Raw genomic sequence first — 144,179 nt, 5'->3', positions numbered from 1 at the left:
AAAATTACCACAGATCTTTCCCATTCACAGGCTTCCAGTAAAATTACCACAGATTTCTCCCATAATTGCAAGGTCAGATGCACATTTCTCACCCCTGAATTGCAGTCTGCACTCAGGTCAGGCTGGCAGTAGCAGATGCTACCATAATTAACTGAGTGCTTATTATATGCTAGATATTGCAAATATCCATGGTAGAGAAATATTGATTAGCTACCTCATGCATGCCCCCTACTGGAGAGCAAGTCCACAACCTGGGCATGTGCCTTGACTGGGAATCAAACTAGTGACCTCTTGATGCATGGGACAAAGCTTAACCAACTGACTGGCACCAGCTGGGCTAGGTAGATAATTCAAAATTAGAGAGGTTAAAGTCTTCCTCAAATTATTCCATTTCATAAGAAAGGAAGAAAGAGGCACACCAAGGACTTATTGACTCAAGTGTGCTTATGCAATGTTTGAGGTTACCTCCTTAAATGACAAGGATGAATGAGCTACTTATGGAAGGTGTTAAGCATGAGACCAACCTCAGAGCCCCAAACCAGAATCCTTGCTTCTGATTCTTGAATCTATTTCCCTTTTGGTGATATTATCAGGCAGGTGAGAAGTGGGCTCCATGACTTGCTGTGCTATATTTCCAAAATAGTTTATGTGTCATTATTTCACAAATATATATATATATATATAAAGAGCCTGGGCCCATAAGGACAAAGAAGTCAATGTTGGGTTGCTATGGTGACCCAGCACTGATTGCAGCCAGTGCCACTGCAGCACTGACTGTCGAGGGGGCCTGCAGAGAGAGAGAGAGGCAGGGTCTGATCCCCAGCCCTCATGGCAGCTGTTGAGCAGCTGTTGCCTCTTTCTTTCTGATCCCCAGCCCCCATGGCAGCTGTTGAGCAACTGTTGCCTCTTTCTTTCTCTCCCGGCTTCACCAGCAGCCATGCCTCAATTTCTCTCTGGGCCTCCTTGGGGGCTGCTGATCATCCCTACTTCTTTGATCAGGCCCAGAGATACGCTTTGAGACTGGCATAGAAACCGATCAATCAGAACCAAATCTAGGTGAAGTGACAGGAGCCAATGGCTGCCTAGGAGGTGGAGCTTTTGATGCTGACTGGCTTAGAAAGTGATCAATCAGAACCTAATCTGGGTGAACTGTGATGGCAGAACCTAAGGTGGGAGCTGAGGAAGGATATTAAGGGCAATAATTATTTGGTTCAAGGTAGAAGAAAGCAGTTCAATTTTTTCATGACCAGTTTGATAGTATAGTGCATATGGCTGGCTATCAGTCCAGATATAGGGATTGTGTGTTTTTGTTTGCCAAGAGCATCTCCTCCTATTGAAAATGGCTCCCCCCTATCCCATTTAAGCAATCCTATCCTATATAATCTATCTACACTACCAAAAGGGTAATATGCTAATTAGACTAGGTCATCCGACCATCTTCCAGACATCCGACTTCCTTCCAGACAAAGCCATGGTGGTGGGGGACGAGGCAGAGGCAGTTAGGGGCGAAATCAGGCTGACAGGGGAGGGTGGTTGGAGGCAACCAGGCTTGCAGGGGAGGGCAGTTGGGGGCAATATCAGGCCAGCAGGAGAAGACAGTTAGGGGCAATGAGGCAGGCAGAGAGGTGAGTGGTTAGAAGCCAGCAGTCCCAGATTACAAGAGGGATGTCCGACTGTCAGTTTAGACAGGTGGTCAGACATCCCCCAAGGGGTCTCCAACTGGAGAGGGTGCAGGCTGGGCTGAGGGAACCTACCTCCTGTGCATGAATTTTGTGCACTGGGCCCCTAGTATGTACATACACACCTACACACACACACACACACACACACACACACACACACACAGGGACACAAATATAACTAACTTTCTAATCTTAATAAGCACTAAAATAGGCATTGAGAATATAAAAATGAATGGGATAGGATCCCTGTCTCTAAAAAGCCGTGCAATATCACCTTAAAGACATGATGGATTATAACACTATCAGGTAAGTGCTATAGTAGATGAAAATATTTGAGGAGCAGAGGCTCAGGATGATTTCCTCTTGTGTCTGTACACATTGGAGAATGAAGGGGCATTTTTTGCATTGCAGGCCTTTTCTCCATTTTGCAGCTTACATCACATTCAATCATATCCATTACCCCATTTTTATTACTCATCAAAGTAATTCATTTATTGAAACGCCACAGTGCCTTCTTGTAGGCATTCAAAAATTATGTCTCAAATTACTAAGCAAATGGGTGGTACTCTGGCCAGGACTTGAGTTCAAGAGGCCTGGAATGACTTGGTTACTAACCTTAAGCAGCTTACCTTTAAATAAGAGTAAACTATAAGTAAAAAAAAGAAAAAAATGAAATGTAGAAAGTGATAAATGCTCTTTTATGAGAAGTGGTATTAACAAAGGAATGTGGGTGCTTTATTTTAAGTCATAATAGAATTCATTGAATGGGCGTAACTGTATTAAAATAAGCAACCCCCACTTTTTCTGTCTTGATTTTTCTCCACTTTATAATCAATGATACAGCAAGCTTATTGTTATTCAGATAGGTACCAAAAATTAATGTTTGTAATTAGAGTAATTTCTCAAATGAGATCAAAAGAGGTTTGTAACGGCCATTACCTCATCAGCATTTAGCCTGCCTTCTGAAGGACAGGGGAGTATGAAAGAGAGGAATCAGAATTAGGAAGAGTGGAGATCAAAGAAAGGCCAAAGGATAGGAATTTTTTTCATTATACTGTGGACTTTAATGGATCTCTGTTGTCAGTCTAATTTGTAAAGATCAATGGCTTCTGTGAAACTGCAGTCTGGCTTCCCTATCTCCTTTTAATTCATCTACTCAGCACATGCTTCCCTTTTGAAAGATAAGAGCATGAGAGAGTTTTAAGATATTTTACTAGTTCTTTTTTTTTTTTTTTTCTTTCCTGAGCTATCAAGTAACCTAAAATATATATGGTAATGAAAACTTCTTATCAGGGAATAGGATGTGAAAGCCATCAGTTGAAATACTGTCAAAATACAAGCAAACTACAGTTTATCAGAGTGCTTTTTAAGTTGTGTTTACAATTTGCCAAATATTTGAGGGGTAAATGAGAAATGGAATCAAATTTTTAGAAATTTCTTAATATCTAGCTGGAAAAAAAAATACAGTATAGCTGGCACAGTTTTCGCCATCTTTCCAGAATGTCCTTACATCAAAAACAAATCTTTAAATTATTAGTGCAAGCATATTTTAGATATTTCATAGGGTGTATTAGTCATAGATGATATGTCCACTTGTTTTATCTTAGTAGAGCATATCTATTCACCTAATATTTATGAGTTTTGTCTCATATGCGCGCAGCCCTGCCCACCTGCGCTAGTTTTTGGTCATTAAAGTGTTAGGGCCACAGGCCTAACAAATGTATTTATTTGTTATTTTAGTGCTCTGCTTTGTAACTTTAAAGTACAAGAGAACTTGCCAAAACCGGTTTGGCTCAATGGTAGTGCGTCGTCTGCGGACTGAAAGGTCCCGGGGTTCGATTCCGGTCAAGGGCATGTACATTGGTTGAGGGCACATCCCCGGTGGGGGGCGTGCAGGAGGCAGCTGGTCAATGTTTCTCTCTCATTGACATTTCTCTCTATCTCTCTCTCCCTTCCTCCCTGTAAAAAATCAATAAAATATTTTAAAAAAATTTTTTAAGTACAAGAGAACAAAAGTGAAAGATATTACATTAAAATATTGATAAGTAGTACTTTAAATACAACTAGAAACATATTATAGTAAATGTATATAAAATCTTATAATGTCATATGTACTATTAATATACATTATGTAAATATATTTATTTATTATATAAATATTTTATAGATTTTATAAGTATATGATATATGTTTTATTAATAACATATTATACTGGAAGCCCAGTGCACAAAATGGCATGGTCCTGCCTACCTGCCAGCTGCCCTGCCATGCACACAGCCCTGCCCACCTGCGCTAGTTTTTGGTCGTTAAGGTGTTAGAGCCACAGGCCTTTTATAATATACATAATAAATATATTTGCCACTATATAAAACTTTATATTTCATATGGTTCTATATATACAGACATACCACTCCTCTATTTCTATAGAAAACAACTCATTACCAAAAAAGTGTGATATTACAAATCAATGATATTTTATTAAAAAAATTTAAAATATAGAATAAGTTCTAATGTTTGGTCATAGTCACCCACATCTACTATATACAGTGTTGATAGTCCCACCTTATAATAGTTACACTGAACAACCTTCAGTCATCCAAGGAAGAATCAACTGCTTTTTGCATAATGTTCTGTGAAGGTCAAGGAAGTTGACTAATACATTTTGAAAGAGTTTTAAATGATACATTTTGAGATCAAAGGATTTCCTGTTTGTTTCAGTTAAACTGAAATATAATTTACCACAATATCACATTCCCCAAAAATCTTAGTAATTTGAGGTTTGCTATGTGCTTCACTTTTTAAAAATCTGGGAGTCTATGATAAAAAGAAAGTGAAGGAGAATAAAAAGTTTTGTGGCATGAGTCAAAACAAATTAGTCTTGAATCTCATCTCTGTGATCCAGCAGATTGCCACAGCATAGCAAGAAAATAAATTCTAGGAAAATATGTGCTCAAAACTGTTTATTTTCCTATATCTTGCCTTGCAGTTAAAGAAACTCAAGAGTCCAACACCTAGGGCTTAGACTGAAAGGAGTATCACTGGCAACCACACTGACACCTTCATCACAAAAACTAATTGGACTCTAGTCCATAGGCAAAGAACACAGGAAGCTGCACTGGTGAAAAAGTCTCTAAGACAACAAATCAAATCAATGCCTCTGTTCCATTCATTCTTTGTATCACTCCCCACTCTATTCTGCATCAATTCACTGTTTCATTTAAAAATAAATCATAAAAAGACATATGTACTGAAAAGTGAGAAAAGGATGTGTTTTTGAAATTTACAATCTTTATTATTTAAAGTATTACATAAGTTTCCTTTTCCCCCATTGACCACTCTCTGGCTGCCACCACACCCCAGCACATGCTCTCTTTCCCCCGCCCCCTGCCTATGTCCATTGGTTATGCTTACATGCATGCATACAAGTCCTTTGGTTGAACTCTTAAAGCATGGTCTGTTCCATGCTTCTATGACTCTGGTTCTATTTTTGTTCATCAGTTTCTGTTGTCCATTATATTCCACAAATTAGTGAGATCATGTGGTATTTGTCTTTCTCTGACTGGTTTATTTCACTTAGCATAATGCTTTACAGTTCCATCCCATACTGTTGCAAATGGTAAGAATTTCTTATTTTTTACAGCAGCATAGTATCTCATTGTGTAGATGTAACACTGTTTTTCAATCCACTTATCTTCTGATGGGCACTTTGGCCATTTCCAAATATTAGATATTGTAAATTTTGTTATATGAACATAGGTGTACATATATCCTTTATGATTGGTGTTTCTAATTTCTTGGGATATATTCCTAGAAGTGGGATTAGTGGGTCAAATGGAAGTTTGATTTTTAATTTTTGGAGGAAATGCCATACTGTTTTCCATAGTGGCTGTCCCAGTCTGCATTCCCACCAGCAGTGAAAGATTTATTTTGATCCACATCCTCTCCAGCACTTGTGATTTGTTGATTTGTTGATGATAACCTCTCTGACAGGTGTGAGATGGTACCTCATTTTTGTTTTGATTTGCATCTCTCTGATAATTAGTGACTTTGAGCATGTTTTCATATGTCTCTTGGCTTTTTGTATGCCCTCTTTCAAAAAATGTCTATTTAGATCATTTGCCCATTTTTTTTTTATTATATTGTTTATCTTCCTTTTGTTAAATTGTATGAGTTCCCTATAAATTTTGGAGATTAAACCATTATCAGAGATAACATTGGCAAATATGTTCTCCCATGCAGTGGACTTTCTTGTTGTTTTGTTGATGGTTTCTTTTGCTGTGCAGAAAATTTTTATTTTGATCTAGTACTGTTTGTATATTTTCTCTTTAATTTCCCTTGCCCTAGGAGCCGTATCAGTAAAGATATTCTAGGGCATATGTCTGCTATTTTTTTGCCTATGGCTTCTTCTAACATTTTTATGGTTTCCAGTCTTATGTTTAAGTCCTGTATCCATTTGAGTTTATTTTTGTGTATGGTGTAATTTTGTGATCTAGTTTTATTTCTTTGCATGTATCTAATTTTCCTAACACCATTTATTGAAGAGATTGTCTTGACTCTATTGTTTGTTCTTGCCTGCTTGTCAAATATTAATTGAGCATAATGGCTTGGGTCAATCTCTGGGTTCTCTTTTCTGTTCTATTGGTCTCTATGTCTGTTCTTGTGCCAGTTTTGAGAATAGTGGCTTTGTAGTATAGCTTGATATCTGCTATTATGATCCCTCCAACTTTGTTCTTCTTTCTCAAGATTGCCGCAGCTATTTGGGATCTTTTTTTTTATTCCATATGAATTTTTGGAGAGTTTGTTCTAGGTATCTGAAGTATGCCATTGGTATTTTAATTGGGATTGCATTGAATCTATGATTGCTTTGGGTAGTATGGACATTTTAATGATGTTGATTGTACCAATTTAAGAACACGGTATATTTTTCCATTTGTACACGTCTTCCTCTATCTCTTTTCAATGTCCTATAATTTTTTGAGTACATGTACTTTACCTCCTTGGTTAAATTTATTCCCAGGTATCTTAATTTTATTGTTGCAATAGTAAATGGGATTCTTTTAAGTTTCTCCTTCTATGAGTTCATTATTGATGTATAAAAAAGTCATAGATTTCTTGGTGTTAATTTTGTATCCTGCTACATTGCTGAATTCATTTATTAAGTCTATTAGTTTTTTTTATGCAGTCTTTTGGGTTTTTTATGTACAATATCATGCCATCTGCAAATAAGGACAGCTTTACTTCTTTTCCAATTTGGATGTCTTTTATTTCTTCTTTTCTGATCACTATGGGCAACACTTCCAGTACTATGTTGAACAAGAGGGGTAAAAGTGGGCATCCCTGTGTTGTTCCTCTTCTTAGGGGAAATTGTTTTAGTTTTTGCCATTGAGTATGATGTTGGAGTCTATGGCCATAACACCCTGTATGCACCTGATCGCTCCTGATCTCGGAAACTAAGCAGGGTTGGGCCTGGTTAGTACTTGGAAGGGAGAAAAGTATCTTAAACAAAATGTTCTTAAATAATAGTTAACTAGTGAAAAGTACAAGAGGAGTTATAATGTATATATTCAAATAAATATTATACCTTAGTCTAAAAAATTATCAAAAGTATGACGTTTCAAAACTAGCTTATAGTTCAGATAAAAGAAATGGGAGTTCAGGGAAATGATTATATGACAAAGAAATGAATTAATATTAATCTGGAAGTGTGAAAACAACTGAAGATATCACAGGGATAAAAGCAACATTCAGTGATACAAAAGTGGAGCAAATATGACTAACAAAGGCATGAGAGAGAATGGATTGAGGTGAAGAGATTATAGAGATGAGGGGACACCATAGTTTGCAATATTATGGGAAGACAGAAAAGCAGAGATCAAGAAAATGCATCATCAATGATTCTGACTGAACAAACTTAAAGTAAATTTTGTGTATAAAGCATCCAGCTTATCTGAAATTTTATTTTAAAGTTTATTTAATTTTAATTAAGAGGAAATCTACTTCCTGGAAAAATTATAATAAAATATTTGATGCTATTCTGGCCAAGCTACAGATTTTCAAACTTAAAAAAAAAAAAAGCCAAATACACAGTGCAAAAATTCAAAATGATATTAGATTCAGAAACTACCAAATATATACCTCCAAGTTTGAAGGTGAAAACATGTTGGTTACTTGTGCTCTGAAATAAAGGAAAAAGAAATAAAATGTTCTTAGTATTCATTAAATGCAAAAAAGAGAAAGGTAGGGAAAGGGGCTGTTGAGGAAAGAAAGGTTTTGGGTAAAGTAAAATGGGAAATAACCAAGTAGCCATCAAAAACATTATCTAAATAAAAAAAAAACTCTGGAATGGAGAAACTGTATTTAAATAACTCATAAGTGATCTACTGAAGCTCCTTGATTATAAAATACTAAGAGGCCCAGTGCACAAATTTGTACACATTGAAAATAAATTAGTTAGATGGTGGCTGGCAGAGCGGGCCTAGGTGAGACTGGTTGGACATGCCCTGGAGCCAAACTTCCACAGTCTCCCTCCCTGGCATCTGGTGAGTGAGAGTGATCCCTCTGGCAGGTGGGGTTCCTTGGCCTAGCCTGTGGAGATTGAGATGAACCTGGCTCTTTGACATCCCCCAAGGGGTCCAGGAATTCAAGAGGGCACTCTGCAAAGTTGCTGTTGTACAGGGTGTGGAACACAAATGCAAGTGTGTAGTAAGCCAGATGGTGCCCACAGTGCCCCAGCAACAACATAACCAACCCCATGGCCGAAGGTGGAATCACATGGCCCCATAATGAATCAGGCTCCCTCCTCTCTGGTATCAGGATGCATTACCCAAGAACTTCCACTTCCTTCCACTTCCAAGTCACTGCAGCTTAGCAGATCCTGCATTGAGTGTATTGAGTGTCTTCCCCCTCATGGACAGTGCACACCAGAACAACTGGTCAGATGGTCAGACACTTAGCATATTAGCCTTTTATATAAATATATATATATATATATATATATATATATGCTAGAAATTATTTCAATTATGTTAAATAGAATGTAAATTAACAGAGCATATTATATGGCTAAGATTACTATGCTTTTAAAGCAAGGAGTCAATAATTACAGTCTAATTTGAAATAATGTACAGTTAAAAGACACATGATGGCAGTGACACTATTTTCACTACTTTCTTAACTTTAGAGGAACATATTTAAGATCCATATTTTTGAGACTGTATGTGTGTATTTATAAACATTTACCTTAAATTCAGCAATTCCTTTCCTTATATATCAGTAGTGGTAGTTGTTAAATTTTAATGAAAGAAATACTTTTTCTAAAATAACATTTAGTTCATTTATCATAAAATCTCAGCAATCTCTCCTTCTTCATGCATGTATTTATTAAAAAAAATTATCATGCCAGGAGCCACAAGAGTTTCATCAAAAGGTTGATGAAGCTTGGAAGCTCAACAAGGGCTGAGCCACATATGTAATTAGCTATTGGAATGGCTAAAAAGCATCTCCCCCAAACCTGAATAGAATAATAGTTTGCTGCCAGACAGCTCAGGGTATCTTAATCTATATGTTATTTTCTTCTGTTGTCCAAACACCTGAAAAGCTGTAGTCTATTCCCCAAACTGACAATGCTTCTGTAAACCCTACCCTTTGAAACCCTACCCCTTGAAGTGTATTATCTCCACCTTGCCTTAGGACAAATGTGTTAATAAAAATCACAGGTCCTGAGTCAAAGGAGAGTCTTTAGCTCCTTTAGCTGAAGCTCCTCTGACACCCTATGGCTCTCAAATCTATATTTTGTCTTTGGACTCCTTATTGATCTACACACAGCCTTTCTCCAGATTGCTGAGCCCTTCATAATGCTAGGATAAGAATGGCGGCAATATCAGAAATTATTGTATGTTTGCCAGATGTTGATTCAGCAAATTTTTTATGTCAGATATTCTATAATATTTTTATTGTTATTTGTAATTTATTTATCCTGACATTTCTTTTGGGTTTATAATGACCAGATACCATTTAAAGAAAAATATTGGGTCGGCAGCTAAATAATTGCGGATATTTAAAAGAAAATCAAAGACAATTTTTTCATGGAACTAAATAACTTTATTCTGTAATGTATTGCCCATTTTGATCAATGACCTTTTGCCATCTTTCAGGCAGCATCATAATCCCACGTTCAAAAAACTTCTGGTTTTTATTAGCAAAAAACTGAATCAGGTACGATTTGACATCATCATCATTATTGAAATTTTTATCATTCAAGGAGTTTTGTAAAGATCGAAACAAAAAGTAATCAGATGGTGCAAGGTCAGGACTATATGGTGGATGTGGCAAAACATCCCAACCAAGCTCCATTAATTTTTGCCGAGTGACCAAAGTTGTGTGTGGCCTTGCATTGTCATGATGGAATGCAATACCTTTTCGATTTGTCAATTCGGGCTGCTTTTCTTCAACTGCATTGTTTAATTTTGTTAGTTGTTCAATGTAGACATCAGAATTGATCGTTCAGTTGGGTGGTAAGAGTTCAAAGTAGACAATTCCTTTGTAATCCCACCAAACTGATAACAAAACCTTCTTTTGATGAATATCAGCTTTTGATGTTGTTTGAGTTGGTTCACCTGGCCTGCTCCACGATCTTTTCCGCTTGATATTGTTGTAAACAACCCATTTTTCATCGCCAGTTATCAGTCGTTTTAAAAATGGATCATTTTCATTACGTTTCTTTAGCAAATCGCAGCTGCTAATGCGTTGCGTTAACTGTGATTCTTTCAGTTCGTGAGGAACCCATGTATCGAGTTTTTAAACATAGCCAAGTTGTTTTAAGTGATTTTCAATGCATGTATGTGATACATGAAGCTTCTCTGCAATCTCATGTGTTGTACTGTGACAGTCCGAATTGATTATTGCTTTGATTAGGGCGTCATCAACTTTAACTGGACGACCAGAGCGTTTTTCATCTTTGAGTGAAAAATCACCAGAACGAAATTTGGCAAACCAATTTTGACACTGCCGTTCTTTTAAGGCTTTGTCACCATAAATAGCACATAACTTTTTATGAGCTTGCGATGCGTTTTTCCCTTTGAGGAAATAAAAAAGCAAAATATGACGAAAATGTTCCTTTTGATTTTCCATTTTTTACCGAACGCCAAACGAAAACTACAAAACAGATCAAAAAACTTTTTTTACTGATTAACAGCTGAATAGCCAACTATCAAATAACAAAATGTGTTTTACATTTGTACTACGTCTGCAAACCTAAAAATTCAACTGAAGCCATATATGTGTGAAACCCGCAATTACTTAGTTGCCGACCCAATACTTTTACTTTAATCTTAAAAATATTAGCATGTTTCTTCTATCTCTAACTTTAATTGTACTGTATTATCTTAGAATGATGTTTAACCACTTTCTAATGTGTTCTAATTACCAACTGCACAAAAGTGATTCATGTTCATAATACAAATTACTTATATCTGCAGACTTGTAAGTTTTCAGAGCTGCACCTCTCAGAAGTCTCTTCTGAAAAAACAGACAACCCCCCCCAAAAAAAAAACAGCAAACTCAATGTTTTCTACAGATCATTTATCCAAAACTAAATTAAAAATAGGTCACTAATTTTGTGAGTGCCTAATATCTCTTCCAGGCCACTTTCTCCACCCATCACCACCTCTACCCTCTCATTCACCTACCACTACCAAAAAAAAGTGAAACACCATTTTTCCCTCACACCCTTTAAGATTCCACAATCTTTAAATAACCAAGGTTGCACCATGACAGTATATAACCAAAGTCAATGTGGGCTCCATATAATCCATCTAATCAAGCGTCAGTTAGGACTTTTGTAGGAGTCACTCTAATCACTATAGGTCTTTTGGGTACCATATGCCATAAAGGTTAATGCTCTACTTTCCCATTCCTAAGATTATGCATAGACAAACTCTGGTTTCATAATTGAGGTAGAGTCAGCACTCTTCCTCTCTGCCTCTGTTTCCTTCTAAGTAGAGATGCATCAATTGTCATAAATTCTTAGTTGCTCTTCACCCCTTCACTTGCTCTTCCCTGAGAAAGTGGAGTGATCTATGTGATTAGCAAGTTTAGAAGAAGAAACCGGTCATGTGTAGTTTGGCCTTTTATTTTCTCTTTACTCTTGAGAGAGGCTGCCTAAAGCAAACCCTCTCTTTCTGTCCAGCAGCAGCTTTTTTCCTGTCAATCAATCTCTGCTGGTTGAATAAGTTTATCAAACTCTGGGTACAAATCTGAGAAAACCATTTAACTCTTATTTAAGCCACTTTCTACAATAATTAGTTTCTTAATAAAGATAATATTTTGCTTTTAATTTACCTTATGGTATATAGTATTTCTCCATTGATTTATAACCTGGAAGATAACCAATAAATAATAACACTTCAATTCTTATATAGCCCCAGCAATAAGTGTTGTAAAAAGTAGGAAAACATTATAAAATAGTAACATATCCAACCCGTGGGCTGTAAGATTCTATAAAACATCTTAAAATATTAATTCACCTCCTAAGCCTCTTCATGTGTACTGCTTTACATGCTATAAAAGCTATTTTTTTAAAAAAAAAAAAAACTATTCAGTTGGTAAATTTTATATTAAGATCACATAGAAAATTGATATTTTTATTACTAGTATTGTATTATAATGGACTGTAGGAAAAGAGGTTTTATTTTCATAGTTATCTCTTAAGGATATACTTTTATTCCTTCAGCATTCCTTCAGGTATATTGGTTTTCTTCAGCTCTTTTGAAGCTGTACTTTGAAAAGAGTGACAACTTTTTTATTCTTTTTAAAAAATATATAGCTCTGAAGAAACAAGTGATTTAAAATGTGATTTATTTACATAAAATCAAAAGAAAATTCCAAGAATATTTTACTTATCTGTTTCTGATCTTCTATTTTGAAGGGATAGCCATACATCTAGGAGTCAATGAGTTCTCTAAAATTGGGATTGGACGTACTCAGAGTCTGCGAACTCTGGAAATAACGGGATAGATTATTCTTTATGCTTAGCAATTCCTGGTTTGCTACCTGATAAACTGATAAAGACATAGGGGTGTGGGTAGCCTCATGGAGATGCTCTGTCTCCTGGTACAGTGGATTCATGCTTCACTCCTGCTTGCACTACACAAAATGCCACCAGATAATTAAAAACGGTATTCTTCACAAGAGGATTGAGAATAGCTATAAACGGTTTTTATGCTTCTGAGAATATTAAAAATGGGAAGCATGATCTTCCATAGACAATCCTCACCCTAGAAGTTTAGTATCATCAGAAATGTGACACCTGTGTTGGGATTGAAACAACAAAATGAGAATTCTGCTAGGGCCCCTGCTATGTAAAATTACCTTTATATCCTTTAATCTTATGTCCATTAAATATATTTATTTCCTTTGCATGTGTCTATTAGGCTCTTCCTATTGATCACAAAAACAGTCTGTAATAAGAAATTAAACTGTGTCCTTCACTTTAGTAAAAATAAGGCAGTTATTTCCTTATAAAATTTTAAAGACACATTTAAGAAAAAATGTAGATCCCTGGGAAATATTTTACTGAGGTTTTACCTTCCTTCTTGGTTTTAAATTAAGGGTAGAGGATAACTGGAGAGTAACTGCCCTGTTTCCCCGAAAATAAGACAGTGTCTTATATTTTTTCTCCCAAAGTTGTGCTAGGTCTTATTTTCAGGGGATGTCTTATATTTCCATGCACTAGGTCTTATTTTTGGAGGATGTCTTATTTTCAGGGAAACACGGTAGCTTTAGTAAACTCAGTGACTTTGCACCATGTGCATAGAGATGTAATTCCCTGTAGAGATGAGAAATAACTCAGCGTGAATGCAGATTTTTATCTTATTGAGAGATGAGATAAAGCAATAAATTATATATAGTAAAGCTCAGTGTTACTGTAGTTTTACAGGATGTCAAAGTCACTCCTTCATATACCACGGCAATTATATTAACTACAGCAGTACACGTTCTGATACGTCCTGGTTACTAAGCTCTGAATCTGTCCTGGTTCAAATCAATGTATCTAAAAAGGATTTTAGAAAGCACAGTTTTAATATTTGTTTTCAGATTGGGTGGCCATTTGTATGCTTTTCAAGTTAAAATACCTACAGTGGTTTAATTTAAGGAAAAAAAATAGATAACTTGATTGTAATCTGTTATAAGTACATGGCCACTTGTTTTTAAACATTTACTATTCAAATGTCATTATAGGTGCAATATAATTTAAAAGTTTGAACATGGGAGGGGGGAATAATGATTATTATCATTGTTAAAGAAAACAAAATTTTCATATGAAAAAATCTACATTCGTGCTGAGTTTTTTACTTCTTCCAATATGAAACTATGGACATAAAAAAGGCCAATCACTTTCCTTTATGTGTGAAGCCTGGTCCTGCTGCTTGGTGATATTCACTTTTAAAAGAGTCGATAACAGGTCTCATTTTCAGTGAGCATCACACAGAGTATTACTTCTCCTGAAAGCCCGCGCCATATAAGATGATTAGGTTTTGTGTAAAAAAAAATTTATGTGACCATAAAAACTTTAGTTATGGAGGGAGGAGGATTTGGGAGGATAAAAAAGTATTTTTTCTGGTAAAGTACAACTTTACATTTGCTACGTTTTTCTCTCTTCTTTCCTTCACTCTTCGGCTAAAATTTTATTTAATAGTTTATAATAATAAAGATAAGTATACAAAACACATTGCAATACCTATTTATCTTCATATTTGATATTTTTTTTATCACCAATGTGATTTATTTTAAAAAGAAAACATCATAAATGATGTTTAGTGATGTATTTCAAAACTTCCTGGAAAAGATGTATAGCTTCCTAACATGTAATGTTTTTGAAAATTTTTCATCTTCTCTACTCTAATCCTATCATTTTGAAGTAGGTGAAGTATATATACACTGCTATATAAAACTATAACTCCTATGAGAGTATCTGTATGAAATTTTGCCCTTTTTCTTTCCTGATTTTGAAGTCAATAGAAGTATTCAAATATATTTTCCTTCATAGTTGAGTGGCTATAATTAACTATTATTGATATTCAAACTTTTCAAATATGCTCATCAGCCTTGAACCTTAAAATATTGGCATGTACTAACTTCCATCCTGGAACTTCTGATATTTTGTTTTATATTTTATATAATCTCATATAAGAAAAGTTATCTTTAAGAAATGGAGCATGGCCAAAACCAGTTTGGCTCAGTGGATAGAGCATAGGCTTGCGGACTGAAAGGTCCCAGGTTCGATTCCAGTCAAGGGCATGCACCTTGGTTGTGGGCACATCCCCAGTAGGGGATGTGTAAGAGGCAGCTGATCAATGATTCTCTCTCATCGATGTTTCTAACTCTCTAACCCTCTCTCTTCCTCTCTGTAAAAAAAAAATCAATAAAATATATTTTTTTAAAAAAAGAAATGGAGCATGGAAGAGTCTGGTCAAGATGATGGAGTAGGTAAACACAGTATGAATATCTGTCCACAATCACATCAAAATTACAATTAAACTACAAAATAACCATATTTGAGAACAGCCTAAAAACTGCCTGAAATCTATATACACAGAAGTCCAATACTTAAGGATATAAGAAGAAGCCACTTGGAGACTGGTAGGAGGGCAGAGACTCAGAACATACCTGTCCTGCACTCAATGTGGGGTTAAATATCTAGAGGGATATCTCGTCTGCAGAGGTCCACCTAAAGGAGCAAGGTGTTACAGCTCCATTCCAGGCTTCACCAGCCCAGGATTCCAGTGCCAAGAAGAGAAGTCTCTATAACTTCTGGCTGTGAACACTAGCAGGGATTTTTGCTGAGTGAAATGGAGTGCTGATAGGCTCTCAGTGATTCCTCTTAAAGGACCTACTGTGAGCACCAGTGCTGAGCAGCAGATTGAAAGGCACCATGGGCATTCAGAGAGGAGTTGAATTGTCTGGCTTTGGGGCAATAGCTGGAAGGACAGCTTTGTGCAAAAGAAAGTGCTAGCAGGGACCATGTTCTTCCCTTAGATTTCCCCAACAGAATCTGCAGGCAGGCATCATACTTGAGTGTCCAGCAACATAGCTAACATGATTTGCCCCACCCTAGTAATACCCTGAGGTCCTGCCACACACAAATTGTGTGGCTTTTTTTTTTATTATTGATAATGCTATCACATAATTGTCCTTATCCCCCCATTCCTATCCCAAACCCCTCCCTACATATGCCCCCACCCCCCTGTTTTTTTTCCATGGCTTTTACTAAAAGCAATCTGTTTTAGCTCAAAGGTTCACAAAACCCAGATAAGCAGCAGTGGTCTTGGTGTTCCCTGTACCTCTCACTAAATGACCCCAGGCTCAGCACAAGCAGTTGCAGCTTTAGTTCACAGGTTGACCTCTCTCAGGCAACTCCAAGTCCAGCACGATTAGCAGGCATCTATAGATTACTTTGTGGTTCATACTAGGTGGCCGTGGGCAGGGTGCAGTTGGTGGCTGACCTTGGCCTGAAGTTCTCAGTAGTAGGCCCCGGATCCAGTGGATTAGGTGAACAATTGGAGACCATGTGGAAGCATCACTCAACAACTTCCACATGCAAACACACTCAAGGAGTGGACTCACTGGGCACCGGAGCCTGGATGAAGGTAGTCCTGATCTGAGCATTTCCTCCTCTGTGGTCTTGGCCAGTCTTAGCAACCTGTGGGCCTGTGGGTAATTGCCTCCTATTGATGTGCCAAGAGCAATCCAGGCTTAGCTCCACCAGGAAGGTGCACACAGATCACTCTGGTGGGCACCTTTGATGCACCCAGCTCAGGTGAACAGGGAGGCTTCAGGACCACTGTTGCATAAGGCCATTCTACCGAGACTGGGAGCCATAGCAGCTCTACCTAATGCAAGGAAACAATCACAGGAAGGCAGGCAAAATGAGAAGACAAAGAAAAATATTGCAAATGAAAGTACTGAACAAAACTCCAGAACAGAGAAAATATATTACCAATACCAAGTTTAAATTAGTATATAGCAAGAGGTAGTATTCTAATATTTTAATATAAATATTATTGTTCTACTATCAGATATTTTACCTGGCATCCCTATTGAAAAATTATATATTATATACACACACACACACCCACACACACACACACACACAGAGTGGGGCAAAAATAGATTTGTAGTTATAAGTACTTGAAACACAGAGTTTATTCTTGCATTATTAATAATAAATTATTATGTTATTTTCTTTATAAAATAAATATATATGTATATATGTAATATTTTCGAACAGATTGTGTTACATTAATTTGTAATGTTGCCCTCATTCTAATTGTTCATTATCTTGATTGCTCTAACTATATTGTAGAATTTAAAAATGGTGCAATTTCTTTTGTGTTTTTATTAAAATAATTTAGTTTATTTCAGGTAATTATATTTTTCATGTAATTTTGACTAGTAGCTTGTCAAATTACAGTACATGAAGAAGCTTACTCAAATTTGATTAGAATTACTTTGAGTGTATGGAGATCAATTTAAGATACTTGCCATAAAAATAATATTAAGTTTTTAAATCCATGGATATGGTTTTCTTCCTAATTTATTTTTTTGAAGTTCTGGCAATAGTATTGCATAGTTTTTCAGCCAACAGATTTTTGTACATAAATTTTATTTTTGATGTTTTAAATTTTTTTAAAAAAAATTTTGCTAGTATATAGTGAATACAAAGATTTCTATATAAGTTTGTACAATGTTTTTTTGATATCAATTTAGGTTTTTCTCCTAATTTTTTAAAGTATTTTGAAGTATAAAACACAGTCATCTTAAAATAAAGAAAATGTTAACTTTTACTTTCAGGTCTTGAAAGTAATAGTTGTTCTCTCATTAAATTGATTAGGAAAAATGTTGGAAAGAAGTAGTGAGACCTGCTATGCTGTACTTAATTATAAGGAGGAAATATTCAATATTTCACCATTAAGGATTAGAGCACTGAAGATGTTTACATAGATGTGCTTTATTAGGCTGAAGAAAATCCTATCTATTCCTAGTTTGCTAAGATAATTTTTTGTAAATGGCTTTTGGTTTTTGTCAAATGCTTTTTATTTCATCTACTGGGATTATTTTTGTATTCCTTTATCTTGTTTCTGTAGTGAAGTACATTGATTGATCTTCAAATTCCTGGATACCTTGGATAAACTCCATGAGATACATTATCATTTTTACAGGCTGCTGAGATGACATATATTTGCTAATATTTTATTGAGAACTTTTATGTCTATGTTTATAGTGACTATTATTCTGTATTTTTATTTCTTATTCAGTTCTATTTTTTTTTTTAATAATTGTAGTTACTTCTTTGTTAGGTTTAAGAATGAGGTAAACCTTTTTCACCCACAAAATGAGTTAATATGAGTTTCTTATGCATAAAGAAATCTTTAAATACCTTGTTTGTGAAAATCATATAATAAGGTCTTTGCTCAGTTTTTGTTTTCCTGAAATTATGTTTGTTTCTTATATATTTTGGAGAAATTCAACAGCTGGGTATTGAATTCTAGATATTGGCTTTTTTTTGGTATATCAGTATTCTACATATTCCATTTAGATTATTGTTGTTATTTAATATTACTTCTGTGGGTAAATCAACTGCCAGTTTTGTTATTGCTCTTTTGAGGTATTATGTCTAGTTTTTTTTGTTTGTTTTAGTTTTGTTTTCTGGTTGCTTTCAAAATTTTCTCCCTCTTTGGTTTTCTTTAGATGTGAAGATTCTGAGGCTTGTCAAGCTTCTTCATCTTAATAGATGTCTCCATTAATTTTGGAAAATTATGTCTGATGTCTCCTGAAACACCCCCCTGTTTTTCCTCTCTCTCTCTATTAGCTATTCTAATCGCACAAATTTTATGAATCTTTCATTATGTCCTCTTTTTACCAGAATGCATAGGCTTCATATTATCTACTACTCTATCTTCCTGTTCAATACTCATTCCCTCTAATATGTATATACTAATATAATTTTAAATCATTTCTTGTTTTTAATCTTAGTAATATATTTTCAACTTTAGAATTTTTACTTATTTTTTCATAAATTTTAAATCTTTAATAAAATGCTTTGATAAATTCTCCTTTTTTAAAACCTATTTTTCTGAATCTATTATACAAAGTTATTGCCAAATCTGTAGTGAATAACTCAGTATAATAATTATCAGTTTCAATTTTCATCGTATCATTTTCTCTAAATTTTTAATTATTTGTTTGTCTCCTCTAGTTATCAATGGGAGCTCTCTGTGTGCCCACCAATTGCTGGTGAAAGTGGTCTTCCTATAATATCATGAAAAAAAGAATTTTCTGAGACTCTCATGGTATAATGAGTGGTATTTATTTGCGTGGAATTAAATCCCTGGGTTTCCAAGGTCCCCTCTCCCTCTGTCCTGCCATGGAAGAAGTCCAGCTGTGTTTTCAATAGAGCTGTGATTAAAGTTGTTGCTCAGAGATCTCGCTCCATATTTGCACAGCATAAGCCAGCATTAGGCTAGCTTAGTTTGTGTTCTAAACTGTAATCCATTATGAGGGCATGGGCCATGTGGGTTATAGGGCCACAATGGTGAGCTAGCATGGGTCACAGAACAAGCGAGAAACAGGAGTGCTAACAGCAGGAGGGACAAGAGATAGAAAATCCCTTTGTCTGCAGATTTTGCAATCTAAAATTTTCATGGGCTACAATTGACTCCATCTTCTAGCCAATTATCCTTTTTCAGGCTAGAGGGACAACAAGCACCTTTGCTGAGTCACCCTGGCTCATGGTGCATACACCATGTTTCCCTTTTTACAGTCTCTTCCCCCGTGATCTGCAGGGAATGGACCAGCAGTTCTCTGGGGAGAGTGAAATTGCAGCTTTCTGGTGAAACTGACCAGATGGCCATGCTTATAATGTCTGACCTTCCCTTTCTACTTTCCTGTTATTAATAACTAGGTAATTATAACAGTAACACTTGTCAAACCTGTTCATATTTAATTGAAATTCAGATTTTTAATTTTTTCTTAAATTAAGGCACTTGATGCCATTTTGCTTTATATAGGATTTAATTTATGAGTGTTAGTTAGAAAATTATTATATCACCTTAAAGAAATCAGAAGAGATTATTTGAGGCTAGGTTTGAGTTTTCGTGAATTCTGTCCTGTTTCTTTACTCTATTTCTAGGTCTGCTTCTGGGTCATAGCATTTCATAGATCCACTTACAGAGTTTCCTAATGGCATTTCCCCGGTGAGTCCTGAATTCCAACACTTAACACCCACCTGTGGGACAGACAAGAGCACTCAATGATATTTTTTCCCTGCTTACTTTCTCATACTATTTCCCATAGAAATCAACACATATCTTGAGGAGAAGAACAATGAATAATGTGACTCTAACTTAATATTCTCCCTTTCACTATGAGATCTTTAATTCTTTGGCTCCTCAATTTTTGGCAATTTTGGCTGCTTCCCAATGCTGTTTGAAGAATAACTTTATGGAAGATCCGTCATTTACAGTTCTTTTGATTAGGATGATTATTCTGATGGAATTCTTTCTCATATCTGGAAGAGGTAGTAAAGTGATTACCTTTTAACTGTGTTAATTGGTTACATATTCTTCAAATGCAAATCCATTTTCATTATCCTCAATGTATGACTCATTTAAAGAATTAATTATTAAAATGTTGGTCTCAAAATTGTTGAATTTAAAATTTAATCTATACTGAGTTGGAGATAGGAGAACAATGACATACAAGATAGGATATTGAGGGCTGAAGAATGTTACTAGATTCTTCAAAATTGTGTTCATGAAATTACCTTCTTTCTTAGATGATAAATGCTTCTAAATCTGTGTAGATCCAGTTTTAAAACTGCATTTTCAGCAATAAATTTATAATAAATCCACTTCAATCTTTAGAGTTGTACTGTTTTATAATGTATATACTTTATTTGGAAGGGAGTACAATGTAAATACAAATTATACTTACCAAAAAAAATGAAAAACATTTAGAGTGTATACTCAATTTCTTTTAACTATAATAGTAGAGGTTTAAGTTGAAAAGCATTAAGAAAATGTTAGAATAGAAAACACAATTAAACATTTTTATGAACTCAATACTTTGTTGTCAAGAATTAATTTCTAATTGTTTTATCTTCCTTGAAGAACCCCAAAGCCTCTAGTTTTACTGGGGGAAATGTTAAATTAAAATAGTAATATGCTGATATTGTGCAAATCACAATTAGTCTCTTTATTCTGTACTTAAAACAAACAAGCACATATATCTTTTATTCTTGATTTGCTTCAACTAATATTTAGACCCATGTAAGTGGGAATCCATATTCTTTCAGGAACCTTACAGTTCATACAAGAATATTTTAACTAGATAGTTTTATTGATCAGTTGGAGAAATATTTTAGGCCCTGTGTAAGATGCTAAATTTATTTTTCTCAACTGGTGAAAAATCTCAACTTTTATTTACTTGAATTGTCAGAACTATTGAGAAAATGAATGTTTGTTAAAATGAATCCTATTAATTCAATCTGATTACCACTGAATCTTATAATCAGCTTCATATTTTAGGATGAATAACATGCAATTTTGCCGCCTGGGAAGCATTTGATTTTTTTACATCTTTATCAACATCAATCCAAGGCTTTGAGTTACTTATTAAACAGCACAATTTGGTTCAAATTCAACTCATCAAATATTAGTTTCTCATCTCTCTGTTTAAGATAATGTGGCTTTCTTGGGGTGGGGACTATAATATTGATGTTGTATGATTCATTAATTGGGGGGGGGGAAACTACAAAAAAGTAGTTAGATTTTGCTATAGGTGTTGCAACCACAGTTTGCCAAAAACTTATTCAATGCCTATTTTGAAATACTAAAGTCCATCTTTCCTCATATTAGGAAGGCAAAGTTTATTATTTTCTCTATGGCAGGTAACAAGCTTAATATTTCTACACATCTTTTAGATGTTAGAGAGCCTGGTTTTCTAAACATGGCAATCATCTTCTTTAACTGGCTGCATTTGTGACAGAATAAACTCCATTTACCTGTTCTGTTAGTGCTCTGTGCAGTCAGCAAGATCAATGCCGCATAAAATGATGAAATAACTAACAGACTTCCTCACAGCCCTGCTGAGTGCTTTCTGCCACCCAGGATGTGTAATTACTGCTCACACAAACAGGTAGCAGTTGGTATTCTATTCCTCAGACAATCCCTGAGAATTCAAGATTTTAATGAGAGGAATGAAAATAAAATGGTTTCTGTCTGCCCATACAGAGTCATGTATTGTCCTTTTAGTGTGTAGCTTTTATATTAAAAAATAAAACTGTTGAGTAAAAACCTAATCATTTTTCCATTGGCTAATATGGTGACCAAATAACTTGGCACAACCTAAAGAGCTTCAGATAGAGAAGATTTTCTGACCAGATGCCTCCCCGTTATTTATTTCTTCACAGCAGAAAACAGGGTGAGCCAGAAGCAGAGGAAATGGGAGCTAATGAAGCCAGCCGACCTGAGGATCCTTTACTGAATATATGTAAACAGGAGACAGATATCACACCATTAAAAATAATTCAAGCTGCGTAGTTTGAAACAGGTATCATGTTCTGTGGATGGCACAGCTGATAGTACTTATCTGAAGAGAGCTATTCTGTTCTAGAATAACTTGTGCAACAAGGAACATTAGCCACTTTAGAAATATAAATGAGGTTTTTCTTCCCTTCTGCCTCCATTTTCCACTTCCTGCCTTTCCCCTCCACAACCCTCCCTGCTTTCCTTTCCATTTGAGGGGAAAGCTAGCTTCAGAGCTGACTAGCTGCATGGGCCTGCCAATACAAGCCCTGAGTACATTACAGTTTAGTCTAACAAAATATAGGGAGCATGAAGCTAAGCAATCACAAAGGAAATGATTGAAAGGAAGAGTCAGAACAGATGTAGAATGAAGAGAAGCATGAAAAAAAAATCAACATTAGAATAAAATCCAAGCCACTTTTTTTTTTTGCTAGCAAGAATGAATTTATGATTTGCAGATTGAATATAACTAAAAAGAAAGGTATTTTCATAACAATGATTTATATATTCAGCCTTTTGTTGGAAAAGAATTCCTTTTATATCACAGCGATATCTCTTCTTGCTCTTTTATTTAAAGGTCTTTTTGCATTTCCATTATAAGCCCCTACATTGAGTGTTTTGTAACTTGGCCACAAAAATTCACTGCAGATAGAAATTTCAAATTCAAGATATCATTCATGTGGTAAATTTTCTAGGCTATTAACAATTTTCATTTGTCCATTTGTGAGTTAATAAGACTACAGAACTTGTCTAAATGTTCTAGTAATAGAGAATTGTTAATGTTTCCCTACTTTAGAGTCTTTTTTTGTATGAAATAAAACTTAAATGATGTAATACTTGCTTCTGAATTGGTAATTTCATGTTTATAATATCTTTTTATCAGGAAGTAAAAAGAATGATTTGAACTTATTAGACAGGCCGCATACATCTTGCAATCAGAACTAAGTGACAGAATTTATTCTTAGCTCGACAGAATCAGTGAAAATTAGAGTGGTAAAGAACTTAAAAAGTTATTTAATTTGGTCAAGATATGATAACTACTCCAAGAAATAGGTAAAATACATGCAATACTTTGCAATATGATCATAGAGATTTCCTTCTATTTTGTTCAGGATAAAATTAAGATTTTTGTCCAAAACACAAAGGGTGTAGGCCCTTGTTTCTTTAAGGTAAATTCAAATGTCCTAGTGTGTCTAATTTAATTTCCACTTAACTTCAAAGGAATGCCAGAAGAGAGAGCATATTTTATTTGTATATTACTATTCAATATAAAGCTCTATGACATCCTTCATATTTTATGTTTTTCCTAGATTGCTCTTAGAAATTTGTTTGGGGAAATGATATAAACTATTGCCCAACATGAGGTGTATTTGATTATTTATGTATATCTAAATTCATTTGTATAATTAGAACATTAAAAAAGGTGTCACAGCAACCTGGATGGAATTAGAGAACATCATGCTGAGTGAAACAAGCCAGTCAATGAAAGAGAGACACCACATGACCTCTCTTATTTATGGATGATAAAGAACATTATAAACTGAAGAACCAAAAGATAGATATAGAGACAGTAAAGCAACAAGCAGACTGTCAAATACAGCGGGGAGGCTGGGGAGATCTGGGGGAGATAAGAGATCAACTGAAGGACTTGTATACATGCATATAAATTCAACCAATGGACACAAAACTCTGGGGGGGGGGGAAGGTATGTACGGGAGGGCGGGCATTGGTATATGTACAAAAATAATAACAATAAAAAAATATATAAAAAAATAAAAATAAAAAAAATAAAAAAGGTGTCAAAGGTTGTCCATTTTTATATAAAAAAAAAAAATACTTGTTGTGCAATAATATAGGAATTTGGCCCAGGAATGAAAAAATACTGGGTGACCAGGAAACCAAATTAGGATCAGGTGGCCAGAAGATGTGGAAACTGCTATTATGCATGCTCAGTTGATCAAGGTTTGGCCTCTATGTAACCTTCCTATGGAAGCAATGAACATGACTATCTGGCACCCACAGCACAGGTGCAGAGATAGACGCCAAGCAACAAGACAGAAGGCAGAAGTAACCTCACACTGACATGCATGGAAAATTCCACTTCCCTCAAATGCTTCCCAAGCCCACCTGTTCAAAAAGCCTGTCTTCTAGAGCAAGCACCTTTGTCCCAAGAGTATAAAAGCAGCCAAGAAAAGCCAGTTCAGAGGGCATTTCTTTCTTCTGTGCTGCCTCCCTTGTGCTTCAGCATAGCTCAATAAAATCTGCCTGGAAATTTCTCTGGGGTTTCCTCTTAATTTCTATCTTGGGAAACCCAAGAACCACAATGCCGCTAACAACTGGTTTTATATATATATATATATATATATATATATATATATATATATATATATATGGCCATATTCTGGATAATGAGAAAATGGACATCAATCAAGCATTATCCTATCCTTGAAGTAATTTATACTCTAACAGGAATAATATAAATATTGATCAACTAGATAGTGATATGTTTCATGGCAGGTTTATGTAGTTGCTATTATAAAAACACAGAATAAGGGGTGTCTTATCCAGTCTGAGGTCAGAAAATTCTTTTCACAATATATATATATATATATATATATATATATATATATATATATATATATATATATATATATTTCCCCTCTAAGCAGTCAAAATAAGAAAAGTATTAACATAGCCCAAAAATAAAAAAGCCACAATAATAACACTACCACCAACAACAAAAGAAACAGTGAGCCAAAGGACATTTTCAACATATAAATAAAGAGCAATTACATATACACAGAAGACCAAAGATAGAGATTATTGGAAACTATCCAATACAAAAAAAAGGGTAATATGCAAATCAACTGAATGATGGGAAGACTGATTACTATGATGCACACTGATTCAAGCAGGAGCAGGCCTAAGCCATCAGTCAGACATCCCCTAAGGGTTCCCAGTCTGCTAACAGTCACAGGCTGGGCTGAGGGACCCTCCCCACAGTGCATTAATGTCATGCACCAGGCCTCTAGTAATAAATAAAAGACTGAAGAAGAATGAAGAAAGAGACAAAGAATAATGAGAGATAATATAAATACAGAGTTTTGGGAATCAGGCAATTGCAAGACTTTTCATCATGCTAAAAGTTTAGTATTTAACAATTAAGTGATGTGTATCTATTGAAAACGTCAATATTATTTTGATGTGATCAAATATGAGTTTTAGTTAGGACACTCTGTTGACAAAGTTGTTTACTGTGGATATTGCAATAAACACTTTAATTTACATGAAATTGCTCTAGTTCAAAAATTTATTGAGTGTGTATTTGTAACACTCCATGGATTATTTACTGAGGATGTATAGGTAATTAAGAAAATGTCTGTGTAATTGAGGAGCTCACAAGCTACTGGGAACTTATAGCTTATCAATGTCATAAATAGAAAAGGTTTTCCATATATTGGAATTAATAAACATCAGGCATATCAGTATTTTTTATTCATAGTTTGCAAAGATTGTTACTTAGAATATGCTAATGGCAGTGGTATCAAACCTTATTGTTTGCCTTAGAGAAATAAGAACATATCTTATATAATAAAGAGCTAAATGCTGATTAGACCGAACAACAGAATGACCATCAGGATGACCTTCTGGACGAAGCCAGGGCTGTGAGACCCAAGCCCCTTGCATGAATTTCATGCATTGGACCTCTGGTCCAATATAATAAAAGCAGAGTATGTAAATTGCCCCCTCAACCAGAAGTTCGACCAGGGCCTGGGACTGACCAAGGGAAAGGAGGAAGGCCCCAGCCAGCAGCAGAGTACAGGTGGCTGGGGGAATGGAGAGAGTACGTGGCTGGCAACCAGCAGCCACTAGGGACCCTACCAGTGCACGATTTCATACACTGGGCCTCTAGTTTATAAATAAAATAAAAGACCAATATGACAAGACAAATAAGTGACAACGACATATGTATTGCATGAGTTTAGAAATGGAAATCAGACCATGTCATCTTATTTTCCTTTAAGACTGAAGTAATTATCCCTCAATGATCACCACTTTATTATTGTTTTGATAAAAAATAAGTGGAGTGAAAGACATTCTACAGCACATTTGTACAATGGCTTTAGTCATTTTTGAGGGCATTTATACAATGTCCTTTGATATTCTAGAGAATTGGAGGCATAGAAAACAAAGCATCATTTAAATTTTCTCATTCCCTGCTGTATCTGCCTAAGGGAATAAAGACAATTATGATGTTGAGAGATGTATCATTATTATTATTATTTAACTTTATTTTTATTGTTTCAAATGTTCACATTTTCCCCTTTGTGCAGTTACTGAGTGCTAATGATACACTCATCACAGCAGTAAATAGCAAAAAGGAAACGCTTGCTCCAGGCTCAGGACGGAGACAGAACATAGTAACACACAGTGCTATAAAAGGGAGGGCAGGCCCAACACTTAGTGACACTTAAAAAACACTCAACAAAACTAAACATTGAATGGATCACTTAAGCTCACCTAATAAACAGGTGAAAGATAAACAAGAGAAAAAAAAGTAAGGATAAAGAAGCCTATGAGAAGTCGAAGAATAAATACCATATTTTCCGGCGTATAAGACGACCCCTAATTTTACAGTTAAAACATAGGTTTAGGCCTATATTCGCTGTATAAGACTACCCCCCACTTCCGAAGCAACACCAGTTCTTTTTTTAATTAAATTTTTTAATGAATGACATTTTCGAACATACTGTAATGTACCGTACATTGATATGATAAATGGAAGGTCTCTTCACAAATGGCAATGCCATGAACTTGACTGAGAAACAAGAAATCCAAAAGAGAACATTAACAATGATGGCATCATCTGGAAAGAAAATTACATGAAGAACTTGCAGAAAACGCTCGTTTGGGACTGACTGGGACGATAAGAGGTTTTTCTAGGAAGAGGAGCATTGTGAGCTTAAAATCCTTCAAAATCCTCATCATGTTCTTCTTCTGACATCATAAGTTCATCAATGACCTCTTGTGGTACATTTGTAAGACAGTCATCATATGGATCAAATTCCGAATCAGATGGTGTGGCTTCAGCTTCGGCTTCCCCTTCATCTTGCCACAAGAAGTCATCCTCCATACCATCCAAAGAATTTGATATGCCACACTTCTTGAAAGACCTGATTACTGTTTCTTCAGTAATATCATTCCAGGCTTTTATGACAAAGTTACACAAAACACCCAATTGTGGCGCACTCATGTTTCCTCCTTTTGTGAATAACTTTTCGCCGCTAACCATCCACTCATTCCACTGTTCTCTAATGTTATCTTTAAATGGCTTGTTTAGGCACACATCCAGTGGCTGTACCAATGATGTCAATTCTCCAGGAATAACTGCCTCATCTGTGTTTATTCTTGCCAGCCTGTTCTTTGTGCTGGTAGTTAAATGAGCTCTGAACATATCCCACACCAGTAGGCTACGTTCTTGACGAAATCCACCTGGTCGCCTACTCCATACATAATCAAGCCATAGCTTTACCCCTTCTTCATCCATCCACCCTTTTTCATTCACATGTACAAAAACTCCAACAGGGAACTTGATTTTTGGCATTGTTTTTCTTTTAAAAATAATCATTGGTCTTAGTTTGGCATCATCAGCTGTACATGCTAGTACCACTGTAAAACTGGACTTCTCATGTCCTGTTGTTTTAATTAACACTGTTTTTGCACCTTTTGGATTAACAGTTTTATTTCCAACCATATCGAAATTTATAGGAGTTTCATCCATATTTCCGATCTGACTTAATGCATAGCCATGTTTCTTGCGCTGTTGTATTACATATTGATGGGAAAGACTTACTTTGCCATCAAGATCTGCAGGTAATTTTTGTGCAATTTTGGTCTTTTGCCTCAGTAGCAGATTGTGCCTTTCCAAGAACCTAGTACTCCAGGATACAGTGGCCTTAAATCCTTTGCTGTTATCTGGGTTAGATTTGGCCCACTGAAGTGCAAACATACGTATTTTGTTTCCTGTCACTACATAACCATTTTGACGATGCTCAAGAACCATGTCTGCTACATGCTTTTCGAGTTCTGGCCAATAAGGGGTTCCTCTTCTTAATGCACACTTACTCCTTGGCATACTCTTTAATGCATCTTCATTTGCTTTCCAGTCTCGGACCATCTTTTCTGTTATTCCATATTGTCTTGCCGCAGCACAGTTATTGTGTTCCTTGGCAAAGTTTACAACTTTCAGTTTGAAACTGGCTTCAAATTTCCTTCTTCTTGCTGGAGCCATGATGGGTTCTTTTCTACCAGCCATTTGTTGTACACCCACTAATCTTTTAGGCCGGGGTTATACAGTACTGTAGCTTCAGCTACATACAGAATGTTCTATTACGGTACCTTTTAACTCACTGTATGTGTCCTGATACAGCAGTTTTGGCTACACAGAACGTTCCTGTGCTGCAACTGTATGTACCACAGTGAGCCAATCACAACAAGCAAAGGTTCAAAGGTTATAATAGACCGCCTCTCTGACTCTGGCCAATCTGAGCAGGCTTTTTACTAGAACACAGTGTAGCTTCGGGTACAGAACATGTATAATTTGCATGCATAAAAAGCCTGCTTGGATTGGCTGAGTTAGAGAGGCGGTATGAGCAGCCTTGCAGTGATTGGTGCGGGATCGAGTTGGGAAATTCGTTTAGCAGCATATCCAGACGATTTTCAGGATCGAGTTGGAAAATTCATTTAGTGGCATATCGAGACATTTTTCGGGATATACTCGGCGTATAAGATGACCCCCGATTTTCGGTTGACTTTTTTTCATTTCAAAAGTCGTCTTATACACCGGAAAATACGGTAACACCTCTTAAATGATAAAACATGGGACCAAATCAAACAGATATTCTAGGAAGACATCATTTCAAATATGCCATCCCCTCCTCACATCAAATCTTACATCATACATCCAAGGCTTTGAAATGTCTGGTTGTAACTATGAAAATGAACCGTCTTATATATTGAATAATCCAGAAGCACTCAGTGAGATCAGAAAACTAATAATTGTGGGTAAAAGTGAGATACAAAAAACAAGGAGACTTGACCAACTCCTACAGAGATGTGTGGTGATATGATTCTAGCTGGCATACTGGGATACAGAGAAAATTAGTCCAGAGGAAAGGAAGGAAGGGAGGAAGGAAGGAAGGAAGGAAGGAAGGAAGGAAGGAAGGAAGGAAGGAAGGAAGGAAGGAAGGAAGGAATGAGGGAGGGAGGGAGGGAGGGAGGGAGGGAGGAAGGGAGGGAGGGAGGAAAAGGACACATGTTTTTTTAAAGGTGAGCGCAAAGGAAGCGAAAACTTCCTGAGATATAAAAGGTTCTTACTTTTTTCCTAAAGTCCATATGCAATTCTACCTTAAACTCCATCAGAAAGCCGTTTGCTTATAGTAAATTATTGTTGAAAAGGGTGTTGTTACTTAATCTTTACTATGAGCCAGAATCCAATGATACAAGAAAACAATTACTGTCTAACATAGTCATAATATCCAAGAAAGGCAAATGGCAGTACAAGTGAAAGTAAGAATTTGGGCCGAAACTGGTTTGGCTCAGTGTATAGAGCATCGGCCTGCGGACTGAAGGATCCCAGGTTCAATTCCAGTCAAGGGCATGTACATTGGCTGTGGGCACATCCCCTGTGGGGGGTGTGTAGAAGGCAGCTGGTCGATGTTTCTTTCTCATCGATGTTTCTAGCTCTCTGTCCCTCTACCTTCCTCTGTGCAAAAAATTAATAAAATATATTTTAAAAAGTTTAGAAAGTAAGAATATGGAACTATTAACTAAGGCATTTTATAAAAGTGAGAGTTAATGTACAATGTGATGTTTGTTTTTAAATGTGTAAGAATTCTACCATATGAGCATTTGTGTCGGTTCCTTGAATTTAACAAAATGTTACTTAAAAAAAATCAGTACTATTAGAGCAATATATATTAATAAAGGGTAATATGCTAATTAGACTCGGAGACCCTTGGGGCATCCTTCTGGGCAAAGCCATGGTGGAGGGGTCCAGGCAGAAATTGTTAGGGGCAATCAGGCCATCATGAGAGGGAAGCTGGGGGTGAGCAGGCCATCATGGGGAGGAAGTTGGGTGCTAGCAGGCAGGTGGGAGGAGATTTGGGAGAGTATAGGCCAGCTGGAGGAGTAGTTGGGGGCAATCAGGCTGGCGGGCAGGGGAACAGTTGTGGGCAAGCAGGCCAGCAGGGAAGGGCAGTTGGAGGCGAGCGGGCCAGCGGTGGTGGTGGTGGGGGAGGGGCAGTTAAGGGTGATTAGGATGGAAGGGGGGCAGTTGAGGGTGATCAGGCATGCAGGCAGATGAGCGATTAGGAGCCAGTGGTCCCAGATTGTGAGAGGGATGTCCGACTGCCGGTTTTGGCCCAATTCCACAAGGAGAAGGTACAGGCCAGGCTGAGGGACACACCCCAGTCCCATGCATAAATTTTGTGCACCAGGACACTAGTAGAAAATAAATGACAAAAGGTAATTCCATTAAATATGAAAACCTGAAAAATTTTTCACTATTTTATGTCACAATTTATTTTTTCTGCCTAACCTCTGGGTCTACAAATGATTTATTGCAATATAACTAAAAATTTGATATTTTAATTTAAAAAATTATCTGAAAATATTTCTTTTTCTATGATGTCATATAAACTTATGCATAAATTTGTTTTCTTTTATTCCTGCTTTTGAATTATATCAAATTTATGAAGATTTCACCATGTTTTCTGCCAGGGGTTTTTATAGTTTGCATTTCACATTTAGATCTATAAGACATTTTGAGTATTTTTGCTTTTTCAGGGCAGTGACCATGTTATTGTGTGCTCTCATTTTTCAAATACATTGCAAGGAACTTTGGCAAAATCATAACTTTTTAAAGGATGTCAAAGCAACAATTTTATCAAATAAATGTAATTAACCAGGCAAGAAATACTTTATTCAATACACTATAATAAAAAGGCCAGAACTCTGAGTTCCACTCTGCTGAAACAAAAGACCAGAATGTTTTTTATTGCTGAGGTGAGGGGCACTGTAGGCAGTCTGTGTTCGCTAATTGTCCCCATCTAAAAGAAAAGTGAACTTACTCATACCTTCATAACAGAAGGTAGTTTTGCCACTTGGCATGAGCTCTCCCTTTAAGTTAGGCTCCTCCTACCTCCTCATAGAATCTGGGATAGAAAATCCATCCTCCCTGATGATTAAATTTCCAGGAATGGTTCCTAGGTTCCTAAGGAAGATATTTTTGACTTATAAAACTGGCAAAAAATATTTTAAAAGATTTACATCTCAAAGGCATAGCAAACAATTGTGCAATTACATGTTTTCTAAAGTAAACCATCTAAGATGAGGGATGTTAGGAACTGAGAGTCAGAAAGAAGCCCACTTAAAGGTTAGTCTAGCTAAGGGGAATGGCAAGGTCGTCTTCATCAAGGACAGCTTCAATCATTGCTCTTTCAAGGGGTCAAGTCTATTAAGGTTTTATAGTTTACTGGAGGCCCGCTGTATGCTGTATAAAATTTATGCACAAGGTGGGTGTCCTTCAGCTCAGACTTCATCCTCTCTAATCTGGAACCCCTCGAGGGATGTCCAACTGAACCTGGATTGAGCCTAACCCTGCAGTTGGACATCCCTCTCACAATCTGAGACTGTTGGCTCCCAATCACTCATCTGCCTGCCTGCTTGATTATCCCTAATCACTTATACCTGCCAGCCTGATCACCCCCTAACCACTCTCCTGCAGGCCTGGTGGACCCCCCAACTGCCCTCCCCTGCAGGCCTAGTCACCCCCAACTGCCTTCCCATGCTGGTCTGGTCACCTCTAACTGCCCTCCCCTGCTGGTCTGGTCACCCACAACTGCCATCCCCTGCCAGCCATCTTGTGGTAGTCATCTTGTGACCACATGGGGGTGACCATCTTGTGTGAGGGCATGATGATCAATTTGCATATTACATCTTTATTATATAGGATATTCTATCAAAGACAATTGTGTGAACCGAATAGGTTAATATTATAGTATATTATTTCATAATCATTTCTGAAAAGAAACAGGACTCTTTTTTAAAATATATTTTTATTGATTTATTTTTACAGTGAGGAAGAGAGAGGGATAGAGAGTTAGAAATATCGATGAGAGAGAATCATTGATCAGCTGCCTCTTGCACACCCCCTATTGGGGATGTGCCCGCAACCAAGATACATGCCCTTGACCAGAATCGAACCTGGGACCTTTCAGTCCACAGGCCGATGCTCTATCCACTGAACCAAAATGATTTAGGCAAGAAACAGGACTCGTAAAGTACTCATATACCATTTCAATTATAAGTTGAAGTTATGTAATCCTCTTATATTTTTCTTGAAAAGCCACTTATATTTGGCAATAATCCTCAAGTCTAACACAAAGAACTCACTGGCTCCATATTATAAGAGATGTAGAACTTAGAATAAAGAGTACAACACATTTCATTAGACCTATCTATAGTATAATTTCCAAATTTGCACATTTTTAGACTTTTCTTCTAGGCCTTCACAATGAAGAAAGAATCACACACTGAGTTTTGTATATAATGCCATTAATTAATAATTCATTATCTCAAATATTTTTAATTTCACACATTATAACTCTGTCTACAACTGTAATGATAAAATTTCAGATCATTCAGTTCTACTCTATACATAGTAAACATCCTATGCAAACGAGAAGAAAAATATATTGCACTTGAATGAGTTTTTTCCTTATTCTAGCCTTTGGAAGTTGTCCTATATAATTAACTCTTATATTAGTTTTAATAAGCCTAATTCATTGATAAAAACAGATAATGGTGGCTCAAAAACTGTGGTCAGCCCTTTATAAAATCAAAACGAAACAAAACAAAACAAACAACAACAAAAAACCACAAACTCAAAAAAACATTAAAAGGATTGTTTATTATTTTAAGAGAACTGTTAAAGAAAAATGTATTGCATTCTATTTTGTTAAGACCTGTCAAGGAATGTGGTAAGGATAGCTTTTATCATTGATAAAAGTCAATAGCCCTTACTTTTGAGGAGAAAGATGGGAAGTCAAGCCATAGTCAGAATGGAGAGGTTATAAAAATAATCTAGAATGGTGAATAGAATGTTTATGTTGAGCCTAAGAGTCTTTATTCTGAATCCTATGAGATAAAGAGTATACTATAAGGTAGCTGAGATTCTGAAATTTTCTAAAGAGATAGGACTTTCCATCACAACTATGATTTGGGAGAAATTCAATTATGTATTCTTAATCAGATTCAGATGAGAATCTTATATATGTCTTCCATCTTGGAGAAGCTAGGGTACACAGCATCTAGATGCAATCAAAGTTAATTTTGGAGACAAAAGTTCACCAGTGAGAATGTAGAATTATGATTACTAAAGAGTATTCTGTGCCTTTTTTTAAATCCTCACCTGAGAACATGCTTTTATTGATTTACATATAGAGAGAAACATTGATCTAAGAGAAAAATGTCAATAGGTTGCCTCTCGTACGTGCTCTGACCCGGGGTCAAACTTGCAACTTAGGTGTGTACCCTGACAGGGAATTGAACCCACAAACTTTTGGTGTACAGGATGCTGCTCCAACCAACTGAGCCACTCTGGCAGGGCAAAAAAAAAAAACCACAGTATTCTGTGTCTTTCATTGCATGTTTACTTCACTGCTTATGAACCTTCCCTTAATTCACAGAGGTATCCACATTGAAACTAGGAGAACTAAGATCGCTATAATTTTAGGGGAAAGCCAGGCCGTGCCCAGCTATTGGACCTTCATAATGTATTTTGTTTGTTGTTTTTCACTTAAAGGTGAATCACTGAAGAGAGCTGGAGGTAAGGATGATGTTATAAGAAGAGCATGGAAGGTAATTCAGGAAAGGCAGGCTACTCCCTCACAGGCTGGAATGAGAAGAGGGGAAGGAGATTGCCCTCAGAGAAGCTAAAGGCCTGCGTGTGGGCACCAGTATTTATGTCATAATCGGTAAGCACCAAAACATTGCAGAAAATAACAACCTCCATATAATGGAAAGTAAAATAAATGATTTTAGATAATTAAAAAGGATACCAATCTATTAGAATGAGTCTGATGTTCAGAAAAAGTTCAGTCCAGCATTGCTAATGTTATTAAAAATAGTAAGATCATAACAAGTACTCATTAGAAGTTGCATGTGTGATAATGTTCTTAATTAGAATTTACATTCTTTAAATTATTTAGAAGCTGTAAATCAAAACAACAACAACAACAACAACAAAAATACAAGTTTAAGAAATAAAGTATGTTAGGAATTTTCAAAAACAAATGTTGGCCGCAACAGCAAAAAACCTTTGCTTCGTTTTCGAATTAAATATTTTATGTAAATAAAATATTGTGACAGAAACTAAGAGTTTTGAAAATTTGGTGATACCCACTTCTATCTGGGATGTTGTTTTCTGAAATACTCCCATGTTCCTGAGGCAGACATGAGTTAAACTGAGTCCAGGACTCCCCAAATAGTAAACACAAATTCTTCCGTTAGGGCATTCTTTTAATTAATATTTATTCAATATGTATTACCTGGAAGTCATTATGTAAAATATTAGGAAAATATCAATAGACCGTTTTGAGGCAACTTCCCCATTGTCCAAGAGGATTGAATAGATACATTCTTCTGCATTCCTCCAACTAAGTAAAACTAAAAATTTTAGACATTATTTAAAACAAACATTAAAACATGCAAGATTACCCAAAAGATAGAGAAAATGAGTCAAACCTTCCAAGGAACTTGGGACACAAGGCACAATGGTGGAAGTTCCCTGGGTCTCCCTTTAATTCCATATATCCCAGACTGGATCCTGGAGAAGCTGGCACCCTGGAAGTCCCAATAGATGCCACCAATTATCCCAGGAAAAGCCTGTTCTCTGTGGCTAAAAGACTAGGAAAGAGGCAGCCTAGAAAAAAAAAATAGTAAACTATTTACACTGAGTGGCAAGATTATTATGATCTCTGAACACATAATAATCTGGCCACTCAGTGTATATATATATTAGAGGCCCGGTGCATGAATTTGTGCATGGGTGGGGTCTGGCCAGTCTGACTAAGGGCAGTGGACATGGGTGGTTGGCCAGCCTGACTGATGGTCGAATTCCTGGTCGAGGGGACAATTTGTATATCAGCCTTTTATTATATAGGATATACACTGAGTGTCCAGATTATTATGCATTTAGAGATCATAATAATCTGGCCACTCAGTGTATATGATAACCACTTTACTTTAATTAAAAGCCGGAGACCAAATTGCAGCCAAACTCCAGCAAACTCAAGTCATAAGCTGAGACTTTCACCCTTGCCAGGTAGCAGCAAGATGACCCAACTCATCCACCAGGCTGGTATCAGAAGAATGAATGGGAACTTTTGTCCCAGCATGCAGTAAAAGTTTTCCACCCCCTCCATCAATGGAGTCCAGTGAGGAGCAGTGAGGGGATGTTCCTCTCCCTCCCACTCTCAGCCAGGGCAGTATGGGCATAACGGGGTCTGTTCCTCATTCACCCAGCAGTCTCACAGAGGTTCTCACCACAGGGTATCAGAGGATGACAGGTGGAATACTCAGGCTTTGCCCTACCTGACAGTAATAAGATAGCACCCACTCCTTTCACCCAACACAGCTATACCAAAGAAAATCAGCTAAAGTACACTTAAATTATATTCAGAATCTTATAATACTAAAAATGCCCAGGTTTCAGATGAATAGAACTCATTGTATCATGACCCAGAATGCTCTCAAAGTGAATAAAAATAAGATAACTAACAGATACTAACACCAAGATATCAATACAGATATTAGGATTATATGACAAGAATTTTAAAACACTTATCTTAAAAAGTGCTTCAATGAACATTGCATATATGCTTGAAAAATAGAAAAACATAAAACTTCAGCAAATAAATAGAATATGTAAAGATGAACTGAACGGCCATTTTAGAACTAAAAAGTATATCTTAAATTTAAAGAATTCAATGGATGTGCTCAATTGCAAGATGGAGAAGACAACAAAAAGAATAATTGAACTTAAAGAGCACAATTAGGAATTACCCAGTTTAAACTAATAATTAAAAAAATGGACTAAAATAAATGAACATAGCCTCTGATGTTGAAATGTATAATAAAATATTTAACATATGTATTATCAGAGTCTCAGAAGACAATAAGTGTGTGTGTATTGAAGGCAAGGAAGATGAAAAAATAATGACTAAAATTTTTCCAATTTTGAGCAATAAACATAAGCTTGTTTGACTTAGCTGGTCCCTGAAAGATTTCATAATCTATTTAGAGAATAAGAATATGGGTGTATGGAGGAGGGAATAGATGCCAATAAATGTGGCACTCTAGTATAAATATCATAGTACATATTTGGACAAAATGCTGATAGAGAAATTAACTTTGGTTAGAAGAAAGACATTTCACAGGAGTGAAGAAATGTGAATTTGACCTTAAAGGAAATAATATAGTTTAACAAAATGAATGCAAGAGCAAGATATAATGAGCAGTGAAAATCTTTGCCTTCTATTTGTTACTCTGTAGTGTTTTTTATTTTATTTGTTACTCATAGTGCTTTTTGTTTACTTTATATATACTGTTAGTGTGAGATGAGATAGACTATAGGCCTAAAGTAGATTGGTAGGAGCACACTTAAAAATTGGAGAGAAGTGAATGAGTTTTTACAATTTAAGGCAGGTCCAGTGATAATTAGACAGTGATAGTTGTAAGTTTAACATACGGAAAGGAGCAGATAGCAGATTGATTAGCAGAATAACAAATAAGGACCTTGATAAACTCACTTTGCTTCTAAAACTATAAAAAACACTGGCAGTACTACAAAGAAACTGTTTCAGAACTCTCGTAGTTAACCAAATATACAGAACAAACAAAAATGTCTTTCTAAGAGAAAGTACTAAACCTCAGTAAGAGAGCAGGGCCTGTAAAGTTTATCTCAGGCAACACATCAAGTACAGGCAAAACATTAAGAGAAATCTCTGACCAATCATTGATAACTTATTAAATTATACTTGATGCCAAAACCAGATAAAAATCTCCCAACAAAGGGAAGTTGTAGACCAAATCTCTCTCATGAGTATAGATACAAAAATCTTCAACACAATATTAACAAACTAAATCCAGTGATACTTAAAAGGTTTATAAAATGTGATGATGTGAGAATATGTCCAAAATGCATATTTTTTTGTATAATTCAACATATAAAAAATCAATATAGTACTGCATACTATTAAAAGAATGTGTAAAAACCACATATCATTCTAATATAGGCAAAATAAACATTTGACAAAATTTAACCTCTTTCCATTATTAAAACACATCAACCTGGAAGGAGAAAGAAATGCCTCAACCTGATAAAGAATATCTACAAAAGGCCCACAGCTAATATAAAAATTAATGAAGAAAGAATGGATGGTTTCATCTTAACATGATGAAGAATTCCCATTGTAACCACTTCTATTCAACAATATGCTAGAGGTTCTAGACACAACAAGTAGGCAATAATCCAGAACTTGAGCTTTCTCTTCTTTAATACCTCTTCCCATACTTTGTACAAATAAAATATTAAATTTATTTTATTTATATTAATTTAAAGTAATGTAAGCAGAGTATTTGCCTTAGCTATAACTTCAATTATTTTATATTTCTACTTACAATTACTACAGGTGATTCTGAGATCATTTAATATTCTTTTATTATTTAATTAGTCAAATTAGGTGCTGTGCTTGTTCTTGAGATATAACTGAAAAAAATGCTGGGCAAATATTTCTTTTATTCTAGGCCCAAATGTATCACTCAGACTCAGTCTGCTGTGATTAACAATAGTGTTTCCAAATGTAAGATGTAAGAATTCCCCTTTATTTCTCCATACTTACCTTTCATCACTCATTTTATGACACAGTTTATTCTTCTTTCTTGGCTTTACTTATTCCCATGTGCAATGGGAATATAATAATGTTTTATTTGTGATTCAAAATATCTCTTTTGCATTTCAGTGTTTATTTAATTTTACCTTTTTCATCAAGCTTCACAAGTTGATCAATGTGGTTCCAAACAAAAAAGTTCAGTGAAAAAAGATTGTGATTTAATATCTATCTTAAATATCTTAAAATAATTAGCTATTGCAAATCAAAAGCAGAAAGGCTTTTTTATGATACTTGTCCTTATTTCGGTTTGGAATTTTTTATTTCTAGAGTTGAACACCTGACTAGATAGATCCATTGGTATTATGTTGCAACATGCATTGACAAGTGTGTTCTATGAAAAAGTTCATAAAAAGAAGGGAGAAAAGTTCTCTCCAAAGAACCAGTGTGGTATGATATTGAACATTATCTGTACACTTAAAGTGATTTTAGAATCTTTATTGAAATGTCATAACCTATAGTCCATTCTTATCTGCTCTAATAAAAAAGGCAATGAATATCACAATTCTTTGATAGTTCTTATACATTTTAAAATAGTCAAAATTGCATATTCTTATTCCATACATTGCTCACAAGATAAGGAATTCAGAAATGTCAGTCTGGGCAACCATATGGAAAGTCTGGGGCCTTAAGTTTCATTTTATGTGATATTTTTCAAAATATAATTTCCTTTTCTTGTGCACATCTGTTTTGGACTTGGGCATCTCCTATCTTTGTCTTTGAAATAATATAATAATTAGTTAGCTTTTTGGTATGGTACTATGCAAATAATAAGTGGGATTATTGTTTTGATTATTATTAATTTAAGTTGATAGTATACTTTTGTTAAGCTCAGAAAAAAGACACCTATCTATATATATATTCATATACCGCTTCTGACATGTGGTGTCTAATTACTTGGGAAAGAGGCTATTTAATAAAAAATAGAAAAAAGGAAAAAGAATGACTTCCTAAATCTCAGCATGATATATTAAATGTTATATATGTATTTGAGAATGAGTCAAGGTTCCATTGAGTAAGAAGATTATAATCTTCTTGCAGGTCAGACAGAAGAAAGTTCAGGGCTACCAAAAAGATAAATCCTATGTAAATTAGTACAAAAAAAAAAATACTCTGGGATTGTAGAAATTTGGTGCTGAGTTTCAATATAAAATGTGTTGTATTGCATTTTAAATTAAAATATTCAAATGAATGTGATTTATTTTAAACTGCTGCTATAATTTGTATAGAATTACAATGCAAATAATAATCAATCAATTGTGCCCTAGCCAGTTTGGCTCAGTGGATAGAAGGGTCCTAGGATTTCCATCAAGGGCACATGCCTAGGTTGCTGGCTCAATCCCCAGTGGGGGTTGTGCAGGAGACAGCAGATCAATGATTCTTTCTCACTATTGATATATATATATATATATATATATATATATATATATATATATATATCCCTCTCCCTTTCTCTCTAAAATCATCAATAAAAATATATTTTTTTAAAAAAAAAGGGGGAAAAAACACATTATGTATATTTGAGGACCATATATAACTATTAGCTTCTTTTCATGATATTCATTGATTAGAAATTGCCAGGGTTTAATAGTTTTAAAACTTTCTGTTTTATATTGACAGGTACCCTGAACTCAAATTATTACAAGTTTAGAAAGCAAAATGGATACTTCCTGCCTGTATTAACAGATCTCCACTAAACTCGGTTCTAGCGATTTCATTTTTATTTGATATCTGAAATGATTATGTCAGACTATTGTGGCTGCTTTCAGGGTGATAACCCAAGAATAAATGTTTAGATTAGGTTTAGGGCTTATAATGGTAAAATGGTGGTTGAGATTAGCTTAAGAATATTATCACTATATAACAACCCTATCTTATTCAACAAGTTTACATTATCAACACATATAGATATCTCTTCTCCAAATTCCTGCAATTTGTACTATTCATTCAACTTCCTCTTTTTTTATTTGTATATATCAGTTCTTGTCCTGCAGGCAAAATAACTTTATTTCCCATATTCACTTTAATATCTAACATGGTGCTGAGCAGCCCTTGATATTGTGGGAAAAATCACATGTCCATGATATCAGTGTCTTCAAGGAAACTGTATTAAGTTTGAAAAGATTGAACAATCTTTTCAATTTCCTAGGGCTTTGCAGATTTTTGGAATTATGATAGAAAGTGTGACATGTTGGTGGAGAAAGACATTGAAGAAATGCAAACTTACTTATATTTTTATGCCTCCTGTAGAAGAGTCCCAGTGCCTTGCACTCAGTAATAAATGCTAAATTGAACTACTGTGATAAGAAGAAAAGGTTGTATCTTACCTGGCTTTATTTAAAAATTTGTCTCTACCATATAAGCTAAGGGTGTAGGAACTGACCATGCTTAGAATTCTGCTCAATTCACTTGGTAGAGGAAGTAGGTTGGTGGAAAGAAATCATGTTAAGCTTCTTTTAGTCCCCAGACATCAAAGGCTTTTGCATTCTCTCCAAGGTCATTTTACTTCAGTGAGTTGTCAGGGTGTTGTGAGAATTAATGAGATACTCAGCCCAATTCACATATTTCTCCACACCTCTGTGGATCTCCTCCACACCCCAAGGAGTACTTTACAGGCATCCTTTACTGGAAAATCAGCATGCTCAATTAAGAAAAATTTAATTAAAAATGTATTTTAAAAATAACATCAAACTCCCCAATGCTTTTAAATTTACTAGCGTTCCTCTCTGTAAAACACATATTAATTAAGGTTCCCAGCTACATTTGGTATTCTTTAGATGTCTTCAACTATTGAACCAAGTTCTTTCCCCTTTAATTTAAAAAAAAATGCAACTGGGGGAAATATGCTACAAAATTAATATGCATATTGCACCCTATTCATTGCTCTGTACATGGAGCTCTCATTGCAATTAGTTGGAACTCTGCACACTGATGAAATGAAGCAGTTGCAGAGGGGAATGCCAATCTGGCCCTTCACCTCTACTCTCTGATTAATTCTAACTTAAATCATCAAGAGGTAATTCTTAGGGACCAGTTGATTTTTCAAGATAACTTTTTGGTGGTTTACAGATATTTGAAGTTTCACCCCCTCCCAATAGTTCCCTGTATCAAAATAAAGAGAGAGAGAGAGAGAGAGAGAGAGAGAGAGAGAGAGAGAGAGAGAGAGAGAGAGAGAGAGAGAGAAGGAGAGAAAGAAATTTAGAGAGAGAAACAGATGTGACAGTGACAAGACAAGAAAGTAAAGAAACAAAGTGTTAAGTGGAACCCTAAAGAATTGAATTAATTTTGGATGAAATGGCATGTATTGTTGTAGATCTTGTATTGGCTTCTTCAGTCAACAATTGGCAATATTACAAATATCCTGTGTGGCTTTGGGAAAATCACTTAACCTCTGTACTCTTCCGGTTTCTCATTTACAAAGAGGAAACTAGATACTCTCCAGGGCCTCTTTGAGCCTTACTTTCCATGTGTCTGTGTTATATGCCTATCGTCAACACCAGAAACCGTCCCTGTGTCTCAGAAATGATACTTTGCTTATCCACATTTCCTTCTAAATAAATGCTCAGTGGGAGGGCATGTGACATATCCCATTTATTATATACACAGTCCTGCCACTGGGTAGGCCTTGATACAAACATACTGAACTATCACATTGAAATGGCAAAAATAAATAAATGGCATTAAACTGAAAAAGCTACAAAAAGAAACTATTTTTTTCCAGAAAGTAAACATCTATATGGCTTATAGTTTTAGTTCTCTTTGTTTAATTATTCTCTTTGTTTAATTATTTTTTACCTTTCTGAGGAAGGTAAAAAATATATGATAGTGAGAAATAACAGGAAATATTATTGAAAAGTAAAGTAGATGACCAGTATCTCAAAGCTTTGAGGGAAAAAGGGCAATCTTAGAAAAGTAAGGCCACAATACCCTCAGCTGCTATCCTAAACTTCAGAATACATGTTACATGTCTGTGTTTAATGGTCCACAAGTGGCAAATTATCATTTTTCATCTGTTTTTATTTCTTCTTGGTAATTGAAAAGATAATATAATAGCATCAAATTTTTGACATCTAACAATAAGAACCCAAAAGAAAGCAACTATTTTGAAACTTAATGGAATATCAATGTGCTGTTTTAAGAAGTATGAGTTAATCACTAAACAACGCTGTCTGATCAAATTTCCAGTTTAGTATTTTTGCATAGATATTATCTCCTGGCATGTTAGGATGACATTTTCATAGAGAAGCATTCATCAGCATTAATATTAGCTGCCACATTAGTCTACTCTTCCAGTTTCTTGCTATTAATATTATAAACTAGAGGCCTGATGCATGAAGATTTGTGCAAGGATGGGCCTTTCTTTCCCTGGCTGCTGGCATTGCTTTCACTCTGGCCTGGAGCCACCTTTCCACCTTCCCACACTGCCCAGGGGCCCAGAGCGGCTGGGATGGTGAGGAACACTTGAGTCGTCACCATGGCAACAATGCAAGCGCCCAGCCCCGCCCTTGGCCAATCAGTGCCTGTGTATACAAATTAACCCACCATCTTTGTTGAGTTAATTTGCATATTCATTAATGATTGTCTCGTGGGCATCATGAAGGTATGGTCAATTAGCATGTTACTCTTTTATTAGGTAGATGGCAATTAATACAGAGTAATTTACCTAACACATGGGACTATTTCACATTATTTTCCTAACTATCCAACATCTGTATTTTTCCCCCTTCTCATCCTTCTTATCTGGTTACTCAATTTCCTATATTCAAATAGCTTCATCTTTTTCCTATAATCTTCTTACTTCTATTTAAATTATTTTTCCACTAAACCATTTTATTTTCTACCTTACTCTTCTTATCTATTATAACATCCAATACTCACGGATTTGATCTTAACAAATAATAGAGTCAACTTTCCAGGTATAGTCAAATAATCATTCACAATCTGCTTTTGGCTCCTCCTGAATATTATTTGGAAAGAAATTATATCTTAAAATGATTATTTAAAGGACAAGCTAAATCCTATTATTGTATGAAACCAAATAACCATAATCAACATACAAGATAATATATCAATTTAGACTCTTATAGAATAACTTTCTTTTAATTCAGTTGCAACATTCTGCCTTTTACTTTTATATAAAAATGTTACAAGAAAGGGCTACTAATACTTATAATAATCGAAGTCCTCTAAATACATATTTTTTTCTGGGAGAACAGAAAGGGAAAATAATAACTTTCTCTAACAAATTGATATTTTTTTTTCTTTGTTCTTTTTTCTCTTTGACAGCTAGGAAACTCAACATCAACTTTTATATTTACTTCTAGCAACTGGTAACAAAAAATATATAACCAGTTTAAACCTGATAATAGAATGCGGTTTCAAATATTTCTGTTTTCTGCTACTTACCTTCCTCATGGCTTTAGATTCAGAAATGTGTGTCATGTGTATCTGAATTCTTTATCTGAATTCTGATGCAATTTTCAATACAGTTGTTTTGCTGAGGTGTCATCTCCTGTGTTATCAGGAGGAGATTCCAGGTGTTGATATATACTAAGTTTAAACTCATTGAACATTATAGAATTAACCTGTAATATTTGGAGATATGGAAACTATCCTTTTGTATGCTATTCATAAATGCAGAATTATATTTCATCTTTTAAAAAGTATGCAATTGTTTTTATAGTGGTGAATAAATAGTTATTTTAAATAAAATCACAGTGAAAGCACAATACATATAATTTCCAAATTGAATTTCCAAATTCTGCTCTTATCTACATATATAAAAGCCAAGAGACCAGAGCACTAGAACAACCAGCATGACCAGAACAACTGGAATGATGGGTCACTATGAAGCACGCTGTGGCCAGCCAACTGGCCTGATCAGGAGCTGGCCAGCCAACCACCCCCAGTACCTCCCCCTGGCCAGTCCCGCCTCGGTTGGGCCCCCACACCTGGATCCGAGGTGGGGTGAGTTAATCAACCTCTCATGTTCCCTTTCCCCCCTCTGGCCTGGCCCAATTGGCCCCCTCCAGAATAGGCTGCCAGACCCCACCCATGCATGCATTTGTGGACCGGGCCTCTAGTTATTAATAATTTTAACCATATTCAATTTTATTAGAAATATATTCCAACAAGGAATTTTATAGAGAGGCTATAAAGGTGCTTGAGATGATCTTTGAAGAAATATCTTTATTAAAAATTCAGATTAACATTGCCTTCAGTTTTATACTTTTATACAGTCTATATGCTTGCATTTTATGCAACTTTCTTACAAATGGCCCATGTACTAGCTATGCAATACCTTTAAATTTGGCAAAAATAGTCTTAAGATGAGAAACCTGAAAATATTTTTTATTCATCTTTTAAGTCTCCATAAATAATGGAAGAAGGAATGACTGACACCAAACCATTATTCTAGTGCTGTAAAGTTTTATTAACATTGAAACAACCAGTAGTTCCATGAATTATACACTTCTTTCTCTAACTGCTTTAGATTGGATTGCCAGAAAATGAATGACCAGAGCACTCTCATTTTCTCTATTACAGTGATTCATACATCAACCTCATCTTTATTTCTTTAAACTTATTTCAAAATTTTTGATAAAATGAGAGCACCATCCTGTTTGTTTCACCGGGAAAGAGTACATTTGTGGGAAAAGTAAATGAGGGTGAGAGAGGAATATGATAGTTTCAGCTATCAGTTTAGCAATCTAAACTGAGGCCATTTGCTGTTAGGGCCAACTTCAGAAGATTGTTTGGCATAGTTCTAATTCATATGCAAGCCAAATCACACAAAACTAAAAATGTTTAAAAAGAAGATTAATTGCAAATATTTGGAATTATATAAAATAATATGTAGAAGAATTTTTTTTTTTTAATCACAGAAAAAAAAGTTTCTCTACACCCTCTAGCTCAGAAGCTGTAGTAGCTATGAACAACCTTATAAAATATGGTAGGGACATTCATAAATTCATTGCCATTTTATTTAAATTAAGCATTCTCACAATTTAGTTGATTATTCCTTATATATTCCCTGTGACACATCTCATAAACATTTGTGAGATAGTAATGATTGCTGCAGCTCTAGATATGATTAGAGAGGGTGTCTAGCATTTTCTTGAGGGCCTTTTTCAACATTCAAAGGTGAAAATAGTTTATTAAATTTCCTTACCAAAAATCTTTCTTAAATAAATATCTGTTATTACACAAAAACATGAGGCACAAGAGAAGTCTATTAAGCTATGGATATTTAGATAGGAGTTTTTAGTTGAATATTCTTTCCTACTTAGGTTACAAGAGAAATATGAAAATAAAAAGAATATCATGTAAATGAGGAATACAGATGCCTAGATAGAAAATAAAATATTTAGTTTATTATATCCACATTCATTATTTCTAACTTTTTATTATTATTAGCATTATCTTTTTTCCAGAATTCAGTAAATACTTTCTGGTTATCTCTGAATCAAAGTTGATCTTAGAATTATATAGCATGACTACTGATTTTTCTTCTTCTCTAGGGCAAGTGGAAAATATTCAGATTTGAATTTAACGAAAGTGTATTAGTTTATGTGTTTTTTTTAGTATATTTTATTGATTTTTTACAGAGAGGAAGGGAGAGAGATAGAGAGCTAGAAACGACAACCAGCTGCCTCCTGCACACCCCCTACTGGGGATGTGCCTGCAACCCAGGTACATGCCCTTGGCTGGAATCAAACCTGGGACCTTTCAGTCCGCAGACCTACGCTCTACTACTGAGCCAAACTGGATTCGGCAAAGTGTATTAGTTTTTATAGAATTCTAGCCCTTCTAAATTTGGGTGGAAAAAATAAGAATTTTGTTCTATGCTCCATCAAATTAATATCTCCATCAAGTTAATATGTTGAATTCACTCTCATAGGTGGTCACTGAGCCTGATACTATGGCTCTATAACTTTATGACTCAATAGCATTTGTTGTATGCAAAGCATAGAAGAAACCAATGTTTCAGTGCATATTCTACTTTTCTTTGTGGTTCATGATGAGTAAGACAATACATTGAAAGCTGCAACTAACTGCCGAAAGAATGAATTAAGAAATAATATTTATGGATTTAATTTTTAGTTGACCTTCTTAGTATAATCAACTTTGCTATATTCTAATGCCTCTTCTTATTCTGAAAAATAAATGTTAAGAAATGCTAGCTAAGTAATGTGTTGATCTTCAACACAAAAACTTTTACAAGAAAACCTTTTTTGATACCTTCAGTCTAATCTTCTTTGCTTGTTCTTTCTTCACCTAGCAAGGTCTTCTCCGAGGTTGAAAGCATCTTTTTTATAATAATAATGAAAATACAAAAAAAAAAAAGAAAAAAAAAAACCCACAAAAAACAAACCTCATTTTAGATGTAAAAGATTTGGTATGCTTTTTTTCACATTTTATTATAGGAAAAACTTCATTTAGTCAGGATAAAAAAGGAAAAAAAAGTATTTCAAGAGTTTTGAGACTTTGTTTATAGAAAACAGTTTTTTTTAAGGGAAATTGTCACAGTATGACATACAGACAAATTTCTATTTATTCAGAATATACTTGCATTAGAATAATTATATATTGTTAAACACTTGAGGTAGAATAAGAGTTGATTAAAAAATACATTCTACAATGATTAAAAAACTGTTCCTTCATCTCAGAATTAGTCAGTGACAAAGGTCACTTTAGAAATCACTTTCTATGATGTTTAAAATGAATGTTGAAAACAAAATTTATCTTCAAAAGAATAAAATATTATTTTCCTCATGTATGACATATTTAAGAAAAAACAAAATTTATATTCCAAATTCTTTTTAATCTCAGACAAATGCAGCTCAAAAATAAAAGCTAACATAGATTGGAAACCCGTTGACCTAAGGCACAATATCCACCCTCTTGACACGTAAGGTTAAAAATGAAGAGAATTTAAAAATCAGTCTATGGAGAATGATAATTTATAACAGAAAGAAAGAAGATTTTAGTGATGTAGAAACTGATGAGGATTTTTGTTTTATTAAATGTACCTTATAAATTACCTTTTTGGGATAATTAAAGCATTTAGTATTCAAAATAATTGGAATAATTTAAAATGAAATATGTGTCCTTGACAGTAGTTGGAGTTCATTATGAGCAACAGAGTGCAGAAATGGCCTTTCTTGTTTCAAAGGTAGGCAATGAATCAATTATAGAAACTGAGGGAAAATATATAGTTTTCAGACCATGTATTGGTATGTTTTGCTTTGGCAGTGGGGTTAGGGGTGAAGACAGATTTTGTGTATAATGAATATGTAATGATTGTATTTCTTTTTCAAAATTAAATAATTTTTGTTCTTTGTTTTAAAATTAAAACAAAATTTAATATATAAAAATATGAAATTTTAGTAGTAATTTGTAGAATTGTGAGGGTACCCGAAGTTTAAACATTTATTAAAGATATATTTTTCTTTAATGTATTCAAAAATGAAAAAAAATAAGTTTGTTTGTTTGTTTGTTTTTATATAAACTACCTGATGCCTCAAATTCTCACTCAGTGGTAGATCTTGACACAACTGAGGTTTGTCGATGTAAAAACAAACCACAAAAACACACATTCAAACCTGTAGAGAATTTTTGTAAAAGTTTATTTGACACAAAACTAAAGGCAATCGCCAAGAAGCAAGAACTCAAATGTTTTAAATGATAATAGCTTTGCAGTTTCTTGTGTATTTAAAATTGAAGAAAGAAGAAAAGAAAGATTACATGAAGGTGGGAGAAAGTGAGGCAAGCATTGACCTACAGTTAAAGTAATGTGATCTCTTGAGAGAGGGAAAATGGCGGCTGAACAGATGGACCTGTTCTGAGCCTAGTCCCAGAGCAGATAGAAGGAGTGCCTGAAGTGGACTTCATTATCTCTTGTTGTGTCCTTCATTTTGAGATCTAGTTTGTCAGATATAAGTATTGCTATCCCAACCTTTTTTTCATTTCAATTCGCCTGGAAAACCTTTTTCCATCCCTTCACCCTCAGTCTCTGTGCATCTTTTTTTCTGAAGTGGGTTTCTTGTAGACAACAGATATATGGGTCTTGTTTTCTTACCCAATCTGTTACCCTCTGTCCTTTGATTGGAGTATTTAACCCATTTACATTTAAAGTAATTATTGATAGGTACTTATTTGATGCCATTTTTATTCTATACCCCTGTGTTCCTTCTTCACTTCCTATTTATTTTTACAGTAGACCCTTTAGCATTTCTTGCATTGCTGGTTTGGTGGTGATACATTTCTTTAGTCTTTTTTTGTCTGTGAAGCTCCTGATTTCACCTTCAATTTTGATTGATAGCCTTGCTGGGTACAGTATTCTTAGATTCAGACCCTTCCTTTGCATGACTTTATATATTTCATCCCATTCCCTTCTGGCCTGATGAGTTTCTGTTGAGAAATCAGTTGCTAGTCTGATGGGGGTTCCTTTATATGTAACTTTCTGTCTCTCTCTGGCTGCTTTTACAATTCTTACTTTGTCACTAGTGTTTGCCAATTAACAAAAGATAATGAAGGCCACTTCATAATGCTAAAGGGAACAATCCAACAAGAAGAAATAACCCTGGTAAACATGTATGCACCCAATACAGGAGCACCAAAATATATTTTAAAAAAACAAAAACAAACAACAACAACAACAACAAACTGCTGGAGGACATTAAGGGAGAGATTAATAGCAATACAATCATAATAGGAGATTTTAATACTCCACCATCACCTTTGGACAAATCATCTAAACAAAAAAATCAACCAAGAAACATCAATCCTAAATGACTTACTAGACCAGATGGAATTAATTGACATATTCAGAACATTTCACCCCAAAGCCACAGAATATACATTCTTCTCAAGTGCACATGGGTCATACTCAAAGATAAGCCACATGTTGGGACATAGGCAAAGTCTCTTCAAATTCAAGAAGATAGAAATCATATCAAGCATCTTCTCAGATCATAGTGGCATAAGACTGGAAATCAACTACAATAAAAATAATCCAAAGAAATCAAACACATGGAGACTAAGGGTCTAGTAATAATTAATGTCGTTTTTAAACATTCGTTTAAAATCTTGCTTGGGGTTGACTTGTATTGACATAACCTTCAAACACGTGGTATCTACAGAACGTGTGAAGTGCAATTAACAAGTTTTGCTTGAAAAAGTTTGTATTTGGTTTGGTTTTTGTTGCAAAACTAGGGCTAAGAAGATGGCGGATGAAGAGCATATTCGGCACTGCATGCTTTACGAGTTTCAATTAGGAAGAAAAGCAAGTGAGGCTGCAAAAAACATCTGTAGTTCTCTTGGTCAAGATGCAGTTAGTGCCAGAAAATGCCAGCATTGGTTTGAGAAATTTCGCGAGGGAAATTTTTCGTTAGATGACAAGAGTGGTCGAGGCCGTGTGTCCAATTTTGATCAAGAAGCTCTTCAAGCTCTTTTGGTGCAAAATCCTCAAATTACCCAACAAGAGCTTGCGACAACTTTAAATTGTTCACAAAAACAATTTCCAATCAATTGCGTGCACTTGGCAAAGTCCAAAAGTTTGGAAAATGGGTTCCTCATGAGTTGACCGACAACAACCTTAATCAAAGAGTCACAATTTGCAGTTCGCTCCTCTCTCGTCAAAACCCTTTGCCGTTTTTAGAGCAAATTGTTACCGGAGATGAAGAATGGGTGCTGTATGTTAATTTGAAAAGGCGGCCTCAATGGTTGGACAAAAATGAGGCTCCGCAGCCCACCCCAAAACCTGACTTGCATGCGAAAAAAGTGATGTTGTGTGTTTGGTGGAATTTTAAAGGAATTCTTCATTATGAACTTTTACCATCTAACCAAACCATTACAAGTGCAGTGTATAGTGCCCAATTGGAAAGGTTAGCCCAAGCTTTAAGAGAAAAAGAACCCGCGCTGATTAATCAGAAGGGAGTAATTCTTCACCACGACAACGCACGACCGCATACTGCAAGAATCACTGCTGAAAAACTGCGCCAGTTGGAATGGGAAGTTCTCCCTCAACCTGCATATTCTCCTGATATTGCCCCTTCCAATTACCATTTGTTTTGTTCTTTGCAAAACTTTCTTCTTGGAAAAAAATTTAATAATGAAGAATGCCTCAAAAATGCATTGACCAAATTTTTTGCATCAAAATCACAAGAATTTTACAACAGAGGGATTAAAATGCTTCCTGAGCATTGGGCACAAGTAGTAGAAAACAACGGCAACTATATTGTTGATTAAATTTTGTTGTATTGTTTAAATAAATTCGATTTCAAAAAGTATTAGAAAACGACATTAATTATTACTATTCCTAATAGCATGCTATTAAACAAGGACTGGGTTACTAGAGAAATCAAGGAAGAAATTAAAAACATCCTGGTAACAAATGACAATGAAAACACAACAATCCAAAATTTATGGGACACAGCAAAAGTAATCTTGAGAGGGAAGTTCATAGCTCTACAAGCGTACTGCAAAAAACAAGAAAAAATGGTAATAATTTATCTTACTCTACAACTCTAAGAGTTAGAAAAAGAGCAACTGGAAAAGCCCAGTGTAAGCAGAAGGAAGGAAATAATAAAAATCAGAGCAGAGATAAACGACATAGAGACCAAAGAAGCAATACAAAAGATCAACAAAACCAAGAACTGGTTCTTTGAAAGGATAAACAACATTGTTGAACCTCTAGCCATGCTAACCAAGAAACAGAGGGAGAGGAACCAAATAAACAAAATCAAAAATGAAAGAGGTGAAATAACAACAGACCCCAATGAAATACAAAGGATTGTTACAAAATACTATGAACAACTCTACTTCAACTACTGTACACCTTGGAGGAAATGGACATATTCCTAGAAAAATATAACCTTCCAAAATCAATCAGGAAAAATCGAAAAATCTCAATAGATCAGTGACTTGGGAAGAAATTGTAACAGTCATCAAAAAGCTTCCAACAAACAAAAGCCCAGGGACAGATGGCTTCATAGGAGAGTTTTACCAAACATTCAAGGAAGAATTAAAACCTATCCTCCTCAGACTATTCCAAAAAATCCAAAAGGAAGGAACACTTCCAAACTCCTTCTATGAAGCCAGCATCACCCTAATACCAAAACCAGATAAAGACAACACAATGAAAGAGAATTACAGGCCAATATCTCTCATGAACATAGATGCCAAAATCCTCAACAAAATTCTAGCAAATCGGCTCCAGCAGTACATCAGAAATATCATACACCATGACCAAGTAGGATATATTCCGGGAATGCAAGGATGGTACAATATCCGCAAATCAGTAAACGTGATACATCACATAAACAAATTGAGAGATAAAAATCATATAGTTATATCAATTGACACAGAAAAAGCCATTGGATAAAATTCAACACCCTTTCCTGATAAAAACTCTCAACAAGGTGGGAATAGAAGGATCATACCTCAACATAATAAAAGCTATATATGATAAACACACAGCAAACATCATATTCAATGTGCAAAAACTAAAACCATTCCCTCTAAGAACAGGAACAAGACAGGGATGCCCACTCTCAACACTCCTGTTTGACATAGTGCTGGAAGTACTAGGCATTGCAATTAGACAGGAAGAAGAAATAAAAGGCATCCAAATTGGAAAAGAAGAAGTAGAATTGTCCTTATTTGCAGATGACATGATATTGTACATAAAAAAAATAAAAGACTCCATAAAAACACTAACAGATTTAATGAATTCAGGCAATGTAGCAGGATACAAAATTAATGCCAAGAAATCTATGGCATTTTATACACCAATAGTGAACTTACAGAAACAGAGACTAAAAAAGCAATCCCATTTACCATTGCACCAAAAAAATTAAGATACCTAGGAATAAACTTAACTAAGGAGGTAAAAGACCTTTAAACGGAAAACTACATGACACTGAAAAAAGAGATAGAAGAAGATGTAAACAGATGGAAGAACATACCATGTTCATGGATTGGTAGAATCAACATCATCAAAATGTCCATACTTTCCAAAGCAATTTATAGATTTAATGCACTCCCCATTAAAATACCAATGGCATATTTCACAGACCTAGAAAGAACTCTCTAAAACTTCATTGGAACAAAAAAAGACCCCAAATAGCCACTGCAATCCTGAGAAAGAAGAATAAATAGGAGGTATCTCAATACCAGACTTCAAGCTGTATTACAAAGCCACTGTTCTCAAAACAGCCTAATACTGGCATAAGAACAGACATATAGATCAGTGGAATAGAATAGAGAATCCAGATATCAACCCAAATCACTATGCTCAATTAATATTTGACAAAGGAGGCAGGAACATACAATGGAGTCAAGACAGTCTTTTCAGTAAATGGTGTTGGGAAAATTGGACAGATACATGCAAAAGGATGAAACTAGATCACCAACTTACACCATACACAAAAATAAACTCAAAATGGATACAGGACTTAAACATCAGACAGGAAATCATAAAAAATACTAGAAGCATCCACAGGCAGCAAAATCTCAGACATATGCCAAAAGAACTTCACTGACACTGCCCCTAGGGCAATGGAAGCTAAAGAGAAAATAAACAAATGGGACTACATCAAAATAAAAAGCTTTTTTACAGCAAAAGAAACCATCAACAAAACAATAAGAAAGCCCACTGTATGGGAGAACATATTTGCAAATGTTATCACTGATAAAGGTTTAATCTCCAACACCTACAGACAGCTATACAACTTAATAAAACAATGATAAATGATCCAATTAAAAAATGGTCAATGGACCTAAATAGAATATTTTCAAAAGAAGACAGAATGAAAGCCAAGAGGCACATGAAAACATGCTCAAAGTCACTAATTATCAGAGAGATGCAAATCAAAACGACAATGCGGTACCATCTCACACCTGTCAGAATGGCTATCATCAACAAATCAGCAAACGATAAGTGCTGGCGAAGATGCAGAAAAAACGGAACCCTTGTGCACTGCTGGTGGGAATGCAGACTGGTGCAACCATTGTGAAGAACTGTATGGAGTTTCCTCAAAAAACTGAAAATGTAACTCCCATTTGACCCCGTAATCCCACTCCTAGGAATATATCCTACAAAACCAGAAACACCAATCAGAAAGGAAACATACACACCTATGTTCATAGCAGCACAATTTACAATAGCTAGGATTTGGAAACAGCCTAGATGCCCATCAGCAGATGATTAGATCCAAAAACCATGGTACATCTACACAATGGAATACTATGCTGCCATAAAAAAGAAGGAATTCTTATCATTTGCAGCAACCTGGATGGAATTGGAGAACATCATGCTGAGTGAAATAACCCAGCCAATGAAAGATAAACACCAAATGACCTCACTCATTTATGGATAATAAAGAACATTATAAACTGATGAACAAAAAGATAGATACAGAGACAGTAAAGCAACAAACAGACTGTCAAATTACAGCAGGGAGGTTAGGGAGATATGGGTGAGATAACAGATCAACCGAAGGACTTGTATACATGCATATAAGCAAAATCAATGGATGAAAAACTCTGGAGAGGGAGGGAATGGGAGTCGGGGGGGGGGGGGGGAAGGGGGCAATGGTAAGACATGTACACATATACCTTAATTAAAAAAAATTAAAAAAGATAATGTGCTCTCTTGAGAGTGGTTTTACCTTCAAGGGATATTGTTTCTGCTTTTCAAAGATTTGTTAATTTAGATGCACCAGAATAATGGACAAGGTTGGCTTAAAAACTTTTCACAGAAATTTATAGGCCTAGGAATGGTTCTTCAACCTGACCTGTCCAGTTAGGAATTTATTCTATTTTATAGTATCACTTTTTCATCCACAGGTCCCCGTTAAAACAATTACTACATTTTCTAAAATAATCCTTAATTAATTTAATTGGAAGTCATGATCAAATTTGTTTTCAGGCCATTTTTAACGAGTAGTGTAGATTAATTATTAGATTCTATTTTTTAAATAAAGATAAACTGATATTAATTATAAAAGTAATCCTATATAATAAAGAAGTAATATGCAAAGTGACCATTACTCCAAGACACAAGATGGCCATCCCCATGTGGACACAAGATGGCTGGTAGGGGCGGCCAGTTGTGGGCGATCAGTCCAGCAGAGGAAGGCAATTGGGAGGGACAAAGCCTGCAGGGGAGGACAGTGGAGGGAGGGGCAAGGCCTGCAGGGGAGGGCCGTTGGGGTGACCAGGCCAGCAGGGGAGGGCAGTTAGGGGCAACCAGGTGGCAAGGGAGGGAAGTTAGGGGTGACTGGGCCTTCAGGGGAGGACTATTAGGGGCAACCAGGCCTGCAGGGGAAGGCAGTTAGGAGTGACCAGGCTGGTAGGGGAGGGCAGTTAGGGGCAATTGGGCCAGCAGGGAAGCAGTTAGGCATCAATCAGGATGGCAGGGGAGTGGTTTGGGGGTGATCAGGCTGGAAGGCTGAAGCAATTAGGGGCAATCAGGCAGACAGGCAGGCGAGCGGCTGGGAGCCAGCAGTCCTGGTTTGTGAGAGGGATGTTGGGCCTAAACAGGCAGTTGGACATCCCTGGAGGGGTCCCATATTGGAGAGGGTGCAGCCTGGGCAGATGGACACCCCACCCCACCACTTGCTCAAATTTCATACACTAGGCCTCTGGTATTCTAATAATAAAATAAAGCAAAACAAAAAATATTGGGTTTTAAGTCCTGTTTTTTACTACTTGGTTTTACATTTTAACTTTATAAATCCCCAGTAATTTATCAAGGAAGTTAATACTCTTCATTTTTCTTATGTAGAAAATTATATCTAACCACTCATTTCACATGTTGTTATGAAGATCAGTCTATATTAATACCCATAAAAGTTCTTTAAAAATTCATAGTATAAATTTTATTTGTTATTATTTGAATGAAAGGTAAGTGTAAACTTGAATAAAGAAACAGAGGAACATGTGTATAAATGACTCATATTCAGTAAAAACTACACAAAGGAAAAAAAATAAGAAAACTGTATAGCATAGACACTAAAATGCTGAGTGCCTATTATAACTGTATTTATTTTTTATTGTTCTCAATTCATTTCTCTATCTTTTCTTATTCAAGTTTTAAAGAGACCATTGGCTTTAATCATTGTTCTATGGTTTTTATAAGATAGTCTAAGAAAATTTATTTGAATCTGCCCTCTGCTTTTTTCAAAGACAGTCCTTGATTAAAAATAAATACATATAGAAAGTACTTTGATCCTTTCTGCTGGTTTCTTCATCTTGGGTTTCTTGCTCTGACTTGTTTGTTCTCCCTCTGGATTTCTATCATAAATGATTTGAATCAAGATAGGTAAACGGTGCTTATATTCCTAAAGACACATGTTCTCAAAGTTCCTGGACAAACTCCATACTTAGAATATATACTACAAAAATTTTGCCATTCAAAAAAGCAATTTCAGTCAAAGAAAGTTTTAATTTTATACTTTACAGTGCAAGTTTTAATACATGAGTTTTATTAAAAATAATGTAATGATTTACATTTTATTTAAAATACATGAAAAACAAATTTAAATATTTTAATATATTATAAAGATTTACTATTTTAATTTCATGCTTTCTTGCAATGAAGTACCCAATGTGCTAGCAAGATTGATTTGCTATACTGTCCTTTTTAGTGTTCTTGAGAAAATCAGCTAACCATTTCATAAATCTCAATTTCATAAAACTCAATCATATTTAGATCCATAAAGCCCCAAAAGGTTGATACTAACTACATTTTTTGGTCTATATATTTTTAATAGTTTTATTGAGGTATAATTTCCATACCATAAAATTTACTCATTTTAAGTGTACTATTCAATGACTTTTAGTAAATTTAAACAGTTGTACAGCTACTAACACAATGCAATTTTAGAACATTTCCATAACCTCAAAAAAAGGTTCATCATGCAGTTACAACTCTCACCTCCAACTCCAGGCAACCACTAATTTACTTTCTGGTTTGCTGTGGACATTTCATATAAATGGCATTATATAATATACGGTTTCTGACATGTGGCTTTTTTCATTTGTCATGATGCTTTAAATTCTTCTATGTTGTAGCATGTGACAATACCTATAGATTTTTATTAATAGGATTCAACTATATGAATATGTTCCATTTTGTTTTTATCTGTTGATGGAAATTGTTGTTATCTTTTTTTTTTTTTTTTTTTTTTTTACTATTGGGGATAATCTTTCTATGAACATCACATACATGTCTTCTGTGGCATGTGTTTTCATTTCTCTCAACTTTAGGAGAAGCTGCCAACTTCTCCTCCCAAAGTGACTGTACTATTTTGCATCTCCACCAGCAGTGCATGAGGTTCTTATTTGCCTGCTCTGTCATCAACGTTTGTCATTGTCTGACTTTTTGAGTGTACCTATTCTAGAGGACAGGAACAGTAAATTATTTTGGTTTAAATTGTTTTTCCTAATGTAAAGCATCATATCATCTGTATTTTTTTTATCATATCTTTGTTGAAATATTTTCTTTGGTAAGACTTGTTATTTGTCTTTTCATTATTGCATAAGATTAAAACACACACACACACACACACACACATTCTGGCTATCAGTTCTTTACCAGATATTTATTTGAGAATATTCTTTTCTAATTTATGACTTTTTTTAAAAAAATGTAGCCTATAAAGTATAAGGATACTTTTTTGTCTGCTATTTTACTATTTTTGTATAATTTACATAAAAGAAATATATTTATAAAACCAAGTTAGAAATATTTAGTGTGGTTATTGCCAAATTTGAAGAAAATTAATAAGTAGGTCAAACACTGGCTGCAATGCATGAACTAAGTAAATGTTAGTTTATTTATTCTAAATGAATAAATCAAACTGCAATAGTGAATCAACAAATGAAAATTATATCCAATCTCTAATATTCAGATAAGTGCAAATATAAGTCATGACATTTTATTTTTCTTATTAAATCATTAAAATAAAAGAATTATAGTACCCTTATTTTTTAAATATATTTTATTGATTTTTTACAGAGAGGAAGGTAGAGGGATAGAGAGCTTTCTTAGAAACATTGACCAGCTGCCTCCTGCACACCCCACCCTGTATGTTCCCCCAACCAATGTACACGCCCTTGATAGGAATCGAACTTGGAACCTCTCAGTCTGCAGACCTACGCTCTATCCACTGAGCCAAACTGGTTTTGGCAAATTAGTACCATTTAAAGTAGTTAAGAAGGGGTCAGGTGATAGCATCTATTTTCTCACCTAAATTCTGTACAAATTGACAAGACTTAAAAGTCCACACAGAAGTAGCACAGACATATCTCCTTTATTACTGATAAAGAATTAGCTGGTGGATATACTGTGATATGAGAACCAAAAGGGCTTGCTAATTCCATGTTAACCTCTTCTATCAATTTAGTCCTTGAGACAGTCCATGTGAGGGTAAGCTTCAGTTTATTGACTACCAACACTTACCCAGGTTACTTTCTCTCACTGGTCCAGTGAGAGAGAAAAACAGAACCAGGCACTGTTTACACAGGAAAGAGACTTATCAGATGAGTTATCCGAAAAGGGATTAATTATAGGAATGACTTGCTCCTTAGGAAGAGCTGAGTAGATGCATATCTAAAAGGGAGAGTTGTATTATCAGTAAATCCATTTTATTTGAGGAACCAACTGTCTAACCAACAATGTGGAGCCATTGAGAATGCTGGCAAAATGTCTCTGGTAAGCAGTTTCTTCTGCGGCTCTGTAGTTCCCAGTCTTGTGAAGGGTGTGATGACTCCCATGGTCAGCAGGGTCAGTAGTTTGGAGAAAGAGCTGGGCATGAAGTAGAGGAAAGTAAGAACAAACTGGACCTTCTAAGCTCCTCTGTGATCCCTGACATTCCCTCTAACTGCATGGACCTTAGCAAATAATGGTTTCTGATTTTAGTTTTTAAATCTCATGTAAATTCTTTGTTGGACAACCGTAACTTGAAGTCATCTGGGAACTGCAATTCTGGTTTAACCCATTGACAGTACAAACCATCATGGAACAGTGTATCCACTTGAACCCACATTAACTTCTTCTGATCAAGAAAAATGTCCAGCTGAAACTGGCTTAGTGGTAGAGCATCGGTCTGCGGACCGAAAGGTCCCAGGTTCGGTTCCGGTCAGGGGCATGTACATGGGTTGTGGGCACATCCCTGGTAGGGGGTGTGCAAGAGGCAGCTGGTCGATGTTTCTCTCTCATCGACGTTTCTGGCTCTCTATCTCTCTCCCTTCCTCTCTGTACAAAAGTCAATAAAATATATTGAAAAAAGAAAAAGAAAAATGTCCAGTAATAAAAAATAGTCACGGGAAGGTAAAATATAGCACAGGAAATATAGTCAATAATATTTTAATTATTCTGTATCTACAATCTGGTAATAGATTTATTTTGTATATTGTAAAAAATAAAATAATAATAATAATAATAATAATAAATAAAATATTTTAGTAACTATGTATGTTATTAGGCAGGTAATAGATTTATCAGGGTGATCACTTTGTAACTTATATAAATGTCTAATCGTGATGTTGTATACCTGAAACTAATATAATATTGTATGTCAAATATAATTGGAAAAATTTTAAACAGAAAAATGGACCAGTGACTGTTAGCATCAAACTTGATTCTCTGTAGGATGGAGTAACAGTTGGTCAGAAATTCAGGTCATTTATAGAAAATTATTATTTTTAAAATATATTTTTATTGATTTCAGAGAGAAAGGGAAGACAGATAAAAATATCAATTATGAGAATCATCAATTAGGTGCCTCCTGCATATACCTTACTAGGAATTGAATCTGCAGCCAGGGCATGTGCCCTTACTAAAATCAAACCAGGACCTCCTGGTTCATGGATCAATACTCAACCACTGAGTCTTACTGGCCAGCATAGAAAATTATTTTTAATGAACATAAAGACTTGGCAAGAGAGCTTCCCCTTGCTTATTTGAGCTTCCCCTTGCCTGTGATGATATTTATATATGCAAAATATATAAATATATTAATAGGGTTAATAGGTGACAAGAATTCAGCTAATACTATTTTGTCATATTCAATGGACATCCATTCCACTTAAAAATATAGTGAAACAACCTTAACTGGTTTGGCTCAGTGGATGGAGTGTCGGCCTGTGGACAGAAAGGTTTCAGGCTCAATTCCGGACAAGGACATGTGCCTTTGTTGCAGGCACATGCCCAGTATGCAGGAGTCAGCTGATCAATGTTTTTAACTCTCTATCCCTCTCTGTAAAAAATCAATAAAATATGTTTTTTAAAATATAGAGTGAAACAACTATTTTCACTAGTAAACTAACCAGTGAAAACTAATTTTTCAAGTCAATACTCTGATCAAGTTCAAGTTATTTTGTTTGTTTGTTTTAAAAATATGTTTTATTGATTTTTTTACATAGAGGAAGAGAGAGGGATAGAGAGTTAGAATCATCGATCAGCTGCCTCCTGCACACCCCCTACGGGGAATGTGCCCGCAACCAAGGTACATGCTCTAGACCAGAATCGAACCAGGGACCTTTCAGTCCAGAGGCTGATGCTCTATCCACTGAGCCAAACTGGTTTAGGCTTGTTTGTTTGTTTTTTGATTTAAAGAATATTAGATGTATTTTGAATGACTGTAGTAAAACACACCAGGTCAAAAACTCCTAACAATGCTGGGCTTGTCTGAGAAATTTTAATGTAAAGTTGAAAAATGTGAATGCATTTACACCTTCTGAAGTTTTAATGAAATTGAGAATATTCCTTTAAGCCAGGTGAAATGGTTTCAGTATAATGATTTTCCTAACAGTTTACTGCATTTAATGAGAGCATCAAAAACACTTTTACTTCTTTTCATAAAGGAGATAGAGCTTATTGTGGCTATTCTATTCTTCATTTTTTTCTTTGGCTTTGATTCTAAGGGCAGAGCACCTTTTTCTTCCTGCTACAGGTATGACTCTGCATAAATCTCTCAGGAAAGCTCTCTATGAAGGAAATGATATGGAAAAAAAAAAGTCTTTCTCCTTTCTATATATTTTTTTTCTCTGTGAGCCTGTGGTCTGACCCTGAGTTTTATTATGAATCCCAGTTGCCAAACAACTTTCTTTTGTGAATTATAATCCCTGGCTTCTTGCTTTGTTAGAGGCACAGGCATTTAAACTGTAAAGGCTTTCTTATATAAGCACCCCTACCATACTCAGTTGGTTTTTTTTTTTTTTTCCAGCTCTTTTCCTGTAAATAAAAGGGCTTTTAGAGTATATGCTAAAGGTCAGATTAGTGGACAAACATTTTTTTTTTAAATGATTAAAGGTCAAGCTATCTGATTTACATTGGTCAAATGCCATCATTAGATAGTAAGAGAAACAAATATCTAAGTATGGAATTAAACTTTATATTAACCCCCACATTAAATGAATGAACAGAAATGCACATTCAGGAGCAATCCACAAAGTGATGCACATTTAAATGACAGTGGTGTGGTTTAGAATTGTGACCACAGGGCTGGCACCAGACTTCCTTAGCAGTGACATTTAGCTCTGCTGTGTATCTTTAGGCCGACTTCTAAATCTCTCTGTGACTTAGTTTCCATTTATGATTCAGAAATAGTGATAGTGGCTACTACATAGGATAGCTATAAGGATTTAAAGATTAAATATATGTTAAATATTTTAAAAAAGTGCCTCCTGCTACTCCAACTATATGCTATGTAATGATTGTTCATTTGAATATTTTTGTAAAGAGAACAGGACAAACAGAGTGAGTGAGTATCATTCCCCCAATGTAAGAGGGCTTACTGATTTGATACTTTGTCTATATTGTACACTTTCACATAATAATACAGGGGTGGGCAAAAGTAGGTTACCAGTTGCATTCTGACATTCTTTTGAGTTAATCTATTATAATCATTACTAGAGGCCCAATGCATGAAATTCGTGCATGGGGGCAGGTCCCTTCAGCCCAGCCTACACCCTCTCCAATCTAGGACCCTCAGAGGATGTTCGACTGCTGGTTTAGGCCCAATCCCCAGGATTGGCAGTTGGACATCCCTCTCACAATCCAGGACTGCTGGCTCCTAACTGTTCACATGCCAGCATGTCTGATCACCCCTAACTGCCCCTGCTGCCAGCCTGCTAGCCCCCAACTAACCCCCTCTGCTGGCCTGGTTGCTCCTTACTGGTTGTCCCCCTGGTCCCCCCACCCTCCGTGCCTCATCACCCTATACAGCCTGCTGTTCAGTCATCCATCTAGTTGTTTTGGTCATGATGGCCCCTTGCTTTTTATATATTAGGATAACCTGCATGTCTTTTTCTATACAAACAACTGCAGCATAACTTTTGTTTTTTTAATCTTTTTTTAAATATATTTTATTGATTTTTTACACAGAGGAAGACAGAGGGATAGAGAGATAGAAACATGGATGAGAGAGAACCATCCATCAGCTGCCTCTTGCACACCCCCTACTGGGGATATGCCTGCAACCAAGGTACATGCCCTTGACTGGAATCAAACCCCGGACCCTTCAGTCCGCAGGCCAACGCTCTGTCCGGTTTCGGCTGCAGCATAACTTTTGCCCACTCTTGTATAATAGCTACAAGCAATTTTAAGGACTTAAACTGAGATAGATTTTGTACTCAAAAACACTTTATATGTATTATCTTATTTTTCTCAAAACTCTCTATGCAGCAAATTAAATATACATGTAAGCAAACTGAGTCTGGGAAAGTTTGCTCATGGTCATTTACTGAGTGATAGAGCCAATCTGCTTAATGGTAAAGCCATTGCTCTTAGACAGTACTTGCTGTGCATTCAGAATTAAAGTTGGAGGCCAAAGACAAGCATTAACACTTATTTAGTTTCACTAAATCTTTTTTATATATAAATTATTTTAAAATAGTTTAAAATCTAACAAAAGTACCTCTGTTTTTCAAATAAATAATGTATATGTTACCGTATTTATAACCCACTGTATTTTTTAATACATTTTCTGAATTGACTCTAGGTAACCATATCTTTCATAAATCAAAATAAACCAGAGATTCTTAAGTTACTATAAGGTGTATTTTGAATAAACTTTAATCATCTATAAGAATATAATCATAATATGCTAAATAGACCAGAATTCTTCAGGTCAACATTCCGGGTGAAGCCAGGACTGCAAGAGAAGCCTGGATCCCGGGTGCCAGAGGGAAGTTGGTGCTGGCAGCTGGGGGAAGGAAGGCCTACTATTGCACAAATTTTGTGCATCAGGCTCCTAGTATTGAAAAAGATCTAAAATAGTCATGGTTAACATTCAAGAGATGAGCAGGGTTTAATTCACCAACATTGTTACAAAGTCATATCTGTTCACTTTCCAAAGAAGATAGAATCCAAACATAATATGTTATATCAGGGATTTGCAATTTAAAAAAAGCATATCTCTATTTATTTTGTAGATCAGAGTTAATGATATTGTGTTAAATATTTTTTTTCCTCTTGAAGCTCTGTAAATTAGGGCTATCTTAATTTCATTCTCCTTTTACTCTTTCCCCCAGACTGCTGGATCTGGGGAGGATCAAAACAGGAAATCTTTAATTTGTCTAAACAAGAATATAGGTGAACAATGGCTGATGGAAATGACTAAATGGTATAAACAAAAGACTTTCAATTTACTTTTTTACACTCCCCTTCATCTGTGTTTTCTCTCCAGGTCCACCTGCTCTGAAATGGCCATCATCAATAATTAACAAACATGAGTTGTTAAAGATGCGAAGAAAAGGGAAACCCTTTGCTCTGCTGGTGGGAATGCAGATTGGTGCAGCCACTGTGGAAAAAATATGATGGATCATCAAAAAATTAAAAATGCAACTGCCTTCTGACCCAGTAATTCCACTACTGGGCATATGTCTGAAGAAATCTGAAACACTAATTAGAAAGAACATATGCCTCTCTGTTTAAAAACCCAAGATGCAGAAGCACCCCCAAGTACCCATCAGTAAGTGAGTGGATAAAAAGGTTGTATTACATATATACATTGGAATATTACTCAGCCATCTAAAGGAATAAAATCTCACTATTTACAACATGGATGAACTTGGAGGTTATTTTGCTGAGTTGGATAAGTCAGTCAGAAAAAGACAAATGCCATATGATTTTATTCACATGTGGAATCTAAAGAGTAAATAAATGAACAAACCAAACAGAAACAGACTCATAGATACAGAAAACAGACTGATTGCTGCCAGGGGAGGGCTTTCAGGGGAGCAGGTAGAAAAAGTAAAAGAATTAAAAAGTTAAAATTAGTAGTTACAAAATTGTCACAAGGATTTAAAGTTCAGCATAAGATAGTCAATAATATTATAATAACTATTAATGATGCCAGTTGAGTACTGAATATATAGGGAGGATACTTGGTAAATTATATGATTAACCACTATGTTGTACACCAAAAATCAATACAGAATAATAGTGAATGTAAATAAACTGTAGTTGAAAAATAAAATTTAAATTTAAAAAAATCCCTGCTCTTGTGAGCTGTTCTTTCTTCTAATGAAATAGAAAGTGATACATTTTTTTAAATATTTTATTGATTTTTTACAGAGAGGAGGAGAGAGGGATAGAGAGCTAGAAACGTCGATGAGAGAAACATCGACCAGCTGCCTCTTGCACACCCCCTACCGGAGATGTGCCCGCAACCAATGTACATGCCCATGACCGGAATCGAACCTGGGACCTTTCAGTCACCAACGCTCTACCACTGAGCCAAATCAGTTTCGGCAAAAGTGATACATTTTTTTTTCTGAGAAACTTTAGTGTCTTTGGGCAAAAACAGCACCTTAATACATACACAAATCTAAAATTATTCTGATGCAATGGAACCAATTACAGTTCTCCAGTGCCAAAATACATATTCAATCCAATCCCTCTCTTATATCCCTCAATATCCCAGTACTTATAAATCAATAAAGATGGATAAGGATTAAGCACAAATAAAAATAACCAGTGGTATGAATTAAGAAATAATATTTTAAAGAATGTAAAGATACATTTTATTATTTTAATTTTCTAAATTGTCTTGAAACCGTATGTTTTATCATACTTTAATATCCCACATTAATTTAATTTATAGATCTCAGGATTATCAAGGGTTCTTTTTAAATTGAGTTTATTGGTGTGACACTGGTTATTAAATCACATAGATTTCAGAAGGGTTTTCATATTACTGTTACATTCATGTCTAAGTTATATTCTAAAAGCACATGCTCAATAAGATTAAATAGTGTTGAATTATTTGCAAACTTTTGATCATCTTTTAACTTGTAGATAGGTATTTAGAATGTAAGGTATTCGTTTCCAAGAGCAGCCATAAAGAAGCACCACAAATAGGTGCCTTAAAGCAACAGAAATGTTGCCCTGGCAGATGTGGCTCGGTTGGTTGGGAGTTGCTGTTTTGATTCTTGGTCTGAGTTTTGTTCTCTATTTCAGGTGAAAGGTCTGCAGGAGGCAACTGATCAATGCTTCTCTCTCTCTCTCTCTCTCTCTCTCTCTCTCTCTCTCTCTCTCTCTCTCTCTCTCCTCTCAGCATTAAAATAAAATAAAACAATAAAATAAAATAAAATAAAATAAAATAAAAACATTTTTTTTTTGGTCTCACAGATTTGGAGGCCAGTAGTCCAAATTCAAGGTTGGCTCTATGGTCATGCTCCCTCTGAAATCTGCAGGGGAGGATTCCTCCTTGCCTTCCTTAGCTTCTGTGTGTGGCAATCTGTGCTGTTGCTTGGCTTGCAGCTGTGACCCTTCAGTCTTCCTTTGTTGTTACAAGGCATTTTTCCATCGTGTATCTTTGTTTTAGACTCTCTTCTCCTCTTCTTATGAGAAAAACAGTCATATTGGATTAGAGCCCACAGTACTCCAGCATGACTTCATCTCAACTGATTAAATCTGCAAAGATGCTATTTCTAAATAAGACATATTCTGAGATACTGGGAGTTAGGAAATCAATGTATCTTTTGAGACAGCCCAATTCAATCCATAACAGAAGGGAAAAGACACTGTTATATAAGGGTCTATCTTAAAGCTGGCACTTTGTGGTGTAAGATTGGACAAAGCATATATTCTTTCTGAGCACCCACTTCCCTCTGAAATGAATTTTAGAGAAAGGACAGACAGTATCAGGGACTGGGGTTCATTGGAGAGGAATGCATAGATGAGGACTTGGAACCACTAAAATGCTCATCTTACCTTTACAGAGGATAGAGAAAAGTCACAGGATATTGGGGAGAGGGAAATATATTTTCACAGAGGATAGAGGAATGTTACAAGATACGGAAAAGAGAAAGAGGAGAGTACCACATGGGCTTTCATCTTTGAAACTGATTCTATGTGGCACAGTGACCAGTGAGGGAAGAGCAGGGTCCTAAATTAAGGAAGGGTCCAATTAGAAAGGGTCATGTCCAGACAAAGAATCACAGCTTATGTAAACTGCAGACAAAGGGGCACAAGACATATTTTTTAAATTACTTTTTCCCATTAGAGCCAGCAGGTTTTTCCAATTTTGAGACTCCTCCCCAGGGAGAGTTTCCACATTTTTATTAAAGAAGCCTTTTTGTTCCTGGGGAGGGGTCCCCAAATAGAAAAAAAACTTGTTCTTCAACTTTGTAGGACAAGGAAGAATCTGCACCCCAAACCCTACATATCACTTCTATGTAAAATGAGGGCGTGGATATATAATTTATGCTTATTTTTGTCTCTAACCTGATTGTTGTCTACTAATCTCAAGTTCTCTCCATGCTCCCTGCCTCAATACAAAAGGCTTTCTAGGGACTAAGACATAGTTTGGCAATTACCTATATTCTACTTTCCTCACTTACCATTGGTTTTGTATGGTTGTTTAGATGTCAAACAAAATTATGTTAAATTAAGGGTATATAAATTGGAATGATTAAATAGATACTATAACTTCAGACTTGCACATACTTTATTTTTATTTTAATTTTATGTAAGAAGAGGGACCCAGTGCAGGAATTTGTGTACTTTGAAAGGAACTGTGGGCGACAAGACTGCGGTTGACACAGTGGTGGGTCTTGGTTTATCCTCCGCACACCTACCTGGCCCCTCCCACTGCAGCCCGGATCCACTGTCTGCTGGCAACACCACTTCCGCTCCCGCCACTCCCACCTGCTGATGGCACCTGTGATTGGAGCTGGGACTAGCAACAGTTGCAAGCGGGCCCGTGCTGTCAGTAGGTGCAAGCAGCAGCTGCTGCCCCATCCCCCTTCAGGAGCAGGGGGAGGTAGAGAAGCCCTGAGGGGCAATTGGGGCTAGCAGCCACTGCTTATACCTGATGACAATGCTGAGTGATTGGGGCCAGTGCCAGCAGTGGGTATGAGTGGGGTCGGCACTGGCAGCTGGTGCAAGCTCCTGGCGGGAACAAAAAATTTTCAGTAACCACAAAAGGCTTGCCCTGATGACAGAGAACGGCGCCCCACCTTTATCAGGCACTACCACTCATCTAATCCACCATCCTGCTGTGACCAACACTTGCTATGTTCCTAGCATGCCCCTGGTGGTCAGTGCATGTCTTGGCAATGGGTTGTTCAGTTGTTTGCTTGTTCCGCCGTTTGATCTATTTGCATATATATCTATCTATATCTATATCTATATCTATATCTATATCTATATCTATATCTATATCTATATCTATATCTATATCTATATCTATATCTATATCTATATCTATATATCACAATTAATTATCTTAGAAAGTTATATAGCTATGAATACATAAAAAATTCCATGATAATTTAGTAAAAGTAACTGTTAATTTTATATTGTCTTTAACATCTACATCTATAATTTTATGATTACTTTTTAAGGTTAATATCTAGTATAGGTATTTGGAATTTTAAAAAATCATTAGGGAAATCAATTGGTTCCAGATAAACACAGAAGGATGCACAGAGAAAACCCAGGCTTGCTTTGAGACCCTGGGAATACTGATAGTCACTTTGTATTAAACAGACTTATGTGAGTAATACTTGGCAGCCTCTATTTTAGATCTCCTTTTGTATCTGAACTTTAAACTAACTTTCTGGGCTTTAGCTTCAGTTACATTCACTATTTCAGGAAGTTCCTTGCTGAATATTTCTTACTCATTTGATGAAACTTGATCCTTCTGTCTGACCCTGTTTTAGAAGTAGTTGCTTAAAAGCCATGAGTTCTTCCATTTATCACTAGAAAGTCTTCCTCTGAGGAAACCAAGTTAAATTCTCTGCCTCTGGGACTGCATTCTTTGTGTTAAGTAAGGCAAGCCCCTAAGCTAAACTGTGTGCCTTCTCCAGGGCAGTCTGCTGGGGAAACAGAAGTGGCGCTGCAGGAAGGCCACTCCAGGCCAGGCCAGCTCCCTGGGCACTCCTCTCAGCCTTGCCCGAGGCCACGGGCTGCAGGGGCCCTGTCCTCTGTAAAGCTGCCGCTGCCCACCGTGCCCGTGGGCTTTAGCTCAGCACCTGGTTGAAGCCTAGAATGCTGTCTCTCTTCACTGCCATTTCTTTCTGGCTTCCGATGCCAATGCTTGGATACTTTCTAGTTGCAAGAGTTTTGTTGCTAATCTGGCACCTGCAATGACTTAATATGTATATTGAAATGCTAAAAGTTAAAAATGACTGTTCTGCTATTATGATTGTCTTTGATTAGAAGCACCTGACCACTTCCTGCTAAATTCTGCAATAGGGGTCAAGTTTTTCTTCCATCTGACTATAGTATAAAATGCTGGTGAAAAAGCGTTTGAGATTTCAATTGAGGTTAAGGGATGCTTAAACTTTAATTGGGCCTCACACTGACTGACATAGTTAAAACAGGAAAAAAGAAACAATTCAACACATTTAATATTTGGGGATAAGCAAGCAGAGAGTGATTTTTTTTTTCAGATAAAGGGCCATTATTCTGCATCAAGAAAGCAAATAAATAGCCCTGGGGGGCTGCAGAGGGCAAGGAGAAGTCAATGGTGGGAAATGAGACCTGTGTAAAACTTTCAACAATAAAGAATTTTTCAAAAATCTAATAAAAATTAAGTATTATAGTAACTGTTGTTATGAAACAGTATCCCCACATATAACCACCCCTTGCCCTTTTCATACTTTCCAGAATTCTAGACTCATTTGTGTGTGTTTGTGTATTTATGTGTGTAAAGAAACTGAAAATACAACTGAGACATATTTTCATATACAAATGACAACTAGGTTATACAAAATTTATCTTCAAATTGCCATGACAAATACAGGATACAGAGTAAACCAATTGTTTTTTTCTTCCTTTTTATTTTCCTGTGGTTTTTAAATATACATGTCAAGTATTGAATAGAAATTCCATAATAGCTATGCCTGTACATAAATTATCAAGCAACCTTTGGAACATAATTTAAACCTTTTGTCTTAATTTCCTGATTTGTTAAAGTAAAGTGAAAGCTAAATTGAGTAGATAATAGCAAGTGAATCTTATAGTTTTTATTTTTTTATTTATTTTTTTAAAAATATATTTTATTGATTTTGTACAGAGAGGAAGGAGAGATAGAGAGTTAGAAACATCGATGAGAAAGAGTCATTGATCAGCTGCCTCTTGCACACCCCGTACTGGGGATGTGCCCGCAACCAAGGTACATGCCCTTGACCGGAATCGAACCCGGGACCCTTCAGTCCCCAAGCCGACGCTCTATCCATTGAGCCAAACCGGTCCCGGCTGAATCTTGTAGTTTTTAAATAGTTTATCCTATATTCTAAAATCACTTGAAATTAAGCTGCATAGTTACTACTCACAGAACATTTCCCCCATTATAAAATTGAGCCACAGAGAAGCAAAGTTACAATTTCTTGGTGAATTTATAGTAACTTATGCATTTTTTCTTGGACCACCTTATGCTTGTGCCTCAACTTTTCACTCAGAACTTTGTCCTTTTCTAAATATTACCCACAATGCCAGAACCTATCTCTTAAGTTAAAAAGTCAATAACAGCAAGTCTCATCCTATAGCTTTGTTACTTTGGACAAGCTACTAAACCTTTTGAACCCCAGCTTCCTTAGAAAGTTGAAACTTGTAGCTGATATATAGAAGACTACAGGATAGAAGAGAGAACAGATAGCAATAAAAATTAAGAGTATGTAAGTCAAAAAGTATACAGTGCTGGCCAGCATTCTCAGTGGTTAGAACATTGGTCAGTGCACCAAAGGGTCTTGGGTTTTATTCCTCGTCAAGGGAGGTAACTGAGTTTCAGGTTCAATTCCAGCCCCAGTTGGATAACATTCGAGAGTCAACTAATGGATGTGTCTCTCTCCCATCTCTCTTTCTCCATCTCCCCTCCCTTTCTCTAAAAAGCAATGGAAAGAAATATCCTCGGGTGAGGACTTAAAAAGTATACAAAAATATATAATTTGGTATATTACTTACTCCCCTTATTAGTGGCTAAAAATAAAAACTATAAAATGAATTATGATTTTGGTTACATAAATGACCTACTCAATGAAAGACTCTGAAGTCCTTCAATAACAATGAAGTAGCATCCACCTTTCAACTTGCAATGTTTTTGAAGTAAAAACAATCAAGTTAAAACTACAATGTATGGTACAATTCCACCAACATATCTATATACCTATATTGATATCAATAGCTCCTATAGATACATATGTAAAGAATACTCTAGAATATTTTATAAAAATTTAATGGTAACTATATGTAGTATTGTATCTGTTTATTTTGATTTTTAAAATATTATTTTAAAATAAACTATACTAATTTCAAAGCAAAAAGAAATTCATAGTTAGAACACAAAACTCTGCCTGAAAAATAAACATAATAAAATATGCCATTTTTATTTTATTTTTTTAAAACTTTTTATTTTTTAATATATTTTATTGATATTTTACAGAGAGGAAAGGAAAGGAGAGAGATAGAGAGCTAGAAACGTCGATGAGAGAGAAACATCGACCAGCTGCCTCTTGCACACCCCCTACCGGGGATGTGCCCGCAACCAATGTACATGCCCTTGACCGGAATCGAATCTGGGACCTCTCAGTCCGCAGACCAAAGCTCTACCACTGAGCCAAACCGGTTTCGGCAAAATATGCCATTTTTAAAATGGCAGTCAAACGATGGTTCTGAAGAATTAACGCATTAAAAAACAAAGCCAACCTAAACAACCAAAATATTTTAAGGTGACAAACATTTAAAATATGTATATATATATATTTGACAACTGCTCCCTTTTTTTTCCCTTCAGAGATGAGGAAAGGGGAAAAATGAATTTAGTTCCAGGTAATTCATAATTCATATAAATTCATTTTTAAGGAACTGAGATTTAACAGTTATTAATTATTAGAAGATTTAAAGTATATTTAAGGATGATGCATAGCTATGCCTGCTGAAAAAGAATGGATCCTATCCAAATAGCATGAAAATAAGTGTTGCATTTATACATAAGGAAAGGGGATTTAATTCCATCATTATTATTGCCACCTCTAACAGCAACACAACTCTGCAGCAGCCATCAAAATTACTGTCATAGTCTGGGAAGTGGTGGGAGGGCAAGAAGATTTTTATAGATTAATAATCTCTTGAGGTTGTAGAGTACCTAATGTGCTTCTTCTCTATTGGGGAGAGGGGGAGGGGTGGAGCGGTGTCTGATTAAATCCGAGAAGCCTGGGTTTCTGTATGAAGATCTTAACAAGGAAATGAGATTGAGCTGCTTTAAAACTCATCCTGTTTAACTGCAGTAAATATTGCTTAGCAGCAGTAAAATCTTAATTAGTATTTCCATCCTGTTTAATAATTCCAGTTGGGTAAGAGACACTGAAATAATGATATTTGCCACTCCTTAAATATTCTCTTTAAACTCATTTTTAATCTCCTATTTTCAAAGAAAGAAAATCTATAAACCACCCATATCTTGTTTTGATTATTTGCCACTGCCTTATACCCACCTGCTTACTTTTTACTTCTCTATTTAAATGTTATTATGTTAAATTCAACCTAAGAAACTATTTTTATCTTAGGTGAGGTCAAAATCTGAGTTTTATTAAAACAGAGATATTTACACACACACACACACACACACACACACACAGGGATAAAGTAAAAAGTGAATTATGTCAGTACAGTCTATTTTAAGAGACATAAATACTATTTTCAGATGTGGCTTTATAAAGATATTTCTAGACTAATAGCATGACTCTTGTGTATATTTAAGAACGATGCAGTGCGATATAAAATAATAAACAATGCTCCTGAAACCGAGACTGATGTTTTTCTTAGATATACCCTAAATTTCTAACAGAATCTGGGCTCACTCTTTGTTCCTGTCATTCATTCAATATTTATTTAGAAAATATAAATATGTGGTGGAAAAATACTAAAGAGACTTGGACATAGCTTCTTCATTAGGGGACTTCCACACTATTTCCAGAAGATTAATTACACAGGAGAAACAAATTCATATCTGACTTTCAAAAGATTAATTAATTTTTATGATGAAAATTTAAGAGCACCAACAGCCCTGGCCAGGTGGCTCAGTCAGTTGGAACATCATCCTGTGCACCAAAAGGTTTCAGTTTTGATTCCTGGTCAGAGCACATAACCAGGATACTGGTTCCATCCCCAGTTGAGGCTGGTATAGAAGTCAATAAATTAATGTTTCTCTCTCTCTCAAATCAATAAAAACATATCCTAGGGTGCAGCCAAAAGAATGATAAAATAAATGAGGGCCAATAAAACAAAGTTTAAAAAATCATTAAACTAATTTTTGGTGCATAGTTTTTGTCAACTGGCTTAAATGCTTTGTTTCTCTCTTTTATATGAATCAATCAGGCATGTAAACTCAAAATCAGTTTACTTTTGTGAGTGAAAAGGATAATAAGGAGATAAGATGTTGGAATATTGTTGTAAACCAAGATTATCTCCAATAGAACTGGACATACACTTATCTTTTTTTTATTTATTATTTAGTAGACTCAAAAATATTAATGACTTTGCTCTTTTCTGCCTACTATTGTTTCCACAGGCTGACAATGAAAGTGCATAATTCCGTAAAAGTAATCTTAGCACAGTCAAAAGAGTGAGCTATTCATCTCCAATTGCTCCCCAAGAGCTCTTGTATTCTTGACTAAGCAACTGAGAACATGACTGTTATCTCTCTATAGCATTTCTTGCTACTCTGACCAAATTCCTGCCTTCAGACCTTCTGGCAACGGAAAGCAGGCACAGTCCCTATGTCTACATGTAGGCCAGTTCCTACCTAGCTCACACCAATCTGTTCTAAGTACTGTCTGTTACAAGATATGACAATTGCTGCAATGACCGTGCAGTCAAAGCCCCAATAGGCTGGAATAGCAGGCTCATGCTCTTGCAAGAAATCCCCATCTCTAAAAATGTACATGAAAAAAAAGAAAACTTTTCCCTCTCTAAACTTCTATCACCTAACTCATTTTGAATGGGAGTTTTACTACCTTTAGTAAATGCTACATGGATATTTGTACTTGATTGATATTTTATACCTATTGCCTTCAGCTTTAAACTTTAGCTAGAATTCTTTTTTTAAATATGCATCTAACATTTTGACCTATTAGTCTTATCCTTTACAAAACATGGCAAAAGAATAAAGACTATTAGCTTAATCTTTGTACAAACAGTGGAAAAAATAGAGTTGTAGTAAGAGGTGCTGAAAGGCCCATTGTACCTCCATTCCCCACTGTTAGGCAAAATATTTAGCAACATGAAAACAACTTAATAGTCATAGAGTCAGTGGTCCCATCATTTCAAACCCTGGGTGCATTCATCCGAAATATATTTATATAATCCTTTCTATAGGCATCTCAGTCAGAAAGAGAATTCTAAATGCACGGCTAACATAATGCTGTCAATATTTATGACAGCATGTAAAACTAATTTACATTGCTGGGGGCAGAAATCAGTTTCTTTATCGTCCAATAACTCTCCAATAACGGAGATTACTTTGGATAATTAATCATAGGAATCCTGCTTGTACCTCTCTACCCTTATCTGTTACATCATCTCACCTTTTCTTTTCTTTTACTAAGAATCTAGATGATTTATATACCTTTCCTTAATTAATGATTTTGAAGTGGAGCCCTCAAAGGGCTCAGTGAACATGTAAGTCAATAACACTAACACTAAAAGGTGTCTGTGTAAGTGTGTTCCCTTCTTTCCCCACAATGCCATCCAGCACACTTTCCTGAAAGGTTCCTCCAAATGTTATGTCAGCACTATTATGAAATTAGGGACCAAGAGTGGCTCATTTTAAAATAAAAATTGACTTTAATTCTTATGATTGGTAATTTAAATCCAGTTATTAATAAGTTTTATTTCCTATAAATTATAGGAAATAAAAGCTAGCTTTAAAAAATTAGAGTGAAAAATAGAAATTCTAGTAATCCATTTTAATATTACTCAGTTTCTTGTCACCCTATGTAAGTTATTTTACTATGCATATCTTAGTGCTTTATTACAAAAAAAAAGATGTCTTACAAAAAAACATATACTGTAGTAATATGCCATTCATATTTAAGTAAGTAAAGAAAAACAATGAGATATTTAGCTAATTGAGGGTAGTTAATTAATGAAGGGGGGATTAAAATTATAAAATATCATTTTTAAAAGGATTTATAGTGATACAGTAGACTCAATCCTGTGTTTTTGGAAGAATGTTACCCACATCTGTATGATTCACAAATATTTTTCATGAGACATGTTATCACTTTTCAAAGTAAATCACTTATAAATGTTTAAAAATAGTCACTGTAACTTCAGAGGAGATTCTTTGAGGTGTTGCAGGACAGAATTTGGGAAAACACACACACACACACACACACACACACACACACACACACGCACGCACGCACGCACACACAGGAGTTCAAGAGGCAGTGACAAAATTTATTAAAGTGAAAGTACTTTCTTGGAGGGAGAGAAAAAGCAGGCAGGCTGGAGAACAACTGCCCCAGATTTTTGTGTGAGCAGGGAAAAGAGAGTGTTTTTACCTGTTTATTTTTTAACTATCAACTCCGAAAAGAGTGGGCTTATTTTTAAACCAAACAATGCTATTCTCTGATTTTCTTTGGGTAGTGATCTGCAATTTTAGCTCTTACCCATAATTCTCTAGGTCTGCTCACAAAACCGCAGTGCTAATTTATTACAATCAGGCATAATTGAGGAGAGGTCAGTATGTAAGTCTGCACAATTGTTAATAAGCGGAATTTCTTGGATCTCAGGATGTCTGTGATTCCCCCCCAGGCCTGCTAACCTAGTAGAACTATGTCAGTTACTCCCTTGGGTGAACACAAAGATATTTACCTGCTTAGCCAGATGTCTTTCTCCCTCTTTCCTTGTTAATATTGAACTGTATACCCTAACAACTGTAAGGAAAATGTTTAAGATATCTAATAAGTTAGTTGTAATGTATATTATATCTACGCCTTCCTTTTCATTTTCCTTAATAGAAATAAACAATTACATGTTCTTATAGTCTTCATATTAACCTAATAAATAATTTGATGGTTGTAATCTACCTCTTCCTTGATACTTCTTAAAACAAGCAAACAAACAAAGTTTTTTCTACTGTTTAAAATGTTTTATATTTTAATGTATTGTAATTGACTCATTTGAAGTTTTTCACAGTTCTTTCTGTGTAATAAGCTTGCTAAACTCTGGGTCCAAGATCTAACCCTGGAATACCTCTGAAGAGTGATATGTTTGTCCAAGAATTTCCTTCTGGGATATAAATCACTTCTGATCATTGATTTTTCCCTGGAGGATTTTTCAGGGTGAATAAACAGTCAATCTGTTCTTAATTCCACTATGTCAAGACTCTTATAGTTGAGATTTTTTTTTAATTGCCTAGACTTGCCTTTATGAAGGAGAATGACCTGCAGATCCTTATGCTTTGCAGATACAAATACTAGTCTCCAACTGGTGGTCGGTGGGCCATTGGTGGTCCATGAGGTCAGAAAGGTTGGCAACTGTTGCATTAAGGGACTTCTTTTTTACTTAATTTTTTTATTTATTAAATTGATTGGGGAACATTGGTCAACATGAACATATAGGTTTCAGGTGTGGGTTTCCATGTCAGAAGATCTGTATATTGCACAGTGTGCCCACCACCTAAAGTCAAATCCTCTCCTGTCACCTTCTATTAGAACTAGAGACCTAGTGCACGAATTTGTGCATGGGTGGGGTCCAGCCGGCCCAACCCATGGGGGCTGATTGGAGCCAGCCCAGCCAGTGTGGGGAGGGACCGTGGGAGGTTGGCCACTGGCCCCACTTTCAATCAGGCTGGTTGGCCCACCACAGTGAACATCATAGCAACCAGTCGTTCTGGTCGTTCAGGTCTTTCCTGCAATCCTATCCCTGGCTTTTTATATAGATAGATAGATAGATAGATAGATAGATAGATAGATAGATAGAGGTATAGGGGGCTTCTTGAAAGACACTGCTCACTTAAATCTGGTGATTCTTGAAATTCTATTTCTTTGCCTTAAATAGTTACATACTTCTTGCACTCTAGGTTAACTAGTTTTAATACTGCTAAATAAAAATTTGACCCACTTTTGAGTGATGACTGAAAACTTTGCAATAGTGTATAACAATATTTTTGAATATCTGGAAGTTCTACCCACTTGGATTGGAAAAGTAGAAGAAAATGAACTATTGCATGATGTATTCATTATTTTATGCTAGTGAAACTGAATGCAGGTTTGACTGCTTGTCCCAGTGAATACCAGCAACTAAAGAGGCAGGTGCATGTGTAAGGAAAAAGGGTTTATTCAAGTGCAAGCAATTTGAAAAGACATGAAACTAGTTCCAAAGCCCATCTTAACATAGCAGTATAGGCAGAGATTTTTATAAGGAGGGGGAAGGAAAAAAGAACAATGAGATCAAGAGAGGAGGATTGAAACGTTCTCTACTTGTAGACCAGTAAAGTCTATTCTGATGGGGATCTTGAAACTGGTCAAGTGATTGTCTGGTGTGGGTCATCCTGGTTTTATGGTTGAAGGTCAGCAAATCTCCCTTAGCTATTATAGAATGCCTAAAGGTCAGGGTCTGCTTCTTTTGAAGTTAGTTCCTAGAATTCTTATATAAATATACTGTACATCTACAAGCTACATATTAGTCGGCATTTATAAAATCAATGTTTAAAGAATAGTGGGGTGGGTTACACTAGCACCTAACATTTATTCATTCTCTTAGCATATTTGTATCAAATACATACTATGTATCAGATCTTGTTCTAGGATTATAACAGAAAAACAGAAAAAGAAGATGCCTTCCCTCAAGTAGCTTCCACTGACACATGGAAATACTCAATAAACATTAGGTTATTTTATTGAATGAATTAATATTTCTAGAAATGATTCCTATATTTATAAAATGTTTTGAAAATAGTTCTATAGATTTTTTAGCCTCTGAAGACAAATTACTACTTAGTGATATAAGTTCTCAGTGAGAATTTTTATAACATAATTTTCTGGGTTTCCTTCTCTTATTAATTTTATTCTCTTTACACAACCATTAGGTGTAATTATTTATGATTAATTATTAATTCTATCCAGCAGACAGCTCCATTGAATGCCAATTATTGCCACCCCTCCCCCGCCCCCCAAAAAAAGATGTAATAAAAGATTTCAGGCTTATGTTACTATTATAAAAGATGTAATAATTATATCAATAATAACTTACTTAAGTATATCTTTAAAATACAGGTTAGAGCCCTAGTGAGTTTGGCTCAGTGGATAGAGCATCGGCCTTTGGACCAAAAGGTCCCAGGGTTAGTTCTGGTCAAGGGCATGTATCTTGGTTGTAAGTACCTCCCTGGCTCGGCCCTGGTCAGGGCACATGCAGGAGGCAACCAATGGATGTGTTTCTCTCACACTCTGTCTTCCACTCTCTCTCAGATTCAGTGGAAAATTATCCTCTGGTGAGGAATAAATAAAATATAGATTATAGAGGCTTATATAGAAAATGACATAAATAAACTTAATGTTAGACCATTTAATATTTTTGATCTGGTATGAAGAGACAAATAGAACTGATAATTATTGCCTCCCCTCCAAAATAATGAGATCAAATTTTCCTTGTTTCAAAAATTCCAATCATACAGAAAAAATGTTTATATATTTCACTAAATTGACATTTATTTTTACTTAGTTTCATATACACTTTCATTCATCTACTCATTTCTTTTTTTCAACACATATTTATTTTTAAACTACTCTATGTCACACTAGTCTGTCCTTACAGTGCTTAACCACATGGGGAAGACCCAATGGGCCACCATTGCTATTATATATATCCATTAAAATCATCATTATTGCTAATTAGGTCACATATAATTTCTATTGTGATGAATGTGTTAAACTCAATGTAAATTACTAATTTTTAGAATTTATTTTAGTGTTTTATATTATAAACTATTTAGTATGTACTAGCATAAAATATCTATATTTGGTATGTAGTATTAATAGTTAGGGTTATGAATGCAAGAATAATTTAGAACTGGGAAGATTCATTGAGTCCAGCTCCTTTATTTTAATATACTATTAATAAAAAAGGATGTGCAAAAGAAGGTTTACAGTTTTATGAGAAACACAGTTTATTCTTATATTATTACTTATTAATTATTATAATATTTATAACTATAACCCTATTTTGCCAACCCCTGTATAACTGAGTATTATGTTGCTTATGAGTTTATATAAGACTTGGAAGGTTGTGGGTCTATTTTGGTGCCATTTCTAGGCAGCTACTCATTAGTATGAAAATTCAAATTTTTTAAATATTGAAAATATTACCCTAACCAGTTTGGTGGATAGAGAGTCGGCCTGTGGACTGAAAGGTCCCAGGTTCAATTCTGGTCAAGGGCATATACCTTGGTTGCAGGCACATCCCCAGTACGGAGTGTGCAGGAGTCAGCTGATTGATGTTTCTCTCTCATCAATAGTTTCTAACTCTCTCTATCCCTCTCCCTTCCTCTCTGTAAAATATCAATAAAATATATATTAAAAATAAATAAAATATTGAGAATATCACTAATATTTATATATCTTTTTCCTTAATTAACAATTTAAATTCCCATGATGTAATAACCCCATGTCATAGATAAACAACAACAACAACAAAAGACTTACAGTATCTTTCAATGGTAGAATGGATTTGTCAGAATTATTTAAAAGCTATGTTATGTATAACAGCACCACAAGTGATTTAAGATAGAGTTACAGATCTTGACTAAAAATAGAATTTTGGAAAAATAGAGAAGTTAGCATAACTTCATCCAGTATATACATTCTCATGAGTGCTCTCATGTTCAACATATGAACTGTCAGAGTAATCATTTGCCATGGATGCCTTTGATGGATGGTTTACTCACTTCTGCCTAATGGACCACTCAACATTTCAATTCAACAGTAACTAAGCATGTTCTTTATAGTTCTAAATGATCAAACACCTAGTATATTGCTAAGTCCTTAGGGTGCTCAGTAGTTCTTTGATGATGATTTTGCTTATGAGCCAAGTAGATTAGGGAAGCAGAAAATAGAAAAATAAGCAATAATAAAAATGTACATACTTTGGTACTTTAATATTAAAGAAGACAAACACATTCTGTACTAAACCTGTTATTACAATAAAAAAATTCAAAATTAATATACTTGTACATGTGTATTATATAACAGAGATCCATTTCACAAAGATTCATGCAAGAATAGGCCTTCTTTCCCCAGGCTTCATTCCTGGCCACCTGGGAACTGGCAAGTCCTCACTCCCAGCCTGAGCAAAGCTCCTGTAGCTCCCTCTGCCCCCCTCACCTCTCATAGCAGCCATCCCACCCTGCCTGGTCATTCCACACCTGCATATGCAAATCAACCCACCATCTTTGCAGGGTTAATTTGCATACTCACTCCTGATTGGCTGTGGGCTTAGCAAAGGTGCAGTCAATTTACATGTTTGTCTAATATTAGGTAAGATGATAGATATATAGATATAGATATCACAGATTGACAGATCTCTTTAATAAAAACTTATCACAGATGTTCTTAGACTTAATAGCAATGATTATTAATTTATAACAGTGTATTGTATCTATAATGTTTATCATGCATTGTATTTACAGTATTGATTAACATTATGTACTATATAAAATTGCCTAGTTTTAATGTAAATGCTCAGACTATGTTTTACTTGAAATTTGGAGTAATTCTTTGTTATACCACTTCATTTTCTGTGAGATTAAAAATCTTTTAAATTGGGAGGTGCCATTCTTTACTGGGTAAGATTAGTTTAAAATTTTAAGTCAAATTATGTTGGAAGGTCCAAAATTTGGAGACAGAGTATGTTCAAAAGGATTTGCATAGTCTTTTCTCCTTTTAAAAGGACAAACCTAAGCAGTAGCCATGTATCACTATTAGTTCTACTTCCACACCTTTGCCATAATGTCATAAACTTCAATGGCCCAAAGGATCCTGGGAACTGGAGCTGACCTTCCTAAGAGATTGGTGATATTTGCAAAGGAATATATGTTTGAGGAATATATATCCTCAGCCAAACTCTAATAAGGAACCTCTTTTCACTATTCTACAATATTATAGCAAGAAGAAAGTTGTGTTCTGACCCTTTTGTTATATTCTAAGGGCAGGATTCTCACCTCTTTTATTTATTTTTTCCTAGGGCCAGATGGTGGATCCCTGGTGAAATTTAATTACAAACCTTGCCTTATCTTCATGAAAACCAATCACACCCTTGCCCTCATTGAAGGCAAACAGGAAAATACAAATCAAAAAGAGCTAAATAAACGCCTCAAGGAGGAAATGTCTGTTATTCATTCTCTGTTATGCTGATATACATATACCTGTATGTTAGAGTAAGATGTCCTAGGTTAGCATGTTTACCCCAAATATTGTGCAACAGCTTTTAGCACATCACTTGTTGTAGTAGTAGGAGCAATTCTTATTTATTAATTTTAATTCAGACTAATAGAGTTACAAATCTATCCTAAAATGAGACACATTATTGTAAAAGCCTATAGATGAAGATTTTCATATGTGGAATTGGCAAGTTTCAAAATGAAAATGAAATGAGTACAAAGTCAATACAGTGAGATCTACATGGGCTTCACGGCTGGGTGAACTGGGCTAAAATTCTGGTTTTTCTACTTATTACCTGAGAGATTTGGAGCAAATCAACTGAATTAATATAACCATCTCTCACATACACAGAGCCCATAGCAGTCCAGGTATTAGACCTTAAATTCCACCTTTTGACATTTAAGTTTAACATTCTATAAGTGAGATCATTTCTGCTGTGAATTCATATTCTTAATAAAAGAATATGCAAGAAAACCAGTTGTACTAAATCTCTAAGAATAAATGAAAATAAAACATGGGATTTGTAATCCCAAAGCTATTCGGAATCTTCCTCTGCTCATAGAAAACACTGAACAAGGCCTTTTATCTTCTCCATGTGCCAAATACTAAAGATAAAATTGGCATACACTGTCTACAAATTAATAAAACGCATGTTCAAAGGAAGCATTTTACTTTTGGAATATAATAGTTTGAATATTTTATATGCTTAAAGCTATTGAATATCAGGAAGCTAGAAAAATAGTTTCCTTCCAATAAAAATCAGGCAATATAACCCTAATGTCTTATTTAACTCTTTTTTATCTAAAAATGTAGATTTTTATGTTAAACATTACATTTATTTTAAATAAACTTTTTGAAAAGTAAAGTGTCATTCACACACATTGTAAGAAATTGTAAGTGCTCAGGTGTATAGCTTTTCACAAAATAAATACTTTAGTGTAAAAGGGTTAAAAAAATAGAAGATTATGAGCACTATATAATTCCCCCAGTAACTTTTACCTAAATAAAAGCCCCATTTTGACTTCTTTCCTCATTGATTAGTTTTGCTTATTTCTGAAATTCAAGTAAATAGACTCATACAAAAGGTACCATTTTGGTCCTGACTTCTTTTAATCAACATTATGTTTTCTAGATACAACCAACATCTACTGATACATTGCTATATAGTTTTCTATTGTATGACTATACAATACTTATCCAGTGTATGTTTTCATGAATATTTATTTTCATTTGGGAGTGATTATGAATAAATAATGTTCCAAAAGTAACTTTTGTTTGTGTTTTGCTGTATATTTATTGGTATTTTGGGGTACATAAAGGTACTACAGTTTATCAGCGCTTGACATTAGGATTATTTTGGGTATCACAAGTAGTGCTGAAATGATCATTTGCACATGTGTATTTATTATGTTTTTATTTGGAATATACCAAGTGTCATAAAATACACCAATGTTCAACTTTATTAGATATTGCCGAACAGCTTTTCAAAGTGGTAACTAATTTACACATCCATCAGCAGTTTTTGAATGTTTTAATGATTCCACAACCTCATCAGTGCACTTGGTATCATCAGTCTTTTTCATTTTAAAATCTTGTGGATGTGTTGTGATCTCGCCTTGTAGTCTCAAGTTGCATTCCCCTGTGATTAATGAGGTTGTGAACATTTCATTTGTGTATTGGCCACTTGGACATCCTCTATTATAAACAGCCTTTTTTAAAAGTAAAATTTAAGTAAGTTTTAATGTCTTCATTCATATTCTAAAGTAAATATGAGGTTTCTGGAGCAGATCTTTTATTACAGCAGTAACTACCTTGGAACTCCATGCCCTGTATTTCCCCCTTCTTCAGCAATACAATGAAAGCCAGCTAGGTGAGCACCACAGGGGGATTTCCATTCTTTTTCTCTTGTTTTTCTCTCAGAGTTATTTAGTTAGTGTTATTGTGATAAGAACACTTACATAGAATTATCCTTTATGAATTTTAAGTGTACAACACACTTGTTGATTATAGTACAATGTGGTACAGCAGGTCTCTAGAGCTTATTCATCATATTCAACTGAAGCTTTGTGCATGTTAATTAATAACTTCCATCACTCCCCTACCCCAAATCTCTGGTGATCACCATCCCATTTTTTGATTTAGAATCTGGTTAATTCATATGCCTCATGCATTCCTTGGCTTTTTGTGTCTGGCTTATTTCACTTAGCCTAATGCAAAGTACATTGATATTATTGTGTGCTGTAGAATTTCTTTCTTCTTTAAGGCTGAATATATTTCATTATATGTATACACTATTTGTTCTTTATCCAAGCATATGTTAATGGACATTTAAGTTGCTTCCACATTTTAGTTTCCACTATGAATGGTGCTATAATAAACACGAAGATGCTATTAACTCTTCAATATAATTTTTAGATTTTTATTAAATTTATTGGTGTGACAGCTATTAAAATTATATAGGCTTGAGGTGTGCAATTCTATACTACATCATCTGTATATTGTACTAGAGGCCGAGTGCATGAAATTGATGCACTGGTGGGGTCCTTAGAAGCTCCCAGCTACCAGCCAGGGCCTCCCTCCCTTCCCTTCCCCCAGCTGGCCTTGCCCCCTGATCAAACTCCAGTAAGAACTCCCAGTTGAGGGGACAATTAACATACTATGCTTTCATTATATAGGATCATGTATTTACCACCCAAATCAAGTCTCTTTCCATCACCAATTATCCCCCCTTTAATCTCCTTTACTTCCCTTAACCCCTCTTTCCCTCTGGTAATCACTCTAATGCTGTCTGAGGTTTTTCTTTGTTTTGTTTTGTTTAATTCCTTCACCTTTTGGGGATAATCCACCAAATCTCCTTCCAATAGCTGCTGGCATGTTCTCTGAATCTATGAGTCTATTTTTATTTTGTTAGCTTAATTTATTCATTTTACTACACATATAAGTGAAATTATAAATTTGTCTTTGCTGAGTAGCTTATTTCACTTAGCAAAATACTCTTCAGATCCATCTGTGCTGTAACAAAAGGTAAGATTTTCTTTATGTTCTTTCTGTTTGTTTTACGGTTGATTACCATTCCTCTGAGTAAATGCAGCATGGCTTTTTCAATCCACTCATCTACTGATGAGTAATTGGGCTGCTTCCAAATCCTGGCTATTGTCAACAACACTGCAATGAACATGGGGGTGTATATATTATTTTGAATTATTACATTTTTTCTGTGTATAAGACACTATATTTTCCTAAAATTGTTAAACTGAAAGTTGAGGAGCATTTTATGCATGGATGTCAGCCAAGGAGGGAGTCAGGAGGGTGCTTAGCTTCCCATACCTTGTCAAGCAGGCTTCCTCCAATCATGAGCCCTATTGTTACTGATGTCAGCTGATGCCATAATTGGAAGTAGAGGTGGAGAGTGTGCAGAAGCAGCAGGGACCAGAGCATTCTGAGCCCATAAAGATGTCAAAGAAAGAAAGAAAAAAAAAGATAAATGTCTGTAAGCGAAATTAAAACTGAATGTAACCAGCTATGCAAAAGAGCATGGAAATAGAGCTGCAAAAAGATAATTTGGTCCTCCTCTCACTGAGTGTATGATCAGGCAGTGGAGAAAACAGGAAGAACAACTCCTTAAGATGCCAAAAAAGAAGAAGGCCTTAAGAGGAAAAAAAGGTAAAATGGGCAAATCTTGGAGCAGAGGCTTAGGACTTGGATTATGTAGCAGCACCAGAGTGGCTTATGTGTGTCAACCAAACTTATTCAATGACAGGCAAGAATGTTTGCAAGGGGAATGAACATTGTTGATTTTACAGGAAAGGCAAAATGGTGTTGGAGAGAAGGGTTGGCCATGAGAATGTGAACAAAGTTAGCTCAGAAAATGCCACCAGTGACGAGGATGATCTCACATATATAGACAGTGACACAGAAGACAGCGGTGATACAAAAGAAGTTGAAGAAATTGATACTTCTGGAACTAATAGTGATGAAGAAGAGAGCAGTGATGCAACAGAGGCTGAATAAAGTAGTATGCATAATATAACAGTACTGGTATGCAAACATTACCTGCAGTAATTACTACATAAAAATGTATTCTGTTTTATGTTTAAAATATTGTTCTCTTAATTTTGAGTTGGAAAAATTGGGGGTCTTAACACATGGAAAAATACAGTAGGTTTCTGTTTACTTTGGATATATTCCCAGAAGTGGAAACTCTTTGTCATAAGGCCGTATCATTTGCAAAATTTGAGGTAACTCCCCTCCCCCCGCCTGAGTCATGGTGCCCAAGTCCCCATGAGGAGATGTGGTGAGTGCTCAGACACTGCAGGGCAGGATGCACTGTGGGCCTCTTAGGTGCCCAGCAGCACAGAATGAAAGCCAGGCAGGTAGCACACTCTTTCCTGGCTCCTGTGTGAACTCAAAAGCCCCTGTGGTCCAAGCGGCTGTGGCCTGATAGCTATGACCCAGCTCACCTGGAAAAGGCTGCATGGGTGCAGGGCTGGGTACTTGGCTGGTGACCGTCACCTGAGAGGGGGGAGGAGGGTTCCCCCAGTGTGTGAGCCCTGGCATCCCGGGGGAGGGTAGAAGAGTGAGCTTGCTCTTCCATCCCTGTAAGCCCCTCCTCAGGTAGCTGGTGAGAGGTCGCAGCCCACTAGGTGGCCACTGGCTGCTGTCTGTCTGTGGAGCAATGGGTTGGGGCCAGACCCCCTCCTTGTTCCCACAGTGCCTTGGGAGCTGGGTGTTGGCCCTGTCTCTGCCTCTGCTGGGTGATCCGTGGGGAGATCAGGCCCCACTAGCACCCCCCTTGGCCTGGTGCTGCCATCTCACCCATTTCACCATCCTGCTGTGGTCCTGCTCTGGTCAGGGCTCAATGGAACAACAGCGCCTCCACTGCCGCCCACTGCCAGCATTGCATTGCTGATGCCTGCCATGTTCCATGTCGCTCCCTAGTCAGTGCCCATCATAGGGAGCAGTCAAACTCCCAGGCAAATTCCGAATGGAATGCACAATTTGCAAATTACGCTTTTATTATATAGAATAAACATTCTGACAGGTGTAAGACAACCCATTCACTGGGTTATCTTTTCATTTTTTTTTATGGTTTCCTTTGCTATGAAAAAACTGTTTAGTTTGATGCATTCCCTTTGTTTATTTTTTCTTTTGTTTCCCTTGCTCAAGAAAATATATCAGAAAAGCTGAAACCAGTTGGGTTCAGTGGATAAAGTGTCCGCCTATGGACTAAAAGGTCCCAGGTTCAATTCTGGTCAAGGGCATGTACTTTGGTTGGGGGCACATCCCCAGTAGGGAGTGTGCAAGAGGCAGCTGATCGATGATTCTCTCTCATCAATGTTTCTAACTTTCTATCTGTCTCTCTTCCTCTCTGTAAAAAATCAATAAAAAACATACTTAAAAAATATATATCAGAAAAAATATTGTTAAAAGAAATGTCCAAGATTTTACTTCCTGTTTTCTTTTAGGACTTTTATGGTTTCAAGTCATCCATTTAAGCCTTTAACCCATTTTTGTTTTGTTTTGTTTTGTTTTGTTTTGTTTTGTTTATTCCTGTGAATGGTGTAAGAAGGTGGTCTAGCTTCATTTTTTTTCCAGGTATCCATCCCATTTTTCCAACATCCCTTGTTAAATAGACTACTTTACCCCATTGCACTCTTCCCTACTTTGTCAAATATTGATTAAATATAAAGACATGGGTTTATTTCACAGTTCACTATTTTGTTCTATTTATCTATATGTCTGTTATTATGCTGTCTTGATTACTATGACCTTGCAATATAGTGTAATATCAGATAGCATGATTCCTCCAACTTTGTTCTTCTTTCTAAAGATTGCTGTGATTATTTGAGGTCGTTAGAGGTTTTATATACATTTTTAGAATATTTACTCTAGATCTGTGAAATATGCCATTGAAATCTTTATTATTAAAGGGTTTGTGTTTATTTTATTTATTTGTTTGTTTGTTTGTTTATTTACCATAATAGGAAAGAATCTCTGAAATTAGGAAACTCATGTAAGATACTTGTATGCTGTCTAGCTACTATCCCTCCTCCTCTAAAATAATGAAAGGAATCTGATCTTTCCAATATAAACACATCCTTTTGGGGAATAAAAATTGGAGTTACCTGGATTTTTATCTTTTGGAATATAAATGTATTTATTTATGTTGGGAGAAGAAGATAAAACAAGCAGTGTTTCCAAGGCTACAGGTTTTATCCTACTCTGAAATGTAAATACATGTCTCCAGGCAGTTAAATCTCCCTGCAGTTCTATCTGTCCTGTTATCTTTTAACTTTCATGATCTGTCCATTAATCCAATTGTTGTTTTCTTTGCTTCTAAAACCTAACTTTCTAAAACATAATTTTACTTCTTATTTATATGGATTTATAGATCTTCATAAATGTTGGACACTAGTTGTAGTCACTTTTTGTTCATATATATATATATATATATATATATATATATATATATATCTTATATGATAAAGACATAATATGCAAATTGACCCTCACACCCTCACATATGATGGTCACCTCCATGTGGCCAAAGATGGCTGCCACAAGATGGCTGGCATGGGAGGGCAGATGTGGGCAATCAGGCCAGCAGAGGAGGGCAGTTGGGGGCAACCAGGACTGCAAGGGAGGACCAGGCCTGCAGGGGTGGGAAGTTGGGGGCAATTGGGCCAGCAGGGGAGCAGTTAGACATTGATTAGGCTGGCAGGGGAGTGGTTAGGAAATTATAAGGCTGGCTGGCAGGCAGAAGTGGTTAGGGACAACCAGGCAGGCAGGCAGGCAAGCATTCAGGGGCCAGAAGTCCTGGATTGTGAGAAGGATGTCTGACTGTCATTGTAGGCCAGATTCCTACTGATCAGGCCTAACCCAGCAGTCGGACATATCCCGAGGGGTCCCAGGTTGGAAAGGGTGCAGGCTGGGCTGAGGGACACCACCTCCCCCCTCCCCCCCCCCCCCCAGTGCATGAATTTCATGTATTGGGACTCTACTATATATTATAGCCTATATAATATAGCCTATTTTATTTCTTTGGTGTAATATATATGTTTTATACTAACTCCTTCCAGTGTATTAACCTTTCAACAGCTGTGTCTTGTCTATTACTAAACTCATTTAGTGTAATTCTAATGACAGTTTTTATATTATTTAATTACAGAATATCCATTTTATATTTCTCTATTCCTAATCTGTGATGAATCTGTCTATTTTGTAATTCACTTTCTTGAACATATTAATCACAGTTCATTTAAAGATAATGGCTGATACATTTGATAGATGGATTTTTAAGGGCTTATTTTAATTGTCTATTTCCTCTTTTGATAATTTCTAACTATGCTATAAATCCTGTGTGACATTATAAATGTCCTATATGATGGTTTTTGTTCCTTTTTTCTCCATAGAGAATTTAATTTCTTTTTTGTTTTGTTTTGTTTTTTGTTAATCCTCACCTGAGGATATTTTTTTCATTGATTTTTTTGGAGAGAGGAAAGGAGGGAGGGAAGCAGTGAGTGAGAGACAAAAGGAAGGAAAAAGATGAGGAGGAGGAGGAGAGAGACCAATACAGAGAGACAGAATGTGAGAGAGACAGATCAATTGGTTGCCTCCTGTATACACTTTGACCAGGACCAGGGACCAAACCTGTAACCCAGGTACCTGCACTTGACCAAAAATCAAATATTAAACCCTAAGTCTTATCCACCAGAACTATTTTTAATATTTTAGGTGAAATATCCATACTACCTTTCATCACAGTTGCACTATTCTACATTCCCACCAACAGTGTACAAGGGTTCTAATTTCTCCACACTCTTGCCAACAATTGTCTTCTTTTTTTGTTGTTGTTATTTTGATGATAGCCATCTAAACAGATATGAGATGATTTAATATGTATATTTCCTTGATGATTAGTGATGTTGAGCATCTTTTTTTATTGACTATTTGTATATATTTTTTGAAGAAATGTCTAGTCAAGACTAGCCTATTTCTAAATCAGGTAATGAATTTAGTTTTGGTTTCGTTTTCTCTTGATTTGTAGAAATTCCTCATATATTTGGGAAATTTATCTCTTATCTGACATTTAATTGCAACTATTTTCTTCCATTCTGTAGATTATTTTTTTATTCTATTGGTTGTTTCCTTTGCTGCTCAGAAGCATTAAAAGAGAAGAAAAAAACAAAAAAACAAAACAAACAAAAACAAAACAAACAAAAAAAAAGGGTACTAAATGTGTAACTGAATTGTGCAAGAGCACAGAATTAGAAAAGGCAAAATGAAAATTTGAATTTAATCTGAATAATTTACACTTGTTTGTGCAAAATAAATATATGTTTTACTAAAGCTTTTCTGGGAACACATATGAAATAGTGATTGTTTTAGACAACTTTGAAAAGTAAATGGGAAATAGTGTAAAATTCTGGCAATAAGCCTGGAAGGAAATAGAACTATGTGTCAAACCCTATAGGCAACATCTGTCTTTGTTTTATAAAGTGAATTTTTAATGTAAAATTACTCTGTATGAGGCAACTGGTATCTCTTATTTGTCAATTCCATGCATTATATAGTATAATTTTGTTCAGATTGATTATAAAATTAGCAGCACAAGATATTGGTGAAGATAGGATGCTCAGAAGAGAATACCTAAGTGCAAATTTCAGTTTTGCTACTTACAGATGAGCCTTATCTGATGAAAAGGAACATGTATAAGAACCTTAATATTTTTATTGAATCTATCTTCAAAATGGTATGGCCTAAATGTAGGCTGATCCAACAATTTCTATTGTCATAGTGACCTGCTGACTCATAGATATTTAATATAATCTCTTATTTTAGTGTATTTCATTAATAATATCCAAAGCTTGTTTTCATTCTTAACATATAAGATTAAGTCCATTTCTTGGTAATTGATTGGAAAATAAATCAGGTTTTATGATAGTTATGGTGAGAGTTATTTTGTAGTTCAACAGGATGATGGGGAAATGAGAGTGCTCCATTCTCTTATTTTATTCAAAGTTGTTAGACACCAGACAATAAGGAAAAGGGGAAAAGGTTATTAACAGAAATATTCATCAGATAATTTGAAATTTTTACTGTATTTATGAAAATAAGCATATATCATACATTTAAACTGACAAATGATGTATCTTGTTGGTACAATTATGATGATATATTCTATTCTGCATATAATTTCATAACACCAGGCAGTTCTTATTTGAATCAGTTACAGTAGAAATTTGGAATGACAACCATCCATTTAGAAACAACCTGTTATCCTTCTCAAAGGTAACACAATTATGTAATTTTGTTGTGTAGAACTAGTTCCTTTCTGTCTTAGAAAACATAATGTTCTAATTACTCCTTCATCTTTGTTCAAAGACTATTATAATTCTTTAAATTGGATTCTTTTACAGAATACAGAAGTTTGAAAAATTGTTTTCTGACTGAAAATTGTGAAAAGTCAATTTACTCTCTTTATATTCTTTCTTCAATATATAAATATTTATACTAATTTTGAATGACTCTGCATAAAGCACTTAATATTAACAATGCTTAATGATTATGTGGAAACTGTTTCGATATTGTGAGAATTTTACACAGCATCACTCTTAGATAAGTCAGTATTCCGACCACATCTTTGTGCATCCCAGAAAAACAAACTAAATGAGGGAAGTCTGTCATCATCGTTTACATAGTTTATCTTCAAAATGAATAGGAATTGCTGCTATATAAAGCATGTACAATCTGTCCAGATCTTTAAAACTCCTGCAGTTAGCAATAATGACTGATTTTGAAGTACTAGGGTCATTTACAGCCCAGTATGTATATAGATAGGTTTTCCAAGATAAAATTCTCGGAAAAATGGGTTGGGGGACACCTAAAATATATCACCATGCTCTCGTATCCTGCACAAATTCATACTCAAGGTGAGCCTCTGGCTTAATGCATAAATAAATGTTATTAAGACCATTTTTACATGGAGAGGCCAAATAAAATCAGTTCCAGAAGCTCTAATGTAATCTGACAAGCCCATCCTGTCCATACAAATCTGATCTAGGAGGCGTCAGAACTTTTAGGCTTGACTGACATCATTGGCTCCATGTTCTGTAAGCCAATACATATTTATGCTGAAATGGCACATTTACACTGGAAGAACAGAGTAGATTAAGGAAAAAATATCTCTTCTAATTTAATATCAGTAAAATTTAATATGGTGCATCAGTAGCCAACACAAAGGAGCCAATGGGTCAGAAACTTTCCAAAAAAAGTTTTGCTTATGATTGCAATTAAGTGACCATAGTCCATAACTACCAGTAAATGGTAGGAAGAGAGATGAGAGAGAGAGAGAGAGAGAGAGAGAGAGAGAGAGAACTGCATAGGAAATAGATAAAGATTTAAAGAGATAAACTGAGTAAAACTATTATATTTTAGGTGCCTTTTGGTGACATCCTGGTCACAGGCTAATTATTATACTTTTCAGATATGGTGCATTGGGGCCTAGTATTCATTTAAAAAGGGACAGAAAGAGGAAGGTAAGCCAAAGGCAAAGTTTCACACCTTCCTCCCCTATATTTCCTTTGTAAAATAGGGTTATTCTACATTTATATGTAGTTTCATGATATTTTTACAATATATTTAATGTGAAGAAGGAATTCTGCTATTTTAAAATGTGTTACTATTACTTTTTGTAGTTCTTACTAGAGGCTGGGTGTGTGAAAATTCATGCACTGGAGTGGGGGTCCCACAGCCCGGCCTGCCCTCTCCCACAGTCTGGAAGGCCCAAGGGGCTGGAGGTGAACTGGCTATCAGGGGAAGGCAACGCTCCCATCACACCTCTGCTGCTGCCACTGCTGGCAGTGCGAGCCTCAGCCGGCCCTAGTTATCTGTGCTTCCGCAGGCCCTGGGAAGCTGGACAGTCAACATTTGAGGCTTGTCTGAGCCTCAAGTGGGCCCTGGGCTGCTAGGGGGCTGAGGGGACTAGGGGACTCCAGAGGCAGGTGTGTGGCAAGGGCTGGTCTTATCATGTTCCTGCTGCCCTAGCAGGGCTAAGGGGACTGGACACTACAATCTTGTGGCTGTGGGTGCTGCCATCTTTAAGGGTGTGGTAGTCAATATATTCCCTCCTTATTGGCTGTGGGTGCCACCATCTTTGCAAAACCATGAGGGTCAATTAGCATATTCCTTCTTTATTAGATAGAATATATAGGGAAAAAAGAATAAGTTGTGAGTAAAATTTAGATAATTATCTTCATTTTACATTTGACACATTTTATGTTTTAATCTATAATTCACCAACCATTAACTATAGTAAATGGGTCTTTAGACATGTATTTTTTATGATTCCTATATCTACCTGTGAATGGCTCTCCTTCTATGGAGAGGGTTATCTTAGACTCTTTCTAAAATGGAACCTAATTTGTCACCTGACATGCTCTATACTTTGCCTCTTCCAAAACTTTGCTAACCTATTCTCTCCCCTACCTGAACCAACTTAGTAAGATTTTAACCTGTCTTCAAACACATCTTTCAAAGCCTCCCACAAGTAAAAATATATTTTAATGGTGATTCTCATCTAGATGGAAACTTTTTCTTCTCTATATTATACTAGATGCCCAGTGCACAGATTTGTGCACTGGTGGGGTCTCTCAGCATGGCCTGTATCATCTTGCAATCCACGACTCTTCAAGGGATGTCAGAGAGCCAGCTTCGGCCCAATTCTCATATGTCAGGGAGGGAATGTGGGAGGGCTCCAGTGAATATATGGCCCATCTCACTCAGTCTCTACTGGCCGAACCTCAGCAGCAGGCTAACCTACTGGTTGGAGCATCTGTCCCCCATGGTCAATATGCATCATAGCAACTGTTAAAATGGTCAAACAAACGGTTGACACTTAGCATATGGGGCTTTTATTATATAGGCTATTTCAAGCATATATTATCCTATATGATAAAAGCATAGTATGCAAATTGTCCCCTTGACTGGGAGTTCATCCAAGAGTTTGACCAGAGGGTGGTGCTGGCCAAGGGAAGGGAGGGAGTCCCTGGCCAGCAGCTTCAGGAAGCCGGGGAAGGGAGGGAGGTCCTGACTGGTGACGGCAGCTACAGGCGACCAGGAGAAGGTAGGGAGGCAGCCAGGGGAAGGGAGAAAGTAACTAGCCAGCAGCCTCTGGGGATACTATCAACCCATAAATTTCATGCACTGGGCCTCTAATATATTATATATTTGCTTCTAGTTTTATTCAGATTGATTATAAAAGTAGCAGCTCACTATATTGTTGAAGATAGGATTCTCAGAGAATAAAAACCTAAGTGCAAATCTCAGTTTTGCTACTTACAGATGAGCCTGAGCTAGCATTTATTGCTTTTGTTTCTTTTTTTTCTTTTTTTTTAATTTCTTTATTGATTAACTTATTACATATGTGTCCCCCCATTACCCCTCCACATACCTCCACTCATACTCTCACCCCACCCTGTTGTCTGTGTCCATGAGTAGGCCTATATGCATGCATACAAGTCCTTTGGTTGATCTCTCCCCCTTACCCTCCCCCATCCCTTACCTTCCCTCTGAAGGTTTGATGGTCTTATAAATGTTTCTCTGTCTCTGGATATGTTTTTTTTTTCCATCAGTTTATGATGTTCATTATATTCCATAAATGAGTGACATCATGTGATATTTATCTTTCTCTGGCTGGCTTATTTAACTTAGCATAATGCTCTCCAGTTCCATCCAAGCTGTTGCAAATGGTAAGAACTCCTTTTTTACAGCAGTGTTGTATTCCATTGTGTAGATGTACTGCAGTTTTTTAATCCACTCATCTGCTGATGGGCACTTAGGCTGTTTCCAAATCTTAGCTATGGTGAATTGTGCTTCTATGAACATAGAAGAGCATATATCCTTTCTAACTGGTGTTTCTAGTTTCTTGGGATATATTCCTAGAAGTGGGATCACTGGGTCAAATGACAGATCCATTTTTAGTTTTTTGAGGAAACTTCATACTGTTTTCCAAAGTGGCTGCACCACTCTGCATTCCCACCAGCAGTGCACAAGGGTTTTCTCCACATCCTTGGCCTTCCTTAGGTATTCTTTAAAAAAGTGTCTATTTAGGTCCATTGCCCATTTATTGATTGAGTTGTTTATCTTCCTTTTGTTAAGTTGCATGAGTTCCCTTTAAATGTTGGAGATTAAATCCTTATTTGAGATAACATTGGCAAATATGTTCTTTCATGCAGTGGGCTTTCTTGTTGTTTTGTCGATGGTTTCTTAAAACCATATATGACAAACCTATAGCCAACATAATACTAAATAGCAAAATCTAAAACCATTTCCTTTAAGAACAGGAACAAGACAGGGATGCCCATTCTCACCACTTCTGTTCAACATAGTGCTGGAAGTATTAGCCATTGTGATCATACATGAAGAAATAAAAGTCATCCAAATTGGAAAAGAAGAGGTAAAACTGTCATTCACAGATGACATGATACTGTACATAAAAAACCCTAAAGACTCCATCAAAAAATTATTATACTTAATAAATAAATTCAGAAATGTAGCAAGATACAAAATTAATGCCAAAAACCTATGGCCTTTCTATACATCAATAATGAACTTACAAGAAAGCAAGACTAAAAGAGCAATCCTATTTACCATTGCACCAAAAATATTAAGATACCTAGGAATAAAGTTAACTAAGGTGGTCAAAGACCTATATGTGGAAAACTACAGGGCACTGAAAAAAGAGATATAGAAGGCATAAACAGATGGGAGAACATATAATGTTCATGGATTGGTAGAATCAAGATAATCAAAATGTCCATACTACCCAAAGCAATCGATAGATTCGATGCACTCCCCATTAAAATACCAATGGAATATTTCACAGACCTAGATCTAACTTTTCAAAAATTCATCTGGAGTAAAAAGAGGCTCCAAATAGCTGAAGCAATCCTGAGAAAGAACAAAGTAGGTGGGATCTCAATACCAGATGTAAAGCTGTATTACAAAGCCACTGTTCTCAACACAGCTTGGTTCTGGCAGAAGAACAGAAATGTCGATCAACAGAATAGAATAGAGAACCCAGAAACTGACTCAAACCACTATGCTCAATTAATATTCACCAAAGGAGGTATGAACATACAATTGAATCAAGACAACGTCTTCAATAAATGGTGTTGGGGAAGTTGGACAGATACATGTAAAAAAATGAAACTAGACCATCAACTTATACAAAAATAAACTCAAAATGCATAAGGTACTTAAACATAAAACAGGCCATAAAAATCTTAGAGGACTCTACAGACAGCAAAATATCAGACATATGCCAAAGAAATTTCTTCACTAATACTGCTCCTAGAGTAATGGAAATTAAAGAGAAAATAAACACATGAGACTACATCAAAATAAAAAGCTTTTGCGCAGTAAAAGAAACCATCAACAAAACAACAAGAAAGCTTTAGTTTTCTTATATGTGAAATGGGGAAAATAAAACTTTACTATTTTGTAAACTTTAAATAAAAGAAAACTAGTAATCCCTATATATTAAAGAGGTAATATGCAAATTGACCCTCACACACTCACATCACAAATGGCTGCCCCCACATCATCACAAGATGGCTGCCTCCACACCATCATAATTAGGCCACCACAATGTCATCACAAGATGGACACCCCCATGTTATCATAAGATGCCCGTCACAAGATTGCTTCCCACACATCTTCACAAGATGTCTGCCAAAAGATTGCTGCCTCCACATTTTCATAAGATGGCCACCCCCACATTGTCACAATATGGCCAGCAGGGGAGGGTAGTTGGGGATGATCAGGCCTGCTGGGGAGGGCAGTTGGGGATCACCAGACCTGCACAGGAGGGCAGTTGGTAGTGATTGGGCCATCAGGGGAGCAGTTTATTGTCAATCATGCTGGCAGGAGAGTGGTTAGGGGGATATCAGGCTGGAAGGCAGAATAGTTAAGGGCAATCAGACAGACAGTCTGGCAAGCGAGCAGTTAGGAGCCTATAGTCCAGGATTGTGAGAGGGATGTCTGACTGTCAGTTTAGACCTGATTCCTGTGAGATCAGGCCTAAACCAAAAGATGAACATCTCCCAAGGGGTCTCAGATTGAACAGGGTTCAGGCTGGCCTGTGGGACAACCCCCCAGTGGACAAATTTCATGCACCAGGCCTCTAGTAATGGTATAAAATAGTATGTTATATATAGCAATTGCTCTATGAAGCTACATATTTATATCATTATTTGTTTTATGAATATGCATTTTCCCCCAAAAGATTACATTCTTTATTCTGTCATTTATACTTTATATAATACTAGAGTCCTAGTGCACAAAATTCATGCACTCACAGGGGGGCGGGGAGTGTCCATCAGCCCAGCCTGCATCCTCTTGCAGACCTTGGGGGATGTCCAACTGCAGGCTTAGAACCATTCCCCTAGTCTTCTCCAACTTCTGTTGCACTCAACAGTCATTAGCCTGGCTTCTGGCTAAGTGGCACTCCCCCTGTGGGAGTGCACTGAACTCCAGGGGGCATCTCCTGCATTGAACATCTGTCCTTGGTGGTCAGTGTATGTCTTGGTGACAGGTCATTCCGCTATTTAGCCAATTTGCATATTAGGTTTTTATTATATAGGATATTAAGGTGCTTGATATACAATAGGTCTTGTTTTATAATTGGCTTGAAATAAATTAAATCAATGTCTCATTTAGAGTTTTTTTTATATTATAATAGAATCTTGTAATTTTTTTTTCTGTGTATCCTGATATAGTTCCAACTTTGGTGATTCCATTTGGTTTATAACATTTCTGGTGTGCTTTATTTGGAAATGTTTTCTTGTCTCCCAGAATGGTGGAAAAATAAAGAACATACAATGATTCCACCTATAAGTGGCTGCATTCCAGGGTGATATAGAGAAGACTAATTCCCTTCACTCCTGTATAGCTGAGCTCTGTGGAGACAATATGCATATATTGCAAATGAAAAAAATTTATGAGGTGCCTTCATTTTGCTCTATTGTTGCAATAAGCACTGTGACTAGTACACTTTGGGAGCTTAAGATGCACAGGTATGTATGATAAATTTCTCAGGTGTATTTTATATTTATCCCTTCAGCAGTACTAAGAGGATACTATGATTATTGCCTTTTTTTTTCAGGTAAGACAATGAGCTCCAAGAGTTTACATGATGTGATCAAAGTTACATAGCTAATGAAATGGCAGAATATGTATCTAAAGGCAATTCTATGTGACTCCAGAGAAGGTAGCTGTAGGCAAGACTGATTCTTTATATTCTAATATTGAGAGTTTTTCATTAAGCTTCAATATTCATCTTTATTATAAAAATATTTTCACTAATTTATAGTTCTTTACAGAGCAAATTTTAGTAAGAAGAATAGCACTAAAGCACTTAAATTCAATCATAAGTGAATGGAAAAGTACATAAGAAATTATGATTAAATAATAACAAACTCTTAATTAAGAACTTTGGTCTCTAAGATCTATTTATATTCTTCCAAAGCTTTTTTATTTTTTATTTTGTAGAAACCTGAGATTCTTAGTTTTTAAAATATAAGCTCTGAAGAACTTAGCACACAAAGTCTATGCTGTAAATTAAATATTTAGGGAAGAAAAAAAAACACATCAATGCCAGATTACTACAAACAAGATTAGTTAAATGCTCTTGTCTGGGCAAAGAATAAGAAGTGGAGAATCAGAGAAAGGCAACAGAAAATATTTGGTGCCTTAAGTCTCCATGAAGAAGTCTTATGCTTTGTCCATGCTAGCAAGTGCAAATTGATTTGAGAAAGTCATAGCAGAAAGAATCTACATAACCTAGCCTCAGGGCCGAAAGACTTGAAATAACCTTAAAAGTCAACAAGTGCTTCAGAATATCATAAGGCATAGCAGAATATTTTGCCTCATTGCTAAGAGAAGCCATCTATGTTATGTGAGACAAGAGGAGGGCTCTCATTCATAGCAGGGTTACTTAGCATCCAACTCATGGAACAAAATCAAAAGTCCAGTGAAGAACAAGAAAGATTAACAGATAGAAGATGGAAAAACACAGTGGCTAACTGCCAAAAATTTCCATAAAATGCCACTGTATAATCTGAGGAATCCTGACATAACTTGGCAAAAGGGTCAGGCAGACCCTGAACTGAAAGTTTTCTAATTTATCATTCCAAGGAAAAGAGGCTCCTAACAGAAAATTTTAGGTGCAGATAATAAAGTTATATTTTGTGCACAATTAAGTTTATGATCAGAAATTCATAGCTAATTATAATGACTTATTTTAATTTCACTAGTCCAATTTAAACCAATATTTTCAGAATATAATTTACTCAATTTGAACAAATTAGTTGTTAAAAACTATAAAATATGTGGATAAAAAGCATTAAGTACTTATACTATAGCTGTTTATAGCATTTCTAAAAATGAAATATCTCTATAGATAAGGTTATTGAGAGTAACCCACAGCTTTTTCTTCATTGTCTACTCTTGGCTTGAAATCATTTTCAATAATACAATTAAATATTTCAAGTATTATTGAATTTTTAAAGAAAATTGTTCCAACAATTATTATAGATTGCTAAAATTAACAAATTTGTTTTAAAATCTTTCATTCTTTCAATTTTCTCTCACCAGTTTGCAGATGTTTCCAAACCTCTTTCTCTTCCAAAACAAACTTCTAAACAATGATTCCCCATTTTGGCCGGGATGACTTTTGACTTCTCTATGTACTGCAACCTTCAAATATATCTTTGGGACTTTCAGCTACTAATTCTTATTCTTTACTTTATTTATTTACTACTGTGTAGCAAACTAACCCATGATTTAGTATCTTAAAGTATCAACAGGCATTTATTTGTGCACAGTTCTATAATTTGAGCATCACTAGGCTGGGAGTTTCCTGTGCTGCATTTGACATCAGCAAAGGAAGGTCACAAGGAGCTCAGATTCATTTCCAAATGGCTTCATTCAATCATCTGGTAAGTTTGTGCTGGTTGGTAAACAGGACCTACGCTGAGGCTATACAGGCAGGCATCTTCATTTTTCTCCATACAATCTCTACATGGGGCTTGATTGGGATTATAGTAATGTTTCCGGATACTAGAATTTCTCACATAGTTAATGGTTTACACCATGGACAAAAAGGAAAAAAAAATCAAAGGTGACATTGTTCTTACATATTAGGCTCAGACCTTAAGATTATTACTTCTCATACAATTTATTGACTACAAGTCTAAGGGGAGTGGCTGCTCAAGATTATGACTAACAGAAAATATGGGAAGGGCTGGGTACTAATGAAACAGATTGTCATACCCTTTTATCATGTAGATCCCAAAACTCTCAAGTATAAAAAATTTTCCCATTATTTTGATTCTTTCATAATGAAAAATGAAAAAGAAAAAAGATGTTAATCAAATAACCAAATGCAAATTATTAAATTGAGAGAAGAGAGCAAGACAGGAACCATAAGGGAAAAGGTAGTGTGTGCAGTTTCTTTGGTTAAGAGGAAACATGGTATATATGAAGAAGGCCAATGGGGTTGGAATACAAAGAGTGAGGAGCTGCCATGATATTAGAAAAGGCTAGAAAGAGGGAGATGATTCTTGTTGGGCATTTGGGGCTACATTAAGAGAGTTGTTTTTTTTTGTTTTTTTTTTTTTGTTTTTTTGTTGTTTTTGTTTTTGTTTTTTTATTCCAAGGACAAAGAAAACTTATGTAAAAGAGGGGGTAGGAGTAGATGGATGTTGGGGGAAAAAAGGGGGAAATGAGAGAAATCTGTAATAATGTCAACATTAAAATTTTTTTAAAAAGAAGAGTCTAAGCTAGAAAATCACATGGTACAATTTCCAATTAAAAAATTACTTTGGCTGATGTCCAGAGTTTCTCTATTTATGAAATGGGGACAATAAAATTACCTCATAATGCCTCAGTGTTTAGCACAGAGTTAAGCATATATTAAACACTCAACTCTTAGTTCTTATTATAACTGCTATTTGTTGTTTCTGGCAGCTTAGAACTATATTTACATTAAAAAATAGAAAAGTGAAATGATGGGGTTGTTGTTTGAAATACAGGAAAGAAAAAGAAAGCTTTTGAAAAATGCCAACCACATTTGATACTAAAAACTCAGCTGAAAGTTCAAATGCTTTCTATCAAATAGTATACACATTCAAGCACTGTGAGTACATGAAGAATGAATAAGGTGAAAAAATATGCCTAAGAGAGCCTGACATTTTGTTTAGTAAGATAAAAAATGAAAATTCTGACTAATGCATGCTCTCACAACCAAAATATAATAAGTCATCTACACAGCTCAGTCCTACATGAGCTTCCAGCATCTTCCATGAGTTCCAAGGAGGATCATTGTTGGCAGACCATATATGCCTTGCTTCTACAATGTATACTCATTTGAGAACTTATTGGTCTTTTCTTGCCACTTGCCTAAGTCAGGAATCCTTAGTCTAATATTTCTGGTCTTCCACAGTCAAACTAAGTGGCAGCAGGAAGCGTCAGCAATACTGAAGGAGTCAGATATTTATCAGGAATTATATGCCTAGCTTTTGTTTATAAATTCATTAGAGTTCCATTCATCAAAAATTTACCAAAAGCTTACTACGTACCAGATATTTTTATTTTTCTATGTTCTAGCAATCCAGAAAATTGTCAGAACTTTACATTCTAATGATAAAGGACAGAGGCAATAAATGAATAAATAAATGGGAGGAAAAAATAACTTCATTTAATGAGAACAGTCATAGCAATAATAAAATTAGGTAATATAATGGAAAATGACTAGTGTGTTTGGGTGGGAGATGTATATATTATATTAAGTGATATGAAGGAGCCACACAACATTCTGAAGCCTAGGGTTCTAGGAAGAATAAATACTAAATAAAGTTCTAAAGGCCTGAACAATATTGGAGCATTGGAGAAACAGAAAGAAGGTTAGTGTTGTTGATTCATGGTCCACGAGCAGAGAGGGTAGGGAGTGAAGTAAGGTGAGGTAAGCAAAAGCCATAAAATGAAGACTCTTGTGCCCAAACTAAGGAGTTTGAAATTTCTTGTATGTGCAGTGGAGAGTCATGGAAAGACTTAGCGGGTGAAATATATAATCTGATTTATGTTTTAGAGCTACCTCTCTGGGCACACTTAGTATTGAACAAAGAAGAGGGACTTCAGAGAAATAACTTTGCATACTGTTTCAGGAGAAAAATAATAGTGATTTAGATCACAGTGGTAAAATGGAAGAGGGAGACATTTGGACGTTTGGATGCAAGATTTACTTCTATTAGAACAAATAAGATCGTTGAGTGTGTGAATAATTTGGGGAGTGGGAGATGTCACTTGCCAAAAAAATAAATTTGTGATAGTAAGAGATGTCAGTGCACAGGGGATAATTGGGGGGAAAGGATGAAATACTTTTTCAACTCTGAATTTACATAGCATCTAATATAGTTTAAACATTTTAAATAAGTGATTGTTTACATCCAGTAATAAAGGAGAGTTTAGGCATTTCTTCCATGTAGAACTTGGTAGTCTAATTCTAACCCTGACCCCTCTAAAAGAAAGAGTTTCTTTTTCTCATTGACACTCTTTTGATTTGGAAGAGAGGTGGATGTGAAGGAGGCTTACATGTTATCCCTGCCAGAAGTATTAATAATCATTGCCCCCAAATACACATATCCTTAAATATTTGGGGGAATATTTGATACAATAAAATGGCCAATCTTGGCGATCTGCAGGACTAGCCTGCTTTTGTACATCTTTCCACTAATAAAAATTACTTAATGAAAAGAAGACAGATTGGAAATCAGTAGACATATTCTGTTGGGGACATATGGCATGCGGGAAATGTTTCACTAACCAGCCCTGGGATTAGTCACATGCACAGAGTATGTCTCACATGTGATTTGCAGACTCCTCTTTCTCCTTCCTCCACCAGAATTCAAAGATAATCATGAATAAGGCATTCTAGGGAAAGGTACATTTGAAATACAACCCCTAATAGTCCAATCTTTAAATGTGAAATCGAACCACTAAGTGATTTAGAGACTTGCCCTAAGTATCATGCATGCTGAGTAGCATAAACTGAGTTTACATATTGAATTCTGAGCTTCAAGCCTCTCAGTCATGCTAGAAATCAATCTACCTTTTCAAAATTCATGTTTTAATAACCAAAACCTAGCACTCTATCTTTAAATATCAATGAGTTAAGATGCAGACTTTTCAAGTCTAAAAGTGAATGTGATAATCCTTAAAGATTAGAACATATGGGAAATATAAAAATGTTAATATAAAATTAGACCAAAGTATGTTTTTTTCATAAAGCTTCATCTTCTCAAATTCTTTAAGTATGTATAGAATTGACTAATTATTTATTAATAAATTTACAAACATTTTAATATCCAAATAAGCTTAAAGATCAGCAAAATCAAGAATATTTAAGAATTAAATGCAATAACTCATGATTCTTATGTTTTATTAGTATATAAGTCATTAAAATGACATGTAACCATTGTCATCATATACATACACACAATTTCAAACCTCTAAGAGTGGTATATGGTGCATTTTGTTTCTTAAATTATTATGCAAAATATATTAATGACCAGTTTTAATGCACTGTATGTCCTGAGTGGGTTGTGATGCTCCTTCTTGATGATGTGTTTGCTTACTGTGGTGGGTTTTTACACGGATGTTATTGATGATTTAAGCAACCAGTCTCAGAGGCTCTTTCAGTGGACAGCACTGTCATCTGTCATAGGATACTTCTGCATGCTCCCATTAAGACACCTACTCAGCAGTTTTTCAAGTGTTACCTCTCAGCTACAAATACCTGTTTATTTTCAGTTTTACTCTGTGTCAACGTAAATTAGTAGTGGTATTACAAGTTAATTTCTTTTACTATCCAATGCTTTTTCTGACAGCGTTGATGAATTCAAATAACAGCAGTGGCACATCTCTCATATCTGTAACAGTACTTTTATTTACCATATTAGAGGCCCAGTGCAGAAAATTCATGTATGAGGGGGTGCCCAGCCAGGCCTGCACCCTCTTGCAATCCAGGACCCTTCAGGGGATGTCCGACTGGCGGTTTTGGCACAATTCCACAGCCTAAAGTGGCAGTCAGACACCCCTCTAGCAATCCAGGAATACTGGCTCCTAACTGCTCACCTGCCTCCCTGCATTATTGACCCTAACCACACACCTGCCTGCCTGCTTGCCTGCCTGATTATCCCTAACCCCTCTGCCTACCTGTCTGATCACCCCTAACCACTCGTCTGACTGCCTGATTGCCCCAACCACTCATGTGCCTGTCTGGTCGCCCCTAACTGCCTCTGCCACTGAGGTTCATCTGGAATGATATCCTGAAGATCGTTTGGCTGGTCCAATTAACATATTACACTTTTATTATTATAGATTTGATTTTTAAGTTATCAAGACATAAAATGATCTTATAATAAAAATACAAGTAAAGGTTTATAGGATACCTGTCCTCATTTATCAATAAACTGTAGAATATCAAGGCACAAGGATATGTGAGCAAGTTGATGTAACAGGTAGAACAAATTGCTGAAGAGAGTCCTTTTGAATATGAAGGTCCTGATAGAAAAAATTTCTCACCTCTACTAGCAGGCCTTGGGTACATTAGGAAAACTCTTTAAATGTGTCTTCACTTCAGTAACTACTCCTGGGAATATATTGCAGATTATATCCTTAATATGCCTGTCACATATTAAGCACCTGATAAATTATAGATGCTACATTGATGCTATTATTTTGTGATTATTAATATTAGAAATAGTGCTTCTATTTGTGGCAGTTTTAACATGTCTGATAATTATTTGAATCTCCTCCTATCAATCAAAAGGTGGAGTTTAATATTCTCCCCATGAAATAAGGACTGGCCTTACTAACTTGCTTCCAACAAATAGAATAAAATAGAATGTGGCAGAAGTTGTTGTGTGGCTTCTATGACTAAGTCGTACATTGTGATAGCATCCTTCTGGCTCTCTCTCTTTTGGGATTCATGAATTTGGAGCTCAGAGCAACCATGTAAGATGTCCTGGAAACCATCATGCAGTAGAAATCAGAGTTAGAGAGGTGACTAAGGAGAGTAAGCTTAAACTCCTCAATCATGCTGGAAGTCAATCTACTTCCCCGCAACTATATGGTGTTACTGGTCCATACCAGTACCAACTGTCAAGAATGCGATGGTTCCAACCCAATTATGATTAGAATAGCACTGCATGAGAAATCCTGTTCAGGATGCTATTGTTATAGCTGCTAATCAAGGTGATTTTTAGACAGTAGTAGGTTACCAAAACATGATTACTAAATTATCCCTTTCTTTCTGACGTTTTAATCTCTTCCTTCAATATCTCAGTAATCGACTTTCCTTTTAATGAGCAGACTAGAAACATTCCTTCTTAAATAGAAATATTATACTCCTTGTATATCTGTGTGTAAGAGGCAGACAGATATGGAAGGTAAAGGATGGTAGACTATTGTACAAACCACAAGTATGGATAACAACAGTTTGCTGCCTTTTGTGCAAGAGACAATGGTACAGCTTCTGTGGGCACATTGGAGGCACTAGACAGCTGTATCATGCCATGTTTCCTAGGCTGTAGAACTGGAAAAAGGACGTGGGTTTAGGAACATTGGACACACAGTTGCCATCTGCATAGCCAGTGCATGCAGTTAGGAAGCTCCACTCACAAAGCATCATTCCCCTGAAAGTGCTAGACAAAGGCATCTGCAGACATCCCAGAGGTCACAGGGTTTCACACACAATGGGAAGACACCTTCAAATGAGGATCCACTCTTAGAGAATGCGTAACAGCATCAAGGTCATAGAAACTTAGAATTGTCTATCTGACATGGACATTCCAGGCTTCATTGCAAAATATCTTAAATAATAAAACAGGACAAAATGACCTTAACAATCCAAGCTACTCCCAAAACATTATCACTTTTCTTTTCTGATTTGTTTTACCAGTGCTTAGCTAATTTATTAGTTAAAAGATGTAGCATGTTGATGAGTTTGTTGTATTTGTTTCACAGGATATTTATGAAATATAGCACTGACTTCGTTAAAGGACAATGCTCATTCTGCAGTTCAGCTTTAGGAAATTTCACATGTGAGCTTTTCTCACTTGAAAGTTTTGATCAAATTCTCTCCTATCTTAAAATCAAGTTCAATTATGAAGTCATTATTTTCTTGCAAAATTGTTACTTATGGAAGAAATTTAAGCTTGGCAGAAATTTGTTCTCCAGCTTCTGCATGATTCCTCAATATGACTGAGATTTCATGGGTACAGAAAAAGTGAGACCCTTTCAAACTCAGTCTCAAAAATTTGTTGAAACTTGGTTAATCTGCATTAAAGAAATTCTAGTTCATTACAGTAAAATTTGGCAGTATAGAAAAAAATTATATTGAACACAGTTTTTTACCTCTTTCCTTAGCATATCCACAACTTTCATCCAAACTGGGAATTTCCAAGTGCTTTCCTCTGCCCCCCTTTGTCAATCTGTTTCCATTGTCTGCCTCCAATGTACGAGATTTTCAAGGTCCAACTATTTGGAGATAGGAGAAAAAAAAAAGCAGAATTTTGTTTGCTCTTAATGTTCTCTGAAATATGTGACAAGCCCTGCAGGAAATAACATTTTGGATGCCAAACACTCATTACCACATTAATTGCCTCTGTCATGACAGTTTGGGCCTGAGCAAATGTCTGGGAACCTGCTGAGCTTCTCAGGAGAGCAACACAGGCCAAGGGAAAGTGGGTTTGTAGTTCCCCAAGCAGCCTGCTAAAAGGTGCTGTTATCAGAGCGTGCTTGGGGTGCTTCTCCCTCATGTGAGTCACTGGGAAATTGGTGGGGGAGTGGCTATCAGAAATCTTTGTCTCTAAATATATATGAAAAATATTCATGTAAACAAAGTAGAAATAGGGTTAAATTATATTTATCAGCAGGGCACTTTCACAATAAGTGACTGTCCAATTGACTGTATGTCAAAGCAACACAGGGGGAAGGTAGTGGTGAGGGGGGCTGAAGATAAAAGCTCCAAATGGGCTCTTTGCTTCTTCTCCTCTGAAACTGAATGAACACTGCATAATCAGAGCAGCTCATGGGGGCAATTGGAACTGAGTGGACAGTAAATAACAGTTGAAGTCAAAGCAAAATAAAAATAAAAATCACTTAATACTTTCCCCTCCCCCAAATACCATTAATCTTAAAGTAGTATTTTAAATCAATATAATTAGAGATTTTACTTATTAAAAGTCAGGCTAAGGGTGAAAAGTACCATGTAATTAAGATGTTTATTTTTTCTTTGAGCCCAAAGGAAAAACAAATGCAGGGTTTTTTTTATATATAGTTCTTTAAACTTCAGTGATATTTGCTATATTTAAACAATTATAGGATTTAAGGGAAACATTGGAAAACAAGTGGGGTGAATACAATATGTGTAAAATTTGGTTGAACACAAATGAAACATACCTTTGATTCCTCCTAGGTGCTTTTCTGATTTACAGATTACTGGAGTTATCATAAATTAATCAGCTATCTTTATAGGTTATATTATTAAGGTTTTATGTATTCTGGTTTGTTTACCCCCACTTTATTTTGAAATTTGAGAGATTTATGAAAGCTTCATATATTTATTTTAAGTATTTTTATTGATTTCAGAGAGGAAGGGAGAAAGAGATTATGAGAATCACTGATCAGCTGCCTCCTGCACACCCCACACTGGGGATCAAGCCCGAAACCTGGACATGTGCCCAAACTGGGAATGGAACCATGACCTCCTGGTTCATAGATAGACACTCAACCACTGATCCATGCTGGCTGAGCTATATATTTATTTTTTGTTTTATATCTAAGATGCCATTTCAATTTCTATTTATGTATCATTTCAATTTATATTTATGAAACTCACATCCATAGTGGGTAAATTACATGCTGACATTCCCACAAGTAGTGATAAAGAAGGTGGTAGAACTTAGGATTTTAAATACCAGTGTAATCCTCATTTACCACACATCTTACCTTTATCTACTCTATTACACTACACACAACTAGGAATCATTAGTGTTTCACTTTTTATACTTAATAATGTTAATCAATGTTTTACTGATATATATCATTACTTTTTTTACAGTAATGATTATTTACAAATTCCTTTAAATATAACTCTGTTTTGGTGGTGTCCTAGGCTGGTAGTCAGTTATTCTACACCAGGGAAATCATTTGCACATTGTTTGCAGATAACTATTGTGATTGCTTTGCTTTGTTAGTTATTAATTATTTAATATCATCTCTGGTTTTGTCTCACTAATGGACTATTTATGTATATGGGTTCAGTTATATCAGTTCTAGATTACATGTATATATATAAGTATATATATATAATGTATACACATATATATGTGTTTTCTACTATAATGTATAAAAGTGTACATACATTCTCACATAATTGATATTATTTTAAAATGTTATCAGCTAAGAAGAAGAAATAAAGAGATCAGTGAGATAGAAACACTGAAACCACCAGAAAGGTGGCAAAGTCCTTGAATGATATAAATCCTTGCTTTCATTTCCCATCCAGAGCTATGGGAAACAATAAAAAATAAATAGCAAAATCTACAGACAAATTGCCCTTCAAAATATAATATTGGTACTACAAGGAACTTTTAGAGATGGAAAAAATACTATCTACCTAGAGTAATAAAAGGGTAATATACCAGTTAGACCGGATAGACCAGAAGTCTTCGGGACATCATTTTGGACATCCTTCCTGACAAAGCCAGGGGCGTGGCTGGCCTGCAAACTGCTTGTAGCCACTTGCCCAGGCCCCTTCTCCCCAGCGGGGACCCTCATCTTGATCTGGGGCATGGCTGGCCTGCAAACCCTCAGTAAACCATAAGCCCAGGCCAGCTGTGTCCCAGCCTGATCAGGGGCCCCTTGCCCCAGCCGGCCCCTCCCCCCAGCAAAGACCCCCTACCTTGATCAGAAGCCCCCTTCAAAGCAGGCCAGGCCTCTATCCTATATAATAAAAGGGTCATGTGTAATTGACCCCAACGGCAGAACAACCGCTAGACAAGTCACTATGAAGCACACTGACCACCTTTTGGTGCCTTTCCCTGGCCAGCAAGCTTGGACCGCCTGATTGTTACCTGCTGTTGGGGTCCGGCTGGCGAGTGAGAGGGAACAGCCAACCTCTCAGCCTCTTCCCCCAGTCTTCAGGCACCCATCACCAAATGGCAAACAGGGAACCAAGGGTGCGTGGCAGCAGGTGGCAGGGCCAGCTGCAGACCATACTCACACAAGAATTTTGTATGTCAGGCTCTAGTCTATACTAATAAAAGGGCAATATGCTAATTAGACTGGATAGATCGGACGTCTTCCGGACATCCTTCTGGACAAAGCTGCAGTGGCTGTGAGGGCTGAGGAGGGCTGGCAGGTGTGGCAGCAGCAGTGGGGTGATGGGGGTGGTACCTACCGCAGAGGGAGGCTAGACTGTGGCTTAGGCCTACTCCTTGGGCTGGTAGCAAGCCTGAGCTGTCAGTAGGACATCCCCTGAGCGCTCCTGGACTGTGAGAGGGGACAGGCTAGGCTGAGGGATCCACCCAGTGCACAAATTTTAATACACCGGGCCCCTAGTCTATCTATATAATAGAGGTATAAGCAAATTAACTGGGACCCTGTAATATCATTACCAAAAAGCAGGGACTTGAGGTTGCATAGCGCCTGGCCAGGCCTAGGGACTGCAGACAGCTCCGCCCACTCCAAGGGGCTTGATACAGGACCGGAGGCCATGTCCTTACCCCCAGTACTGGGCCAGAGAACCTCAGGTCACACCTCCACCCAGCATGGCTTGATAGGGGACCTCAGGCTGCACCCCCTACATTAGTGCTGGGCCAGGGGACCAGAGGCTGCACCCCTGCCCAGAGGGGCTTAATGGGGGTGGGGCCGGCTGTGCCTGGGCCTCCTTCTTCATGCAGGTGGTGGGCGGGCATTTTACTCTGGGTCTCACATCACACCCCAGACTCTGGCAGGAGGGAGATTTTCCATGTACATTTTACTCATTTTCTTTCATCTCTGATACTTCTATTATAGAGAAAGGGAAAATAGCAATAATAAATATTTCCTCTAATTAATTCCCTTTTAATTTGCACACACTTCATGCACTGGGCCACTAGTATGTGTGTGTGTGTGTGTGTGTGTGTGTGTATATATATATATATATATATATGTATATATATATATATATATATATATATATATATATATATATATATATATATATATCTTAAAGCCTAAGTGACTGTCTGACCATCAGACCAGTAACTATGATGCACAATGACCACTAGGGAGCAGACACTCCATGCAGCAGCTGCTGAGCTGCAGTGACTTGGCAGCGGTGGTTCTCTGGTGACACAACCTGGAACCAGAGAGGAGGGAGGCCAATTCCAGGATGTGTCACCCGAGAATCGCCCTCTTGCAATCTGGGACCCCTTGGGAAATGTCAGAGAGCCAGTTTTGGCTGGATCCCCACAGGTCAGGCTGAAGGACCCCACCTGCCAGAGAGACCCCACTCACTCTGCAGATGCCCTTTGAGCCATGGTGCCTCCCCAGGTGTGGCTGGTCATGGAGGGACCACAGGAAGTTATAATAAAAAAGGTAATATCATATAATAAAAGGATAATATGTAATTATCATGTAATTATTATGCTCTAGGGCGTGCCAAGCACATCTCATCCAGTCCTGCCCCACTGGCCACCTTCTAATTAATATCCTTTCAATGTGTATGAATCCATGCACTAGGGCACCAGTAAATTTTATAATCAGCATTTTACACACATGTTGGCATTAAATATTGAAGGAGACATTGCACGGCCATTTTAAATTTCATAGGTCACAACATCTTCTCTAGCGGCTTCAACAGTCTCAACAAATGCACATATAAATTATTTCTAAGGCTCTAATACCATAAAGTAAAAAAGATAGAAATTATCATGAACATGTGGTTGAATCCTCCAGCTTCTGCCTTATCTGTAATAGTTTAGCTCACTGGAGTTTTTCATTGTTTCAACTACTTCAGTCAGAGACCACAACAATTCTCATTCACCAACCAATATCTACCAGTGAGTAGTAATCTACGTGTTCAGCTTTTAAAAAGCTGGTGCTCTAATGAATGTGTGGCAGAAGGTACATGACAAGATTACTGAGCAGTCACCCTTGCTCTCTTCTTCTCTTGGGTTTTTCTTCTCTGATAATAAGGTCTGAAGGAGCTATATTGCCTAAGATGGTCAATTTTTCTAAGAGCTGTATTTTGCACACTTATTAAATTGGATACTATGTGATTCCTATGTCAGCAAACAGAATTTAGAAATATTCAGATGACTTTATCCAAAGGAGTGTTAGCTCTTTCTTAGAACCAGCCCAGCTCATGCAAATATAGTTCAGAACCAGTAACTAGAATTTTACTTTAAAAGGAATCTCATTCTTTACAGATAGAGGAACATTTTGGGAAGAAGCCAATTGATAGGACATACTATTTTCAATACAAGCAGTTGCTCCTGCCAAGTCAATTCTTGAAGGAATAATGCCAACTCTGTCCTCAGAATCTTGTTGAAGTGTTCACTAAGGGCACAATAGTGATGCCTGAGTCAAAACTGTCCATTTATTTATATGAGCCACAAAAGGCAATGCCTTACATCCTCCAGCAGTTTGCCAAGCTACTAGTACAGCTGATGCATTTCCAGCATTAGATATCAATAAACCAAATCCTCATTTAGCAAATGGAAGATATAAAGAATAAAACTTACCCAAAGAGAAGATGCAAGAGGGGGACTAAACCTCACAAAATAGAGTTAGAAGATTTGAGATTGTTTTCATAATGAGACATTTTTCCCCCTCTCAAGAAAAGTTAGCCCTCTAGGTATCCATTCACTCATTAGCAATGACAACCACCACCATTACTACAACCCCAAACATGCCTGTTGACTTAAAACACACAAGTAATGCTAATAAAGAACAAATACCAGTAATTCATTTTCCTCACTGGTAATTCTAATTGGCAAACATCCAGATTGCTGACAGTTAAACACTCCAGGAAGGGACAGATGTGTTCTTTTCTCCCTCGGTAGAGCCTTAGCATATTGGGAGTGTGATGTATCCTAATTTTACAAACCCCAGAGGCAGCTGATTTATTATTATATAGAGTATAAAGGAGATGTCCCTTTTTCACATAAGTACTCAGTGTGAACCCATGAGACAAACTATTTCCCACAGCAAGGACTTGGTAAAATACTTGATTAATCTTTTTACTTTTTTTATCCTCACTAGGGGGTATGTCTTTATTGATTTTAGAGAGAGAGAGAGGAATGGAGCAAGCAAGAAAGGGAGGGGAGAGACAGAAAAAGAGAGACATGGATATGAGGTGGAAACATTGATTGGTTGTCTCCAGTGCATGTTCAGACCTACATGTCCAGACCAGAGGACAAACCAACAACCTATGTATGTGCCTTGATAGGGAATTAAACCTGCAACCTTTTGGTGCATGGATGGATGATCCAACCCACTGAGCCATCCAGCCAGAGCTTGATTAATCTTAATGAGGCCCATACAAAAACAAGAATCTGTATTCCTAAATTGATTAATCTAGACCCTAAAGATTTCCAGAAATCTCATTTTTTCTAGAAAAACTAGCCTATTGTAATGAACTCAAAGGGCGTAAAGTGATTTCTGGTTCTGTTTATTACTAAACTTTAAAGTTAGTAAAGTTAAATAACTTTTATTAAGTTTTTTTTTTAATCTATTAAATGAGGATAATGATAATTACCCTTGCCTCAATTGCCTTACAAAGTTATCTTAAACGAAATATTATTTGCAAGGACACTTCATAAATTATAAACTATCACACAAAGGTTTCTTGCTTTTTATTGATTATTGTTGCACTAGTCCCTTTTGACCACTTTGGTAGAGCAGAAGGAGGGGAAGAAAATAAGAATTTTGTTTCATTTTAGTTGATATATTTTGTCACTGGAGGAAAAAAAAATGCCAGAGTGTAGAGTTATCATTTGCTCTTGATACAGTTCAAAAGAGTAGATAATGAATGAAATCAGCAAAATATCTCTTCAACTTTAATGTAAAGACATATAGAACCCGATTCTCTGAAAGATACTATTTATAAAATATAAATGTAGATTCACTTTTCTCCTGCTCCTCACTTAAGTCGACTTAAGGTCTACTGTCATCTTTAGTGGGCATTGTCTCTGTATTTTTCATCAGCTTTTAGAAAGGTACATGAAATATTCTGCTATCTGTTACAAATGCCTGACACTGGAGGTTGATTCATGTTTAAAGACCCCTGAATTTATGTCCATACTTCTCATCATGCAAAAGCATGTATTATTTGATTTTATAAAATCTGGGCATACCTGCATTTTTCTGTTGAGAACAATGTTAGAAATGGTGCCTCTTATTCTTAATTCTAAATGTGAGAAAAGGTAATTTTAGGCCAATTAAATTGACTGAAGATAATTAAAAAATATAAAGTAAGTAAAAAAGAAATAATACCTGTAAATAATGACAATACCAGAGGCAAGACCAGTTTAAATAAGTTTACAGGCTCTTTTGTCCTTGTGCATCACCCAATAAGTAGAGACAAATTATACTCTACATACTGAATGTATACAAAATGATTGTTGCTTAGATGTTTGGATGGTGAGTGATTTTTTAAAATGGAAAAAAAAAAAAACCCCACAAACCACGTAAAATGCTATGGCATGTCTATGGTGATAAATCTGTGCAATAATAAGGAACAAAAGGAGTTTTTCACTTAAAACTTTTAAAAGATAAAAAAAAAATCAAGGAGCTTAAAATTAGAGTAAAAAGGTTATGACAGTCACAGATTATCATCTAATATCTGATAAGGTAAATGTCTAAAATCTAAAATATTTAAAATATTATTAAGCAGGCATGTGCTATTATAGGAATAAAAAAATGCACTTAAAAATGACTAGTCCTCTGAAGTAAAATTGAATTTCATTGTGACTGTCAAAAATGAAGAAAAAGTCCACAAATAAAATGGTATTTTAAATAAGTGGTGCTATTATTACAGATAAATTGAATATTGAGACTTTCTACCATCTTCCTGAAAACTATATATGCTACCATCTAAAAACAAAATATGTAATAAGAAAATATAATGAAATAGTACAGAAAAGGGAATTTCAGCATTAAAAATATGGGCACCCAATGGAAGGCAAGAGTAAGGGATATGAAGTGACTTTTATTTTCAAAGAAGAAAGGTTAGTGTTAATACTGGAATTTTCAACATGGAATATACTTGTATACATTTAGATTAAGAAAGTAGTTTATTTCTCTAAATGTGAGGGTCTATGACTTAGTTATCTTTCAACATGTTATTTTTATTTAATTTTAAACCTACATGTAATTTACAAAAAACATAATGTATGGTACTTAGGCTGATTTTCTTTACAGCTATTGATCTTCAGCAAACCTTTCCATCCTAATATATAAAAACCTTGGTTCTGTCACATCCACAACCACTGGGAGGCTCGACCAACTGGAAGTCAGTCGTCCAGTCAGTGCTGTGTTGCTGTGGCAACTCAGCATGACTGCTATGGCTGCAAGCATGATGGCCCAGCACTGACTGCTGAGGGGACTGCGAACCAGGCCTGGAAAGAGGCCTGAAGAGCAAAGCAGGGTCTGATCCATAGCCTCTGTGACAGCTGTTGATTAGCACTCACCTCTCTCTTTCCTTCCAAACCTAGTCAGTATCTGTGCCTCCATTTCTCTCCAGGCCTCAACTGGGACTGCTGATCAGACCCACTTTTCTGATCAGATCCCTTTGATAGGCCCAGAGAAGCTGACTGGCATAGAAACTGATCTATCAGAACAAAATCTGGGTCAACTGTGAGGAGCCAATGGCTGTCTAGGAGGAAGAGCTTTTGATGCCAACTGGCATAGAAACTGACCAATCAGAACCAAATCAGCCAGCAGATTAAGGAATTTTGGGGCAATAATAAGGTTGTCAGGGGGGCAGTTGGGGGGTGATCAGGCAAGCAGAGGCAGTTAGGGGAAATCAGGTCAGCAGGGAAGGGCAGTTGGGGGCGAGATCAGGCAGGCAGGGAGGGTAGTTGGGGGCCATCAGGCTGGAAGGGGAGCAATTTGAGGGTGATCAGGCTTGCTGGCAGAAGTGGTTAGGGGAAATCAGGCAGGCAGTTAGACATGCAGTTAGGAGCCAGCAGTCCTGGATTGTTTAGGCCCACAGGGATTGGGCCTAAACCTGTAATCAGACATTCCCCAAGAGGTCCCAGATTGGAGAGGGTGATGGCTGGGCTGAGGGACACCCCCCTTCCTGGTGCATAATTTCATGCACCAGGTCTCTAGTTTCCAATATAAGCTTTAAATATTATTGTATGAATAAATACAATTGAATTTGCAGAATGCCATACTTAGCTCAAAATTCAGAACCAACCTGGCAGGCATGGTTCCATGGCTGGGCATCAACTTATGAACTTATAGGTTGTGGTTCAATTCCCAGACATGGCACATGTCCAAGTTGTGAGCTCAATCTCCAGTGGGGGGTGTACAAGAGGCAGCCAATCAATGATTCTCTCTCATCACTGATATTTCTATCTCTCTCTTCCTCTCCCTTCCTCTCTGAAATCTATAAATATATATATTTTAAAAGATTTCAGAACCAAACTATGCAGAAAAGCTCTTGGTTTTGCCACTATAAAATGAATTTTTTATTCCCACTCAAAATGTGGAGAGCATCCAGAATAAAAAGACATGTGCAGGTCACTGCAAAGAAAAAGATAACACTGAAACAACCTGTATATTCTTTATATTTTGAATGTATTATTATGTTTCCAAATAACATGGCCCATGCAATTAAAAGGGAATTTAAAGGTACGATTCATGCAATGAGCAAGGTGCCTGTGTCACCAAAGTGTAGGATGAACATGTGATTTGGACTGAATGGTGAAATCTAACATCGTTTGTTAATTGATAAAAATTTCTGATGAGGTTTACAGAAAAGGAAATCAATGAGAAGAGGATAACTTGCATTTCCATAGATGTAGAAGAAGAAGAAAAACAGCAAAAAGATTTGTTCAAGTGCTAATTTAAATAAAATAGCAAGAAAGGTACAATAATTTAAACAGTAAATTTGACAATAAATTTGGGAATAATTTGTTAACATATAACATAAGAACACTGTAGTTCACCTCATGACACCCTGCTATATTTTAAAAGAATCAGGTTAGCAACAATAGCTAACCAAGAATTAGATTGTATTTCTTCACCTTCCTATTTCAAAATGATGTTTGTTCTGTTTTCAACATCACATTTATGACCCTGCTCCTGGTGTTCAAAAACAAAACAAACATGAATATTAAGTAGATTGATACAGCCAAAGAACTTTAGAAATAGAAACATATTCCAAAGTGAATAATAAGGAGACACTGACCTACAAAGGCAAGAAATGACTTTGTAGCAGCCCAAGGCTTTGAAATAATAACCCCACACAGAAAGCACAATTTATTTCTAATATGCCAGACTAATCCAGGGAAGCCCAACCAGCCAATCACCCAGGCAGAGCTACTTACAACACAAGCTCAAAACACAATGGTATCTTTCTGCCTGTGCACTTTTGCTAATACAATTTCTTCTGGAATGGCTGTAGCTCTCCTTCTATACATGATGTGATTTGAATTATTAAATGGCAGTTCAAGCTTAACTTCTCTTTACTGGTGACCTTATATGCAACTGGTCCCCTCCCAAATACTTCTATTACGGATCTTGTGTCTTACTGTGCTTACTGCTGTCCCTCTCTTTTTTACTTTTTCCAATACATGAATTGCTCCTTATACAAATAGAAACTCCCAGAAGAGAGGGACTTTATCATTGTTTATTTATTATATACTAGAGGCCTGAGGCATGAGATTTGTGCAAGAATAGACCTTCCTTCCCCCAGCTGTTGGGACCAGCTTCCCTCCAGCACCCAGGACCTGGGCTTACCTCACAGATGGAGGCCCTGCTCACATGCTGCAGCCTGCCAGTCAGTGGCTGGCGCCTCCTCTTTGGGGATTGATTGCCCAGCCAGCCAGTGTCCTGGGACTTCCTCTGTGGGTCAATCATGAGGCAATGGCCAGGCTCCCAACCAATCTCACTGTACCTACCTTAGCTGGCCTGGTGCCAGTGGGTGTCATAGCATCATCCCAGATGGTGGTCCAGATGATTGTCTGGATGATCAGTTCATTGTTTGGCTGTTTGGTCAATTTACATACTATGCTTTTAATATATTCAATATTAGCATAATGCTGTGAATTGTAGTTATTAAATGAATGCCTGTTAAACAAAAACACACATGAATAGATACTTAGAAATTGTAAGAGCAACAATTCAGAACAATTATTCCATAACTAGAGGCCCAGTGCGTGAAATTGCATGAGACCCAGAACTGCTGCACTGGCAGAACCCCAGACTCATCCTGCATGAGCCACTAGACCCCAGGCCTCCCATGTGTAAGATGCAGGAGCCCAGACCCATTCTGCACTGAACGTGGGACCGCAGACCTGCCCTACATGAGACATGGTCCCCTGCGGGCCCCACCTCCACTGCACCAGCCCCACCAACCCCACCAGCCCCACCAACCCCACCAGCCCTGAGTGAGCCCCGCCTTGCTGTGTGAGCTGTAAATCCTGGCCTTCGAGAGGTGCTCCATGCACTTCCTGGTGACCGATTGGTCGTTCCACTATTACGGTGTCATGACCACAGGCCTTTTATGATATAAATGTAATTTGAGAGCAATCTGTATTTGAATTGGTAATAAGAACTGACCTCCTGACAGTTAAGACTTTGAGAATGAGTAGAAAAGTTTTGAGGGATGAAGGCATGGACAGCATTGGGCAACTATTACTTTGCCTGCTCTAAGATGTAGAGAAAGGTCTCTTGCTCAAACATCCATTAGCTTTTTAAGGTCCCTGCTGGAACATTTCTCTAAACTTCCATCTACTCCGTGTATGTTTTTGAGAATATTCAGAACTCATCTTCAATCATGATCTTCATTCAGCTTCAATCATCTCTATGGGTCCTGCTAAAATATCTTTTAATGCTACCTGAAGGGAAAGCATCATTTCACACATCTATATTAAAATATAGAACCACATAGGGCTTTTTGATATTTAACATTCATAAGTCCTCTTTGTATATGTAGCTGGTAACATATCACCTCAATTTTGTTTGTACAAATGCAACTATCAGTAACTGGGGTTTTGTTTCAAAAGATGGTCATGGCTCCTTCACACCATCTGGAATGCCAGGCATTTGCTATATTTCCAACATCATGTCTTTCTATAACTATTTAGATTTATTTTTTCCGAGGCCAATTTCCAAAATATTAACAGAGAAGCACTTATAAATAATGGGCTAACTTAGCTATTTAAGCAAAGTAAAATATGACAAGTTACTGTTTAAAAGGATAAATGACTAAAGAAGAGAGGCTTTCAGGAAGAGAAAAAATCCAACTTTTAGTATGAAAAATTAGGAAGTTATAGTGACAAATATTGGATTACTTAGCCCTGTGTTTTTCCTTTCTTTTGTTGTTCCTAATGACCATGGCAAGAGACAATTAGGATTACTGTAGCTTAGAAAGTTTCAGAGAAGTTGAATTAATACATTTTATAGGTTGTTTAAACCCAGAAACAAGACTACATTGTTTGTGCTATAACACCATGTTGGAGGGGGAAAAAAATTATATATATATATATATATATATATATATATATATATACACACATATACACATTGCAAAGCAAGGGGATTTTCATGAGTCAAAGACTTTATATCTAAAACCATAGAGAATTGTGCAGGATTTCATGAGGTATTAAAAACTTTACAAAATTTTATTTATTTCACTTCACATTTCCTTTTTCAAAAAAATTAAACCTGCAGTTTAGGTAACAAATAAGATGCAGAGAGGATGAGATAGAATTGTGATTTGTACAATGAATATTGCACTTCAAAGCCCATAATCTCTTTGCTCTAAAACATTATTTTAATGGGAAGAAAAGATTTAAACTATTCTTATCAAAGCTATGGAGAAAAGTTTAATATGCAGAACCAGAAAGCACAGTGAGATTGGTTCATAAATCACAGTGTGCTTTCCATCCTTTAATTTCTGCTCAAAACTGTTTACTATTCTTTATTTATTAGATTCTACATTGAAATAGTAATAAAACGACTGGTGAATAGTGAAGGCATGATGAAGCACAAAAGAATACAAAATGAAATACCACCCAAGGTCAATATCCCTCCTACTACCCATTCTCAGGGACATCCACTCACATTGATTTGTCTCATTCTCACTAACATTGATTTGTTTGTGTGTTTTTTTTGTTGTTTTTTTTTTTTTTTGGTTGTTTTTTTCCCCTCAGAAATATACAGTGCTTGTACAAGCAATCTTTTTGTATACTCACAAAAGCATAGCGTACACAGGGACATATGCCCGTTTTTCCCCAGAGGAATGACCTGTTGTCAAATATAAATCTTGAAGATTGTTTTTCATTATATATTTAAATTGATTGCCTCTATCTTTTCAATAATTTCATATTTTTTCAATATATGCCCCTAATTATTAAACCAATCTGCTATTGTTGGATTTCTTTTCCAGGGTTTTATTAATACCGGACAGTGGAGTAGTTTACATACATATTCCTATGTGTATATTTATATACACATTATGAGCAATGTAATTTCCAGGTAGTTTATGTGTTTGAATTTTCCAATTTCAGCATCACTTTTCAAGAGTTTTACCAATTTTTACTCTCATAGTCAGTGTATGAAGTGGCTTGTTTCCTTTAAAAGTCACAGACACAATAGTATCACATATTTTTTACTTGTGCCAATGTGGAAAGTGAAAAATGACACCACATTATTAGTTTAATTTGCATGTAATTATCAGAAGATTGAGTATGTATTCATAGTCTTAAAAGTAATTTATCTTTGTTTTCATTTGTTGCAGTGTACAGCATCGTCATGTTGTGCCTGTTCTCTTTTGGTCACTTTTATCACTCTCTTACTGATTATAAACTGAGTGGCTAGATTATTATGATCTCTGAATGCATAATAATCTGGCCACTCAGTATATATCCTATATAATAAAAGGCTAATATGCAAATTGTCCCCTCAACCAAGGGTTTAACCAGCAGGCAGGCCAGCCAACTGCCCATGTCCCCTCCCCCTGGCAAGGCTGGCTAGCCCCCACCCATGCACAAATTTATGCACTGGGCTTATAATATATATACACTGAGTGGCCAGGTTATTATGCATTCAGAGATCATAATAATCTGGCCACTCAGTGTAAATACCCTTTTATAATAAGGAAACTTCAGTTTTGTCCATCATTTGTGCTGCATATAACTTTCCATGTTTATCTTTTGATGTGGCTTATGAATTATTTGCCCTATAGGAAACTTTAAATTATGAGACAAATTTACCAGCAATCTTTTTTTTATATTGCTTTAGGCTGCTTATGTCTTATTTTAAGTTTGATTCTATTTGATGTTTATTTAAAAGACTATGCTGATGTTTATGTTTGACTATGGATTATGTTTTTTTTTATTATTCTAACTTTTTTTCCACAGGGCATTTATTTTAGTAACACAAATAGTAATCTAGCTTTATTTTTTAATGCTTACTTAGTTGATTGCCCCAACAAGAATTTGATTTGCAACACTGTAATTATGATATGTTAAATTTTATAGATAGATTCTGGTGTTTGTGTTTTGTACTATTAACCTGTCACTTTTAATTTATGTAGCAATTACAAATTGAATTATCTCAATTTCACAGATTTAAAGTATTTCCATGGCTGGAAGGCTAGTATCACTGAACACATTGAAGTTCTCTCAGTATTTTTGTTTTTTTCTTTGTTAATCCTCACATGAGGATATTTTTCCCATTGATTTTTTAGACAGAGTGAAAGGGAAGAAGGGAGTGGGGAGAGAGAGAGACAGAGAGATAGATAGATAGATAGAGAGAGAGAGAAAGAGAGAGAGAGAGAGAGAGAGAGACATCCATGTGAAAGAAACACATTGATTGGTTGCCTCATGGACATGCCCTAACTGGGGTCTGGAATGACCCATAACCCAGTTACATGCCCTTGACCAGAAATTAAACTCACAATTCTTCAGTGTGAGGACCAACAGGGGAGGAAAAGTAGGGGTGATCAGGCCTGCAGGGGAGGGCAGTTAGGGGGGGCAAACAGGCTGGCAGAGGAGCAGTTAGGCATAAATCAGGCTGGCAGGGGAGTGGTTAGGGGTGATCAGGCTGGCAGGCAGAAGTGGTTAGGGGCAATCAGGAAGGCAGGCAGGTGAGCAGTTGGGAGCCAGCAGTCCTGGATTGTGAGAGGGACGTCCAACTGCCTGTTGGTAGGATTGGGTCTAAATGGGCCGTCAGACATCCCTCAAGGGGTTCCAGATTGGATAGGGTCTAGGCTGGGCTGAGGGACACACACACCCATGCACTGGGCCTCTAGTGATATAGTAAAGGCAGTAATGCTTCAGCCAAATGTGGAGATGGGAAGCAAAACCAAAACTATGTTTCCCATATTTTATCCCACTTATCAGTGGTGCTTGGATTTCTTCTAAAGGAATGATAATTTGCCCCATTCAGGATTCTTATATTTACTCAGAGGTTTCAGTGTTCCTACATTCATTTCTCAGATTCTTCACTTTCCCTCTGATTATTTTTTGCATTTTCATAATTAAGTTGCTGGAGTTAACCCGCAGATTAAACAGTAGATGTGAATTGAGAAAAATGGCCTGGACCGGTTTGGCTCAATGGATAGAGCGTCGATGTACCTTGGTTGCAGGCATATCCCCAGTAGGGGGTGTGCAAGAGGCAGCTGATTGATGACTCTCTCTCATCAATGTTTCTAACTCTCTATCTCTCTCCCTTCCCCTCTGTACAAAATCAATAAAATATATTTTTAAAAAATAAAAATAAAAATAAATAAATAAATAAATAAATTGAGAAAAATGTCAAATAATATTTGCTAATGGACATCTATGATAAAGATAATTTCTTTTAAAATTAGACAATAAAATAAAGTTAAATAGCTAAACGTAATTCATACTCTTTTGAAAACTTTCATTATGGTTGAGGAAATTGAGTTATTCAGTTTTTCAGGAATATCACACTATTATTATTGATCCATGCACTTCACCACTGGTAGCACGGTTCACAAAATAGTGACTGTCTCTGTTTAATATGGAAAGGTACACATATGACAAGCTGGTGAATAAGAGTCTGTGATTGGAAAGATTAATTCAGATGATTCTGACATGTCTTTCTGAGATTACAGGCTAATCTTCCTCAAGTTTATAATAATTTCTCTCAATTGGAGGTGGCTTAAAATACTTAATTGTAGACCTAATTGTTGTGGGCCACCTTCTATCTTTTCAAAGCTGAATTTGCCAGCACAATGTATCTTTAGTAGATTATACATTGGAAATTACCATATGTCCTTCTGCTCTATGTATGTTTTTCTCTATCTTCTCCTTCCTCTCCTCTCTAAATGTCTCTGAACAAATTAATTAATTCTCAAGGATAGTTAGGAAATCATGTAAATTTTATAGAGCTAGCTGTGTATCCTTCATTTTTAACTCAGGAAGCATAATGTTTGAATGGGCTATTAGAATTCCTCGAGTCGTTGGCCATGGATAAGGCAGAATGACATTAACAGTTAGTTCCCAATTTTTGAAATTGTGCATATTACCACTCTATTCACTTTCTTCTACCTAATAGACAATTATATTACTATACTTCTTAGCACCTTTTCTACTCATTCAATGATTTACACCAATGATGCTAAGCATCATTTAAAACAGATGAACCTGAAGCATATTTTTGTTTTGCTTTATCACAATCTGTCTTGCAGTGCAGTTTCTCTGATCCAATTTTTGGACAAGTGAAAAGACCTACATGTAACAGACTATTGGATTTAAAGTCAACCAAAAACTAAAGAAAATGCAATAGGAATAGATAACACATTTGATAGCACTCATTGATGACCAGAGTTTTTAAAATCAAGTTTGGATCAAAGGGGAACATCTGTAATATTTTCAACAATAAAGATAAATTAAAAAAAAATAAAGTCAACATTTTTCTTTTGAAAGAAAACGGTATAATTTTTTGATCAATAATAATTATTGTTTGATCCATAATAATAATTATTGTTTTCCTATTGTACTTTATTTTATTTTCATTTTCAATTCACTATTCTAATAAGTTTTATTAGCAAAAGAAGTCTTGGAAAGGTAATTTAATCATTTTTCAAAATTTTAAGTAAAAAAATCTGGATAGAAATACACATATGTAACTGGCCAAAATTGTGGGTTATTCAAGATATACTAAAATGATTTAGAATAAGTAATTTGAATGAACACTTCACCATTAAGAAAAGTGGGGATCAGACTTACTTCAAAAACAAAAACAAAACACCAAAAATACTAATATGAACAACAAAAACTGGCATTGTTCTATTGGGTTCTCTGCTCTAAGTTAGATATGTAGAATCTTGTGTAAATAAACATTTTATGTGATATGTTAGAAGATATCACTATCCAAATTTTATGGATGAACAAACTACTTCTATGGTGTTGAACAACTTCTCTAAAATGATGCAATTAATATATGGCAAACTGGGTTTAAACCCAGGTATCTTGGCTTAAAAGGGAACACATGTAATACTGCTAACAGTAAAGGTTTAAAAAAAAAAAGTAGTTTCCTCCATAATTTTAAAATTCTAATCCTCACCTTTTTAGTATTGCAGGCATTATTTATCAAGATCCAGTTTCTATGAATAGAAACACCAATTGTGTAATTGTATAGTAAAATAAAACTATGCAAAATATATTCTTCATAGTTTGAAAAATCTTAATGTGAATACAGTAAAAAGAAATGTGTTTTTAAACAGAGCAAAACAAGTTAGCTGGAGGGAAAAGTTACCCTAAAATGAATAAAACCTGATAAGAAAAATTATCTAAGAACAATTCAAAAAATGCCAAAAGCACCAAAGCTAACATATGAACCATGTCTGGTAAGATCTTAGATTACAGTAGATAAAATAATATAGAGATAGTTTTTTTTCCAAATGTTGGGTCATTCCAAGCCTCAGTGTTACAATAGTTTGATGCATAAACTTTTTAAAATTATTCAAGTGTTGAGTTTTGTGTAGAAAGGGGAACAATGATTAAAAAAAGAAAAAAACACTCTTAGCTCCAAAAGGTATTGCAAAAGGCTATAATAAATTATAGGATATGCTTATTAAACATGTTAAATATATACAAGGAAAAGTCCAATAGCTTTTCTTTCCCCTTGACTTCTTAATATAAGAGTTGACCAAGAGGTTTCATGTAGCTTGATTAAACTTTAAACAGTTGTTTACTAATTCCAACTTTCCCTCTTACCCCCAACTCCTTTTTGTTAGAGTACTTACTTTAGAATGCTTGTTATTGCAAATTCTTTCTCTGTCTCTTTGATATGCACATCTTCAAAAAAAATAATATCTCTTCTCATGCTTTTAAACCAGAATGTCTTTCACAAGGACTGAAGCCCTCTTCTAAAATGTAAACATTAAAATTGTTAGTTTCCCCACATCTTTGTTTCTATGGGAGGGTCAGAGTCTAAATTTAGAAGGTGTCTTGCTCCAAGCTGTAGATCTCTGTCATGTCATAGAGATACCAGAAACCCACTTTTCCTTGCGGGGGGTTTCTGGTATCTCTATGACATGAGTGGTCAAGATTGCACCTCACTGTCATGCTCAATACTCCTCTGTCTTTTGTTACAGAGGAGTTGAGTTCAGCCTGAGCTCTACCTTCTCTCCTGCAGCCTTGAAAAAAAGGTCTTCTTCGCCAGTGTTTAACTTTGTCCAGTCCAATTTTTGCTTTGATAAGCATTCATTCTAAAAACAAAAAGAAAGCACCATAAGGAGACAGAGAAAAAACAGATTTTTTTTTTGGGGGGGGGGGTTGTTTTTAGCATACCAAAAAAGATCCTCTCTCATAATGTCTGAAGAGAAATCTGAAGAAAAGGAGAACTGTGGATATACGGATTATATAGAAACTGATTAACACTTCAGACAAAAGAAATAGCAAGTGTGAAAAATCCTTGATGTGTCATTGTGCTTATAAAGTCTGAGAAACATCAAGGAGATATTTTTTTCATGGGGGACATCATTATGAATGAGTTCTTTTAAAAGTCAATTTCATTCTTGTTTAAATGACAAACTGAGACTCAAAATATTTTGCTGACTTCTGTAGATAAATGAAAATTTTTACATTATTAAAACAATTCAATGTGATTTTGGGTGAATAGTATTTTCTTTAATAAAACATGCTATAGAATTATCAACTGGAAACAATCCAATCAATTCACTTTAGAAAAACATAAAAATGCACAAGAAATATCAAAATGTATGAACAAATTTTAGCGGTAAACTAAAATTTTAAAAATTGTTAGTCATTAAAAACTGAAAACAAACAAACTTGTTTTCAATTTTATATATTTTGAAAATGGAGTTTTAACTATTGACCAAGAACCTTAGTGGAAAACTGGTTCATAAAGTAACTCCTTGAGTGTCCCTATATTAATATTGATTATAAAATAAATGAAAAATAGAAGAGGGATCCAAACAGTAATGAAAGATTGTATACTTTACTTATTTTATTTTTAATTAACTTCTTTATTGTTGAAAGTATTACATATGTCTCCTTTCCCCCCCCCATTGACCTCGCCCCTTCTACCCTCGTCCCTCAGCACATGCCCTCACCCCCCTAGTGTCTGTGTCCACTGTTATGCTTGCATGCATGTGTTCAGGTCCTTTGGATGATCTCCTCCCCACCTTCCCACCTTCCCCTGTCTTCCTTCAGAGGTCTGTTGTTCTGTTCAATGCTTCTATGTCTCTGTATCTATTTTTGTTTAGTTTATTGTTGTCCATTATATTCCACAAATGAGTGAGATCCTATGATATTTATCTTTCTCTGGCTGGCTTATTTTGCTTAGCATAATGCTCTCCAGGTCCATCCATCCATCCATGCTATTGCAAATGGTGAGCATTCTTTCTTTTTTAGAGCAGCATAATATTTCATTATATAGATGTACCACAGTTTTTTAATCCATTCATCTGCTGATGGGCACTTAGGTTATTATACTTTAAATATAATATTTATAGCAGATAGTATGAATTTGGCTCTGCCACTTGTCAGGTTAGCAACTTTGGGCAAGTTATTTATATTTTTTGGACTATAACATCATAATTTACAAAATGAGGATATTGATTTGTAGTTCATATGGCTGTTATAGGATTAAATTAAATAATGTATGCAAACCAGGTAGTAGAGCACATGCACAGTGTTAAAAAATGTCATCAATTATAATCAATAGAATTTTAATATTGTTACAAAATTGCCTGAAAGCTCCTAAATCAATTTAAGTTTTAGTACACTTTTAATACTGAAAATTTTAAAAATTAATAATAAAATAGAGAAAATACTATAATAAATGATTTTGTGGTTCTATACCTAAATCCCTAAATTTTTCTCTCTCCAGCAATGAATTATTAGAAAATAAATTACAGTTACCCTATTATTCAATCCATAAATATTTCAAAATACATCTCTAATAGATTAAGATTTTTAAAAAATAACATATTCTAAATACTATTTTCACAGCTAAAACACTAACAATAATTCCTATATTTTCATATGTAGTCAAATTTTCTGATTGTCCCCAAAAACATTTTTTCAATTTGTTGATTAATTTTTGAATTAAAATGCAAATAATATTCATAGATTAAAATTGGTTGACATGCTTTAATTTAATCTCTCTCTCTCTTTCTCTCTCTCCCTCTTAATCCCCTCCCTCCCTTTTTCTGTCTTCCTTAATAATTCAGGCCATTTCAAATTCATAGTGAAGACTAAATAATGATAACATTCTATCTTGTTCTACCTATTGCAACTTCAGGCCAGATGTCTCTTGGTAAAATAAGTGAGTCATTAATTTGTCACTAGACTTTTCATTGAGATGGAAGAGGTGGCTCCAATGGCTTCTAGTTCAATAAATGGGAAGCACTCAAGAGAGGGGGCGTGGTCTTGGCAAGGCAGTCTGAAGCCAGGGTGAGCAGTCAGTCAGACTTAGCAGTAAAATCAATAAAGGTAAATTGTTTGCAGCTGCTCACAGAGTTCTTCTTGATAAACAAGATTTTGCCATTAAAGATTACAGAATAACAGGGTGCTATAAAATAGTCTAAGGTTTTCACCAGATAATCCCAAATGAGGTAATCATTTCACTAGCACACTCTGATCCTATCACGTTAAATCTTTAAAAAAGAATTTCCTGGTACATAGCAGTGATTAAAGTCACTTTCCAAAATCTTCTCAGAGATCTTGTACCATATTTTCTCTTTTTTTAATTAATAAAGCAATAGAAATGCAATGGCTATGGAAGGAACATGATGTTCATGTACAAATGTTAATTGAAGGAACTATAAAAAGTATATATTCCAATCTGTAGAAAAGTAAATGTAAAAACACATCTTTTCCAGAAAATCATTTTGGATGGCAGGAAAAGCCAGCCTATTAAAGGTAATGTTATTAAATTTAGCCAGAATATGAATAGTTTAAAGAAAAAGAATTATACAGATTGTGTAAATTAAATGAGAATTTCTAACAAGTTAATGTGTGCAGGTAAACTTGGTTCCCAACATCCAGATGAGCATATGATCCTGAGGTATAATGTTTTAAAGAAATAGAAGCATTTTGAAAATCAGAAGTTTCAGCAGTAGGAAGAGGAGTGTCAAAAGACAAACACTCACACAGGCTACAAAAGTGTGCCATGGACTAAATATGCCATGGAAGGATCAGAGAACATCTGGCTACAGCAAAGAGTATTGGGTGTCCTTAAGATGATCTGGTTTCTCTGAACTCAACCTTTTTGTCTTTGGTAAAATAAAGATTGAAAATATCAACCTGGAAAAAGGGAGGTCATGTTAAATAATAAAATGCATGTAAGTGTTCTGTCATAATGCTTGCCATTTGTTGATGTTTACAAAAGTGACAAGTATTCCTCACATACAATATTAGACTCCGCAGATTAGAAAGTGCTTAAAACTCAGCTGCTCTAATCACAATGTTAAAATTAATATCATTATTATTTTTAAACCCCTGTGACTTCTCTGCCAAGGATTTATTCAGTTGATAATTATATGTTTCTAATGATGGAGAGTTCATTTCCTCTTGAGTTTCACCCAAGTGCTTTCAAATACATGTAGTCACTTGTGACATTGGAGTTTTGCTTTTGTTTCCATCTGAGTTGGGAACTGTGTTTTTTCTTCCCTGCTAAGCATGTAAAATTAGAATACAATTCACTTTTGTTTGCTAGGCTGGATCATATATTTTTGTTGAAGGAGGGTGAAGGCAAGTGCATTTTAAAACCTTAAGCAGCACAATGTCCAATATAAAATGTCGTCCTTAAGTGATGATAATGAATCTATTTCTGAACTTTGTGCCTTCAGCAATCTTTTTGAAGGTATTTCAAAGTTTTGTATAAATTTTCTCTTCTCTTTTGTCTTCAAAAAATACAGCTAGCCTCCATTATCTCAGACATGCATCTGTGGCATGTGTCTTTTGTATTATTGCTCATTTATTTCTTCCTCGGCCTACTCATCTGTTTTCCTGCCTGTGACTTTTAGCCTCCTCGTTTGTCTAAGTAAGGATTGTCCTTGGCTATTTGCCTCCCATCATTTCTATTGTTTCTTGCTTTCTGGTCACTTTGTTTGATGGCATCTGTGCAACACTTCACACTCATTAATACCCTCCACGAGTTGCTTAGTAATGGAGAAAACCCTGCTGAGTCTCTGCACAGCTAAGAAAGAAACCTGCCCAGTTTTTGATAAAAGCCTGCACACAGATTATTTGTAACTTGGGAGATTGTCAGAAGTTAATGACAGGGAAATAAAGGCAGATGCAAACTGCTCAAGGATTTCTTTGAAATGTGGTGTGTGTGTTTGTGAAAGAGAGAGACACACACACAGAGGGACACACACACACACACACACACATACACACACACACAATTTAATTTACTGAAGAGAAAGCCTGTATATTTTCAAAATATGATTATGAAAAAAGATCACCTAAATACAACTGATGCTTAAAATTATTTTTTAAAACATGCCCATGATGATGATTATTGGAGAGAACTCAATTATGCAAACAAAGCTTAATAAAATTAATTGTCAAAACAAAGCTTAGCCTCTTTATTGTATACTGTAGATGCACATAATGCATTTCAAATCAAATGTTTCTCATATTATTTTGTAAGACATGTAAGTACTTTAACCACCTCTGTGATAATATGAATGTTCTAAGACATATATATATTTTCCAATAGATTTCTAATAGAAGAGACAAAAAATGTTAATTAAATGGGACACTACTTTAGGTGACCAACTTATCTAATCACTCTTTGAACTCAAAGTTCACTTTATCCTTTGATGCAGGCCAAAAAGTCCCTCTTTGTGTGTCTAAAGCTGCTGTTGGATGTTTTCTGGTGGTTGTTTTTTTTTTTTTTTTTAATATATTTTATTGATTTTTTTACAGAGAGAAGTATAGAGAATTAGAAACATCGATGAGAGAGAATCATTGATCAGCTTCCTCTTGCACACCCCCTACTGGGGATGTGCCTGCAATCAAGGTACATGCCCTTGACAGGAATAGAACCTGGGACCTTTCAGTTCACAGGCCTACGCTCTATCCACTGAGCCAAACCAGCTTTGGCTGCTGCTGGATGTTTTACTCTAGAATTTCTGTGGGAGAGTTTACTTAAAATCAAGTGTTCATATACTACAAAGTTTCTGCATTCCTTATAACTTGTGGAGCAAAAATCTCTAAAAGATCATTTACAGGCCAATCAAGGTTTCTGCTAATGCAATGGCTGTATGTGCAGGACAAACAGGTCAGTTAATACTAAGAATGACACAATGTTGCATTTGCCTAAAATTTGAAGTCTGAGCACAAAGGATGATACAAAATCCTTCCATATGGAAATAAAACTCCATATGGAAATCCTGGTGGGAGCCAGGGATTTTCCTTCACCCACCACTTCCCTGGGGTGAATGGAAGTTTGACAGCAGCTCTAGGTCACTCTGGTTTATCTCTTCCTAAAATGGAAGCTATTCTCTACATTCTGAAATTTCTTTCTTGTATGGACTCTGTTAAATTTCCTATTCTGAAATTGTGTCCAGTTACTTTGAAAATCCTATGTAGTCTTTCTTCTTCTTTTTCTTCTTTTCAACTTTTCACTTTTATATTTAACTTTGTTTTTCAATTATTTTAGGTAATAGTAAAACACAAATAGATTAGGTGCCTCAAATGCTAGAAATATTTACAAACTATTTTGTTATTGGAACAATTAAAGTGGGTCCAACATACCTTCATTAATGTTAAACATACATATACGCCACAAAATCCTTGGGTACCAATATCTGCACAAGCAAATTTTATCCCAAGGATATTATTTACAATTCAATTGAGACAGGTTGCCTAGGGAAAACATTCCTCCTGGACCCTAGGAGTGTTTGTCCTGCTGACAATGATTGAGGTTTATTAGCTCCGTTCATTCTAACCTCTAAAATGTGTACCCAAGGACTAACGGGGAAACCGTCTTTCTAAACTTTGGCCTGCGAAGGGCAAAGATCACATACAGCATGTACTGGGCACTTATTCTATAGAAGTTGCTACAAATCAGCTAACCTGTTCAGTATAATGTTTACACGGAAGGTAATCAAATCTTAGGCAAGCAGCCATGTGCCAGATAGGGAAAAGACAAGGAACTCTGGAAAATGCCAGGCCTGTTGGCAATTTCCTGAAACCTATCCCCTCATCTCTCTCTTGGTATGATAGCATTTGTTCTAAAACTAGCTAGGTCTAGGAAACTGTATTTTGGCTGCAGAGAAGTCTGTTCAGGTTTATTTTATCCTGGGATCTGGATATAGAAAATACCCTTTAGTGAGCAACTAATGGAATCTCAGTTTCACAGATAAGAAAATACCAACATAAAAACTTAAATGGGGCCAAAACCGGTTTGGTTCAGTGGTAGAGCGTTGGTCTGCAGACTGAAAGGTCCCAGGTTCGATTCCGGTCAAGGGCATGTACATTGGTTGCGGGCACATCCCCAGTAGGGGGTGTGCAAGAGCAGCTGGTTGATGTTTCTCATTCATCGACGTTTCTAGCTCTCTATCTCTCTCCCTTCCTCTCTGAAAAAAATCAATTAAAAAAAAAAAAAAAAAAAAAAAAAACTTAAATGGGCATTGGCCAGCCCATCAGTTGTGAAGTCATTCAAATTATAGATAGGCTCTGAGAGCTAGTCTTCTGTTTCAACCTGTGTGCATCACAGATAAATCCTCAGAGCTTCATGGAATCACACATGTTTGAGGACATTGATTGTTAGAGAGCAGTTTGCACTGGTGCTGCTTATGAGGTCTCAGAAGGAGAAAAAGCAGTGCCTGTACCTCCTAAACTATTTGCAGAACTGTATGGAAGTGTGCTTTTTTCCAAGGGATTTTCTCCCCAACTATGCTTTGGCTAGTTCCTAAAAATAAGTATAGTATTGCTTCTAAAAGCCACAAGCCAATATTTGTACTGTCACATATAGAAATTAATGCTTGTGATTGAAAGTTATAATGTGCACTTTGGGACACAGAAAAATATAGTAGGTGTTTTAGGTACATATTATATATTGGGTGAGATAGGCAGGTATAGTTTCCTTTTATTTTCACAGAGTGAATTTAGTATCTTTTAAATGAGTTTATAATGGGTAAGTTCTATTTGACATTCACATATAACTAGCCATAATAACTTCATCTTGGTTATTTTTAAAGTGAAATAATGAACTACCACAGACATAATAAATAAATAGGTATTTGTGTGAGGCAGGTACAGGTATATTTACTCAGAGGATTAGTACTATTGACAGAAAAAAATATATTGATATTTCATGAAATGTGAATTTAATAATGCAATATATAGTTACTCTTCTTTCCCCACCAGGGTGAAAAACTTACTAGTGTGAACATTAATTTCTGAAGTGTGAGGCTGTTCACTGAACTCCCCTTTATCTCATCAGTATGCTTCATTCACATGCATTGCTTCAGACTTCCTGTTGCACAGTCTTGAAATAAAATTTAAGACAAATAGCCTGAGTCATAATAAATATTGGCATCTAATCATGAGGCAGGATTTTCTTCTCTGCCATGAAATATTGAGGCCACAGAGCATGCATTAACCATAAAACAATTTTATGTGTCTTTATTGTGTGTTTGTACTAAAAGGTTATGAAAACAAAAATATTTACAGAAATAATATCTTCACAATCAGCCACCTGAGAGAAGTATATTTACAAAGTGAAAATATTAAAATTAGATTTAAATAGAGTCTAGTTTTAGAACTGCTGAGTAAAGCCTCTGTATCAGTTCATAGAAGACCAAGATATACAAAAAGAGGTGATAATATTCAGAATAAATCTAGAAATCTAACTGAAACAGCAGCTTTCAGAATAAAATAGTCAAATAGATAAACCACTTATGAGTCAATGTCAGATAAATGCAATGATGGATATGTATTTAGAAATATCTAGGAAAGCAATACCTTTACATTTTAGTAAATTTTGGAATAACTTAATTATTGAATATGTTTTGTCCAAAGGAGCCATGGATCCTTGGTGAAATGGCTGATTCTAAGGCTAGGACAATGAGGATATAAAATGAGTCTGGAGCAACTTGTAGCACTGGAAAACAGAAAATAAAGGGATATTCAAAAGTAAAAGAGCAGAATATCAAAGGGACACAAGAACCAATCAGAAGCAATTCCCAAGGGTCAAAGCTAGGACAAATTGATTTACAAACCAATAATATGTTATTGGTTTCTAAATCAAAATATGAAATATATATCCATGAATTCATACTAACATAAATAAATAAATAATGAACAACAAACAAATCTCTCTTACAGAAGAGTTCTAAATAATACACATAGGATTCCTTGCTCTAGAAAACAGCTTACACACCTGACTCTCGTATGAGTGTTGGCAGGACTTAGTGACTCATTTCCAAAGAATAGAGTAAGAAAGAAGAAAACAGCACTTCTGCAAGGGCATAATCTGGCAGCTACTACCTTAACCAAGTGATGAGTGTTATGTTATCAGTGTTGTCCTGTGAATGCCATGGTATGATGTGATAAGAAGTGCACTTCACCTTGTGGTATAATTTCCAAACTCTGAAAACCTCAGTCCAGTCATGAAATAAATATCAGGAAAACCACACGTGAGGGACATTCTGCCAAATGCTTGACCAGCATTCTTCAAAACTGTCAGTTATTTTACAAAATCAAGAAAAGTTTGAGAGACTCATAGACCACCAGAGTCTACAGAGACATGATAATTAAATGCAATGTGGTGGTATCTTGTGTTGAATCCTGGAACAGAAAAAAATAAAATGGAAAGACTGGTTAAATTTGAATAAAGTGTGGAGGTTGGTTAACAGTAATGTATCAACATTGGTTTCTTAGTTTTGACAAATGAAGTGCAATAATGAAAGATGAAAAGTGTAGCAAATTGAAATTAAGTAAGAGGTGTACAGAAAACCTCTTAAAATCCTTCAACTTCCCTTGAAATCAAATATTTTTCCCAAAAAGAAGTTTCTTAAAATAAATACCCATTGACAACCTGATGAAATTAACATTACAGATGCCAACTAATAAAATTTTTATTTCTAAGTATTATTTATAATGTGAGAAATTCTGCAAGCTTTCTTTTTTGCCTTCATATTTTCTCTCTGCTATAATCTTAGTTATTTCAGGATTATGTTTTTTAATATTATCCAGAAAATATTATTAGTATACATGATTAACCTACCTATATTTATTATTGCTTAAAATAAATCATGTGCTTGATGTTTAAATTGCATGATGGTAAATATAGCATATATTGGCCCAAGCTTTATTACAGTTTTAGTTAGTTAATGAAATATCAAGAGATTACTAATGATTTAGGGTATGATTTATATATTTTTTAATGTTATAAATTGATAATGTAGATAAAATCAACATGTGGCTGAGGAAGAATTATTAATGATTAGCCACACCTTAAATCTATACTAATAAAAAAAGAAACATGCAAATTAACCATCAGTTCACTACACCCACCAGCCAATCAGGAGTGAGTATGTAACATAACCCAACAAAGATGGCAGAGGCCACAGAGCTGGCACGAGCAGGAGGCTTGGGTTGCCCCTGGCGATGGAGGAAGCCAAGCCTCGCTCCTGCCCTGGTCGGCCCTGGCCTTCACTCAAGACTACAAAGTTTCAATTATAGAAGATAAATAAATCCCAGATACCTGCTTCCAGCCAGCCCTGGCCTCACCTCACGGAGGCACTGAAAAAACAAGAAAAAAGAAATAAAGCCCGGTTGGAGCCTGAGGGGCGGAGCTTGAAGATGGCAACCGAACAGATGGACTTGTTCTGACCCCGGTCCCAAAACAGATAGAAGCAACATCTGAGTCGCTCAGGGAATGTTGATTAGCAGCTAAGGGGCAGCGGATCACTCTAGGAAGGTAAGGAAGTGTCCGCTGGACAATTTTTCCTGACCAAGCGGCCAGCACTCCCGACTTCTCCCGGAGCTCCGGGCTCGGCGCAAAGGCGGCGCCACCCTACCAGGAAGGGAGCAGCTTCTCTGAGGCCTGGAAAACCCACAGCCGAGGAGTCCATCGAGCACCTGTGGCGCCCCGATTGGAGCAAGCGCGTGGATTCAAGGAAGCTCTTCAACCACCCACAGAAAGGTCAGAGTTTGCGTGGCTAGGCTGAGAGTTCAGGCTGCGATAGCCCCATTGCTCCCACGAGGCCCCGCCCCCAGAGCGGCCCTGAGCTCCACGGCCCCACCTATTGATATATTGTAGCACCAAAGCGCCGCGAGGCCCCGCCCCCAGTGCGGCCCGGAGCGCCACGAGGCCCCGCCCCCAGTGCGGCCGCGGCCCCGCCTATATTGTAGCCCAGGAGAGCTGCGAGGGCCCGCCCCCAGAGAGAAAGAAGGCCAGAGCAACCAAAGTCTGGGAGGTCAAACCAGTAACACTGACACCTAAGGGCTGAACTACAAACTGCCTTTTTTTTTTTCTTTTTTCTTTTTTTTTCTTTTTTCTTTTTCTTTTTCTTTTAATTAATCAAAAATAAATGGACACAAATAACTAAGATTATTAAGGACTACCTTACAAAACTGAGGTGCAGTGGAATGCTGGGAACTGCAAGACTCTCTGATCCAAGAACCAGGCATACCAAATACAATAACAGAGGAAGTGATTGAACTCTACTGGACAATTTTATGCTAATTATACTATTCTTTATTTTATTTTCATTTTTTACATTTTTTATTTAATTTTCATTTTTTACATCTTTTACTTCAGAAACGATTTTTTTTTCTTTTTTCCTTACTTGATTTTACCTTTTCAATTATTACATTTTTCAATCTCTATCTTCACTATTACTACTGCTATTTTGCAATTTTTTTTTTCTTTTTCTTTTCCTCCCCAGTACCATTTTACTTCGTCTTTATTTTACATTGGGAGTAACCTTCATTCTATTTTAATCTCTACTATAGCATCATTCAACCCTATCTCAATTCGACCTTTACCCCATCACTCTCTTACTAAACTTTAACCTTTTAGTCTCCAGTTTATCCTATCCCTTTCCGGCTTTAGTTTTTCCTCTATTCTTTCTGTATACCCCCTGCTAAAGCTCTCACTATACTCATAGACCTAAGTTCCAACCCCTGATACAAGTGTATAAATATCACTCTCTGCACTATATTAACTAGTTAAAAAAAAAAAAAAAAAAAACACACAAAAAAACGGTTCTACTTTCTATCCTTTTCTCATTGTTTGAGTGAAGGTTGATTATTGTGAATATTTGTGCTTTTCAGTGAAATTGTTATGCTTATTCCAGTGTTGTAATTGTTGCTTTGTATTTTTTTTTAAATCCTCTGTTTTTGTTTGTTTCTTTGACTTCTGTATATCATAACCTTACTTAATAATAGTGGATATTGTATTGTAGTTTGTATTAATCTCCAAGTATTGTTACCGGCATTGGCTGGGCTCAGTGGTTGATCTATGGCAATTTTCTCCACATATATATAGTTTGTTTCCCATTTTTTTAGTTTGCTTCTTCTCTCTCTCTCTCTCTCTCTCTCTCTCTCTTTCTCTCTCTCTCTCTTACTCTCTCTTCTTTTTCTCCCTGTTTTCTAACTTCATTTTGTCATTACTTTATTTCTTCTTTGACTTTTTTTTTTTTAATTTTTCTTTATTTTATTTTTACCTTCCTTCCTTCCTTCTCTCCTATACCCTAATTTGCCTATCGCTAGGGGTTACCTTTATTAGAGGTTATTAATATTGTAAATACATTCCTGTTAAGTGCCTCTCGTGTTGTACCTGGTAGTGTTGTATTTTGCACCTATAAATTAACGCAAGAGAAAGAACACCACATAACCAGACATCCTGAAAAGAGATACCATGGGAAAGCATAGGAACACCCCACAAATGAAAGAAAAGCAGGCATCACCAGAAAAGGAAGTAAACGAGCCAGAGGCAAGCAGCCTACCAGAGCAAGAGTTCAGAATAATGATTATTGGTTGGCTAAAAAGAATGGAAGAGAAATTTGACAATAACCAAGAAGAAATGAGGAAGAACCATCAGGAATTGAGGAAGAACCAAGAAGAAATGAAAAATGACATCGCTACCATGAAGAACTCAATAGAAAGCATCAAGAGTAGACTAGATGAAGCGGAAGACCGCATCAGTGAGCTAGAAGACAAGATGGAAAAAAATACCCAATTAGAGCAGCTTCTAGAAAAAAAGATTAAAAAGCAGGAGGAGAGCCTACGGGAGCTTTGGGACATTACAAAACAAAATAATATTCGAATAATAGGGGTTCCAGAAGGAAAGGAAACTGAGGTAGACGTGGAAAAAGTATTTCAAGAAATAATGACAGAAAACTTTCCTGAGATAGAGAAGAAAAAACCCACACAAATCCAAGATGCTCGCAGAGTCCCAAGCAAAATGAATCCCAGAAGACAGACGCCAAGGCACATTATAATTAAAGTGGCAAACAACAACGACAAAGTAAGAATCTTAAAAGCAGCCAGAGAGAGACAGAAAGTTACTTACAAAGGAACCCCCATCAGACTAGCAACTGATTTCTCAACAGAAACATATCAGGCCAGAAGGGAATGGGATGAAATATACAAAGTCATGCAAAGGAAGGGTTTGAATCCAAGAATACTGTACCCAGCAAGACTATCAATCAAAATTGAAGGGGAAATCAGGAGCTTCACAGACAAAAAAAGACTGAAGGAATTTATCTCCACCAAACCAGCAATGCAAGAAATGCTAAAGGGTCTACTGTAAAAATAAAGAAATAGGAATTGAAGAAGGAACATGGGTATAGAATAAAAATGCCATCAAATGAGTACCTATCAATAATAACCTTAAATGTAAATGGATTAAATGCTCCAATCAAAAGACAAAGGGTGTCAGATTGGATAAGAAAACAAGACCCTTACATCTGTTGCCTACAAGAAACCCACCTCAGAAAAAAAGATGCACACAGACTGAGGGTGAAGGGATGGAAAAAAGTTTTCCAGGCAAATGGAAAGGAAATAAAAGCTGGGGTAGCAATACTTATATCTGACAAATTAGATCTCAGAGTGAAGGACATAACAAGAGATAATGAAGGCCACTTCATAATACTAAAGGGTACAATCCAACAAGAAGAAATAACCCTGGTAAATATATATGCACCCAATACAGGAGCACCCAAATACATAAAAAAACTGCTGGAGGACATTAAGGGAGAGATTAATAGCAATACAATCATAGTAGGAGATTTTAATACCCCACTGTCACCCTTCGACAAATCATCTAAACAAAAAATCAGCAAAGAAATATCAATCCTAAACGACTCACTAGACCAGATGGAATTAATTGACATCTTTAGAACATTCCACCCCAAAGCCACAGAATATACATTCTTCTCAAGTGCACATGGGACATTCTCAAAGATAGACCACATTTTGGGACATAGGCAAAGTCTCTTCAAATTCAAGAAGATAGAAATCATATCAAGCATCTTCTCAGACCATAGTGGCATAAAACTGGAAATTAATTACAATAAAAATAATCCAAAGAAATCAAATACATGGAGACTAAACAACATGCTATTAAACAAGGACTGGGTTACCAGAGAAATCAAGGAAGAAATTAAAAACATCCTGGCAACAAATGACAATGAAAACACAACAATCCAAAATCTATGGGACACAGCAAAAGCAGTTTTGAGAGGGAAGTTCATATCCTTACAAGCCTATTGCAAAAAACTAGAAAAAATGGTAACAGATGAACTAACTCTACAACTCAAAGAGTTAGAAAAAGAGCAACAAGAAAAGCCCAGTGTAAGCAGAAGGAAGGAAATAACAAAAATCAGAGCACAGATAAATGACATAGAGACCAAAGAAACAATACATAAGATCAACAAAACCAAGAGCTGGTTCTTCGAAAGGATAAACAAGATTGATGGACCTCTAGCCAGGCTAACCAAGAAACAAAGAGAGAGGACCCAAATAAACAAAATCAGAAATGAAAGAGGTGAAATAACAACAGACCCCACCGAAATACAACAGATTGTTACAAAATACTACGAACAACTCTATTCCAACAAACTAAACAACCTGGAGGAAATGGACATATTCCTAGAAAAATACAAACTGCCAAAACTCAATCAGGAAGAATCTAAAAATCTCAATAGACCAGTGACGTGGGAAGAAATTGAAACCGCCATCAAAAAGCTTCCAGCAAACAAAAGCCCAGGGCCAGATGGCTTCACAGGAGAGTTTTACCAAACATTCAAGGAAGAACTAAAACCTATCCTCCTCAGACTATTCCAAAAAATCCAAGAGGAAGGAACACTTCCGAACTCCTTCTATGAAGCCAACATCACCCTAATACCAAAACCAGATAAAGACAACTCAATGAAAGAGAATTACAGGCCAATATCCCTCATGAACATAGATGCCAAAATCCTCAACAAAATTCTAGCAAATCGACTCCAGAAGAACATCACAAAGATCATACACCATGACCAAGTAGGATTTATTCCAGGAATGCAAGGATGGTACAATATCCGCAAATCAATAAACGTGATACATCACATAAACAAAGTGAAAGATAAAAATCATATAGTCATATCAATTGACGCAGAAAAAGCATTTGACAAAATCCAACACCCTTTCCTGTTAAAAACTCTTAAAAAGGTGGGAGTACAAGGATCATACCTCAACATAATAAAAGCTATATATGATAAACCCACAGCCAACATTATACTCAATGGGCAAAAACTAAAACCATTCCCTCTAAGAACAGGAACAAGACAGGGATGCCCACTCTCGCCACTCCTGTTTGACATAGTTCTGGAAGTACTAGCCATTGCAATTAGACAAGAGGAGGAAATAAAAGGCATCCAAATTGGAAAAGAAGAAGTAAAGTTATCCTTATTTGCAGATGACATGATATTGTACATAAAAAACGCAAAAGACTCCATTAAAAAACTAATTGACTTAATAAATGAATTTGGCAACGTAGCAGGATATAAAATTAATGCCAAGAAATCCATGGCATTTCTATACACCAACAGTGAAACTACAGAAACAGAGGCTAAAAAAGCAATTCCATTCACCATCGCACCAAAAAAATTAAGATACCTAGGAATAAATTTAACTAAAGAAATAAAGCACCTATTTGCGGAAAACTACACGACACTGAAAAAAGAGATAGAGGAAGATGTAAGGAGATGGAAGAACATACCATGTTCATGGATTGGTAGAATCAACATCATCAAAATGTCCATACTTCCTAAAGCAATCTATAGGTTCAATGCACTCCCCATTAAAATACCAACGACATATTTCACTGACCTAGAAAGAACTCTCCAAAAGTTCATTTGGAACAATAAAAGACCCCGAATAGCCACAGCAATTCTGAGAAAGAAGAGTAAAGTAGGAGGGATCTCAATACCAGACTTCAAACTATACTACAAAGCCACTGTTCTCAAAACAGCCTGGTACTGGCACAAGAACAGACAAATAGATCAATGGAATAGAATTGAGAACCCAGATATCAACCCAAATCACTATGCTCAATTAATATTTGACAAAGGAGGCACGAATATACAATGGAGTCAAGACAGTCTCTTCAATAAATGGTGTTGGGAAAATTGGACAGACACATGCAAAAGAATGAAACTAGATCACCAACTTACACCATTCACAAGGATAAACTCAAAATGGATACAGGACTTAAACATCAGACGGGAAACCATAAAAATACTAGAAGCATCCACAGGTAGCAAAATCTCAGACGTATGCCAAAATAACTTCTTCACTGATACTGCCCCTAGGGCAATGGAAGCTAAAGAGAAAATAAACAAATGGGACTACTTCAAAATAAAAAGCTTTTTTATAGCAAAAGAAACCATCAATAAAACAACAAGAAAGCCCACGGTGTGGGAGATCATATTTGCAAATATTACCACTGATAAAGGTTTAATCTCCAACATTTACAGACAGCTTATACAACTAAATAAAAGGAAGATGAATGATCCAATTAAAAAATGGGCAATGGACCTAAACAGAATATTTTCAAAAGAAGACAGAAGGAAAGCCAAAAGGCACATGAAAACATGCTCAAAGTCACTAATTATCCGAGAGGTGCAAATCAAAACAACAATGCGGTACCATCTCACACCTGTCAGAATGGCCAACATCAACAAATCAACAAACGACAAGTGTTGGCGAGGTTGCGGAGAAAAAGGAACCCTCGTGCACTGCTGGTGGGAATGCAGACTGGTGCAACCACTGTGGAGAACAGTGTGGAGTTTCCTCAAAAAACTGAAAATGGAACTCCCATTTGACCCAGTAATCCTACTTCTAGGAATATATCCCAAGAAACTAGAAACACCAATCAGAAAGGATATATGCACCCCTATGTTCATAGCAGCACAATCTACAATAGCCAGAATTTGGAAACAGCCTAGGTGCCCGTCAGCAGATGATTGGATCCAAAAACTATGGTACATCTACACAATGGAATACTATGCTGCCATAAAGAAGAAGGAATTCTCATCATTTGCAGCAACCTGGATGGAATTGGAGAACATCATGCTGAGTGAAATAAGCCAATCAACGAAAGAGAAACACGACATGACCTCACACATCGGTGGATGATAAAGATCTTTATAAACTGATGAACCAAGAGACAGATATAGAGAAAGTAAAGCAACAGGCAGACTGTCAAATTACAGTGGGGAGGGTAGGGATATCAGGGGGAGATAATAGATCAACCAAGGACTTGTATAAATGCATATAAGTACAACCAATGGACATAAAACTATGGGGAGGGAGGGGATGTGTGGGAGGGAGGGAGGGGGGCAATAAAAAAAAAATCAAGAAAATATGTAAAAAATAAATAAATAAATAAATAAATAAATAAATAAATAAATAAAAAGAAATAAAGCCCATTATCAAGGCTGACCACACTCCCATGGGATGAGGATCCCCTCTGGGGGGAGAAGGGGGGTTGGCCAGCCTACAAACAGCCATCAGCCCCTCACCCAGGCAGGCCATGCCTCCATGGAATAAGAAGAGTCCTCACTGGAGTATGTGGCCAGCCTGCAAACAACCATCAGCCTCTCACCCAGGCTGGTCAGGCACCCCAACAGGACCGCCCCCACCCTAAAGGGGCTGTGGCCAGCTTAAAAACAGCCCTCAGCCAAAACTGGTTTGGCTCAGTGGATAGAGCATAGGCCTGCAGACTGAAAAGTCCCAGGTTTGATTCCGGTCAAGGGCATGTACCTTGGTTGCGGGCACATCCCCAGTGGGGGTGGGGGTGTGTGTGTGCAAGAGGCAGCTGATCAATGATTCTCTCTCATCAATATTTCTAACTCTCTATCCCTCTCTCTTCCTCTCTGTAAAAAAAATCAATAAAATATATTAAAAAAAAAAAACAAAAACAGCCCTCAGTCCCTCACTCAGGGTGGCCACATCCCCGCAGCTGGGACCCTCAACCTATGGGGGCATGGCTGGCCTGCAAATCACCACAGACCCCTTGCCCAGGCTGTCCCACGCCCCAAGGGAACCCCACCCTGATCTGGAACGCCCTTTAGGGCAAGCCAACCAGCCCCTACCTGTGCACCAGGCCACTATCTATACCAATAAAAGGGCAATATACTAATTAGACTGGGAGACCTTCCAGGACACCTTCAGGACATTCTGCTGGACAAAGCCATGGTTGCAGGGCCTAGGTAGAGGCTGTTAGAGGCCAAGAGGGGAGGAAAGTTGTGGGTGATCAGACCAGGAGGGGTTGGCAGGTGTGGGTAATCAGGCTGGTGGAGGGGGCCATTGGGGGTGATCAGGGGGGCAGCTGTGGGTGAGCGGACCAGCAGTGGGGCCAGTTGGGGGTGAGCAGGCCATCAGTGGGGATCAGTTGGGGGTGATCAGGAGAGCAGGGGGAGGGCAGTTTGGAGTGAACAGGCCAGCAGAGGGACAGTTGGGGGCAAACAGGACGTGAGGGTGAGTAGACAAGCAGGGAGGGGAAAGGGGGGCAACCAGGTTGGCAGGCGAGGCAGTTGGAGGTGAGCACACTTTCATGGGGGGCAGTTGGGGTGATTAAGCTGGCAGGGGAGGCATTTGCGGGCAAGCAGGCAGGTGGCAGGGGGCATTTGGAGTGAGCAGGCAGGAAGGAAGAGTGATTAGGGGCAATCAGGCAGGCAAGTGAATGGTTAGGAGCTAGCACTCCTAGATTGTGAGAGGGATGTCAGACTGCTGGTTTAGACCTGATCCCTCTAAACTGGCAGTAGGACATCCTTTGAGGGGTCCGAGATTGGAGAGGGTACAGGCCAGGCTGAGGGACAATCCCCCTCCCGTGCACAAATTTCATGCACCAGGCCTCTACTTTATACATAAAATGAGAAGGAAAGACTAGAGAGCAAGAAACAAACAAATAAATAAAATCCCTTCAGTTTGTAAACCTGTTCCCCAAACACACAGTGCTGTATATTGCTTGTCCTTAAGCATTGAGAAAGTTATGTTGTGCATTTGGATCAGTAACACAGGGTATATATTATACCAAATGATCTCTTTTCTCCATTTGCTATATGTGTGAAAATTACTCAGAAGAAATGCTTGAAATGATGAGATTCTGAGATAGCTTGTTTTGAGCCAAACCCTTTTGGTCTGGTTCCATTATATCCCAGAATTCATCCTGTTGTTATGAGCACGCAATTACAACCCACATAAATAGATATAGTGAACACATAAGAACTATAGAATTGAATTCAATACCCAATTGCCAGAATCTCCCTCTGAAAAAAAAAAAATAAATAAATAATAATAAAAAAAATAGATGTTTCCATGTAAGAATGAAGAATGTTCTCTATTTTCTTCCCAATAATAGTAACAACAATCTCACTAGTTTCTTTTAAAGCAAATATATATATATATATATATATATATATATATATATATATATATATTTTTTTTTTTTTTTTTTTTTTTTTTTTAATCAAGATTAGTATTTAGGAGGAGGATCCAAGATGGCTGCTCGGGTAGACACCTAGCCGCAGCAGCTCACAACAATTTCAATGGAATACAACTAAAATGTAGAGTGGACATTGCCCAGAGCTACAGGTAGTCGACTGACTGAAAACTCTACAATAGGAAGGAGGGAGAAAACCAGAAGGAAAATCAGAGGAGCTGAAAAAAAGCCTAGGGTACGGAGACATGCTGTGCGCTCGCACGCACGGGCGCGCGGAGAGGTCGCAGCCGGAGAGGAGGAGAGGGCTGGGTGCTGCCTGGCGTTCCCTAGCAGGAAGGAAATAGAACCCCCAGCCTGGACTGAACCCCCGAACCAGCAGCGCTGAGCCCCAGGTTATGGGCCAGAACCTGGGGACCCAGGCTCCAGCAGGTGGAGATGGGGCTGTGAGGCGGAATCTCGGCGAAAGGCGGGGCCCCCGGAGTCGCGCGCACATGGCACGCAGAGGACTGAATGTTGACTCTGATGCTGGATTACCCTAGCCGGAAGAAACAAAGCCTCCGGCGGCAGCGCTGAGCCTTAGTCCGGACCGCCCCGAACTCCAGGTCTGGGCCAGTCCCTGGGGACCCAGGCTCGGGCAGGGGGAGACGGGGCTGTGAGGTGGAGTCCTGGGAGCGTGGCGAAAGGCCGAGCCCCCGGAGTCGCGCACACTGCGCAGAGGACAGTCTGTTGACTGATCCTGGCCTCCCCTAGTGGGAGGGAGAAAGAAAGCTCCAGACTGGAGGAACGCGATGAGGAGCAGGAGCCCCTGCCGGACACCGGCCAGCCGGGCGCCAGCAAGGAGCCGGGCGACAGGGCCCCCAGGGGGGGGGGTGCCCCTGAGCCTTTGACTGCTGAGCGCGGGCAACGGAGCCAAGGACGGGGGCTGCTTCCTGGGCGGCGCCGACCCCGGTAACAGGCTGAAGCAGCGCAGGAGCCTGCGGAGAACAAAGGGGTGCCACAGGCCAACCTGCTGAGCTCCCAGGACAAGGAGGAAGAAACCAAAGAAGTTCTCAATGTGAAGAAATCAAGTGAGAGCAAATGATAGTAAAATTACTTAAGAAAGAATACAAAGAAGATCTTGAAAAATCAAAGACTAAGTCAGAATTCAACACACCAGCCAACATTGCAACATAAATGCGTTTTGTTTTTTTTAAAAAAAAGAAAAAAAAAGAGAAAAAAAAGGGACAGAATGTTGGAACAGCGGCGACCAGGCCTAGAGTGGCCAGGCACAAGGCAGTGACAGCTGGGCCCGGAGCAGCAGTGGCCAGGCCCCAGAGCAGCAGCAGCCAGAACAAGAGCATCAACGGCCAGCACTGGAGCAGCCAGACCTGGGGCAGTGGCAGCCAGGCCTGAGGCAGAGGCGGCCAAGCCCAGGGTGGCCAGTCCAGGAACACCCAGACATGGAGTGGCCGGGCCCGGAGAAGCCGGGCCCAGAGAAGCCGGGTTGGGAGCAGCCAGGCCCAGAACAGCAGTAGCCAAGCACGGAGCATCCAGGCTGGGAGCGGCCAGACTCGGAGCAGCCGGGTCGGGTGCGGCCAGGCCCAGAGCAGCGGCTGCCAGGCTGGGAGCGGCCAGGCCCGGAGCAGCTGGGTCTGGTGCGGCCAGGCCCGGAGCAGCGGCTGCCAGGTTAGGAGCGGCCAGGCCCGGAGCAGCAGCTGCCAGGCTGGGAGCGGCCAGGCCCGGAGCAGCCGGGTCTGGTGTGGCCAGGCCCGGAGCAGCGGCTGCCAGGCTGGGAGCGGCCAGGCCCAGAGCAACAGCTGCCAGGCTGGGAGCGGCCAGGCCCGGAGCAGCCGGGTCTGGTGCGGCCAGGCCAGGAGCAGCAGCTGCCAGGCTGGGAGCGGCCAGGCCCGGAGCAGCCAGGTCTGGTGCGGCCAGGCCCGGAGCAGCGGCTGCCAGGCTGGGAGCGGCCAGGCCCGGAGCGGCCGGGACCGGAGCAACTGGGCCCAGAGCAGCCGGGTCAGGTGCGGCCAGGCCTGTAGCAGCAACAGCCAAGTCCAGAGCAACTAGGTCAGGAGCGGCAGTGACCAGACCCGGAGCAGCTGGTTGTGGAACGAGCCAGAGCAACAGAGGCCAGGCCCGGAGCAGCCAGGCCCGAAACAGCTCGCTCCTCGCCTGCCCCTGCCCCACGGCTGCCTCTCAGACATGGCTGGAAACTTTTGCGGGAACTTGAGGGTCTGCTGAATCAAGTGATGAAGGCTTAGATCTGGATG

Source organism: Pipistrellus hanaki, assembly GCF_964339955.1.
Source record: "Pipistrellus hanaki genome assembly, chromosome: 3".
Lineage (NCBI taxonomy): Eukaryota > Metazoa > Chordata > Mammalia > Chiroptera > Vespertilionidae > Pipistrellus > Pipistrellus hanaki.
This window is presented reverse-complemented; position numbering follows the sequence as displayed.